The sequence below is a fragment of the Mus musculus genome, chromosome 6, assembly GCF_000001635.26.
Source record: "Mus musculus strain C57BL/6J chromosome 6, GRCm38.p6 C57BL/6J".
Taxonomy (NCBI): Eukaryota; Metazoa; Chordata; class Mammalia; order Rodentia; family Muridae; genus Mus; species Mus musculus.
The window spans coordinates 25,715,318-25,859,496 of NC_000072.6; the positions used below are offsets into that span (position 1 = coordinate 25,715,318).

At 37.6% G+C, this 144,179-nt stretch overlaps 1 protein-coding gene across 4 annotated transcripts; it reads right to left on the reverse strand.

The window, feature by feature from the left end:
- Positions 1-28,622: 28,622 nt before the first annotated feature.
- Pot1a (protection of telomeres 1A) lies at positions 28,623-93,960 on the reverse strand. 4 transcript variants are annotated; one of them, NM_133931.5, is made up of 18 exons: positions 93,858-93,901; positions 90,558-90,624; positions 84,967-85,193; positions 82,692-82,738; positions 79,243-79,357; positions 63,522-63,652; positions 60,208-60,498; positions 56,202-56,357; positions 48,935-49,107; positions 43,501-43,586; positions 41,908-41,970; positions 40,846-41,002; positions 37,832-38,037; positions 37,043-37,178; positions 34,733-34,821; positions 32,974-33,065; positions 30,574-30,679; positions 28,625-29,376 (listed from the first exon to the last, which is right to left on the reverse strand). In NM_133931.5, exons 4-18 carry the CDS (start codon positions 82,698-82,700, stop codon positions 29,264-29,266), a joined length of 1,923 nt encoding a protein of 640 aa, NP_598692.1. In that variant the 5' UTR covers positions 82,701-82,738; positions 84,967-85,193; positions 90,558-90,624; positions 93,858-93,901; the 3' UTR covers positions 28,625-29,263. The 4 variants fall into 4 exon arrangements, 3 of the variants coding, with proteins under 3 accessions (NP_598692.1, XP_006505018.1, XP_006505019.1); XR_377283.3 differs by lacking the exon at positions 32,974-33,065 and having other exon boundaries at positions 28,623-29,376; positions 93,858-93,960; XM_006504955.2 differs by lacking the exon at positions 82,692-82,738 and having other exon boundaries at positions 93,858-93,960.
- Between the last annotated feature and the right edge of the window lie 50,219 nt (positions 93,961-144,179).

Below are 144,179 nucleotides of genomic sequence, written 5' to 3' on the forward strand. Positions count from 1 at the left end.
CGAATAATTCACTGCAACTCTACATGAAAGAAGTCTGAAAATTTTTGATGTCATCCACATGGATCTAAGTTCTATTGAGGGACCCATCTTCATATAGCTTCAAGAATTGTGCTGTAATTCTTTCAAAACTGACAACTATTTATCTCTAATTATCTGTTATACATTTACAAACATAGTATATACCTGACAAAGTGCTCTTGAGTGTGTGCTTTGTCAGTGCTAGAATCGTACTGTATGTAGGGAACTTCCATGCAGATCTGCAAGTGCTCTGAGATCTCTGACTTCCTGCATCCTGAATGGAACTGAAATTCTTCTGAACTACTTGTTCAGCATAGTGGGTTCTCAACACCTGCTGACTGAAATCAAATCAAGTTACATCCCAGTCAAGGGATTTTGTTCTTTAAATTCTCTTAATTTTTTTTTTCAGGAGAAAGTTGAATCCCACAAAATCTAAAAAAATTACAAGTAAACAGTAATAAAGGTTGATTTTTCTGATCATGGGAGCATTGCTCTTGCTATCTTTGCATCTTGTTCTACATTATTAAGAAAATCATGGAGGCTCTCCATGGACAGTAATTCACATGTGACCAAGGACTGGAAAGCATTTCCTCAGAGTCCCGAATCTCCAGCCTCTCCACTATACAAGAGACAAAGACATACCTGATTGCACACCTTGTGTGCTTCTTTCCTTTCTCTGTGTTTCTACCTCATCTCCCACCTCTTCTGTGAGATTGCTTCCCTCCCAGTTTTCTGTTCTGTGTCTCTACATCATCTTGCAATCTCTCAGTGTGTTAAGCACCTCCCTTGTTTGTTGTCCTCTGGATGTCTCTTTCTAGTTATATTATCTGACATTTGCCATTTTTCGTTTCTAATATTATCTGCCATGCCACTTCCAATTTAATTTTTTTCTCATTGTGACTGGCGCATAATAATAAATTGGTTTTCACTTCTGCAATATGTAATGATCAAATCAAGATAATTAGCTGTTGCAGATGCCGACTATTTTCCATGTTTGGAGCCTTTTACTTCTTTCATAAAATATGTGATGAGTTGTTATACACTATCTTTACCATACCATACTGCAGAACATGAAAACACACTTCTCCTGACAGAATCATGGGTACCTGATACCCAACTTCCCTCTGTACCCAGTCCCCTTCATCTTTATTGAGAAACAGAGCAACTAACATATTGCCAGTGATAGCAACTCTCTTCACTATAGTATAAAGCATAGTCTCACTAGAGATGCACACCATGCTTCCTTAGCACAGGGTATACTAGCTAGTTTTTATGTTTATCTTTGAAGATGGGGTCTTAATTTAGACATTTTTTTTTATAAGAGTGGCTGGTAGGCAAGTCTCTGGGGCATCTTGATCTAAATCTCGATCTATTTACTGTGGTGCTACCCTTGTGCAGGTGTCCTGGGTGGTAAAGAAAAGCAGGATGAGCAAGCTCTGGAGCAAGCAAGCTAGTAGGCAGCACTCTTCTATGGCCTCTATATCTGTTCCTTCCTCTGGGTTTCTACTTTGAGTTCCTGTCCTGACTTCCTTAGATGATGAACTATGATCTAAAAGTGTAAGCAAAATAAACCCTTTCCTCTCCAAGCAGCTTAGTGTTATGGTCTTTATAAGAGTAATGAAAACCCTATGACAATTGGGCAGCCTTGTCGTTTCTCACTGTTGCCTTAGTTCCTGCTCATACTTCCAAGATTTTCTAAGAGATGATGATGATGATGATGACGACGATGACGATGACGACGATGATGATGATGATGATTTTGCCTCATTCTGTAGGACTTCAGCATCCTAGCAACACTCCTCACTCCTACTGCTTCTGGAAACTTTTACAGCAGGTCACACAGAAAGTTGACTTGCATGATGAACACAATGTCTTTCAAAATAGACATCTTGAACGATTCTCCTCTTGTAACAAGAACAATCATAGTTTACTACCAAAACTTGTCTGAAAGACCTAGCTTACCTAGCATAAAAGACAGGAATATGGAATCTAAAAGTGAAGTAAAATTAAGAGCACAAGAAAGTAAGTGACTAAGTTAGCTTTAATTAAGAGAATGACTAGAATTGCCAATGCCTGATTGCGGCATGGAACCCAAAGTGACAAACTCTCAGAGGTGAGGTGAGTGAGAAAGAAATCCTCTCACTAAAGCTAGATGATGATTTGAAAGAAATTTGTCTATCTAGAAAGTGGTATCCTCCTGTACACTTATAACCATTAGCATGCTTTCCCATATGTCTTCCCTTCAAATTATTACTATTTTTGTGTGACTGGATGTGTGTGACAATCGTAAGTTAAAATAGTTTTGGCTTTAGGTAAAAGAAAGGAACTTCAAGGAATTGAAAGAATAAATATCAAAGTTAATAAAAACCAATTTGACATGCCAACATGGGTTTTTGGAAGCTCGAAAAGACTTGCCTCCAGATGGAGAGATATAAGCGATTGTGGGCTGCTGACAGAAGGAGAATTTGTCTTCTTCAAGGATAAATTCCTCGATAGTTTATCCAATTCCAAGTTATCAGTCTAAAATATGAAAACAAAAACAAACAAGACAAAATGACACAAAATCAACAACAACCAACAACACTACTCATTTCTATGATTGTATCTCTCTCTCTCTCTCTCTCTCTCTCTCTCTCTCTCTCTCTCTCTCCCTGTGTGTGTGTATATATAAAGTGATAATTTAAGGAGAGATCATGAATTTTAGAGGTCATAGTGAGAAAACATGGGAAGAGCTGCAGTGGAAAGAGGGAGGTGTGGAAATTATGAAAAACCAGCACTAGCACGTGAAAAAATTGAACATTGTTAAAAGAAAAAAAACAAAACCCACTATATAATGGAAGGATTATAAAGGGTTGTTCATACCTAAAATTAATTGATTACTTCTAAAGATAAATGAAGTTATTACTACTGTGGAAGCATGGATATGACTGGGAAAGAGCAAAAGAAGGACACAGCTCTTCAGAGTTCTAGGAGGTACATTAAAGACATGGCAGCTGAAGGCTTTTCAGAACTGGGAAGGCACAGCATGGTTAGCCGCAGGATTACCAATGTATCCCAACAGAAAGAATTTTCTCCAAACATAATGAAATTTTTAGGGATGAGGGGGCAGTGAGATTTCTCAGTGGTTAGTTAGAGGCCCATCAAACCTGATGTCCTGAGTTGAGCTTGATTCTGGAGATGCTGAGGTGGTTGGAATGAGATGTTCTCACATGTGTAGGGCATGGGGATACTTGTTCCCAGTTGTTGGTGTTGTTTGAGAGGTCTTAGAGGGTGAGACCTTGATGAAGAAACTGTGCTACTGAAGTCTGGCCTTGAGGTTTCCACAACCGCACAACATTCCCAATTAGTGCACTGTTTCCTGTTTATGGTTTGAGATGTCAGTTCTCAGTTTCCAGCTCCAAGTCTTCTGTGGGTTGTCCCAACATTTGGTCTCTAATACCCTGAAAACATAAACCCAATGTAAACTTTCTTCTGGAAGTCACCTTGGTCATGGTGTTTTATCATAGCAATAGAAGCGCAACTAATATAGACTGACACACATGATGGAACAGAGTTCTGAAAGTTGTCCACTGAATTCCACAGGGAGATAGTGGCACATTATCACCCCCATCTCCATCCCAACCCTTCCACATGCACACAAAAATACACAACAATATAATAAAAAATTTAGTCTACAGGGATGATTGAAGGCAATTGATAGATTAGCCACTATTTCCATGATTCTCAGATAGGAAAAGAACACTTTCTGTTTCCCTCTACACCATTTCTTTGGAATAGGGAGGTTTTCATGAACTTGTTTCCATAAGTCCCTTATGCTGTTGTTAATGAAAACAGCAATGCCCGCAGAGGAAAGATTCTATTCTGGCTTCAGGGACATCTTAAAAATCCAGGACTGAATGGGCATGTGTCTCTTTATGTCTGATTTGTTTGGTTTTGTTTATTATATTATATTATTATTTATATGTCACCCCTGTTTTATGAGAGACTGAACGGGGTAGACTCGGAGAGGAGAGGAGGTAGGGAGGACCTTGAAGGTGTTGGAGGAGGGGAAACAGTAATAAAAATATAATGTGTGAAAAAATCTATTTCAATGAAAGAAAAATAGAAAAAAATAAACCAAGAATTTCACACGCAACAGACACCAAAAGAGAGTAGTGAATCATCACACCTCAAGTTGCTTCTCTTTGTGACCTTGTAATTTCTCAATTTCTCAATCTTCAAGGGCTCATCTATGTCTGTTGTAACACCATAAACACTTCTTGGGTTGTATAGCTGCTCTCGTAGCATATACTGCTTTATCTCTTGGCAGATTCAAAGGATTGTCATTTTTATTAGCCAAAATTGTTATTCAAATATTGAATACATAGAATAATTTTTACTTTCTTCTACTGTGCACACCCATAGGCACACACAGATACATGAATACACATGGGCATATTGCTAGCACATATGTTCAAATAACTATGAATATTAGAAGAAACCACTGCTGACAGATGCCAGAAAGAGTGAAGGGCAAAGGGATCATACAATGACAATTCTAAGGGATAATATGCTGATGAATTGGCAAATGTCAAAGATGTGACTAGTAAGTAAGAATAGCTATCAAGTTTATCCGTCACAACCCCAGGTCTGACAAGCTACAAGGAAATGCCCGGGAAAAATACTTTCCTCTTCTTTGCTTGTGGGCAACCTGGGTAAGCTATTTAGTCTATGCTAATTTCTTCTTTATACCTCTATCATGAATGGTCCTCTCAGTACCCTAGCATTCACTGCGGTCTTCAGTATCTGACTCACAAAACAGAAAGCCATGGAAGTACAACATGGCTCTCCACCTTGCTACCCATGGCTTTCTGTTACACTTAGTTTCACTTCTCTACTCCCCAGGTCACATTCTAGGCTTTGTACCACTTCACACTTCACCTCTGAAGTCTCAGCTCAAAAGTCCCCATTCTTTGAGAGCAAAGCCTCACTCTTCCAGCTTTCTAACTTTGAGACTTCCATTGAACAATTCTTACTCACAGATATCTTAGATCTCTAGTCCACGTCTATGGACTCCTTTTGATGAATGAAGTTTAGATCCTGCTGATCTTCCTTGTGAGATTCTTGAACTCTACCTTTTATCCAGTGTGGCAATGCTGTCTCTCGCCTCTAACTTCTACACTGCACCTGTTAGCTCCTCCTATCAGAATAGTCTTTTGTTCTTTCATTTTCCCCACCACATTCGTTCCCAATTCTAAGCATTCTTTGTGCTGCCTTTGCACTCACATCTCTCAGAAAGCTTCCCCCACCTCCAGGTCTGAGTTACTTCTGAGATGCTTGTGTTTGTTCTTCACTGTGCTATACAGTGTCTCATGACTCTCAGCTTAGACCTGTGTATCTCATTAGACTAAGATAGACAAAGACTGGGATAGTATCTGCTCAGAGCCTGAACCATATGCACTACTCAATAAATAACTAAATGTTTAAAATTAATGAAAACGTTGTATGTAGATAAATATTCATAGTCTCAAATTAGGATATTCATTATGACGGGAGTATTTACTGCTGAAGGAACCTTATACACCCTCCTGTAAAATTACTAGAAAAGTAAGTCATTAAATTCATATAAAAGTTTTATGTACTGTACTTTAAGTGATTGTAACATGCAAATTATATGCTTTAAAAAGCCATGTACATATAATCTCTACTCCTAGCATTGAAAATTAATTTCCTTATTTTACATCAGTTTCTTTTTGAAGAGCTTTTTTTTTCCTTTGGCTCAATGCAATGGAAAGTGACTTTCTGAGAGAGGAAACAGGCTTGTCTTAAACCGCCTGACAATTCACTACAGGTTCTATTGGTCTTCTAACATTTTCTGACAGCCTCTCTACCTTTAACAACATCATTGGCCTTATATACAGTCTGTGCCACAGACTTTTCTTCATAAAATCTCAGTGCTAAATTTGCTCATGCCACAAATGTGTGAGCTGCCTGAGAACACTGGTATTCATTCCACTGCCGGTCTCCTCATAAAAGTGGAAGTGTCAGATGATGATAATTCTGTCTCCAGAAAATGTCTATAAAATGCACGCAAATTGAGGGAACATAAAAGTTAGAAAGAGACATGTAAGAGTAAAAGAAAAACGCTACTCTTTCATAACTGCTGACACTTTGATTCCGTAGTCCTCGAAGACTATTAGACTATATCCAGCTCTTGCAGATGACATGTCAGAGTTCCTGCTGCTCTGGCAGAGAGATGTGTCTCTATGGAGAAAGCTCACTTCCAAATACAGCATAGTAGGCAAAACATATCTATGCTAGTAACTTCAAACATGGGGATAATAACAATTAGAGAAATGTATAATACCGAATATAAATTGCTGAGTGCAACTTCCAATATTCTGATCTATTGTGCACGTCTTTCCTCATTTCCCTTTTTATTCTTGTTGTTTTAAGACAAGGGCTTACTAGATAGTCCAGAATGACTTTGAACTCATTCCAAGCCTCCCTCCTTAACCACCCAGGTTTGGTCCTATAAACCGTTGTTTGACTCTTTTGTTTGACTTTTAGACACCTGTCTATTTACTCCAATAGCGTACCAAGAATGGAGAGGATTCACCCAAGTCTAACGTTATGAACCAATGAGTTCTTTGAGCTGCCATACTGGAGTGTGGACAACGGAAAGGTAGCTACATCACAAAAACCCACCCGGACTGTGGTGACTCACAAAAGTCCAAGAATCAAGTTCAAATCTCCAGATGTGATTGTGCTTACCTGTAACCCCAGAACTGTATGGGTGGGGACAGGAGGATTGCTGGGTTTGTTAGGTACCAGCTTAGCTCCAGAGTCACTGAAAGACTATATCACAAGGGGAGAGGGATACAGAGCTGGACCCCATCACATTCTCCAGCTTCTGTGTACACATACTGGAACCCACACCTATACACATGTGTATATATGATGCATATCATACATGCACACACTCACACACGACATTATTTTATGTGCACCTACACATATTTATATTTTCCTCTGGTCTTGGTCTTGATGCCTTCCTGCAGGTCTGAGTTTCCAAGTCTGTAGACTTCTCAACACCCAGAAGATCCTTTTGAATTTTCTTATGCTTCTGGTCTGCTAGTGGCAGATCATCAGCTGTTATCTGAAAAGTCTGTAATGTCGTTCTTTGTGAAAATGTCTTATATTCTTTCTGGAGACAAAATTCTACTGGAAAGAATTTTCTCTCAGCACTATAAGAAGTATATATTTTGGCCCTCCCCCTTACCTTTCATGTATCCCCTGAGAAATCAATGATCTTCGAATCACCATTTCCCTGTACATAGTATTCCATCATCTTCATCCCCAACTCAAATGCATAATGCACTAGCATCCAAATTTTTTCATAGTTATAGAATTTTATTATGTATATACATATATACATGTATACACATATACATACACATATACATATACACATACATGCATACATACATATGGCTTCCAATGTATTCATTTCCGATCGGTATTTTGTTTTGAAAATTCCAGTATCTTTTATGAATAATTTCAATATCTTTTAAAATTAATTTATTTATTTACTTTCCATCCAGACTACAGTTCTCCTCCCTCCTATTCTCCAAGTTCTTCCACCCCACCTCTTCTTCCCTCCATCTACTCTTTTTCTCTTTCTCTTCAGAAAAGGAGAGGTCTCCCATAGATACCAACCAGCCCTGGCATATCAGGTTGCAGTAAGACTAGGAGCATACTCTCCTATTGAGTTTAAATAAGGCAGCCCAGTAAGAAGAAAAGGTCCTACAGTCAGACAACAGAGTCAGAGACCACTCTTGCTCTGCTGTTCAAATTCCATTTGTAAGCCAAGCTGTGCAACTGCAATATCTGTATAGAAGGCTTAATTCAGTACCATGCTGACTCCCTGGTTGGTAGCTCAGTTTCTGTTAGCCCTTATGGGTCCAAGTTAGTTGTCCAAAGACATTTTTTTTCCATTTTTTATTAGGTATTTAGCTCATTTACATTTCTAATGCTATACCAAAAGTCCCCCATACCCACCCACCCCCACTCCCCTACCCACCCACTCCCCCTTTTTGGCCCTGGCATTCCCCTGTACTGGGGCATATAAAGTTTGCAAGTCCAATGGGCCTCTCTTTCCAGTGATGGCCGACTAGGCCATCTTTTGATACATATGCAGCTAGAATCAAGAGCTCCGGGGTACTGGTTAGTTCATAATGTTGTTCCACCTATAGGGTTGCAGATCCCTTTAGCTCCTTGGCTACTTTCTCTAGCTCCTCCATTGGGAGCCCTGTGATCCATCCATTAGCTGACTGTGAGCATCCACTTCTGTGTTTGCTAGGCCCCGGCATAGTCTCACAAGAGACAGCTACATCTGGGTCCTTTCAATAAAATCTTGCTAGTGTATGCAATGGTGTCAGCATTTGGATGCTGATTATGGGGTGGATCCCTGGATATGGCAGTCTCTACATGGTCCATCCTTTCATCTCAGCTCCAAACTTTGTCTCTGTAACTCCTTCCATGGGTGTTTTGTTCCCAATTCTAAGGAGGGGCATAGTGTCCACACTTCAGTCTTCATTCTTCTTGAGTTTCATGTGTTTAACAAATTGTATCTTATATCTTGGGTATCCTAGGTTTGGGGCTAATATCCACTTATCAGTGAGTACATATTGTGTGAGTTCCCCAAAGACATTTTTAATTATAAGTTTGTTTTTCAATAAATTTGAGAAGTTCCATTTATTTTCAACATACATCATTTTCCATTTTCTTCCTCTTTGTCAGCTGAGAATCCACATTTCTGTCAAACTGTCTAGTATAAACTCTCATATCTTTAAATATCTGTTTCTTATCCCCAATCACTTCTTCTTCAAATTGCACAGCATCAATCGATGTGTCTTAAGATTCAGTGCCTTCTCTGTTTCCTTTCTCATGCCCTCCCCTTTTACTCTTTCTTTCTTCTCCTCCTTTCCCTTCTATCCTTTCCATTCCTTTTCTTTTCTCTGCTTTGTGGTTCTGGGCATCACACTAAGGATCTTGCAAAAGGTTGGCAATGTTCTACCATTGATCTATACCCTCAACCCTGGGTTCAATGGTGTTTTCACTAACTCTAGTACACTGTTAAATGCATCATGTCATGACAGTTTAATATCCAGCTCAATAATTTACATTTTGTTCTAATTACAGTTTATATATTTTTAGGATGGTATTTTCTACTTGTTATTTAATATGCACATCTTTGTTTCTCCTTGAACAGAATTATAATAGTGGTTTAAAATGACTATCTGCTAATTCGAAAATCTATTGATCTATGAATTTGTTTCTATGTTTCAAATGCACTGCTTCTTTTCTTGATTCAGGGTCACAGTTTCAGGGAGCTCTGGGTAGTTTGGTTAGTTGATAATTGTTCTTCCTATGGGGTTGCAATCTCCTTCAGCTCCTTCAGGCAAGGTCTTCCATTGGGGTTCCCAGGCTCAGTCTGGTGGTTGGCTGTGAGTATCTGCATCTGTATTGGTTAGGTGCTGGCAGAACTGCTCATGGAACCATAGGGTGCTAGTGAGCAGGTACTCTTGGCATTAGCAATAGTGCAGGGGTTTGGTGTTTGCAGGTGAGACAGACTCTGGATGGCTTTTCCTTCAGTTTCTGCTCCATTTTTTAATTTTTAAAAATTTTTGTTTTGTCTTTGTCTTTCCCTTTAGACAGGAACATTTCTGGGTTAAAAAATTTGAGATGGGTGGATGACACCATTCCTCAACTGGGGGCTCTGCTTATCTACTGGATTCATCTTATAGGGCTTCACTTTGATGGTCTTACTACTTATATTTATTTCAGATCAAAAGTTGTTGCTCTTTATAGAGACAGTGATTGCACACCAAACCCAGCATTTTGATAGCTTTCCTAATACCTTGGGGAGTCTGCAGCACATTTTTGACAATATGCATGGCCTATTTCTTTAACATTTATAAGCTAATTTCCTTTTCCTTTTGAAAAACAATGTGAAGCGAATTTGACAGAGGAATAGACAGGTCCAGACAAATCACATTTGCTCAAGGGAATGAGATAGAAAAATAGAGTATCACAGAAAATCTGTGGATAATTTCCCATGCAGTCTAAAACCACTGAAGAGAAGGCAATGGCATACATTAATTAATTAGGAGTCTTCAAGTGGCCTACTGACAGAAGCATAAATCTGAATTCCTTTGGCTATTTCAAGTGATATTTTCTCTGTAGATCATTTGCACCTATTAAAGATACAACCAGACATGACTATTCAAATCATTGCTCAATTCATATCTAGAAAAAAGGCATGAATTTTCTGTCAAGTCTTAGTGTTAGGTTAAACTTGTATTTTCTTATAGTCTTAAAAGCTAACATCATTGTCAAGAAAAATGAGAAAGTTGGGTGTGGTGGATCACACATTTAATCCCAGCACTCAGGAGGCAGAGGCAGGTGGACCTCTGTGAATTCAAGGTCAGCCTGATCTTCAAATCAAGTTTTCAGCAACAGTACTGTCACAAAGAGAAACCTGTCTCAAACAAAGCAAAACAAAACAATAACAATAACAACAACAAGAGGATGATGTGAAACTGATGAAAAATGTAGAAAACTTGTCTCTTGTTTTCTTAAAATAAGAGATGCCTTTTTTTTGTCTATATATTTTACTTAACCATTCAGTAGAGTCCAGTGTTTTGCCAATGAGAATCATAAATGGGCATTTCCACCATTATAGTGAATTTTTTTTTTTGTTATTCTAACAAAATTTCTAGTATGGGTAAAATGATGACAGACATGATACTCTGCTGTTTTGAATATGTGTTACATGAAATCCTTATGCACAAATTGTGAATAACAGTGGCTTTAGTGCTACAGCAAACAAAGGAGTGTTACGCTGTTTTTGTTTTGTATGCTCTTTAGTAGCATTAAATGATACCTCTCTTAACTAAAGAATGAAAATGTCTTAAATTAGTACACTCTTAATTGTTCCTCTACTTATTCTAGAGCCTAGCCACACAGTGTGAAGATGATCAGATTGTTATGCTATCACGACACTGATTTTCACAACCTTTCTTGAGAAAAACATTTAACTAGGTTTGGTGGCTCATGCCTGTAATCTCTGCTCTGAAAGGCTAAGGCAGAGTTACCGCCAGTTCCATAAAAGCTTGGGCTACATAGTTCCACAGTAGCCTGGGCTGCAGAGTGACTTTCTGTCTTAAAAGGAAACAAAACTAAAATAAACTAAACTAACACAAAATAAAAGCAAAAACAGGAAACTACATATATCCTGCTGGGGTGATTTCTTACTCATTCAGTTCCTAAAATGAGAATCAAATTATTTCAAAATTGCACTAACTTAAACATCCAGGAAAGACTATCACTAGCAGCAGCAGCCTGATTCATTTTGGTTGTAATTTTTGGCAGGCACTGATGGCTTACTGCTATCTATTCAATCCTGCCAGAGCTGAACAAAGTTAAAAATTCAATGAAATCTGCTTGTTGAATGTAAAAACACCATGTTAACTAGCTTTTCATCACTATGATGAGATTCTAAAGAAAACAACTTCAAGGGGGCCGGATTTATTCTGGCTTAGGGTCTGTTCTCATTTCACTGTTGGCCATATTTATAACACTGAGGTGCACGCAAGACAGAGTGATGTCAGAGGGTGTGACAGCGAGAACGCTCACATCAGTCTCGGTTGTTCAGGAAGCCAAGAGAATGTGGAAGAGGTTGGGCAACAGGTACCTTCCAAATACATGATTCAGGAGAGCAGATTCGGCCAATCTGGCCACATTCCTCAATTTCCACAACCTCCTACGAATCCATTCAGTGAGGAATTCAACAATAAGTGAATTTGTTGGTTTGGTCAGACTCCCTGAGCAAACACTTTCCCAAAGCTCATGAACTGATAATCATGACATTAACAACACATTTTGGGGGGGGGGGGGATGTGGGACCCTTCATACTTATACAACACAGGGGCACACACCTTACATTTAAAAGTTAGTTGCCATTTCACCTCTTTATTACAGTTCTTCTTTACTTTCAAAATAGAAGCATCTGTCCTCAGAGCTTCTGCTCCACTCTGATCCTCCTTCAGTGTGACCATAGTTAAACTAGCTGCTCTTAAATATCGGGCTTACTAATGTAGTAATTTCTGCCACCTTACTTTGTCATTCGGTTCTATTTCCTTTTTCATGATAGAATTGATGTATTAAAATAATTTGAAATTAAAAAATTCCTTGTAGTGTCAGTTAGTTCATGATTCCTCCATTTCATTCCTGTGTACAATATCCTGTCTAGACTGGTCCTCAAATTAACTGAGTGTGCAGCTGTTTTCCTTTCTCACCACTGTAGAAAGGCTTAAAAGGATGCTGCAGCATCAGAAAATAAGAGAGGAATAAAATGATGACTTTGTAAGAGAGCAGCAATGAAAAAGAAAAAAAAAAGTGTACCACCACTGAAGCCCTTAGAGCTTTTCTGTACTCGGTTCTGTGCTTTTTTATTTTTTTATTAGATATTTTCTTCATTTACATTTCAAATGCTATCCCTAAAGCCCCCTATACCCTCTCCTCGCCTTGCTCCCCAACCCACCCACTCCTGCTTCCTGGCCCTGGCATTCCCCTGTAGTGGGGGTTCTGAGCTTTTTAGTACATTCTTTTCGCTTAGTTCTCTGCTCTTCCTGACATCCTGATGTGAGCCTTATTTCAATTTGCAGCCATCACAAGGTCTAAACAGCTTGTTTTGGCCATGCAGCCATAAGTTGAGCACATCTGAGCCAAAATTTATGGTAGCAACTTCGAATCTGACACAATAAGTGTAACATGAGAAGGACATTGAGAACCACTGTGTTCACCATTCTAGAGAAAGGTACTTCTACTCAAATGCTTTCTGGACCCCAAGCAGTAAAAGCTTGAATAGGTGAAGGTATGTATTCACATAGCTTCTAAAAGCAGGTCTGAGTGTGTTACCAGGGGACATGACTAAATGTACAAATTACTGGATATCACCCCCATCGACTTCACATTCACTCTTCATGGAAATAATGTAGGGTCAAGATTTGAAGTCAAATTTCTGGTTTTCAGATAACTACTGGTTTAAACTCAGTGTTGGTGGTAATACATGCTAGTGTTCTGATTTGAGGACAGGGATATCCAATGTGGTAGGATCCATTCATATTAGGGTTACTAGAGACCTCCCATAACATGTCAATAACTTCTAGACTCTGGGTCCTGAGCAGTGGACAGAGCTAAGTTCTGGCTTCTAAGGTGCTCATGCTGGTTTTGGGTGGGAAAAGAAAACAGAAGGCGGAAGGTAGGTATCTTTGACAGGACAGGGTGAACTTTCTATCAGGAGGACAGTCTGAAAGTTAACGTTAGTACTAAGAATGCTCAGGAGGGAACCCTGGAACCCAAGTCCCAAGTCCCTGAGGGAGATTTTGTTTGCCTGGTATGCTGAAGACACAAAGAGCAGTGTTTGGATGAGAGAAGAGAATCGTGGCAATAGAAGGTACCAGAGGCTCAGAAGGGCAAAGGAGCACATTGGCCGGTGAAGGCCATTACAGTGCCATTCTATGAGATGAGAAAACATAGACATCACTCTGCATGGCAGTCCAGGCAAGAGAAGCTGGTACCGTAGCACGGGCAGCACAGTTGTAGGGAAGGGTAAGTACAAACTTCTGGCTAGATCTTAGAGAATTATGCGTCATTATGTTTCTAATGGATTGAATGTGGAATAGATGGAGAAAAGGAAAAGGGTGACTCGGCATAATGTTTGTGGATTTGGAGTCTAATACATTTGCTGTAGATTAATTTCTCCCCAAGCTGGCAACTTTGAGAATCCTGATTAACTTCTAACAAAAAAAAAAAAACCATCTTCATGGAGGTTAAAAAAACAAACAAATAAACTGGAAAGCAGAGTCCAAATGACAATGATTTATTAAAACCCACATTTACCCTGACGGGAAGCATGACATGCAAACCATCCAGCATCTAGTCTCAGGGATCAATAAGTACATGAGTCACCCTCTCAAGGTCATTCCTATCAGTAGGAAGACAGCTCCTTCCGTTTAAAAAAATTCCATGATTCTGATATAGTAGCTTATTACTGCTTGTGATAATTTTAAAATATGTAGACCCGGTATCATCTTCAGAACTACTTTCTACTATTCTCAATTAAATTTAAATTTCTGTACTTTAACTATTCTTGATAACATAAATCATTCTGCTATTTAGATTATATAAATCTATCTTGCTACTAGTGAGACTAACATAAAGTTTTACATAGCCATATTCAATAAGAAAATATTATCTCATGTGCAATTGTCATGTACATATGTTGTTCAATAGATTATGCATTGTTTGTCTAGTTCTGTTCATATGATATGTATTTTCTTGCCCTCTCCTTTTTTCTCATACTTTTGTTGTTTCTGGACCTAGCAGCACAGACCCCTCAAGCTTGCCATGCATCCATAGTTAGCTGGAACTGTAGATCCTGCCACCACTGGGATTACAGGGATGTGGCATTATTCCTGGCCTAATTCTTGCCCCCTTTTTTCTGAAGATATGTCCCCTACTTGTCTTTTCTCACAAAGTGTGTCAAGTCATTTTTCAGGCACATCCTGTATGAGTAATAATTGAATATAAATATATGAGTCGACCTTTAAAATACCCATTTTGCACACTGTATTCTGAATCTTAACCTTCATTTATACTTTGGTCATTGTGTAGAAATATGTATCAGTTATTTCAACATTTGAGGACAAATTTACCTTTGTAGTGTTGGGAACAAGCAAAAGAAATTTATTCTAAGTACTACCATTTCATTTTCAGATTCCATTTAATTATAGGAAGAAAATAAGTTCAAGGTCCCAGTTCCTAGGAGAGTTAGTGACTTGCTTATAACTGAACAGCTTCTATTGTATGAGTCCAGACATCTCAGGGACAACTTGTAACAAGATGGTTATATGAGTCCAGCCATCTCAAGGGCAACTTTTTCATCTTGCTGGCAGGATCAAAGAAGTTCATGTTCTCAGGTCTAGGAATGAATACTTATCTCACTTCTTCAAATGTTTTCTTAATTGACTGTTAACCAGTAAAGAATGTAGAAATTGCTGTTATCTAAACCAAGGTGCATAACTTGTGAATACATAAAACCAATTGCCTGCTATGCCCGAATTAACTACATGCAGCTGCCTGCTCCTTTGGCCCCTTACCACTCTGACCTCCAGACTTAATGTCTAGGAGAATGAATTAAGGACCCCAAAGCTAACTTTGCCCTGGATATGGTCCAGTCTCCAACAAGTACTCCCATGTTTAAACTATAATGTTAACATACAGTTGGATAGATAACACTGCAGCTCCCTCTTAGCTTTGTGTTCCCATCCTTAAAACATGGATAAACTCCCTTTGGTGAAACGGTACAGATTCCAAACTGGCTGCCTCCCTGAATGCTAGGAAAACAAAACTTTCATTTTTAAGCTTCCTATCTGAAGTTCATTTTTCTTGGCTTCCACCCCAAATCCAACAGTAGAACCTTATCTAATAAGGAATACGCACGTGTAACTTCCTAAAAAAAAAAAACAAAAACAAAAAACCATAAAACAAACAAAACAAAACAAAACAAAACAAAACAAAACAAAACAAAACACCCTACAACAATATCTTTCTACTACAAAGTATATTTTTTACCTGACTCCACAGGTCACTCATTTTGATTTGAAAAGATCTTACGCTGGAACTAGAATGGTAGTAAATGCTCATAATCCTTGTACTTGGAAGGAAATCCTTGTATTTAGGAGGAAAGTTTGGATTGTGAGATCTTCACAAAAAAAGGTTTTATCTTCCATACAAGATGTACAAGAAACTGGTATTAGCTACACATGCATACTTTTATTAACTGTCATGGATGCCTGGGACAGACAACTACTTATGAAGTAGCTAAGTTTGGCAAAATACTAAATTTTAAAACTCCCTTCTAAATAGAGGTAAAGAAAAAAATCATCTGAAAACTAAGAATTTATATAAAGCTGTTTTATCTCTGGGAATTCAATTGATTTCAGAGAAAGGAAAAGCTATTTTAAAAAAATCAGATGCCTGTAAGACTGCAACAATATATGAAAAATGTTTTGTTACTAGGTGATAAGGAGGCTAAGGTTTTTAACAGATATATTCTTCAACTCTTTAAAATACTGTTAATAAGCAGATGAAGTAAAGAAAACCAACACAAGGTACAAAGAGCTTTTGTTCTGGAAATTGTTAGATAAAGGATTCTTTAAAGAATCAAAACAAGTTTCTCTACACAAGCACTTCCACAAATTCTCTCTCTTCTTCCTCCCCATGTATGACTTTGTGATCCACATTTCAAGTACAAAACACAAGCTGACTTCATTGAGATGTCACAGTCTAAAAGGAGCAGAGCCACTGAACTATATATAAGCGCCTCAAGAGCTGAGAGTCTGAGATTCTTTACTCTTACCACTCTAATGATGACGGAAGCTGGACACTTTGCAACCCATTAAATGCACACGTGACAGGAAGGGACATTTATCTCTTTGTAAGATGATCACAACTTTGAAACTTTAACTCATCTTAAATTTCTAAAGGTTTCTAATTACAACATTGAAGGAAAAAACAATACACAGCATTCCTGAATGATTTCCTGACATCAGTGTAGATAGAATGTTACACATGAGTGTTCATAAGTTCCCAGCACTCTGAGGCAAAGACAGATTACTTCATGCAGATTTTACTAGTAGTTGAAAATTATACATCCCCGATGAATGAGGATAGGTTATAAACCATCTAGAGATCCTAAGGCATAAGCAGAGGAACATATTATTTATATTTGAAAAAATGATATTCTAGGGGTGAGTCCTCACTGCTTAAATTAAGTTCAAACCACACAGGTGATGTCCTTCCTTCCATTAATTTTCTGTCACCATGAATCTGTCAAGCATTAAAAATATCTCTAGGAAACAGTGCTACCGAAGTTTTATTCTGTATTAGACAAGTCTCTAAAATACTCACTACCTAAAACACTGTAGCAGATATGGTGAAATCAGTCCAGGATGTCTAGACTTATTTATAGGAAAAACAAGACAAAAGGTAGATTAAAATAATAATAATTTGATGGTTTTCTAAACAGATTCCCCACACCAAAGTTAAATCAAGAGCAGGTAAACTATCTAAACAGGTCCATGTCACACAAGGAAATAGAAGAAGTCATTAAAAAACTCCTAACCAAAAAAAGCCCAGGGCCAGATGGATTTAGTGCAGAATTCTACCAGACCTTCAATGAAGACCTGATATCAATTTTCCCCAAACTGTTCCATAAAATAGAAACAGAAGGAATACTACCTAACTCGTTCTATGAAGCCACAATTACTCTGATAATTAATACCTAAACCACACAAGGACCCAACCAAGAAAGAGAATTTCAGACAAATCTTGCCATGAATATTGATGCAAAAATACTCAATAAAATTCTTGCAAACCGAATCCAAGAACACATCAAAACCATCATTCACCATGATCAAGTAGGCTTCATCCCAGGGATGCAAGCTTGGTTTAATATACAAAAATCCATTTACATAATCCACTATATAAACAAACTCAAAGAAAATATTCACATGATCATCTCCTTAGATACAGAAAAGGCTTTTGACAAAATACAACACCCCTTCATGGTAAAAATATTGGACAGATCAGGAATTTAAGGTCCATACATAAACATAATAAAAGCAACTTACTGCAAATCAACAGCCAATATCAAATTAAATGGAGACATATTTGAAGCAATCCCACTGAAAACAGTGACAAGACAAGAATGCCCACTCTCCCCATATCTATTCAATATTGTATTCAAAGTGTTAACTAGAAAACTAAGACAACAAAAAGAGATCAAGGGGATACAAATTGGTAAAGAAGAAATAAAGGTATCACTATTTGCAGATGATATGATAATATACATAAGCGACCTCCAAAATTCTACCAGAGAACTTCTCCAACTGTTAAACAACTTGAGCAAAGTGGCCAGATATAAAATTAACTCAAATAAACCTAGCCTTCCTTTATACAAAGGATAAACAGGCTGAGAACGAAATTAGGGAAACAACTCCCTTCACAATAGCCACAAATAGTATAAAATATTTGGGGGTATCTCTAATCAAACAAGTGAAAGACCTATATTACAATAAGTTCAAGTCTCTCAAGGAAGAAATCAAAGAAGATCTCAGAAAATAGAGATATCCATCCTCATGGATTGGCAGAATTAACATAGTAAAAATGGCCATCCTACCAAAGGCAATCTATAGATTCAATGCAGTACCCATCAAAAGACCAAGACAATTCTTTAAAGACATGGAAAGAGCAATTCTCAAACTCATCTGGAAAGGCAAAAAAACCCAGAGTAGCAAAAACAATTCTTAACAATAAAAGAAGAGCTGGGGGGTAATCACCATCCCTGACCTCAAGTTTAACTACAGAGCAATAGTGATAAAAACTGCATGGTATTGGTACAGAGACAGACACATTGATCAATGAAATATAATTGAAGTACCAGAAATAAAACCACATACTTATGGACACTGGATCTTTGACAAAGATGTCAAAAATATACAATGAAAAAAAGAAAGCATCTTCAATAAATGGTACTGGTCTAACTGGCTTTCTGTATGTAGAAAAATGAAAATAGACCCATATTTGTAACCTTGCACCACACTCAAGTCCAAGTGGATCAAGGACCTCAACGTAAAATGAGATACATTGAATCTAATAGAAGAGAAAGTGGAAAAGAGCCTTGAATTCATTGGCACAGGGGGAAATTTCCTAAACAGAACTCCAATGGCTCATGCTCTAAGACCAACAATTGATAAATGAGACCTCATGAAACTGGAAAGCTTCTGTAAGGCAAAGGACATAGTTAATAAGACAAATTGGCAATGTACAAATTCAGAAAAAGCCTTCATTAACCCCACATCAGATAGAGGTCTAAAATCCAAAATATATAAACAATTCAAGTAGTTAACCACCAAAAAAAAAAAAAAAAAAAAAAAAAAAAAAAAAAAAAACCAAACAACCCAATTAAAAAATGGGGTATAGAACTAAACTGAGATTTTACAACTGAAGAATCCTGAATGGCTGAGAAGCACCTAAAGAAATGTTCAAAGTACTTGGTGATCAGAGAAATGCAAATCAAAATGACTATGAGATTCTACCTTACACCAATCAGAATGGCTAAGATCAAAACCTCAGGTGACAACACATGTTGGAGAGGATGTAGGGAAAGAGGAACACTCCACCATTGCTGGTGGGATTGCAAACTGGTATAACCACACTGGAAACCAATCTGGAGGTTCCACAGAAAATTGGAAATAGATTTACCTGAAGACCCAGCTATCCCACTCTTGGGAATATACCCAAAAGATGCCCCACCATGCCACAGTGGCACATGTTCCACTATGTTCATAAGGATGTGGAGCTGTGGGAGGGTGCGTGGGGGGGTATGGAATGTAATATGGAGTGTAAAAAATAAATTACCTTTTCAAAAAAGAAATAATAATAATAATTTTAAAACAACATTATTAACTACAAAGTTATAAGGTTTAAAACACGGAAATAATGATGTGTTCTTATAAAAATCTCAAATTCCAAAAGTAGCTGGAAATAAGACATTTAGGAGAAACCACAACAGGTATCAAAACAGAACAAGTACAGAATTCCTAGCTGAAATTACTTGGTTTGGGACACTGTAAGCAACGGGCTTCTTCCTCTCTGAACATGTTCATGAGAAATAGAAGATGGAAAATGAAAAATTGAAGTAATGGGTCCACAAGTTAACTCAATTTTCAAAAGCACACACATATCTTTTTAGGGAAAAATATGGAAAACTGTAGAGCAAACCAAAATGACTTCCTCCGGGATAACAGCTAAGTCGCTGCGTAACTTTACATATACTCTCTTGTCTAAAGTTCCCAATGGTATATATTACTTTTATCAACTATAACCATCTGTGGCCAGGAGATGTGGTGGTGTGACTAGGAATGCCCCCCTCCCCCCTGACTCATGTGTTTGAATGCTTGGCCTGTAAGGAGTGGCACTATTAGAGGGTATGATCTTGTTGGAGGAAGTGTGTTATTTTGGAGGTAGGCTTTGAGGTTTCCTACGTTCAAGTTATGTCTAGTGTAGCTTATAGTCATCCTTCTGTTGCCTGTGGATCATGACGGAGAACTCTCAGCTCCTACTCCAGCACCTTATTTGCCTGGATGCTACCATGCTTCTTGCCGCAGTGATAATGGAATACACCTCTGAACCTGCAAACCAGCTCTGATTACATGTTCTCCTTTATAAGAGTTGCCGTAGTCATGGTGTCTCTTCATAGCAATAAAACCCTCGCTACGTCAGGAGGACAAGATTTAGAATGTAGTTAGGCAATACATTGGTCTAGCCAAGTAGTAGACATCAACTCTTTTTTAAGATCCAAGATCTTACCAGCACTAGGAACTTGACTTGTTTTCCAGGACCAGGCATGATTTCTCTCCCTGTTGACAGGCTCTAAGTTCAATTGGAGGAGCTGTTGGTTACTAATGACACGTAAACACCTCTATTGCATTTTTATAGGTATTTTACCACGCTGTTTTGTTTTATAGTCATCACAGCTGGATAGGACTATCAGTTTCTTACCTCTCTTGGCAGTTTGCATAGTATTTTCTGATATCATGGAAGCTTGAATATAGGAAGGAGGCTTTCGGCTTAGATTCAGCTCAAATAATATGAGCCATTTATCTTCCCTTGGTTGGGTTCTTCAACAATTGGAGCTTATTTTCAACTTCTGAGCAACAGCAATTGGTAATAATGTACTGGGAGTCAGCTGGACTGCCCTGTCCTCAAAAGGATGTTTCCTACATGCCTGGTGCTGGGGTTCTGTTAGTCCATAGTTCTTGTGGGAAGCACTCTCTACTCAAGAGGCACAATTTCTTTTAAAATTCATACATTATTTACATACTTATATATATTGACTTATATGCATTATACATAATTTTAGGTAAATATAAAACAATCTTGTCTTTCCTTATTCCCAGAGGTAAGGGTAGCTATTACAGTACACAATAAAGGCATTTCTCTTTACAGCAAATATATACTATCAGAAAAAAAAAACACAAAAAATATAATACAGAGATCAAAAGATTATGGAGAGCCTAGCCCCACTGATATATCTACATCACAACTCCTGCTTCTATGCCTTAAACATAACACAGAAAGAAGAGCCAGAGCACTGGGAAGTCTGTTATATCAGTCTATCCAAGAAATGGTTTCATTAAGAAGACCAGAACAATGGCAATTATCAACAGATACACTAATGCAGATGGGGAAAATCCCATGGGGCCCTAGGCCTAGATCAAGAACTACAGGCAACTAATGACTGCTGAGAGAACAGAATTAGCCTCTCCCAGGGATAAGTCCCTAATTAGTTATCTAAGACAATGAGCTTATCCCTGATATCATATATACACACACACACACACAACATAAAAAGACTCAGCAGGTTATATTTATACATGTGTGTGTATACAACATTCACTGTGCAAGGGTAACAGGCCCCTAGACGTTAGTAGTTCTTCAGATTATAGCATGATGAGAACTGACTGCATGATGGATGGGTTATTCAGGCTATAAAACTCAGCACATAGACAGTACCACCTGCCAAAACAAAAATAAAAGGCCTAATCCATCAAACCTCATAGTTCTAGGAAGTCTCTAAATGTACTAACCTTGCATTTTGGCTTCTGTAGTTCTGTTTCTGGCTAATTGCTCTTTGTTAACAGTGTGTCAATGTAAGGTGTCATCGCCCCCCCCCATCCCAGAAAGGATCTAGGGGGTACATAAAGATCCCAAACACCCAGTGCACTTGCCTGTGCACTTTCTATTGGCTTAAACCTGTAGCTGAATGGTCTTCTCTGGTATATACCTCAAAACACAAAGTGATCTAGAATTAAAGAAATGGTATGCACATGGAAATGTTACAGTATTCTGGCATTCATAGTTCTCTCAAAGAAGGGTAACCAAGGGAGGCCAATCAAATAAAGTGGGAGTAAATGCACACCTCCAGGCTTTAAAGCACATTGTTTCTGTCATAGAAATAGACCAATGCAAGAGAAGAAAAACAATCTCATGGTGTCTACACAGATGTTACAGAAACTGAAAATTGAGCCAGATGCTGTAAATAAACTGTTTACTTAAATTTGCATAATGTTAAATCAAAACAAAGATTCTAGCGACATGCACATAAAGGATTAATAGCCAGCATAAGTATAATAAATTACCATCCAATTGCTCTAAAAATGAAAATTTTCCAATGTCTGTTCCTGATAAAGGGTCATAGGCATGTGCCACCTTTAGATAAACACTTTGTGTTGATGAAACTTTTGTCCAAAACCGAGAAGAAGAAAAACTCACAATAAACAAAGAAATCACAGCAATGTGAGTTTATTTAAAGGCAAGAGAAAGCACAGCTGTTTTAGAGAAACAGTTCAGAGAAAAGATTCCCCTTTGTAAACCTGAAGGTACAACATGACATACTTGGAGTGGCATTGTAGTACATGATCCTCTGGTTGCTTCCTGAAGGCAGAAGAAATGTTCTACTTACTCCCGAATCACTAAAGCATCACCAATTTTAAACATATTTGCTTGATTAATATTTTAAACCAAGAGTTAATAGGTTCTGAACAACAGCATCAATTTCTCACTATCCCCCAAAAGCTGATAAGTTAGGAAAGGGGGAAGATGGGAACTAGGAGTAGAAAAGCATCAACATACAAAAGAACTGGAGTTTAAGATTACTATAAGGAGGGGAGATGTTAGAACCTTCTATAGTGCTAGAAAACACACTGGTTTACTTTACAATTTACCTCAGCTCTTTAAAGTAGGACTTAGGCCATATTCATCTCAGAGTCCAGGTTGTGGTGGCTACCGGAACTCAGCACATGATTAGCATTCAGAAGTCATGACTAAGTTGCCCTTTCAGTAAAGATTTAGTCTTCTTGTCAGATTAAATAGTTGTTAGGTTCAAATACGCACTTGGATTTGAATACAATACTTAGTATGCAGTCAGTACCAAATATCTGAAATATAGGCTTTTTTTTTTTTTTTTTTTTTTTTTTTTTTTTTTTTTTGCTGAGTTAGAGTTCTGTTATTGTGCCATAATACCTGTGATGATAACTTAAAAGAGGAAATATTGATTTTGGCTCATGGCCTTAGAAGTTTCAGTCCATAGTCACTTGCCCTCTGTAGTTTTAGATTTATGCTGTGTACTGCATAGGATGCCAGCTCACCTCACAGCAGGAGAATGCAAAGAACAAGAAAAGCAGAAGTCAGGCTGCCAAATTCCCTTCCAGGACACAGGCCATACAATCTAACTTCCTTCTATAAGCTTCACCCCTTAATGTTTCTACAACCTCCTAGTGATGCCATAGCCCACTCAACATGCCTTCAATATGTGGTCCCTTGAAATATTCACAATTCAAGCCAGAGCACCCCACTCAACACCTGCAATTAATGAACCCTTCAAAATGGGTGCACTTATTTTCAGCTACAAAGATCTGCTATCTCTTAGTTTTTAGCAAATAACCTAATACAATATAGCTGAAGCATAAGACCAGGACTTTGAAACAGCAATTATGAATATGTAGAAAGATCTTAAAGACGATATGAATAGGCCCCTTGGTATTGCAAACTTTATATGCCCCAGTACAGGGGAATGCCAGGGCCAAGAAGCAGGAGTGGGTGGGTAGGGGAGCAGGGTGGGGGGGAGGGTATAGGGAACTTTCGGGATAGCATTTGAAATTTGAAATGTATGTAAAGAAAATATCTAATTAAAAAAAAGAAAGCTTTCTCAAAATAAAAAAGTCTGTAAAAACCACCTTTGAATGAAATAATAATTTGACATGATAGTAGAATTTAGTAAAGAAATAACATTATTAAAAAACACAAAATGAAATAAAACTGGAATACATTTGAGAAATCAATCAATCAATCAATCAATCAATCAAACAAACAAACAAAAACCCAGATTTTTTTCTTTCTTAACCAAAAGATGGAAAGAGATGGAAAAGAAAGTCTCAGGTGTTCAAAACAAGGTAACAAAGTTGACACTACAGTCAAAGAAAACACTAAACCTAAAAAAATTCAGGCACAAAACATCCAGGAAATTTGGGACACTATGACCATGAATTTAAGAATAAAAAATAATAATAATACAGGGAGGAGAAGAATCCAGGTCAAAGGCACAGGAAATATTTTCAACGAAACAATAGAAGGAAATTTCGCCAATCTAAAGAAGTTAAGTGTCTATCAAAAGTACAAGAAGCATAGAAAATGCTGAATAACTGAACCAGAAAAGAAATTGCCTATAATATTTCATAATCAAAATACTCCACTTACAGAACAAAGGAAAAATATTAAAAGCTGCAAGAAAAAAAAAGGATGAATAACATATAAAGCAGACCCATCAGAATAGCACCTGACTTCTTTTTTTTTTAAAATTAGGTATTTTCTTCATTTACATTTCCAATGCTATCCCAAAAGTCCCCCATGCCCTCACTCCCCTCCCCTCCCCACCCACTCCCACTTCTTGGCCCTGGCATTCCCCTGTACTGAGGCATATAAAGTTTGCACGACCAATGGGCCTCTCTTTCCACTGATGGCCGACTAGGCCATCTTCTGATACATATGCAGCTAGAGACACCATCTCTGGGGGGTAACTGTGAAAGCAGAAAGGCCTTGGCAGTGTTTGACAAACTCTAAGGGACCATAGATGCTAGCTAAGACCATATCCTCAAAAATCTTTCAGTCACAATTGATGAAGAAAGAAAAACATTCTAAGATAACAGTACATTAAGCAGAATCTATATGCAAATCCTGTTTTAGAGAAGGCAATACGAAGAAAACTTCAGTCTGATAAGGTTAATAGCATCCAAGACTAAACAGGGAATAAATAATCCTGGACCAGTGAATAAAGAGGGATGAAAATCCCACACAGCAATAAAATAACATAATCAATAGTATTTATTGTTAACTTTCCATATTAGTGGTCTTAACTTCCTAGTAAAAAGGCACAAACTAAAAGACTGAATTAGAAAACAGGATCAATCTTGCTGCTACATCCAAGAAACATAACTTATCAATAAGAATAGACATCACCTCAGGATAAAATGATGAAAACAAGTTATTCCAAGGCTCTCTCCTACCTAGTCATCACAAAGTAGTCCTGTTCTGCCACATGTTGCCACAGTGCAGTTCTACCTTCCCATGACAGGAAACATGAAGTCACATGAACCTCTGAAACCGCATCTCAGCATTTCCTCAGTTGTCTGTCAAAAGTGCTATAAAATAATATCTGAATGACAAAAACTCAAAAGACTCAACAACAAAAAAGTGGATAAATAATTGATTGGGAAAGGAGGCGGGGGGGGGAGAAATAGGAAGAAGGAAGAGGACGATAAAGGAGGAGAATGAAGGAGGAAGAGGAGGAGAAAGAGGGGAAGAAGGGAGTGGTGTATTAGAAAGACTTACAAGTTGTAGTCCAGCTAGTCCAAGGATGGCTGTATACCTACAGAAGGTTTAAGAACCCAGTAGTTATGCAGCCCACAGGTTGAACGTCTCAGCTGGTCTTCAGTGTATGTCAGAATCGCAAAGACACTCCAATCCAAATAGATCAATACTTATCATGCTGCACCTAACTCAACTCTCAATGGCTCAATGACTTCAACCACAAACCCAGATACACTGAACCTGATAGAAAAGAAAATGGAGAATAGCTTTGCACTCACTAATTCAGGAAAAGACTTTCTGAACAGCGCACCATTAGCACAGATAGGCACTAAGATCAACAATACATGGGGTCCTCATGAAACTAAAAAGCTTCTATATGACAAAGGATCATCATTTGTACAAAGCAGCAGGTTGCCAAATGAGAAAATGCCTTTATCAATTATGTATCCAGTAGGATAATATCTAAAATATACACAGAACTAAAAGTCCAACCAAACAAAACCCAAAACAAAGACCCCAAAACAACAAAACTGAGCAAGAAAGCAAATATCCCAACAGAAAAGAAGGTACAGAACTAAACAGGCTTCTCAAAAACTTTAGCTAATGGCGAAGAAACACTAGTGGTCACAGTAATGGATGGAATTCTGCATGCTACTAGAGGAAGAAGGTAAACACCAACTTAGCTACAAACTCTAGGGTCTACAACCATGACCTGCTTCATGATACACTGGCACAATAGTGGAACAAACATCATGGGGGTAACCACTATGATTGGATTCATGGCCCACTCAATGAGATGGAACCCATTTATGCTCAACAGTGTGCTTTGTTGGCCAAGAACCTGAGACTCACTAGGACATGGGCCCAGGGAATACCAAATACTACTGTTCTGATAAAGGTGCAAAGCTACAAAATGACCCTTAACATTCCCCTCTATCCATATTATTAGTCAGTGTTCCCTCGAGTAACAGAACTAATAGATATTTTAATCCTTTTTCTTTCTCTGAAGCAAATTTATGAGAATGACTTACATGCTGTGCTACAGCTAATTCAATAATGGCTGGTTGGGACTAGAAAGTACAAGAATCCAGTAGCTATTCAGTCTACAAGGCTGGCTATCTCAGCTGGTCTTCAATACATGTTGGTATCCTAAAGAAGTGACGTCTAATGCTAATGAAGGAATGGACTTGTTAGCAAGGCATGGTTAAACAGGCAATGAACAAGTCGTCTTCCATGTCCTTATACAGGCTTCCAGCAGCTTCCATGTCCTTATACAGGCTTCCAGCAGGCACGGCCCAGATTAAATCTCGATCAAAGATGTGCTGTCTTGACTCAAGATCCAGATTAAAGGAATGTCTTTTCCTAGTTTTAAAGACCTGGAATGAAGTCCTGTCTTCCTACCTCAAAGATTCGAAGTAAATCTTCCTTTTTCAAATTAAGCAACAATCCTAGGTGTGCCCTTCATATTTTGAGTTTTAGTTCCGGATGTAGTCAACTTGCCAACCAAGAATAACCATCACATCACTGATTAGTGCCTCACTTGGTCATCATCAGAGATTCTTCTTGCAGTACATGGAAACTAAGGCAAAATTCCCAACTGGATAGAATACGAAGTGTGGAGTATTTTGGAACACTTAGTCCTAAATTGGATGTTTTATTTTCTTTCCTTCTCTGTGAGCCTATGTGAATCCTGCTTAGTGATTAAGTGGGCCATGTTTTCCTTCATCTCCTCTGACTCCTATAGTGTTTCATCACCATCTTCCATGTGGTTCTCTGGAAGCAGAGGGGAGAAATCCTGATGGAGACCTCCAATTTAGACTCTTGCAGAAAAATGTCTGACTATGGGTCTCTGCCCCTGCTCCCATGAGCTGCTGGAAGAAGTCTGAGGGAAATGGAGGGGGAGTGGATCTGAGAGAGACAGGACATAGGAGAGAGCTGGGAGGAATGGAGGCAGGGCTACATTAGGAAGTATTGTGTTAGAGATGAATCTATTTTTCCAAAAAAAAAAAAAAAAAAGAAGAAGAAAAAGACAACATCCCATTAGTACTCCAAATCAGTCAAGGCACGGATCTATGTGTATAGCAGACTATTATTACGAATGATTTCCCCCCCCCACCCCCCCGTTATGCTTAGGTCTACCTTAGGTCTTTGGGCTATCCAGTCTCCAGTTCCTGACCATACAGGCTGTATATACCATGGGCTCTCTCTTGTGGCATGGATCTCAAGTTAAAGAAGACATTAGTTGGCCACTCCCACAAGCATGGGCTCCTTAAATAGGATGTTTTTATCAAACCTCTCTCCTAAAGGCTCAGGGAATTATACAGAAGAAGAAGCAGAAAGACTGTGAGAGCCAGTGGGAACAGAGGACACTAAGGAAACATTGTCTTGTAGATATAACAGGACAAGCACACACATGAGATCTGATACCACCTGCATGTACAAGGCCTATATAGATTCAAGTCAGACCGAGTCTCAGTGCTCGGCAGAACTGGATATGGGCTCCCAACCATAACCAAGAAGTTATTTTCAATTTGTAACCACTGGTAAAGATACACCTAGCTTTCTCCAATGAAGTCTCACTAGTAATAGTAACCTAGAAATAAATGGTCAATAAAAACCAAACTCAATGGTATTTTGTAGACATTTTGGTTTCATATTACTTTATTTGGGAGTTCCCCCCCTCCCCCTTTGTCATATGGGACTTTTGCTTGTATGTTATGGTTTCTGATTTTGTTTCACAGATTGTTTTTATATATGCATGTGGGTTTTTTATGGCTTGTTTTCTTTATCTGTTTGTTTTCTAAAGAGAGAAAAAGAACATGTGTAGAGTTGGGTGTGTAAAAAGTATCTGGAAGATGTTAAGGAACAGAAAATTCATCAAACTATATTGTACAAAATATTTCTTTTTCAAAAATAAAAGCCCATGCAAATTGATAAACACTGTTGAAAAAAATGCAGAACATTCAATTGTGCTAAGACCTCAATAATGCAATACGGGAATACTTTACATAAGACTACCAAAAAAGAGAAGATACAGATGATTCACACACACACACAGACACAAAAATCATAAATCTCATCACTTTATTCGCTGGTGGGCAATGAAGCAACTTCTAATGTTGTAGAGAAATGCTGAAGGTCAGGCATACTCTTCGGTTCACAGAGCTACACTTACGCTAAAGTGGGCGACCAGAGCACCCAAATAAACCATACGTCTTCTGAAAGTACATCAGTACAGCCAGGCTCACCGAGACAAGCATCTGTTCAACCGGCACGCAGTTAACCTGATACTCATGTGTGGATGCAGAGGGAGAATCCGTTCAGAAGTTGCTAAGCAGATTCTTCGGTATAAAAAACAAAACAAAACAAACAACAACAACAACAACAAAAACCCAAACATCAAACAGCACAGAAGTAAAATCAGCTCCCAGTGTTTTATAAATGAGAGCCAAGAAAGCCTGGTTCTCCCCAACCAGTGCTGCCTCATTTTGTACCTCCCACGACATGATGAGCAACAAGGGATTTTTGATATGTTCACAAGACAGCATAAATAACAATAAAATATTTTTCTGTACAAATTACTAAACTATAGTGAAAAAGGATAAAACACTTTTTCACAATAGCAAAATGTCTTCTGGGAATCTCAAAGAGTCATGATCTTTTCTAAAACTGTAAAATCCCATACACACTGCACTCAATGGCAGTACTAGACAACATTTTCTGCAACTGTAGTATCAAAAATCTGGTAGCAAATTCGTCGCTCTGTTCCGATGGTGACATTGTAGGACTTGAGGAGGCACTCTAGCCATGGGTATGCATCTGCAGACAAAAGGAAACATCACTTAGATAGTAAACTAAGCACAGATCTTGTAATGCTGACTGATTTTAATTTTTTCTAAGGAACAGATGAAAGTGATTAGGACTATAGAACACCCAACAGCAGAAGACAGCTGTCATAATTCCCCCTCGGCCACATCCCAACCTTTCAGGGCTGACTGCTTAGTGGCCTCCCCTCACTTTTCCTTGATGAGTTGGAAAGAAAATGGAACCTGAAGTTCAGATCAAATCAGCCTGGGTGTCACCGTGTGACCTGCCCTGTAGGAAGCAGCTATGGACCCCCACCATACTGGCAGCAGTGGTGCCACCCCTACACTCTGAACAGAGTTGACTAATTTCTAACATCAACAGAAGGCTCAGGACACTCTGAGCAGCATCTGGTACGGCCCTAAAGTCAACAAGGATAAAGTGTGAGACACTTCTGTGCATGGCTGTTGGAACTGTACATGGTAGAGAAATGGAATCCCTGGCCACAGAAGGCCATGGTGGCAGTCATATCTGGTACAACTTGTCCTTGGCAGGAGCATGTTGACAGCTAGTGTTTGTGCAGAAACAACTACAGTTCATCAATTTTGCATAGTAAAAATTAAAAATCCAGAAGTCCATTAGCATGGAAAAGAAAACTCGTCAATAAGTCAAACAAGACAAACGCAGATTATTTTTAGGACATGGTTTGTATAGGAATTGCATCCCTTTTGTATAATTACAGCTTCAATGTCTGTATGCTCTATGTGTAAAGTCAGAGTCAAATGTAGTGTCACCAAAACTGCTATATTTTAAGTGTATTTCAAACTATTTTAAAACACTTTTATTTTTATTTATCTCAGCCACTATCACACCAAAATATGAGCAACAGTTATTTTTCACAACCGGACTCACACTTGGCTTACTTCCAGGCTACAGATTTGAAACATGCTAGGTATTTTTCTAAGAAAACAGAGAGAGAGAGAGAGAGAGAGAGAGAGAGAGAGAGAGAGAGAGAGACAGAGAGACAGAGAGAAACAGAGACAGAGAGAGAGACAGAGAGACAGAGAGAGACAGAGAGAGAGAGACAGAGAGAGGCAGAGAGAGAGACAGAGACAGAGAGAGAGAGAGAGAGACAGAGAGAGAGGGAGAGAGGGAGAGAGAGAGAGAGAGAGAGAAGGGGGTTGGGGATGGCATCTTTTAATTACTGCCTACCAACTTTTATTCCTGGGGGACATATCATATCCATGATCGTTTCTAGACTTCTCTGAAGGTCGTCATCAGTGAGGACTTCAGATGCTGGGATCTTGAAAAAGTGTTCCTAAAAATGATAAGCACAGGAAATATTAATCTTTTGAAAAACCTCCAAAGTGGGGTTGGAGAGACGCCTCAAAGGTTAAGAGCACTGGCTCCCTTAGCAGAGGACTCAGGCTAGATTGCCAGTACCCACACAAGTGGCTCACAGCCACCTGTAACTCCTGTTGCAGGGGATCTCATATCCTCTTCTGACCTCCACACGAACCATGCACACACATGGTGAACTGACATACACACACGCAAAACATTTCAATAAAAAAAGAAAAAGCTTCAATGCACGGAATTTCAACACCTAATTTGCTAAAATGACCTAATATATTCATCTGTCTCCTAAGGTTGTGAAAACTGTAAACTACAGTACTTGTCTAAGTTAAAACCTGATTCATTGCTTTACTGGTAAAACAGCTTTGAGATGCACTCACAAACACAATACGATCATGCAGTAATGCTGATGGTACTTTTGTACCCTGTAAAGTAAATCTACTGTGAGGTATGATAGACTCTAACATTAAGAAACAAGCACTTATTTTTTTTTCCTCCTGTAATTTAGGTTCCAGAGAAGAAAATTGTTTTGCTTTGCTAACTATTTTTTTTTAAATTGCAAAACATTTTATTCATTAAAATAGACATACGTTATAAAATTTCACAACTAATCCAGGAAGGTCACATAGACCTTTTTATTTTTATTTTATTTTTTTTCACATAGACCTTTTTTTTTAAATATTTTTATTACATATTTTCCTCAATTACATTTCCAATGCTATCCCAAAAGTCCCCCATACCCCCCCCCACTTCCCTACCCACCCATTCCCATTTTTTTGGCCCTGGCGTCCGCCTGTACTGGGGCATATACAGTTTGCGTGTCCAATAGGAACAAAACACCCATGGAAGGAGTTACAGAGACAAAGTTTGGAGCTGAGACGAAAGGATGGACCATCTAGGGACTGCCATATCCAGGGATCCACCCCATAATCAGCTTCCAAACGCTGACACCATTGCATACACTAGCAAGATTTTGTTGAAAAGACCCAGATGTAGCTGCCTCTTGTGAGACTATGCCGGGGCCTAGCAAACACAGAAGTGGATGCTCACAGTCAGCTAATGGATGGATCATAGGGCTCCCAATGGAGGAGCTAGAGAAAGTAGCCAAGGAGCTAAAGGGATCTGCAACCCTATAGGTGGAACAACATTATGAACTAACCAGTACCCCAGAGCTCTTGACTCTAGCTGCATATGTATCAAAAGATGGCCTAGTCGGCCATCACTGGAAAGAGAGGCCCATTGGACACGCAAACTGTATATGCCCCAGTACAAGGGGACGCCAGGGCTAACTATTTCTTCAATGTTCAACATACAAGGCACACAGCAGCTGACTTAATAAGTGTATGGATGAATTGGGAAAACAATTGGATTATGATTTATAAAGTTAAAACACCCCTCATTTCCCAAATAAGAAACCCCCTCACCCTAGTAAATGGCTGTTCTTCCTCTTAGCTTTTAGTGTTTCATTCACTCTCTGAGAGCCCCTGACTTGACTGACTGCCTACTGGAACTATGGGCTACTCTGGAACATCTAACAATGTCATCTGAAGCTGAAGAGTTTGGGACATACATCATTAGCCTTACCTCAGGAAGAAAGCCATCAGCCACACAGGCAGTCAGTTATGAATGAGAACATATATGGCAAGTCACATCAGGGCCTAGGTTAATCTTTCCTCATTGTCAGGACTCCACACAACACAGGGAAATAATAGGCGGCTCTGATTATACGGAGAGGATGGTTATCTTCAAACGATCAAAGCTAGCGGTGGCCTCAAGGACTCGTCATTGGGTAGCTATGAGTATCACAAATGAGAGCCTTCGCTCCGCTTCTCTGCGGCTTATACAACAATGCTTGCATATCAAGTGGCTTCATTTCGTTTAAGATGAATGTGTGGAGCCTTACAGAGCATAGTGAAGGACGGCAGTGTGACTATCTGCTTCCTAGTAGCAGAACTTCTGTATGACAGGGAGAATGTCGCCTCAAACTTTGATTCCTCAACTTTATATTTTTTAAAATATGAATAAAAATCAAAGGCAAAGACATAATATCGCATTTATGTGGTCCTATTTTATTTATCTACTTTAAGTTACTTTAAATACTTCTAAGAACAAAATACATAGAAACTGAATTTTAGGGTTTTAAAGTTCTCAATAATTTACACTGAAGTAAAACTAAGAAGTATGGAATATATATATGTATATAAAATTTTAAATATAAATTTTAGTGAAATATCTTTAGCAGTTCCCATTACTCACAGAATCCTTGAGGTAAGCTTCCAACACCCCTGTCCCGTCATCCAGAGTGAAAACCATAACAAACACATACTGCAGCGGCACAACGCCCAGGGCTGGGGAGGGGAAAAGCACATTACGTCTGGCAACGGGACGTTTTATAAGCTGAACTCTATCATGTAGCTGCCAATGATGTTGGCTAAAAGAATTTACAAGAAAATGTGTATTTAGGAACTGAACTGTCTGCTCCAGTATTATTCTGTTAAATTCATGAAGCAGACCAATGTATTTATGTAGAGCTAGTCTAATGATATAAGCAACTGTATCTTAATACTTGACAGAAACCATAAAAAGTGTTAATAAAATGTAACACATTGCAGTCTAATAATATGAAAGTCAAACTAAAATTACAATTTAATGCTCTAAAAAGGAACAGGCCGGTTAGTGGCTTTCTTAGTTTATCCTTATTTGTATTATGAGGACAGAGGTTTGTCTTTTTCTTTGTTTTAGGAGTTATTTGGCTGAAGGAATAAAATTGTTAGAATCTGGGATTCCGTAATTTGCGAGGGTGAAGAAGAATTAATAAATTAGATACACCAAATCACATGAGAATTTGCCAATAGGGTAAACATCCTTTTACTGAAAAGTTGAAGAAACTGCATACATGTATAGGATATTATATTACCTTCCATCCACACAGCCCATATTCCAGTAGAGAATTAATTAAACAGGCAGATGAGGCAGAAGAATAAATTGGCAACAGACAGAATTTTAGTATTCAATAGCAATAACAGAGGAACAGAGTTCGGAGCTTCAAAAGGCACCCCAGAGGTTACACTGAAACAAAAATGGTGGACTCAAAAACTGTGCTGAGAAATGCGAAAGGGGATTACCCAGTTCAGTTCATAGTAACATAGACTGCAGGGTATGACATAGTCATATCATGAAGCTAGACATAAAAAGCAATCCCCCCGTAAGTGCACATCTATTTATATAAGATAGTTTATGTAACAAAACTCCAGTCTAGCAGGAAGAATCTGAGTGATCATTAAAAAAATTATTCTGAGTTTCCCAAACGATACCTACAGCTGTCAATATCTTTGAAAGATAAATTCTGATTAGCGAATTGGCCAAGTGGAATGCTCGTGGAGAAGATAAAGGAGAAAGGAATGAGGAAAAGTGATAAAGGGAGGGAGAGTGTCGGCTTTAAAATATAAACTCAATGGAGGCACAATAGATACTGTCAAACCTGGAGTGTTTTCCTTATAGAAGATTGAATGGATACATACACTGAATAATTCTAGTAGACAGGACATGGCCCATGTAACTTCTGTATAGACTTGGCTCCAATTATTAATGACTATCTAGAAATTGCCCTGGTCGTGGGAGCTGTAGACAAGGGCAAAGTGATAAGTGATGCATTTAAGAGAGAAAGACTCCTCTCCCTGGCTAAAGACTTGGGAGGAATGTAACAGTCATCTCAACATCTCTTCCAACGCTAGAATAAGAGTCAGAAGGATTTGCTCAGGACCTATGTTTGCGATCAATGATTAAATGGAAAACAAACGACCAAGTACTAAAATGTGAATGTGATTACGAAGCTTGGAAATATTCGCAAGTAATTTAAACATTCAGTCCTCATCCTCAAAACAATTACTGTAAACAGATTTCAACTTAGCAAAGTTAGCCTAATGCTGACAAAAAAAATTCAATAAATATTAAAGAACAAATCAGTGAGACGATAGGGAGAATTGAAACTGCATAACATAGCAATTTATCTAACCTTCTGCCACAGAGGAAGGAGTCCACGGTCCTTTATGAAAACGGGAGTTTAGATTTTGTATAGGTTTCAAGCTTGAGCACTGTTTACATCTGAAATGAATAAGTGAAAAACAGTAAATATTTAAATATAATCAAATTCTATTTAATTATCACATCCTATTCAAGAATGGACAGTTTTAGAGAGTCAGTTATTAAATAAAAAATAATAATACTGTCTATACTGTAATATGCTTGTTTCAAGAGAATTATGAATAACTTTCCACATAAAAGCAATTAAAGATACTGTGGGTGTGGTGGCTTGAATGAGAAAGGCCCCCTAGCCTCATATATTTGAATGTCTGGGTCCATGTTGGTAGACTTTGAAGGAACTCTTAGGAGATGTTGTGCCTTGCTGGAGGAAGTGTATCACTGGGCGTGGGCTTTGAGGTATCATAAGCCCACACTAGACCCGTTCTCACTTTTTCTAGCTCCAACTTGTAGGTAAGATGGGAGAATTCAGCTACTGTTCCTGCACCACGCCTGCCTGCCTGCTGCCATGCTTCCCACCATGATGGTCATGGATATAGCATCTGAAACTGTAAGCAAGCCCCAAATTCAATGCTTTCTGTCATGGGTTGCCGAGGTCATGGTGTCTCTTCACAGTAACTAAAAAAATGGGCTTGAGATTAGATCTTTTATGTTAACATTCAGGAATTGGACTCTCAATCTAATAATAAATTTGGCTATGAGTTTTCTTGTTAAAACAAAAAGACTCAGGAACTGTTTGAATTTATGGCTTTGTTAGCAATATCTGACCTCCATGGCCTTACCAAATAAATAAGAAAAAGTTATTCTGAATGAAAGGTGAGAAAAGTAATATTTTAGGTAAAATATTGTTTTGAGTAAGCCCATATTCAGAGTCATATACATTCTGATGCCTGACAGCCAGTAACCATCTAACATATAAAATTGGACATCGTTTTATAGAATTTGTTCTCCCTATATATTAATATATTTTAAGGACAAGTAATTCTACTTTATTAGGCATGATTGAATGTCTATGAGAAATAGGAAGAAAAGATGATTAGAAGTAAATTTAACACTATTTTTCACTTAATTGGATAATACAGGAGTGTTATAGGACTGTTTTCAGGCTTATTATTTAATTGACAAATTACACATATTTCTTTATTTACAGTAATAATAGAAAGATAATGGAATGAAAATGATTCACTAATATTAGACAATGATAAGGCAAGTTAGTGGCTCATATTAAAAGGAACACAGAATATGATGGATTTTGATATTTCAACTAAGAGGCACATAAGCCTTGCAGAAGGTTCAAAGACAGGGAGACACTAGGTGCTTTATAGCAAAAATGGTTACTAATTAATTTTATTTCATTGCTGAAGGTTTCCATCCATTGTGTATAAAACAAATCAAAGGGCAAAGCTCACTGTCACTCTAAGGACCACAACCAAGTAGCTTTGGTAATGGCAGAAAGTAATTTTATAATAAAAACCTAAATTTAGTTTGATTGGCAATAATGACTTCCAAATGCTACACCTTAGGAAAAGGAAAGGGCGACAGGGAGAGAATATGATCTCACTAGGCTGCAGGACAGGGCTTCTCAAAGTGGTGTTTTTTGGGTGACTTTCATCAGCAGTACTGGGCGCTTTCCATCTCTTCCTTCTAGGTCTGTAGGCCTCACGCTCTGCCAGTTTTCAGTGGCAGTGACTCTGCAAGGTGCAAGCTTAGCAGCTGTGGAATCTACTTACTGGATTTGCAATTCTGAACTGGCCCTTTATGTAGCAACTTACTCTTATGAAAGAAACAGATTTAGGCTATGACTGAGGAAGAAAATACTCAGTCTTATACCCACTGTGACTTACCATGCATACAGAATATGTACATGTGTATGTATATACGTGTTCTAGAATAGAACTATTCAAGAAAAATTTAGTATGGATGCTCTTGAACTCATAATGGAATTACATCAATACATCTAGTCTAATTAATGAATACAGTACCCAGCACACAGCTGCCTACCTTAATGATCCTGTTGTCCACCCAAATTCTTAATTTGCTATCTCTGCCTAGCATGTGAGTGTTATGCTACACACCACTTGACTGGAAAAGATTACAACTCAACATTAAAGAAGAGTTTATTGAACCTGTATTGTATCTGCACAATTCTAACACAATCATTATAGCTTGCGAACTGTTTCTAACTACAAACTAGTACAGGTAAGTACCTACTGCAAACAGAGCAGCCTGGTGGATAAACCACGGAGACATAGCTGTAAGCCAAGAGCTTGAGCTGACCACATACCCATAGTGATGCACCTTTCCCTGTATGAGGAACGGGGCTGAAAGGGTAAGGAGCTCCAGGCTCTCAGGGCCGGACCGCACAGGCATCACACTGTGGAACTTGCTGGACAGTTTAGAGACTTCGCAGAGCCTTCCTCCTTTAAATTAATTAATTAATTAATTCTTGAATAACACAAATATAATTGGAGCAAGATGCGACATATAAGTAACACATGAGATACAGTAAATTCTACAAAGAATGGCACAGAAAGGGAGTTGTAAATTTAGAAGAAAACTTAAACTCAGCAGGAGAAAAATAAAACAAAATAAAATGAAACAAAACAAAATAAAAAAAGCTTACATACAAATTAGATTAAAAAACCCAGAGAATAAAAAAGTAGTAGTATTCTACTCTTTTAAATTTGTCATTATCATGGCTTCCCAAGGCTCTTTTCCTTATTAGTAGAGGACATTTATCACATTTTTATGAAACAACAGTGACATCCAGAGGCCAAGACAACATCCGCTGCACATAAGCAACCAGCCTTTCTACTACATTGTTATTCAACTAGATCTGCTCAAAGCTGACAAGATTACAGATAGAAATCCAACAAGTTGGATATATGCAAGTTTTCATAAGTTGAAAATGCACAATTCAGGTAAAAGTGTTTGGTCATACATATTTGAATCTAGTTAATGTACTATTTTGGGGAATTTAAATTAATAGTATTCTACTAGGTGCCTATAAGGCATAGTTAACATAATTAATTTGCCAAACAATATTCTAAAAACCAAATAACAAGTCTCTTACCTTCTATCAAAATTAGACATTCACTTGAAGCAGGGAGAATGCCATTATTTTTCACAAAATGAACAGCGACCTGCCGTCCGCCCTGGTCTTCAGTGGTCCAGACTTTTGAATAATACAATGATGTCGCTTTCAGCTTGATGTCTGGAGCTTCAGTTGCAGCATCTTGCAAAATTTTATCCAAACTGTCCCCATGTGGAACTTCTTGTCTAAAATTATTGATAATGAAGAATCAGAAAAGGCTATATATAAATTCTCAAAAATTCTAATGTAATAAATTATCCAAGTAAAAATAATCTTAGGGGTTACAGTGTTGAAACTTGCTACTCCTGCATAAAACCAAGGTTCACTTCCCAGCACCCATATGAAGCCGTGATACCATCCATAACTCTAGTTCTGATCTCTGTGGGTGCCAGGCATACACATGATATACATACACACATGTGGGTAAAACACACACATTCATAAAATGATTGAATGTAGAACAAATCCAAGAGATGATGTACCTAACCCTCAAGAGACTGGAGGCCCCAGGGAGTTAGAGGTCAGGTGGGGTGGGGGCATCCACGTGGAGACAGGGTGGGGTGGAGAGTGGGGGCATCCGCATGGAAATGGGGTGGGGTGGGGAGGAGGTGTGGGATGTGGAGCAGTCAAAGGGTGGATGGGGGGATGGGGAATGGAATATGGAGTGTAAAAAATGAATTAAAAATAAAATAAAATTTAAAAATATTTCATATACAGATTAAATCAGCTATATTTTCTTATTCATTTTTCAGATTTAATGGATTTTATTCAATAGATGTTCAACATTATATGGCAAGATAAATCTGTGTCATAACGGGGAGACATACTGCCTCTGTGTTGGTGAACACATGTCATGGTGCATGAGTTGAAGTCAGACAACAATCTCCTATCATGTAGGTTTTCAGGTCAACAGGCCTGTTAGCAGGCATCTTCACCTGTTGTCCTGTCTCCTTGACTCATGCTTGGTTTAGAGTCCCAGGTTACAGTTATTCCCAGTACTAAGTCTGTTGGTAGACAGCTATACAAGTAGCCCTGGATTCACCCCAGTTAATCTCCCTATTACAGGGTACCTACTTTAAAACATATTAACTTCATTCATCTTTAGTAATACTTCATAAAATCATAAATGTTCATGGAGTACAAATAGCATGGCATAGAACAAAAAGGTCTAAGTGTCAGATCATGTTGGAAACAGGCAACCTCGGGAGGTAGGAGGTTACAGGGCATCTACCGGAATGTACCAGAGAATGTCAGGACTCAAAAGGAGGGACCCTAGATGAAATGCCCTACAGGGGGGAGAAGGAACTTGTAGAGCCCACCTCCAGGAGAAAGACAGGGCACTGAGAGAGGGATCGGCTTGCTATTCCACAGTCAAAACTCTGATCCATAATTGTTTCTGTCTGAAAAAACTGCATGGGTGGAAATGGAGGAAAAGAACGCCTGAGGAAAGAAGGTCCACTGACAGGCCCAAAGTGGGGTCCAGCTCAAGGGGAAGCCCCAAGGCCTGCTACTGTTACTGACGCTATGGAACTCTCACAAAAAGGGACATAGCACAACTGTGCTATGAAAGACCCAATGAGCAGCTGAAAGAGTCAGATGCAGATATCTGCACCCAACCAATGGACAGAAGCTGCTGACCCCTGTACTTGAATTAGAGAAAAGCTGAAAGAAGCTGAGGAGGAGGGTGACCCAGTAGGAGGACCAACAGTCTCAAATAACCTGGTTCCGGAGATCTCTTAAACACTGGACCACCAACAAGGCAGCATACACCAGCTGATATGAGGCTCCCCAACACATATACAGCAGAGGACTGCCGGGTCTGGATTCAGTCAGAGAAGATGCACCTAACCCTCAAGAGACTGGAGGTCCCAGAGAGTTTAGAGGTCTCGTGGGGTGTGGGACATCTTGGTGGTGGAGACAGGTGGGCAGGGAGGAGGTATGAAATGTAGAACAGTTGGAGGGTGAACCAGGAGGGGAATAACATATGGAGTGGAAAGAAAGAAAGAAAGAAAGAAAGAAAGAAAGAAAGAAAGAAAGAAAGAAAGAAAGAAAGAAAGAAAGGGGGGAGAGGGGAGGGGAGGGGAGGGGAGGGGAGGAGAGGAGAGGAGAGGAGAGGAGAGGAGAGGTCTAATTGCTTGTCCGAATTCTGTCACCAGCTGTTTGGAACGTCAGGTAATCTTTACGCTTTATTTCTGTAGTTTAATCACACTGTCCAGGTAAGATCACGTGGGTAGAAAACCGATTCCTTGGATTTAAAGATCAAATTTCTTTACAAATTCTACAATCTCAAATTTGTAAGGAAAATATATGTTATTCTAGAGATATATAAACAAATAACATGCACACACACATATTATGTGTACACGTTTGGGTGTGTTTTGTACGTGATAGTGCACTAAAGCTTTAGCTTGATAGACGTTATCTGATGTGGATTTTCATGGACTCTCTGTATTTTCCAAAATACCATTTTCTATATTTCAAGAGAAGATGGTACACTATCATAAAGAGAGTAATAGGAGATAAAATTCATTATCTAAACTCGTTTTGTGATGAATTCGTAATAATAAGATTTCAAAAATATTATGTATATATTCACGTAACTAGTGCTGGGAAGAAAGACATTGTACATATTACATTACCATTATTCATCATGACAGAAAATTTTCAGTTATAGCTATTATATCAAACGTACTAAACCGTGAATTTTAAGCCTGTTTATAGACTATTTTATTTATTATATACTATGCAGAAGGAATTTTTGGAGTAATTTAGTACTTTCCCTTTGAGTCAGCAGCATTCTTGTAAAATACTACAAATTAATCAAATCATAATTTATTTTGGGATTTACAGTTTCACATACACAAACAGGCAACCATACACATATGGATATGCATATATACACACACAGACATATATATACACACACGCAAACACATACAGTATGACATGAAAATGGTTTTTGTTTGTTTGTTTTCCTTTTGGGAAATACTTACACTGAATGACATTTAGGACAGAGAAGTTTAACAGACTGGGAAAGTCTCCTGGGCAAATAGGATCTCAGTTTGGCGCGGACTCGATATTGTTGAGGAGCTTTTTGCGTCAAGATGGCACACAGTGGTGTTTTCTCTAAATGTTGGTGATTGGTAAGTACTGTAAAGAAGTTTTACATTTAATCAGAGTATCTAATGTACAGGAGTCTTAGCTGCATTTGGCATGAACTGTCCTGAAGCAAAGACTTACTATAAAATCAATCTCAGCTACAGTTACTGTTTCTAGATGGATACTGTACCAGGCACACAGCAGATAACCAGCAAACTTAAAAAACAGACGCTGAGTAACTGGAGCAATGGGTAATTTAATTATATACAATGCCCTTATGTTTCTTTATACCATTAAATACTATGTGCTTATGTATTTTAATATAGAAGTAGTAGAAGTTTCCATGAACTTCTAACTTATAGGAAACTTGATAGACCATTCTAACAAGAAAATGAATATTACCTGTATAGAGTGTCAATCAGTTCACTGCCAACCTCTCAGATAATTCAATAGGCCACCACTTACATGCCAATTGGATTTCATCAAACATTAACAAGATGAATTTACTAAATAAATAAATAAATAAATAAATAATAAATAATAAAAACTGCAAGGTTTGTGACAACTGGAATGAGTTCTTGACCCTAAGCAGTTTAAAGCAACAGCTCTGACTCAGCTCTTAGACTAATTCAGGCACATAACACTTTCCCAGGCCCTACAAAGCTCAGTCAGGAAAATGCTTCTAGACATAGCTGTAATGTAACAAAGCCTTCCTTCAAGGAATACATCTTCCTCCCTCTGCTAAGTGGCTAAGCGTTGTGGGGAACAGCTGTGCAGACCTGATCAACTTAAGGGAAAAATGAATACATGCCTCATTTCACATTTGAGGTTACACACACACACACACACACACACTAACTGCTCCCAGGAAATCTAGCTTGACTGATGGATAGGAAGGAATTGGGAAGTGTAGACAAGCAGCTGTATGCTGGTTACTGAATTGTGAGGAGTCTTACTTGTAGCAGAGACTTGTTGACATCGTTCTTCTTCATAAGGTGATACTGCACCTGATCCTGAGTCTAAAGGAACAGAAAAGCAAATCACATAATTACATAGCTCTTTAACATGTCCACTAGAAACTTAGGGTAAAACTTAAAAAAGAACACTGTCCAAAGAAATCAAAGAAAGCCGAAATAAATGTTGATATGTCTCCTTTCCTCAAATTCAGGTGTTACTAACAAAAATAATAGGCTTAGTTATAAAAATGTGACAGGCAAGGTGTCTTCTTTCTTTGAGGGAAAATATAGAGAATTTAGAATTTAGTATATCAATCAAGGAACTTTGGTATTGATAGAAAGTTAGGCAAACCAGGAAAGTTTAGAAATCAACACATGTTTTAATTGTTAGCAAAGGAGGGAAGGCCATTCACAGAGAACACAGGGTTTTTGTTTTGTTTTGTTGGTGGTAATTTTTTTTGGGGGGGTGGGGGCGGGGGGTGTTTTTGTCTTTTAAGAAATGGTTTTGTGACTACTAGGAATTATTACTGAAAGATGGTGTATACGTCTAAATAAACCAATTAAGTGATACCTTCGACCCCCCCAAAAGCGTATTTATAGCCACTGGATGTTTTGGTAGATACTAAAGCCACATAAACATGGAAAGGACACAGACAGTGCTTCTAACCCCATATCCACTCATCAGCACATCTCTCAGCATGAGGAAATGAACCAAGGGCACAGGTTCCAGCATAGATGAATCTCAGCACATGGTGTATCCAAAAGCAATCCCATTAAGATCAACAAGAAGGTTGTCTTTGAGAGATTTAGATGACTCATGCTTATGCATTAGACTGCCAGGTTTGGGCAAAAACCAACTTGGGCTAATTAAGACAAGGGAGTACCAATGCCTTTTGTTCCTTTTAGAAACTGACAAGGAAATGGTTGCTTAGGGAATTCATGTAATGTTTTTGTGTGCATGAATACAAAACACTATATACACATATCAAAAATCAAGTAAATATTATTCTTTTATTTAAAAATATGATTATATATTTAAGGGTGAACCAAGCTTGATAGTGTGTAGGACAAAATAAATGTTTAATGAGTTACTTTAATGAACATGCACATATACCCTGTATTATAGTCAGATGAACTGAAAAGAGAGACCCATGTAAGACAAAAAAAATGTTTAATGAGTTACTTTAATGAACATACACATATACCCTGTATTATAGTCAGATGAACTGAAAAGAGAGACCTATGTAAGACAAAAAATATGTTTAATGAGTTACTTTAATGAACATACACATATACCCTGTATTATAGTCGGATGAACTGAAAAGAGAGACCCATGTAAGACAAAAAATATGTTTAATGCGTTACTTTAATGAACATGCACATATACCCTGTATTATAGTCGGATGAACTGAAAAGAGAGACCCATGTAAGACAAAAAATATGTTTAATGAGTTACTTTAATGAACATGCACATATACCCTGTATTATAGTCAGATGAACTGAAAAGAGAGACCCATGTAAGAAAACACTGAAAAGGAAAGTGTGCTTACACTTATGAGGAAGTGAAAGATCAGCGTTATAAATTGTCCTTACTTGATAGTGCAGAGCTGTCCCCATTTTCTGATTGACAGATACCAGTTGAGGTCTCAGTGACTGGCAAATTTGCACCTTCTAAAGCTCTAAAATGGAAGAATATAAAAGCAAATTGTGTAGCAAATTTAACAGGAAAACTTAACTATACCCCCAAAATCCAGTTCATTAAGTTATATCATTCAGTATGATTCTAATCAATAGTCTATAGCTTTTATCAGATTATCCGAGACCTCTAAAACCCTCACAATCAGCAGCAGTGGGTTAGACAGATAGAAAGAACACTCAGTTGATGAAATATTATAAAAAAATTGGGAACTTAATGGTGAACATTATCAGTAATAATGATGTCACTGAAGCTTGGAAAAGTAAGATTAATCTGGGATTTAGCCCTTCTCAGCCTTCCCTTGGCATCCATCCATCTACATTGCTTTCTGACTCCACTGACCTGCAGAAAATCTTTCTTGCAGGGACCAGTGACTGCCACCCTAGCCTGGAGTTCAGGTAGACCTTCATTCTTCTTCCTGTGTTCCATTCTGACCTCTCTACACATAACCAACCTTAGTCCAGCTCCGGCCTACCTGTCAGACCCTCTTTCAGTTCAACACCTTGGTACAGATGCTTGAGTATAATTATTCCTAGTCACTTCTTTCAGCCATTCCTTCTAGTCTATCTCAATTCCTTCCTGCCTTCCCACCAAGCCAGCAGAGCAGTTCTCTGCCACTGATCCCAGAACCGCCTCCCTCTCCTAGGACCAGAACAGCTTGTTAACAGGAATCCCAAATTGAGTAGAAGCAATCAAAGAACAGAAAGTCTTTCAAAAATTGAAAATCAGATGTCCACAGCAAGAAACACCTTAAACAGCCTAACTGCAGATGCCCAAGTCACAGAGCAAAGATCCAGGAGTGAAGAACAAGACAATACACCTCCTCTATAAGCCCATAAACCAATTACAATCAGCCCTGAGAAAAGCAATTAAGCCAAAGCAGAAAACAAGAACAAAAATAGCAAATATAAATACAGTCAAAGACCTTAAAAGGGATTATGAATACGTTTCTAAAAGAAGACCATGAAAATAACAAACAGTTGAATGAAATAATGAAAACAATTAAAGATAAGAAAGTAGACTTTAACAAAGAAATAAAATCAATAAAGAAAACCCAAAATGAAATAAAAATGGAAATGAAAAACTAAAGTCAAACAAAAAAACCCTCATAGGTAAGCCTAAAGAAGACAGAATTTCAGGTCTTGAAAACAAACTAGAAGAAATCGATAGATTTGTATGGTGGTTTAGATATGCTAGGCCCACGGGAAGTGGCAATGTTAGGTTTGGCCTCGCTGGAATAGGTGTAGCCTTATTAGAGGAAGCGTTTCTCTGTGGGGGTGGGCCTTGAGCTCTCCTAATGCTCAAGCTGCGCCCAGTGTGGAGAGGGAGCCTCCTCTGGATGTCTGCAGATAACAATACAGAACTCTCAGCTTTGCCTGACTGCTGTCAGTCACTAATCTCTCACCCTGTAAGCAAGCCCCAGGTAAATGTTTTTCATTATAAGAGTTGCCTGGTCACGGTGTCTCTTCACCAACAATGGAAACCCTAACTAAAAGAGAAGTTGGTACCAGGGACTGAGGTATAACTAACATAGGCCTGAACATGTTTTTATTTGAAAGAATGTGTGTTTGGAGACTGTGGGTTTGGAAAGCAGTGTGGGGTTAATGGGCCACCCAAGTAAGAATGGGGAAGACATTGGAGCTAAAGGTGATTTGAACTCTGTGGGCCTGGCATAAGAGGTTTCTGAGGAGAATTTTACTGTGTTGCCTAGAAATTATTTTTGTGATATTTTGGTAAAGAGTGTGGCTGCTTTTTGCCCTTGTCCAAAGAGTGTACTTGAGTATAAGGTAAAGAGATTCAGATTAATTGCATTGACAAAGCAAGTCTCAAAAAACCCCAGCAGAGACTTTGTTCTCTGGTATATTCTTACGAATAGCAATTTGATCAAGCATAGCAAGCTTAGAAAGGAAAAACAAAATGTATGGTTCAAGTATTAAAGGGGCACAAGGAAGAAAAATGGAGCTAAATCCTGAGTTCATGGATATCAAATGGAATTAAAGGAGTGGTGACCTTGGGGAAAGATCCCACCCAGTTGAGTTTATCATTTATGTGTTTGCAGTTGAACAAGGGATAGGCAATTATCCCTTTTATGACCCGATTATTATTTTCATTTGGATATAAGGATATAGATATGATTTTATGTAAAACTGGTAAGGAACGGATTATGATGGGTATTCTCAGTTGTCAACTTGACTATATCTGGAACAAACAACAATCTGAAAATGGAGGGCACATGAGTGATCCAGACTTTGAAGCTGGACGCCAAGGGCTTCTTGAGGCACAGTGGCCATGAAAAGCTTAAGTCCAGGCCTGGCGGTACATGCCTTTAATCCCAGGAGAAAGATGCAAGCAGATCTCTGAGTTCAAGGCCAGCCTGGTACAGAGCAAGTTACAGATACAGAAAAGCTTAGGTCCAGGCATGGTGGCGCACGCCTTTAATCCCAGCATTCAGGAGGCAGAGGCAGGCAGAGCTGAGTTCAATCTCAGTCTACAGAGCTACTTCTGGGGCAGCCAAGCTTAGGCAATTGAAGGAGTTGAAAAACAGCAATCTGGTGATGAGATAATAGAATGGGGGTGGGGGGTGGGATGGCATTTTCCAGCCCCAGCAAGCAGCAGAACTTGGCAGCTTTGGCCACGTGGCTTTGGCTTTAGAGTCAAGAGTGGAAGGGGTTACTGGGACAATTGATGCTGGTTAGCTGAAGCGAAGAAACTAGCAGTGATTAAAAAGACACCAGCATCACTGAGGTGGAATCTTCTGGGAAGTGTTTTCTGAGAGCACAAAGAAGCTGTGTTCCATAGATAACCAAAGTTGTACCTCATGCTGCATTTGGACTGGCTAATGTGTAAAAATTACCAAGGTGGTACTGGTTTTGAAGGTATGTGGGGGTCACAGAGGGTAGCTGAGGCTTAGCACTATTAGAAGCTAAGAAAAATGAAGGTGCAGCTTCAGTTGCAATTGATGGACCAGGACTGATTGAAGGGGCCATGCAAAGATGTTGAGGCTTAGCACCATGAAGAGAACCTATAAGAGGATATTGGTGAAAGTGCAGCCCACTTGCAGCAGAAGACCCCAGTGTATGGGAGATGCCCATACCATGAGATGACCATGAATAACAGCAGTCAGTGGATTATAGTCAGCCTAGAGTGCTACAGAGGGTAGAGATGGAGAAGTGACCCAAGCTCTTTGGAGGAGCCCAGAAGATCATGTGTGGATCCCAGACATTAGAACAAGAAGCTGAGAAGTGGAAGCTGCCTTGGATACTCAAGATGTTAGAGATGCCAGAGCCTTAGGAAACCTGCTGAGGAAGATACTAATAGGGAGAGGAACCAGTCCAGGAGGAAACAGTGTGTTGTAGTCAGCAAAGCTGAAAAGAGTTGGACACCAGACATGGAGATAAAGTTTGGAGTTTTCCCAGCTGGTTTTTGGTCTTGCTTTGGTTCAGTATTTGCTCATTATGACCTTTTAGAATGGTAACCTATTTCCTGTGCCATGGTATTTTGGAGGTATGTGATTTCGAAGTATAGGGGATTTCAGTTAAGAGATTGCATTAATCTCAGAAGAGACTTTGAACTTTGGACTTTTAACATTGTTGAGACTATTATATACTATGGAGTCTTTTCAAGTTGGACTAAATGTATTGTACATTATGCTATGGCTAGGTATGGTCCCCATAGAGTAATGTGTTTTAATAAGTAGCAAGGAGTGGAATGTGGTGGTTGAAATAAGCTTCACCCATGAGAAGTGGCACTATTAGGGGTGGCCTTGTTGGAATAGTTGTGGTCATTTTTGGAGGATGTGTGTCACTATGTAGGTAGGATTTGAGGTCTCCTACTGCTCAACATCAGCCCTGGGTGGAAAGAGAGCCTCTCCTGTCTACTTGCAGATGACAGGGTCCCTCAGGCTGGCTTTGGATCAAGATGTAGAACACTCAGGTCCTTCTCTAGCCTATATCTGCCTGGATGCTGCCATCCTTCCCACTATGCCGATAATGGATGAAACTGAACAACTAACTACTGATGAGTCAAGCTCAAAATAGGTAAGAAAATTAAAAACATTTTATGATTGTATGAAAATGAAAACACAACATATTTAAAGTTATAGAACATAATGAAAGCAGTTCTAAGAGCCAAGTTTATAGCACTAACTGCCTATATAAAAAAAAAACTGAATAAATTTAATATAAGTAATATACAGACATACTTGAAAGCTCTAGAAAAACAAAAGAGGATGTGGAAAAGAAATAATCAGGGTCAGAATTAAAATCAGTTTCCCCCAGTTACAAACTGTACAACCTACAACAGAAACCCTCCTACAATACAACCCAGATCAATAGAGGCTCAGATGTTAGAGGGTAGCTAACCACTTCTAAAAACTAAGCTTACGACTGAGCATCACTCAGCCTCCTCAGAGAAGCTGCTTCTTGCACTTGATGTTAGTCAATGAAGTGATCTGTAAGTGGAGAAGATGCAAGGAGGTGAGAGTCTTTAGAGCACTCATGCTTAAATAGGATGTCCTTTATCACACTGTTTCTTTACAGCCTCAGGGATTAGTGCAGGAGAGAAGACAGAAAGATAGCAAAATCAAGAGGTGGTGATGATTCTAAAGAAAGGCTTCTTTCAGACACAAAAGGACTGATACTCACATGCACTCACAGAGACTGTCATAGCATGCACATGACATACACAGGTTCAAAGCAGAGTAAGTCCCAGCTCTGAAAAGGGGAAGTGGACAGAAAGCCCTTCCCTAACCAAGAAGTTAATTTTAACTATACCTGATAGAAAAGGGAAAATCAGTTTTCACCGATGGAGTTTCCCATGGTATATCAACAGCTCTAGGACAGGTCCTATATTGTTCAGAGCCTAGCACAACAGACTTTGTTTTGTTGCTGCTGTTGTTTTGTGCAGTGTATGTTTTGTTATTTTTTTTGCATTGTTAACTTTCTATTTATTTTATATGTTTTGATTTGTCCTTTTTTCTAGAGATAAAGAGAGAGAGAGAGACAGACAGAGAGAGAGAGAGACAGAGAGAGAGAAAACGAGAACATGAAGTTGGGTAGACAGGAATGTGGGGACAAATACGGGAGTAGTTAGGGAAAAGAATATGATCAAAATATATTGTATGAAAACACTTAAAGACAACAGAGGTAGAGATAGGAATATAGTTCCGTGGTATAATCTGCCTAACAGGTGAAAGTGTGGCTTTGATTTTTTCAGCAAGACAATGAGGAAAAACAAGCAAACAAGGCCTTACCCAACCTGAGGAACAGGCTTGCAAAGTAACCTAATAAAGATCTAAGTTATGTTTTTCAAAAAGGGATATAAAATACTCACTTTTTCAGCTGATCCACACAAGGGCTTGTATCTGGCAAAACCCTAATGCCCCGACCATAACTGGTCCCTCCGTGGAGATGGAACTCCAGCCTTAATGATTCAGAACTGCTGGTTTCTGAATTTCCAGGCTGAAGTTTTGTATGGAGGCTATAGAGTCTTAGAAAGCATCCAACCTACAAAAAGATCATTTAGAAATCTCATTTTAGAATAAAAGGGATTAATTAAACAATTTCTGACATTTGAAAATTTCACAATCAACAGGAGGCAATAACCAAGGACATAACAACCAGGGACCTGTCCAAGCAGAGACAACACTGGATGCAGGACTGCACTGTGACTAATATCAGCTACGTGGATATGAAGCCTGTACATATTACACAACATAAGCAGGCCCATTTCAGAGGTCCCCCAGTAAAATATAGTGAAGGTAGTTAAGATTAAAATGAAATTCTATTTGATAATATTTGGAAAAGAACTTGTTTGAACTAGTCTGAAATAATATTAAAAATGTGACATAAAATGCCCTTACTATGACACATTAGAAAAAAAGATTAATCATGTAGTTTCATCAAAATAACATAATAGACTTAATTTCACAAGTTAGTTTTCCTGCTAGGCAGAGAAATGCTCGTGAGCCCTCTGACTGCTGGTATTATATGTATGTCTGTGCCACCATATGCTTTTCCATAAAGCACAAATTCTATAGAAAGTCAAATTTTGGTAAGCAGTTGTATGTTTATCACAACCGTGTAAAACACATTATGTGAACTCAAATATGGAATTTTGAACTAACTAGTCTTCGTCATTGTCAGCTATTTTTCTAAATTTAGTCAAATCCTCTTTAACTAGAGAACTGAAGATTTTTCTCAATGAAGAATTCAAATAAGAAAACATATTAGGGTATTCAAAGACACTAATAAGACCAAGTGCTGTTGTATTGCTTCTAGTATCAGCTATGGGGGAAAGGCAATTTGTGCCTGCATTTTCAAACACAGCCCAGGCAACCCCATTTTAATAAAATAAATAAAACCAAGACATTCACATCTACCCAAAGGGACAAACTAACTACAAAATATAAACTGCATATATTTTTATGTAGTCTTATGAGCAAAAAGGAATGAATAAGAGGAAATTCAATTTCTTTGCATATAAACAGTATTCCTGAGTATGTGATGAGAAGTCATCTATCTCCTTTTCCCCACAAACTCAGTACAGTTGTGACAACATTAGAAAACAAGCATCAAAGGGTGGGGTCGAAATGGGGTTGCGGGAGAGAGGGAGGTAGGGAGGGGAAAGGAGAGAGAAAGAGAAGGGTAAGCAAGTGAGTGAGGATTGCACTCTAACCCTCCTTGTTAATCTTTAGAACTATTGGAGCAAAGGCAGGAGAGAGGAAGTGAGCAAGAAGCAGCCACACTCCCAGCACGACTCTTTCCCCTCCACAGTCGTTTCTTCTCCGTCCTGGTGGATGTTCTGAAGAGGGTAGGCAGGAGGAGGGATCCCGCCTACCTTCCCCACATGCCTTTACCTGCTTCTTCTACATCAGACGTGGAAAAGGCAAATCAGAGGTTTGGGGAAAATTTGTAAAAACTCAAGAGAAATATGTACTTTTCTGTGGACTCTAAAGTGAGATACTAGAATAATAGATATTAAAATGGCTACTTTGCAAGTGTTTTAGAATGTTTATCACATCTGTCTTTTTATTTATTTATTAGTACAGCATTATTATAGCACAGATGTTGATAACCTTCAAAGGACTAGAATAAAAGCTGAGACACAGGGAAATGATCTACATTTGCTAAGCTATCTGAAACACAATTTCATTGATATTAAAATTTAAACTTAAAGGAGTTTCAGCCGGATACTTCGGGGTCTTCCATGACATCCGACATCTACATATTCCAAAAATGTGTATGGAAGATAAAAGCCACGATCATTCCGAAGAGCAGGACGTGGGGCAAGGCGGAAGTAGAATGAACACTCTAAGGAGGACACTGAGCACAGCTACTTGCTAGAGAAAGACAGGGAACCTGAACTACAGAGACTGAGCTCAGCAGGGGCTTAAGAAGGTCACACGTGCAGCTCTATGGGGAACGACTGTGGCAAACTCTTCAGGAGAGAATGGGAATGGGCAGTGTGCTACTTATTCCGTCTTCCTCACTACACTGCAGCGGCATTCAACATGTACAGACTGCGCCTACTTCTCTAAACAGATCCCAAGAGTCAGCACGACAAACTGTTATTATTACAAACGCCTTCTGGAGGCAGCACTGGATCGTTCTATAGCTTGACTAAAGATTATGAAATGTGTCGGATGATCTATTATGTTAAAAAATTGTTTAATCTTGTTACAACATTTTCCCCGAATTTACAAGCTAAAGAATTACAATAAAAAACATAAAGGTGTAGCCTACTCTGGAACAAAGGTTTATTTAATAAGTAGATAAGCACCTACAATATATAACTAGAAAGAAATCACAATGCCAGTATAAAAGAGTATCCTCCAATTTTTGCTGAAAAAGTAGGTACAGTGCAATGGTTTTATTTTCTCCTATAGCTAACTATAATTAATAGGCCACTAAATGACAAAGTGTGATATGACTACATATGTTTTATGCTGTTGTAAGAATTGTAGCATGGTAAGAGCGCACTGTTTATGGAGGTCGATATCATGCTTCCTAACAAAGTCATTATTAAAAGCACTTTTCCTGCTCCGATACAAGTTATGAAATTATCCCATGCATGCTGCTGTGAACATCTGTCTTGAGATGCCGACAATAAGGTATCCACATCAATGACACATGACTGAAGACTTCTGATTGACTTGTGAGAAAATGAATAAAACTTGTCCCAAGGAAGATTACATAGTTATATCACACCCAGAGAAGCCTTTGCATCCTGATACAGCCCTGCAAAGGCTACAGTGCGATGATGTCCGTGAGAGAAAAGACGAGCCATCAATTTCCTTACTTATGCATGCTCACATCACCCTCTAGTGGACCATGCAGAGGATACATGCAGAGGATACGACATCATGACTAAAAACCCATTTACAATACTGTTGGACTGCTTAACCAGCAGATGGTCTTTAATCCTCCCTGCCCTCCCCGGAGAGCCTTTGCAATGAGCCAGTTGAGATTTAAGGAAGAGAAGCAAGCGGGGCAGGCAGAGGAACATGTGGAGCTAAGGCAGGAGCACAGGGAAAGCGAAGTGATTTCAAATGATCCAAAGATCAAAGCAGACAATGGCGCTGAGTAAAAGTGCACACCCTCTCTCCTCACTAAAGAACCAACCCTTCCTGCGTATCATGAAAACTTTCAAATTGAGACCGATGGTTATCACTGTTTCCAAAGAGAGTCAATCTGTGTAGACAGAATCTTCAGAGAAAAATTCAAAAGTCTATCTTCAAAAGTATTTTTCCCAAGTCCAGGGGTGCCTGCACGCACATACTCGTGTCTAAAAGATAAGACGACACAGTCACAAGCCCTGGCCCTGCCCTTCACGCTGTTTACTGATCTGAGTGAGCTAAAGACACTCTGTAACGCAGTATGAGAGTGCCAGGGTTTTCTGCTCTAGCACATTTGTTTAACAAAAGGCAACAGCAGCACTGGGCTGCACGCATACGGTTTTATTTCTGTGTTTTCTCCTTGTTTTATGGATAGATTGAAATGATCTACAGCTAAGATCATTTCCTTTCAATGTTTACTAACCCTGGAAAAAGACACTGCGGCTTGATCTTGTGAATGCCTTACTTTGTCACATAAAATGGAATGAAGCCAGCAGCTCTTCTCTCTTGAGACAATATCCAAGCCACTCTGCATATTGTCATTCACGATAGTGTTATCTACTACAGGAGAATTTAAAAATATATAGGTAAAAATTAACAAAAAGTATTCTCTACCATTTATGAATATAAATTTTTACGAAAAAGTGCCAAATTTCTATGGACAGTAAGAAAGGTCTATACAATATACGAAACATTCAAATTAACTGTGTATGCTAGAGGTGGTATAATACTTAAGACATAGTCCATGTCTACACTCTATCAAAACAATTCAGAACGTTTTAAGAAATGAAGTTAGAGAGCTGGAACTGGAGTTAGAACCTTAGTCATGTGCCTATCACAGAGCTTCTTGACTTCACTGGGACAGACCTGTGAGGTCAATGTCCAATGTCTGCTGGACACAGGGACCTGTGATGACTGGGACCGCAGTGTGTACTTCCCCACAACCATGCAGGAATAGAGACTTCTTCCTGGCTGTCTGGAACCTGGCAGGACCCAGAGCAGATGCTGCAGACTCTGCTTTCAGATAATCAGACTTTGCTCCGGCAGCTATCAATAACTCAAAATCTATTTTTGGAAAAACAGATGAGCAAAAAAGAATTCAAGGAGCTTCTAAACAAAATATGTGGCCTGAAGATATTTCCTTTATTGAATGTGAAATTTTGTTTCCTAAAATAACTTGAAAACTTTAACAATACAAAATATTTTGCTTCATACAAATTAAGGAATGATGAAAATTCACATATTCCCATTGCTTCTAGTCCTCTAAGCAAATTACAAGTGGACATTACAAATGAAAAAATAGTATTAGCAGATTTACATATACATGTTGTCCAGATGCTACCCACTTAAATAAAATAATTTGTCATTATTATTATGTTGGAGATGCATACTGCTTTAGAGATGGCTTTCTAATGGTTAAAACCTGAAGCTCAGGCACCATTTCAAAACCAGGGTATGAAGACATAAGTGCCAGAGACACAGGAAGGTTGCTATGAGATTGTGTTTCCTAGCAATATTGGTGAAGAATGTGACTACTTTCTGCTCTTGTCTAAAAACCCATAAAGTCATGCCAGCAAGGCTTGCAAAGTATGGTCTCAACCAGGATGATATCAATAGGCATGCTAACATGGAAAAAGTAAGTTGACAAGGTCTGAAAGTCAGAGGAAGATCTACAGACAACCAAGGAATTCGGATAGCAGGAGAAACAGTCTTCCACAGGGAAGAAGGCATCCACTGGTTATCTAATACTGTGCTGGTTTGAATGAAAATGATCCATATAGTCCCATAGGGAGTGGCACTATTTAGGAGGTGTGGTATTGCTGGAATAGTTATGGCCTTCTTAAAGGAAATGTGTCACTATGGGTGGCTTTGAGGTTTTAGAAGCTATAGTCAGTCCAGTGGCTCATACTCTCTTCCTGCTACCTGATGCTCCCGACATAGAACTCTCAGCGACTTCTCCAACATATGCCTGCCTGTGTAGCAACATGCTTTCTTCCATGATAATAATGAATTAATTCTCTGAACTTGTAAGCCAACTCCAATGAAATATTTTCCTTTATAAGATTTGACATAGCCATATTGTCTCTTCACAGCAACAGAAACTCTGTAAGACAGATGTTGGTACCGGGGACTAAGGGATTGTTGTGATAAGGCAAACCATGATTTTATTTCCAGGAATGTAGACTTTGGAACTTTGGGTTAGGAAAGTGGTAAAATGCTTTAAGTGTAGCTTAACAGGCAATACTAGCAGGAACATGGAAGACGGGGTGGTGTAGGTGATTTGAACTGTGGGGACCCAGCCCAGGGGAGGATAATATTCATATAGGGCCTAGAGATCATTCTTCTGATATTTTGGTGAAGAATGTGACTACTTTCTGCTCTTGTCTAAAAAAAATCTGCATAAGGCTAAATGGAAGAGCTATCAACTAACTAAAAGGATTAAAGAAAAGCTTATGGCCAGGCACAGTAATGCACACCTTCGATCCCAGCACTTGCAAGGCAGAATCTGGTCTACCAAGTGAGCTCCATGACAGCCACGCTTAGGCAGTGGAGGAAATCATAAAACAGAAAACTGCTGAAGATACAATGCAGTGAGGGAGCCATGTTTCAGTCCCAGCAAGCAGCAGCTCCTGGCAGCTTTAGACCAGGAAAGAAGACTGGAGTTGTGACATATCCTCTCTATAGCTCAGGAAAGCTGCTGAGACAGGCATACACCACAGGTGTCCCTGCACAGAGGCATACAAGGCTACTGTGTGAAACTTTGAAAGTGAAGTCTGGACTGTCTTGGAGACCACCAGATGCTGAAGATACCAGAGCAGTGATACCTGATAAGGAGGGTAGCCAACAGGGAGTCAAAGACACCTAGGAGAGTAAAGTGGCTGCAATCAACAAAGCTGAAAGGAGCTGGAGATTTGAAGAGTGCTTTGACATCAGACAAGGAATAAAGTTCAGAGTTTGTTTTCAGTCTTGCTTTGGTATAGTATTTCTTCATTATGTTCTCTTTCTTCTGTGTTGGTAATATCTATTCCGTGCCATAGTATGTTGGAAGTATATAATTTCCTTTTTGCTTTTGAATTTATAGATGATTAATTGTTTAGCCTTCCATGAGTCTCAGAAGACACTCTGAACTTTAAATGGGGTTGAGAGTGTGATAGACTATGGGGTCTTTTAACGCTGGATTGAATGCACTTCTGCATTATGATATGACTATAAGCCTATGGGGGCCTGGGAGTGAAATATTGCTGTTTGAATGAAAAAAGCCCATATAGGCCCATAGGGCGTGGCACTATTAGGAGGTGTAGCCTTGTTGGAGTAGGAGTGACCTTGTGGGGAGGAAGGGTGTCACTGGAGGGAGGTTTCAGAAGCCAGGCCTAGAGGCTCACTCTTCTTGCTGCCTGCTGATCCAGACACAGAAATCTTGGCTCCTTCCAAGCCCCTTCAGAGCCCCCATGCTTTCTGCCATATTGATAATAGGCTAAACCTCTGAACCTTAAACCCACTCCCAATGAGATGTTTTACTTTGTAAGAGTTGCCATGGTCACTGTGTTCTTCCCAGCAACAGAAACCCTAAGACAAATACCAAAAGGCAACTCTGAAAACATATATGCAAGAAACATTTATAAGGATGGAACAGATACTGTTTTTATATTTAGAAAATACACACACACACACACACACACACACAAAGCAGAAAAGGCCATGTAATTTTAAAGGCAGCAAGGAATAGGGAGTACATGAAAGCGGTTGGAAGGAGAAGAGAAGAGTTAATCATGCAATTATATCCACAAGTAAAAAAATTTTAAAATGTGTGTGTATCATATTCAAAGTTTTTAAATTTAATTTAGATATTCATTTTATAAGTTAAATCTTGAAGATAAATAAATCTGAAGTTAATTTCTATACACCAAATATTACTGACAGACATATACAAAACTAAAAAGGATATAAAAACAAAATAATAAGCATCTGTCTACTTAACATCACCTCGATGGATCTCGCCACTTGAACGTGGTTATCGTAGACTAGAATGTCTACCACCAGACTCTGTAGCCGTTCGATGTGACTCAAGTCACCTTCAAAAGTTAGATCTTGTGTGGAGACTCTCCAGGAGGGAAGCACAGTCTGGGTTCCATCCCATACCTGCCGTGGAAAGTAAAGCAAAGCTTAGTGCTCTTTATCCAAAGGCAGTGAGTGAGGCAAGCGTAAAATGAATCGCTGTATGTTGTTGAGTATCCAGTACCTTAAAACCGTGTATAGCCATCTGTGACTGTAAGAGGGGTAATTATGAACTACTGGTGATAAGCAGAAAAATGTGCAGATACAAAAACGAAAAAGTCACTGTATGATACCAAATAAAATATTAACTAGCTGTGGGCTTTGGTTCTGTTCTCCAATACCACACCCCTGCTCCCCCTACTCTCCTCTCCCTCTCTTTATCTCCTCCACTATACCCATCAGCTCTGAGTATGTATGGCTTCTGGTTATTAGAAAAAACAAAGATATAAGGCAAACTAAGGGAAAAACATTAAAATAATCAGATTATACCTGCTTCAAACTGAATATGAAGAAGTCAGAAGCTGTTTAAAGAAATTTGAACTTAAAATTATTTTTTTGCATCTACATTGTATGAACAGAGTAATAGAGAAACAGTGGGATAATGCTTTGTTTAAAGATTTTTTGAGGGCAGGAAAGATGGTCACAACTAATAATGCATGTAGCTGTCATAGAAGATATTAGTTTCATTTCCTCCACCAATGTCAGGCATCTTACATCCGACTGTAACTCCATCTTTAGGGGATCTAAGACACTTTCCTGGCCTTACCAGACATCTGTATAAACGTACACATACCCTTATACAGATAATTAAAAATAAAGCCTAGATCAGACTGGCTTGTGTACGTGACTGTGGGGGATTGGCTTTTAACTGTTGATTGAGGCAGGAAGGCCCTGTCCACAGAAAGCAACATCATTCTTAGGAATGCTGTCCTGAACCACGTAAGAAAGCTAACTGAGTATGAGCGACTCCATAAGCCAGCAAACAACTACCATCCTTCCTGACTTCTGCTGCACGTCCTGGGCTGTGCACGGGTGCTACATCTAGAGACAGTGCGGCCTGGAGCATGATGTGTTTACTTCTTGCTTGAGGGCCCTTCCTGACTTCCCTCTGGACTGTGAGGGTAGGTATATGTCAAATTGCTCTTCCCTGCCCTAAGTTATTTTGGGTTAAGGTGTCTTATCAAAGCAACGGAAATGATACTACAATACAGAACTACTAAATAAACCTGAAATCGAGTACTAAAAAAGGGACCAAGATTACGATTGTACTAGGACTGAAAGGAAAAGATTACATTGCATACTAGCAAGTGTAACTTAGAATAATGTCTATTTTCCTGTCTTTAATATTTGATTTAAAGTTATTTTTGATGAATAAGAAAATCAGTCATTATTCTAGTCCCTCAAAGTAGTTAAGAGCAAAGACTGCCATTCATTCTTCGCAGACTAGTGTCCCTACCTTAAGCACACGCTCGGCATACAGATGTAGATATATTACTACACAGACTACTACTAAAGTCTCTTTTAGGAAGTTTAAGTCTACAGTTGCACTGTAGAGTCCTAGAACATTCTAGCCTACAAAAATAGTTTACACAGTCAATTACTACAGTATTTTTTTCTTTCCAGGTGTTGACTAAATATAAGGTAAACTATTATTTCAAGTATATTTTTTCATACACTTAAAATGAGAAATTCATGAAAACAACTTTAAATGATTTACAAAGATTTTTAGACATATTAAGCTATCCTCAAGAGAGCTGTGCTAATTTTCTTATATTTATTTCTCAATGCTGAATTTAAAATAAACTCCTTGATCTTATTAAGAACCGCTAATGTTCAAGCATGGAGTGAGAGGAGCTTAGTACATTGCAGCCCCTGACACTTGCAGTCAATAGCTTCTGGAGGAGGAAGGATCATTCTCTTTGGGAATGCGATCATTGGTGGGTTTTCTATGTCCCAGTGAATGGACTCACATTCAAGGATATACTGGCAAAACTAAACGATCTTAACGAGTTACTGTAAACCAAACAAAAACAACAACGGACAGGAAAAGGCAGGAAAGTGTGAATGAGATGCTCTGTGGGGATGGATGAGGGATAAAGGGAGAAATGGGAGGTGGATATAATATTTTATTGTATACATTCATGAAATTCTCAAAGAGTACAACTAAAAAGACAATATAATAAACCTTTCCCCCAAGGTTGGCCCATCAGATAATGGATTATCTACTAAAATGGGCTACAGGCATATATTAGTTCTTTAGAAAAAAAATATGCATTTTTGACTGTATCAGCTACAGAGTAGTAACAGGTGCTCTCTGCAAAGAGCCAGTGTTTTCGTTCTTAGTAATGTTCAATGTTTAATAAATGGCAATGTCCTTAACACATTGCCTAGGGAACATAAGTGATTTATTTAAGATTCTTTCTAACTGTAGATGACTTTATGTTTGTTTGGTTTAGCTTTATTTTACTTTATTTATTTATTTATTTTTGAGACAGGGTTTCTCTGTGTAGCCCTGGCTGTCCTGGAACTCACTCTGTAGACCAGGCTGACCTCAAACTCAGAAATCTGCCTGTCTCTGCCTCCTGAGTGCTGGGATTAAAGGCGTGCACCACCACGCCCGGCTGGTTCAGCTTTATTTACTTGATGCATTTAACTTTCTTTATAATAAGATTTTATTTCTATGCTTTGTTCATATAAAGCTGTCAACTTCAAAAACATGGTATTTTATTTTATTCAGTGATTTCTATTTTCACTGTTCCTTTAAAATGTCCCAGCAGTAACCGCAATGCTAGTCCCTGTCTTGTCTAAGGACTATGGTACTGTATTTCTCATCTAATTATTCCAAATAGAGACAACAGAGAATTAAACAAGGATCTCAGCCAAGGAGGTGCTGCTAAACCCCCTCTATCATACAGGCAAGCAAGGAGAAAGATTAAGTAACTACCTTCCCTAGGTTTTTCCGTGGTGTAGGAGTAAATGAAGATTACATAGTGTTTATGGGACTGCATTTTTTTTTCCTTGCTGATTTAAAAACAAAACAAAGATACCAACAAACATTTTAAGGTTATTTACGCCCATTCCCATGAACCAGGCAGTGAAAGACATGGGGACAAAGTAGGCCATCATTGGGAAGAGAGGCCCCTTAGTCTTGCAAACTTTATATGCCCCAGTACAGGGGAACGCCAGGGCCAAGAAGCCGGAGTGGGTGGGTAGGGTATAGGGGACTTTCGTAATAGCATTTGAAATGTAAATGAAAAAAAAATCTAATAAAAATTGAAAAAATAAAAGAAAGGAAGTTAATGGATAACAATAGAGGTGACTTTTTCTTTTCTAATTTTGTTTTTTGTTTCTTTGGTTGTGGATTTTTTTATTTTGTTTTGTGTTCTTTGTCTGTTTTTGAAACAGGATTTTTCTGTATAGCCCTGGCTGTCCTGGAACTCACTCTGTAAACCAGGCAGGCACAAACTCAGAAATCTGCCTGCCTCTGCCTCCTCTGCCTCTGCCTCCTCTGCCTCTGCCTCTCTGCCTCTGCCTCTCTGCCTCTCTGCCTCTCTGCCTCTCTGCCTCTCTGCCTCTGTCTCCCAAGTGCAGGGATTAAAGGCGAGTGGCACCACTGTCCGACCTAGAATTGACTTTACAAAGCAGCAGAAATCCTAACACAAAAGTGTCATTGTTCTGTAACTCATTATTATTAAAAGAAGTGAGTGTCAGACTCTTCCTGAAATTCATACTTGATGATACTATTTTTCTCTGAAGGAAAGCACAGGAAAATGCAGGAGTACAACTATGTAAAAGGGGGGGGGGGTGTCGCAGCAACAATACATTCAGTTAAATTCAGTATGAAAAGCAGTCTACAAACACTCTCAGAATGCTACCGGCTCCTTAAAGGCAGCCAGGTGGCACTAAAGCATGATTTCGCGTACTTAAGGCACACCTTTAGAAGAAATGCTGTGGAATCCACTTGTGCTTTACCCAGGAGCTGACAGGTCAGGTCGTAATACTGCATGGGCTGCGCATCGCACAGCTGCACTAAAGTTGAAGACGCCGAGATGTGCTTGGATGCCCAAACCCGCAAAGCTTCTACCATTTTTTGGTCCTGAGGAGTGAAGCTAAAAACTTTGCTGGAAGTGCGTGCTGTGACAGGCATCCCTACAGTCCCTTCAAATGTCAAAGAGGCGAAGCCAGAGCAGTTGATTCCCTGAAGCTCATTTTTATACACTTGGATCTAAGAAAGTGGGACAAAGAAGAAAATGAATAAAACTCAGGAAACAGAGACACCGGAAATTACATACATTTTTCTGGTATAAGTAACAGAGTATTTTTTATCCATTGAATTAGCTCATGAAGCAATATAATCAATTGATAATGTCAAAATACACAACCATGCAAAATTTAAAACATTAAGAAAAATTTATACTTTAGAAAAATAGTATCCAAATCCTATTAAACTTGCATTGTTCCATGTATGAGTTTAACTATAATTTTTGATAAGGTGAAGGAATAGTGTGATAGTTATTTATGTGGCATAGCAAAACCCTGAAGACACAAACATGTGAAGTAATGCACACAACAGAGGCTAAGGCATCTTGATGACTGAATACGCTGAACCACGTTGTGAGGACTTTCTCTGTGTAAGTCTGTGGGCTCCTTTACAAATGTACACCTAGAAAATACATAGTATTAATATTTCCTTCATGAACTCACTTGCTCATAGGAAATACTTCCATATACTTTAAAAGCTCTGGTAATATTCTATGACTGAAAACAAAGTAGTTATTTCATTTTCTGGTTGCTTGATAAAAGAATTTTTCCTATACTTGATCAATTTGCATCTGTTTTCATATTTAAAATGAAATTTGTAGGCAGCATATATTTGGCTCTTGATATTTATTGAACTTATATTTTTGGTAGTAGTCAAGCCTATATAAAATTATGGTTATGTGTAAGTCTCCTCTACCACCTCACTGTTTTACTTCTCTTCCTCACTCTTGTGTTTTAAACATGTGGTTTCTATTGTTCTTTTATTCCCCACATCTGTATTCTTGATGCTTCACTTACTTTCTTAGGTATGAATAGGTTCTCGGCATCACAGTGTGTACAGAATCACTACTGTTGCACTAGACACTCCCTGTTAACTTCCCACCTCCCTCTACGTACTCTGTACTGCACAAGCTTGACTGGTCAGAGCTGTAATTCCACCTAATCATCCCATCTGTCCCGTGGATACTGGTTTGTACAAACCGACTGCTTTTGCTTAAGGCATGTACCTCTTAGTGAAATTATTCAGATAGGTCAAAAACCGTACACACTTACTTACAGTCAAATAGTTTTGCAAGTTCTTAACCAATTTCTAGTTGGAAAGGGCCCATGCTACTGAAGAGTCCTTCAGTCTAGGTGCATCGATCTTTACCAGAGATCATTGCTATTGTTGCCTATATGCAGTGTGCAATTCCTATTCCAGCTGATTTTAAGCTGGCTGGAGCTTTTCAATGTTGCCCCCACCCATTAACCTTTTAAGAGTTGTCTCACTGTCTTAAGCATATTTCCCCCTTTCATTTTCTTTTCTCCTGAACTTTAAGCTACACATTACATTATGAGATACTGCTGCAAATGTCATTATGGTCTATTTGTTTCTATCTACTATGTCTTTATGCCTGGTAGCATCACTGTTTCTACCTTCAGTCAGTAATCCTTATTAATGCGGACCGTAGAGATTTTTCATTTGTTGTTCCTTTTAGATTTAGTTCTTTTTAGATCTCTTTGGTTTCTTGTTCAGTTTCTATTTCTCTGTTTTGACTGTTGATATATTTTTACTTGTTTAACATTTAAATTTGCTGAACATACTTTAATTTTTTAAAAAATAAAACTTAGAATAGCTACTGTAAAACTGTTTAAGAGACTCAATGTCTGAGACCCCATGGAATGCAGAGTCCATTTACTTTTTAAAAACTTTCTTCTTCTAGCTGTTGGTAGTAAGCACTTATTCTCATGGTAAGCATTCTGTTCTTGATGACTAGGAACTAGAGAGCAACACCTCGAAGGTTCTGAAGGCTGCCTCCTCCTATGGACAGAGTTCTCTTCCTTTCAGCAAGTTGCTAGCTGAACACTAAAACTGACAAAAGACTGAATTTATGCTCTCTTGTCCCCCAAGCCCTCTGCCTTAGTGAGACTCACCCTGCAATCTTAGTAGGACTTGTAGTTCTTGACAGAATATGAATACAAGAAGCCTTCTTCTAGAAGTCTGCCCTTCGTGAGATAAGGGAGGGCTTTGTGGGGTCTTATCAGACTTGTACAAAGGACTAGTTATGATTTTTGTGAAAGGCTCACTACAGGCTCCTGGGGTAGCATGGGTTGTGGTGACTACGGAACACAGAGCCTCCACGCTAGTACTAGGTACTGACCACCTGCCTACATTTATTTTCTCCTGCTTCTTATTCTGGCAGCCACCTGAGACACACCACTGCCAGCCTGTCTACCGTGAGAATGAGCCCAAATGGACTGCCCTTTTATAAGCTGTGCCTGTCACAATAATAAGGAAGAACAAGACCGTGTTAAAGAGGTAGATCATTAGTCATCCTTGACCAGACTAGACCTCCAGTATCTCTACTGCTGCATCTCTGTTTCCTATTCAAATTTAATTCTCCTAACCCAGAGGTTCTTAGAATCCTTAAGTGATCGTGCGTGGCCTGTACGGTACAGTTTTCAGTTGTATTCTGGGACAAATTACCTAAGCCCAGCAGACTTCTGGATGCCACTGTATCCCTTTTTCTCTCTAGAGAGAGTCAAGTTCTTTTGGCTGGGAAGAGTTTTAGTCTTCCCTCCCTCAGCTTACCAGAATTATACAACTTGTACTTTAGCAGTCTCAAGCCCGTCAGAGCACCAACATAAGAACCCCATATTAAATAAAATTAAATTAATCAAAAGTAAGTTACAAGGATGTATCCTATCCTTTGCAAACTATACATGGAAACTTGAGAACATCAAACATATTTGGAAATAACAGGACAAATTGGAACCAGTTGGAACCGTGGCTTCTAATACAAGTATAGGAAAAGAGGACATGCAATTTATTTAAATGAAAAGGAATCTAGCTACTAATGAAGCCTGATACTATTTACATTTTTTATCTCTTTAAATGCTTAGTGTCACATTTTAACAAGGCAGCCATATAATTAGTACTAACTGCTGTTAGTGAACAATGCAGCCTTCTTGTCTAAGAATGTAGGTTGCAGAAAGGATGAATTATACCTTCAGCCTGTGGAAGCGAACAATGTCTCCAACTTTATAAATGATGGGGAGGGCTTCATAGTTTCCACTAAAGAGCATACAGGTTAACTTCACATTTGTCTGGTCCACAATTGTTACAACTGAGCAATAATCTGGGAAACAAAAAATATTTAACAAAAAGTTAAAGTATTTCACTGCATTTTTGATAAAAGTAGAATATGCTTATTTTAAAATACCAAACAAATTTTATTCATTTCTATTATCAGGACTTCTAAGAAAAAAATAAGGTTAAGACTTGTTTTTGGTTCTTTAATTGCAAAATTAATCTGAAAAAGTGATCCACAAATCTTAACCTTAAGACATATAATGAAACAAAAATAAATAATCTACATTATTTTTCTAGAGAAGAAATAACTTTTTTGTTAAAGTATAAAAGTCTTGAAAGAGATGAATATATTCAAGTAAACAAAATAAAATTTGTAAAATAAATATAATTATACAGATAGTGAGGGCTATTGGAATAAAAATGTTTGCCTAACATGAGCAAGGCTCTGAATTTAACCTTTAGCATTATATGAGGGAGGGAGGGAGGGAGGGAGAGAGGGAGAGAGGGAGGGAGGGAGGGAGGGAGGGAGGGAGGGAGGGAGGGAGGGAGGGAGGGAACAAGAATAGAAATTAAGAAAATATAAAAAGTCCTATCTGTACTGTACAGATATGAATGATCAGAAAGTTTACAAACCCACCCCGTCAGAGTAAGCATATATAAAAAGAATTTATATAAAACTACATACAACCAATAAACAGGACAATAAGAATAATGATATTTTACTTTGGAAAAATTAATATTTTTATGTACAGGGTAACAGAATTTTAGCATTGGTGCTATTAAAGTTGTAATACATACTGCTGTAGTTCATAAAATGATACACTAACAAAGTGCTGTCTTCCCTAAGACTTAAGTAACGTAACGATGGTACCACAACAGTCAAGAATCCAAAATATCAAAGAAGAGGAAAAAAGGTATGAAAATAAATATTGTACATTATTTTTCTGGGAAAAAAAATCTCTCCTTACTTTAAAGTAAAGGAGGGCAAACAGGGAAGGGGGATAACATTTAGAATGTAAATAAATAAAATAACCAATAAAAACCATTTTTTAAAAAAGAAGGTGGAAAAGAAAATCATCTCCACCAAAAAAGAGTAAATAAATGTAAATATTTTAGATGAACATATTAATAGTCAATAAGAAAAAAGTAAGCAATAAAATTCAAGAGGAACATTTTTCCATGGAATATTACCATGCTATTAAAAAATAACAACATGAAATGTGCAGGCAAATAGATGGAACTAGAAGAACTCATCCTTACAGAGATAAATCAGATCCAGAAAGACAAACATGGTTTGTACTGTCTTGTAAGTAGATATTAGCTGTAAAATAATCACACTACAATCCACAGATCCAGAGAGGCTAAGTAAAAACAAAGGGCATAAGGGGAAACACATGAATCTCCAGGGAAGGGGAAATAGAAAAACTGCATGGGTGGATGGAGGGCAGGATGGCATGCAAACAGGAGAGACTTGGTGGAGGGGAGGCTGGAGGGACAGAGTTCTGAGAAAGACAATAGGAACCAGGGGAGGTAGAAACCTAGTGTAAGAGAATTTCCAAGAAATCTATGAGGGTGACTCTAGCAAAGACTCCTGGTAATGAGGGAGAGAGAGCCTGAACCAACAATCTTCTGAAGCCAGGCAAGGCTTCTAGTGGAAGGATTGGGAGACCCACCCATTCTCAAAACATTTGACTTAACAATTTCTCCTGCCTGTAAAATGTGATGGGCTAAAGGTAGAGAAGAACTCATGGGAGTGGCCAACCAAAGACTGGTCCAGCTTGAGATCCATGCTCTGAGAAGGAACCTTAGCCTGACACTGCCTGGAGAGCCAGGAACCAGAGGCTGGATAGCCCAGAAACTTAGGACACAACCAAACATGACTGGAAAAAAACAAACAAAATAAGCCAATGAAATGATGCCTAATGATATTTGCTTTACTGGTAGGCTCAAATCACAGTATAAGTTGGCATGAGAGAGCTTCATCCTGAAACTGATGGGAGCAGGTAAGACCCACATCCAAACAGATGTAGGCAGATCTCAGGATCTAGAAGAGAGGAACGAAGCATTATAGAAGACAGGGGTCATGGACACAACAAGAAAACTCACAGAATCAACTCATCAGAACTCTCAGACAGAACTGACAATCGGGGAGGCTTCATGGGCCTGACCTCTGTCTTCTGGATATGTGTTATGGATGTGTAGCTTGGCATTCTTGTGGGACTCTTAACAGTGGAAATGGGAGCTTTCTCCGAATCTTTTTCCTGTCTATGGGACACTTTTCCTTATACTGAGTTACCTTATCCACCCTTAATATGAGGAGAGGTGTGGAGAGCCGTGCCGTGAGCAATCGCCATTATAAGATGGCGCTGGCTTTCACTGTGCCTAACTAGTAAACAAGCCTTATGCACAGTGCAAGAGTGAACTCACGCCTAGTCACTGCCCATCTCGCAGCGTAGTAATGGGGTGATGGGCAAGCAACAAATCAGGAGCTATCACGCCACATCAGGTGCTGAAACGTCACGCTGCAGGCTATATAAGCAGCGCCATTTTCCCAGTTCGGGGTCTTCCCTCCTGATAAGTAAGCAATAAAAGTTTTGCCGCAGAAGATTCCGGTTGTCCTGAGTGTGTTCTTGCCAGCGGGGACAAAAGCTCAGGCAATAGAGAGGTTCCTGATATACCAATTTGGTTGATATCCCTGGGGAGCCTCCCCTTTTCTAAAAGGAATGGATCTGGGGAAGAGGTGGAGGAGTGACTGGGAGGAGAAAAAGAAGGGAAAACTCCAGTTGGGACATAATATATGAGAGAAGAAGAAAGATCTGATCATTTAAAACAGTGGTTCTCAACTTGTGGGTCATGACCCTTTGGGGGATTTGCACATCAGATATTTACATTACTATTCATAACAGCAGCAAAATTACAGTTACAAAGTAGCAATAAAATAATTTTATGGTTGGGGTCACCACAACATGAGGAACTGTATTAAAGGGTTGCAGAATTAGGAAGGTTGAGAACAACTGATCTAAAAGAATTCATGGGATGAAAATACTCATTGCTGAATATGGTACACCTACACTGGCATAGTCAAAGTCCCCTTCTGAGCCAAGATGACATCAACTGAAAAGCAAGTCAGTCATTGGCTCTTTGTAAAAAGCAAACATAGAACAAAGGTACACCCATGAGCACATTTAGCTGGCCAATGATCTTGCCTGAAAAGGGAAACTACACATAGGACATTTATACAGTGAGAAAGAACATTTAAGATTCACACAAAACAGTCACCCAAGCATACAGCTAGAATAAAACTCCATCTGATAGAATAAGAAGTCAACAAGAAACTCTGTCCATCTTTTGGGGGGATGTATAAAAAAGCAAACAACTAGCCGGGCGTGGTGGCGCACGCCTTTAATCCCAGCACTCGGGAGGCAGAGGCAGGTGGATTTCTGAGTTCGAGGCCAGCCTGGTCTACAAAGTGAGTTCTAGGACAGCCAGGGATATACAGAGAAACCCTGTCTCGAAAAGCCAAAAAAAAAAAAAAAAAGCAAACAACTAACAACAAAACAGGCCACTTGCGAGGGAATGGTACTAATATACTCAATAAAAACCCACATCATTTGATCTTCCTTGGATTTCCTTTTGTTTGATTGTTGGATATGGTGTGCAGAATCTAAAGTGGGGTCACAGGGCTAGGCTTTGCACACTCCATCTCTTTTCCTGCTGCCTGCAGATCTGACTATATAACTCTCAGCCACCTCTCCTGTACCATATCTGAATATATAATGCCCTTTCCAGTCTCTTCTGATTAATTTTGAAGTCTATTTTGTCAGCTATTAAGATGAATACACTGGCTTGCTTCTTGATTAGTTTAGCTTGAAATATTCATTCACTCTGAGGAAATGTGTATCTTGTTTCCATGAGGCAAGATGTATCCTATTTTCTAATACAATTTGTTAGACTATGTCTTTTGATTGAGGAAATGAGATCATTGACCTTGAGAGATAACACTGCAATGTTTGTTGATTCATATTATTTTGCTGTGATACGACTTTCCTTCAGTCCCTTTGATTCACTGGTCTGCGATTAGTTATTTCTTGTATTTTCTTGCATGATGTTAATTTCCTCAGGTTGAAGTTTTCCTTCTGGTGTCTTCTGTATAGCTGGATTTGTAGATTACTACTGCTTAATTTTGGGTTGTTCTGGAATGTTTTTCTCCATCTAGTGGTTGAAACTTCTGCTGGGTATAGAAGTCTGGGCTAGCATTTGTGGTGCTTTAGTATAGGTCTAGTTTTGTATGCTACTTGTTTCTCTCTCTCTCTCTCTCTCTCTCTCTCTAGCTTTTAAATTTTTATTTTTCTTTATGTTTAGTTTTGATTATTGTGTTGTGGTAACTTTCTTTTCTTGTCCAGTTTATCAGTTATTCTGTATGCATCTCGTACCTTGATAGGCATCTCCATTTAGTTAGAGAAATTTTCATCTTCAATTTTGTTGAAAATATTTTCTGTACCTTTTACTTGGCTTTCTTCTCCTTCCTCTAATCCTATTATTCTTAGATTTAGTCTTTTCATAGTGTCTCTTATTTCCTTGATGTTTTGTGCTTAGATTTTTTTTTAATTTAACATTTTCTTTAACCAAGGTATCCATCTCTTCTATCTTCAATGCCTGATATTCTCTCTTTTATCTTTTATATTCTGTTGTTGAAAATTGTCTCTGAGATTTTATTTTGCTCCCTAAATTATTCATTTCTAGTTTTACCTCATTTAGAGCTTTCTTTAGCGATTTAATTTCCACTTTTAGGTTTTGAACCTTTTTCTTCATTTTATTCCAATGTTTGTGCTTTCATAGATTTCATTAAATGGCTTCATTCCTATAATCTTTAAGGTCCTTGAACATTTTTATAAAGGCTATTGTGAAGCCCTTGTCTTTTGTTTCACCTATGTTGAAATACTCAGGGATATTGTACTAGAGGAAATACATATTGTCCTATGCTTTATGTTGGTGTCTAAGTATCTAGGTTTGGGATGCTTATAATTTGAGGAACTGATTATCAGGTCTTAGCTCTGTTGAGTGGATTTTCCATTCCTTGGTTTCTGTTGCCCTCTCTGTATCTTAGAAAATGTACTGGTTATAGGCTGCTTGTTATGGAGTGCTGAGTCCTTCCAAGGTATAGGAGCTGTTGGTCCAAGTCAGAACTTCTTTCTGGGTTTTAGAAGCTGACAAGAATAAAGATGAGCTAGAAGAGTGGTGCTGTGGGGGTTCACAGAAGGAAAAATAACTGGGTTGGGAAAGAGAAGGGAAAATAACTGGGTCAGGAAAGAGAATCTGTGGAGTTCTCAGGGAATAGAGGAATAGAGGAAAAGAGGGAAGACATGTTGCTACAGTCAGTCTGCTATAGGATTGGGGATGCATTCTGGAACGTCTTAGTCACAGGGAGACTACCTGTATGCCCTGAGTTTTGTAAACAGATGCCTATGAGATGGGATCGATTTATAGCAGAGAGAAACACTCTAGCATCAGCAGACTTGGCAGAGAGGCCTGAAATCTCAGTGTGCGTGTGCTTCAGCTAAAGAAGCATGTCTGCACAGAGCACAACATACATCTGCTCTCCAACTTTCACAGGATTTTCAGCTTCTCTTTTGTAACTACAACTACCTACCTATCACTTTTAGCCAGTGTGGAGAAAGAAAAAAAAGAAAAAAAAAAAAAAAAAGGAAAGACCTTCCATGTGTTTAAATACTTTACAGACATGATTTTGTTATATATATAGGAAGGCCAGAAAAATGGAAAAGTTCTTTGCATAAATCAAGAGGTCCCTTGAAAACAAAGCATGAAAACCTACCTCTATCTCTGAACATACATATTGATACTTAATAATTCATAGGCATATGATACTTCCTTAATCTGAAATGATGGTCAGAATACAATACATTCTATCAACCTTAAATATTTTTGTCCTTGCATAGTTTATATGTCTATCTGAAATTTAAATTTCCTCCAATGCCAAATACTCCACTATGGTGGCCAGTATTTAATATTTTAATAATGATAATTACACAGATTTGTTTCACAAATTCCAGTAAAATTTCTAAAAATAATCTAAGTGAACCTAATACTTTCATTTGTCACTTAATACACTAAATAAGGACTGAGTTATCCCTGATCCCAAAGTTTAAATGTTCCTCATGCTGATGGGTTTTCTTGAGAGTCAGGGTTCATTCCTCAGTACTTGCTACCGGCAGAGCTTATACTCTTTGCATAGGTAATGATTTCTCATGACAAGACAGAACTAATGATTTGTGTGACATTTTCCTAAGTAAATGGGAACTGACATTTGAGTTTGGTACACATGGATAGAAACGTGAAAAGGAATTAAGCACACACAGTTTTAGAAAAGTAAGAAAAACAAGGTTGCTTGTTTACAAACTTGAAACTGGTAAAATTTGAAATACCAGACAGCAGGAAAGGAACTGGGTTAGATTTCAACCACTGATTTGCCTACAGTTAAACTAATCATCAAGGCAAACTAGATACTGGTAATTTAGAGCCAAATAAAAACTAGTAAAATATAAGATACCTTAGTTGAGTATATTTCAAAGTACAGAAGTTGAGTATTTGCTACTTTTCAAATATGAAAACAAATTACTTATGTTAAGCAACATATCTTATAACCAAAGCTCCAACAGGGCAAAACCTGTTATTACTTAGTGGTTAATAATTATCAAGGCCTCATTATGTAGCAGGTAGCATGCTAAGCAATATATACAGACACATATATAATCACAAAAATCTCCTGAATTCTTATAAAACTGTATATTGCAGAGAATATTGCTTCTAACTCTGAAAAAGGAAATCCAATTTCTCAAGCAGATTAGGTAAGGTGTCTAAGCCCAGGCATACTGAATGTGAGAAAGCTGATAGGCAAACTTAGCCTGTCTGACTAATGTCCCCATGGTGCATGCTTTTAAAGAAATTATAATCCCAAAGAAAGATAAGCTTAAACCAGTAAGGGAGACTTCAAAGCTTTTCTAGCCCGGTAAATTATACTGCATCTCAATGGTGTTGTAGTAATTACTATTTCATGAACCTAACAGGAAATAGTAAATATACTAAGTTTACTACAGAAGAATTAATAGAAAGTTTCATCCATAAATTTAGAATCCAAGAACATTATCAGACCATTCATTCTTACAAACCTGTTACTAAACTGCAATAGCTGATACATATACAAGCTAATCAAGGCATGTGGAGTAAGCCAGTAAGCAGCACCCCTCTGTGTTCTCTGCATAAGCTCCTGCCTCCAGGTTCCTTCCCTATTTAAGTTCCTGTCCTGACTTCTTTGATGATGAACAGTGCCATGGAAGTGTAAGCAAAATAAATCCTTTCCTCCCTAGGTAGCTTTAATAAAAGTGTTTTGTCATTATAAGATACTATCTTAGGAAGATAAATCTACTTCCTAAGAACAGTCTATCAAAACACAGTGCCAATCTGGTCAGAATTGGCATACAACTCTGAAAGTACAGACTCAAAGATGTCAAAAGAACATGGTCATTCAGCTTTCTCTGGTGTCTCATTAGCTGCTTTTAATTAGGCGCTAACCTCCTGGAAAAGGAAATTCATTATGGATTTAAAGGAAGATTCTAGAACTGAGCACAGAACATAACTATTTACACTGTCTCTCTGCATTCAAAAAGTAAATTAAAATGTCAATATATTGGCCAGGGTTCTCTGGAGTCACAGAACTTATGGATAGTCTCTATATAGTTAGGGAATTTGTTATGATGACTTATAGTTTGTAGTCCAACTCCCAACAATGGTCAGCAGTGAAAGGGAAGTCCAAGGATCTAGTAGTGGCTCAGTCCCACAGGCTAGTAGATTCCAAACAGATGTGCTGGCCAGGCAAATGCGAGCAGACAAAGAAGAGTGCATCTTCCCTCTTCCAATGTCCTTAATGAAGGTCTCCAGCAGAAGGTGTGTACTAGATTAAAGGTGTGTATCACTACGCCTGGATCTGAGACTTGTTTTGTTCCGGGCTGACCTTGAACTCAGAGTTCTTCTTGCCTTAGTCTCCTGGGATTCATAGCCATTATGTCTCAAGATCTCCATGCCAAGATCCAGGTCAGAAACTTATATCTCTCAGCATCAAGATCTGGATCACAGTTGAGCCTTCCCATTCTGGATTGTAGTTTATTCCAGATTTAGTTATGTTGACAACCAAGAATAGCCATTACAGTCAAAGACACAAAATAAGGCAATCCCAATAAAACAACAGGATAATCAAGGATTGGAAAATCTAATGTCTCAATTCTAACTCAAGATTAAGTGTACCAGTTAGGAATAGTAATGAGCCTACCTTAACAAACTTTGATGATTGCTCCAAGGAAGTGATCCAACAAACGAAACAAATTAGATAGAATAATAAATGTATTTTTTAACCCTCATGTTATTCTTTAATCTTTTCCAGATGAAAACACAAAATTAAAGATAATTTAATAGTCTGGCATCGGTAGTGTAAGTGTAGAGAGCAGAAAGAATATCTAAGAATATCACATCCTTTACCCAAAACAGTGCATAGTACAAGGATGCATGTATATAAACACATGTGTATGCTTAATTACTTCAGGAATATTTCAGATTCAAACTGATGAGAAGGTATTCAATTAATTAGTTTTACACTTTGGTAATATTTGCATAACTTGACATAAATCTGAAAAGATAACAGATGATAAATTAAGCTCTTTATTCTGCAATCTTGAGCAATTCACCCAATTTCCCCAGCATGACTAAGTGTAAATTGCCTTGGAGTTTTATTGTGAGGGGAAAAAAAATGTAGCTTACCTAAGGAGACCTTTAATCAAAGAAGCATGCATACATAAAATGCATAATCCATGAGAGATGCCTCTGCAAATGCTTTTTCATTTCCTTTTTATCTATAGTACTTTCTCTTTTTTATTGCTATTCAATTCATTCATTGAATATGAATGAGTAAAAAATGTTTTAGACAGAATTTTACAGTTAATAATTAGCTACAGGAAATTATAAAAGGCAAAGTATCATATTATGCACCAAAATCCAGATACAATCCTCAAACGTCAATCAAAATCATTCCTGTAAATGAAAACCAGCAAATACAAAGGGTTTCATCCCCTCCCACCAATCCTGCCAGAAACAGGTAGAATATTTATAAATGGAGTAGTTGTCATGGACAAAGGTAGGTCAACATCCCATAGCTTTACATGGGAAGTGATGGACAGCTACGGCTTTGATGGTTTCCATTACTGAAAGTCAGACAGTCAAGTGCCTCAGAGAGGCGCCCTCACTGAGAAACACCATAGCAATTCATTGTAGGCACTGAAAAGCAGGAAAGCCAGTGCCTGCTTCCCTTAGAAACCACAGCATTGCAGGGATACAAAACCGTCCAACATTAAAATCTGTATTTAAAAAGCAGAACCAAAGGCCTATTGGAGGAAATCACTACAATAAAAACTCCCAAAATCCTACAAAGACCACAGTGTCTAGTACCAGGATGACATCTACAAGAAGCCACATGGAGAGCTAGGGAGATAGCTTCGTCTGTAAAGTCCTTGCTGAGTAAGCATGCGGACTCAAGTTTGATTCCCAGAATCCAGTTCAAAAAACAAACAAACCATACGTAGTGTGAGTGGCATTTATAACCCTGTGCTGAGGACACAGATCCCTGGGGCTCAGTGATAAGGCACCTGAGTCTCTACAGTCCAGGCCTGTGAGAGACCCTGTCTCAAATGAAAACAAAACAGAACTGAGTGGATACACAGGTCCTGTGGAACACCACCAGAGGTTGTCCACTGCTCTCTACGTCTATGCCCTCAGAGATGAAAGAAACACACAGGAACAATATACACACATACAAGGATTCTCAAAGTAGCATAGTTGTGAAGTGAAATGTTCTTTTAATAACAGGACTGATCGACCTGTAAAGGAGTAAGTGTTTTACCTCTTCCATGACTTAATATAAAGTTAGGGAAATAGAGCATCTGCTACCTCATGAAGATTGTGATCAGAAATGATAGTACACTATAGACCATATATACTCTTCAGTATTTAGGATGTAAAGAATAGCTTTTTTAAATCGAGTAGTAAAGAAGCCAAATTGCATCTGCCATCTCTATAGTAAATTTAAAGTTTATAAGATAAATTTAACAAAAAGTTTTACTTGGTGATATATATATAGATATATAACATTATAACATTATGGAAATTCAAAATGAGTCCCATAAAGGCAATTCCCCTACCTACCTAGTTATATATAAATCTAGACGCTACTGACACTATGGATCTGTTCTGTGACATCACACTGCTATATGTAAGAGACCCAGCCATGGACTGCTCATGCACACTTATTCTAGCACTTTTCTGTGTCGATATTCACTAAGCTGATCCTTGGCTGAACACAAACATCAGTGTGATTTGCCTGACTTCTGTTGCTACACTTAATCCCGTTGAAGGATGAGCTCTGTCAACAGAAATAAAAATGCAACTGTAACTAAAACTACAGGATGGATGAGTTTTAGAGTTCACTGCCTATCTTGTTGGAATGAAGACATCATGCTATATCTGAAAGATGTATTTTAAAGTCTCAATGACTGTTCATATAAAATTGATGGCATTCATTTTAATTTGGTATCTCAGAAGAAACACAGAAATGTATTAGTCCCATAATAACAGATGTTTCATTACTAGTCATGAATTTTTTACTAATGCATTGTATTCAACTACACATATCTGATAGAAATATGAGGCATAGGCATACATACTAAGTAATTATATCTCCCCATGGCATTCCTTTTTATTCATGATTTAATAATACGATCACAAGAAAGAATGATTATACTACCTACTAACTAAATATATACTGCCATCAGTGTTTTTAAAGAACATTTTAATTTTATACTGCCATTTTTAATTAGCTTCTGAAAATGAGGTATTTTCTGATCATGTTATTTAAAAACTTTCAATGGTATAATTAACATGTCATATGCAAAGTTTTAAAATGTTATCTTCTATCAAGTTAGATTGATAAACTCGACAGGCCAGGCTCAGACACTAAGACTGATAATAAGTAAGAGGGTCCCGGTGCTCATTATGACACGCTATTCAGGCAGAGAATGGGAAGAGGCCATTAGCACCACTGCATGCCTTGGGAATCTGCCCGATTCTACAACTTGTCTTTTTTTTTTTTTTTTTAAGATTTGTTTATTTTTATTTATATGAGTACACTGTAGCTGGCCTCAGACACATACCAGAAGAGTGCATCGGATACCATTACAGATGGTTGTGAGCCACCATGTGGTTGCTGGGAATTGGACTCAGGACCTCCGAAAGAACTCCGAAAGTCAGTGTTCCCAACTGGTAAGCCATTCTCTCCAGCCCCCTACAACTTGTCTGTTGTGATTAACACTGCAGTGAACACTGAGAAATCAAGTATTACGTTATGATACTGATTGCAAGTTCAATATAGGGAAATCCATCAAGGTAATCCACTATATAAACAAACTCAAAGACAAAAACCACATGATCATCTTCTTAGATGCTGAGAAAGCGTTTGAAAAAATCCAACACCCATTTACGATAAAAAGTCTTGAAAATATCAGGAATTCCAGGCCCATACCTAAACATAATAAAAGCAATCTACAGCAAACAAGTACCCAACATCAAACTAAATGGAGAGAAACTTGAAGCAATCCCACTAAAATGAGGGACTAGACAGGGATGCCCACTTTCTCCCTACCTATTCAATATAGTATTCGAAGTCCTAGCTGGAGCAATTCGGCAACAAAAGGAGATCAAGGGGATACAAATTGGAAAGGAAGAAGTCAAAATATCACTATTTGCAGATGATATGATAGTATATATAAGTGACCCTAAAAATTCCACCAGAGAACACCTAAACCTGATAAACAGCTTCAGTGGAGTAGCTGGATATAAAATTAGCTCAAACAAATCAGTGGCCATTCTCTACACAAAGAATAAACAGGCTGAGAAAGAAATTAGGGAAACAACACTTTTCACAATAGACACAAATAATTTAAAATACCTTGGTGTGACTCTAACTATGGAAGTGAAAGATCTGTATGATAAGAACTTCAAGTCTCTGAAGAAAGAAATCAAAGAAGATCTCAGAAGATGGAAAGATCTCCCATGCTCATGGATTGGCAGAATCAATATAGTGAAAATGGATATCTTGTCGAAAGCAATCTACAGATTCAATGCAATCCCCATCAAAATTCCAACTGAATTCTTCACTGAGTTAGAAAGGGCAATTTGCAAATTCATCTGGAATAACAAAAAACCTAGGATAGCAAAAACTCTTCTCAATGATAAAAGAATCTCTGGTGGAATCACCATACCCGACCTAAAGCTGTACTACAGAGCAATTGTGATAAAAACTGCATGGTACTGGTATAGCGACAGACAGATAGACCAATGGAATAGAATTGAACACCCAGAAATGAACTCACACACCTATGGTCACTTAATCTTTGACAAGGGAGCTAAAACCATCCAGTAGAAAAAAAGACAGCATCTCCAACACATGGCAGTTAGCATGGTGAAGAAAGCGAATTGATCCATTCTTATCTCCTTGTACAAAGCTCAAGTCTAAGTGGATCAAAGAACTCCACATAAAACCAGAGACACTGAAACTTATAGAGGAGAAAGTGGGGAAAAGCCTCGGAGTTATGGGCACAGGGGAAAAAATTTCTGAACACAACAGCAATGGCTTGTGCTGTAAGAGTGAGAATCAACAAATGGGACCTCATAAAATTGCAAAGCATCTGTAAGGCAAAAGAAACTGTCAGTAAGACAAAAAGGTCACCAACAGATTGGGAAAGGATCTTTACCAATCCTAAATCAGATAGGGGACTAATATCCATTATATATAAGGAACTCAAGAAGACAGATTCCAGAAAATCAAATAACCCCATTAATAAATGGGGTACAGAGCTAAACAAATAATTTTCAACTGAGGAATACCAAAGGGCTGAGAAGCACCTCAAAAAATGTTCAACATCCTTAATCATCAGGGAAATGAAAACAAAACAAAACAAAACAAAAAACCAACAACCCTGAGATTCCAACTCACACCAGTCAGAATGGCTAAGATCAAAAATTCAGGTGACAGCAGATGCTGGCGAGGATGTGGAGAAAGAGGAACACCCCTCCATTGTTGGTGGGATTGCAAGCTTGTACAACCACTGTGGAAATCAGTCTGGCAGTTCCTCAGAAAATTGGACATAGTACTACAAGAAGATCCAGCAATACCACTCCTGGGCATATACCCAGAAGATGCTCCAACTTGTAATAAGGACACATGCTCCACTATGTTCATAGCAGCCTTATTTATAATAGCCAGAACCTAGAAAGAACCCAGATGTCCCTCAACAGAGGAATAGATACAGAAAATGTGGTACATTTACACAATGGAGTACTACTCAGCTATTAAAAACTATGAACTCATGAAATTCTTAGGCAAATGGATGCATCTGGAGGATATCATCCTGATTGAGGTAACCCAATCACAAAAGAACACACATGATATGCACTCACTGTTAAGTGGATAGAAGCCCAGAAACTTAGACTACCCAAGATACAATTAACAAAACACATGAAACTCAAGATGAAGGAAGACCAAAATGTGGATACTTCGTTCCTTCTTAGAATGGGAAACAAAATACCCATGGAAGGAGTTACAGAGACAAAGTTCTGAGCTGAGACAGTAGAAAGGACCCCCACCTGGGGATCCATCCCATATATAACCACCAAACCCAGACAATATTGCATATGCCAGAAACATTTTGCTGACAGGACCCTGATATAGCTCTTTTTCGTGAGGCTATGCCAGTACCTGGCAAATGCAGAAGTGGATGCTCACAGTCATCTATTGGACGGAACACAGGTCCCCTGAAGAAGGAGCTAGAGAAACTAACCAAGGAGCTAAAGGGGTCGGCAACCCTATAGGAGGATCAACAATATGAACTAACAAGTAGCCCACAGAACTGTGTCTCTAGTTGCATATGTAGCAGAGGATGGCCTCGTTGGCCATCAATGGGAGGAGAGGCCCTTGGTCTTGTGAAGATCATATACCCCCAATACAGTGCCAGGAAGCGGGAGTGGGTGGCTTGGGAAGCAGGGTGGGGGGAGGGTATAGGGGACTTTGGGGATAAAATTTGAAATGTAAATGAAGAAAATAATAAAAAAAAAAAGAAGTGAAAAATAAAAGTCAATGAGATTTAATAGTGACTGCAAATAATTGCCATCCTGCTCTGAAGATTGTAGACTTGTGACTATGAACCCTTGCTACCCATGGTCATAGGACATCACTGCATCTGTCTGCGTCATCTCTGATTCCAGCAATTGTCTGTATTATTCACGGCCCACGTCTTAACGTCCTTGCTTATGTTTACTCCTAAGTACTTTACAGAATCAGTGCTATTCTAAATGAAGTTCTTTTTCTTACCCTTTGAAATTGTTCATCACTGGTATGCTTCTATAATGTTAAGTTTGATTTAGTAACTTTACTGAACCCATTTACAAGTTTTCAGAGGAATTCCTTTTTGAAGTATTTAGTTTTCTACTCACAGGATACGGCTCTTTACAGACATAACTTAATTTCTTCTTTCCTCAATGGCTTTTTTTCTTTTCTTTTGCCTCCAACCTACAACTGTTTTGGCTACAAAACAGTCCCAAAAATAGGCCACACTTGCACTTTACTAATTTCTGAGGACAAGTTTTGTCCTTCTCAGTGACTAGCATCATGTTAGCTGTGAGAGTTGCATACATGAAGTGTGAAATTGTGATAATTTCTTCTACATATTCTTCATTGAGCATTTACAATGATAAACTTTAATTTTTTTTTAAATTATAAGTATATTTCTCACAGGTATTTTCTTTGTGGTTACCATGGGCTCATGTAATACACTTTAAAGCAGAAGGAATATTTTCTAAGCTTACAGATATTTAACTTCAATCACTTTAAAGCTCTCCTTTTGCATCTCCTCCCAGTACTCTCTCAGCTCACACTCGGCACATGCTATACTGTGTATCAATTAAAGCATATTATGGATAGATTTTCTCTTCCGTTTGCTTTTAATTTCTGGGCCAGATATTCATGTCCTTCCACACCATTTAGAATCCTTTAGAAAACTGAATCCACGTGGTGCTAAATAAGACCCCAGAATCTAAAGACCACAGTCACTTCACAAATTATCGCCAAATAATATTCATTACTATTGTTTGGCAATTAAAAATCAGGGGGAGTGGTGGCGCATGCCTTTAATCCCAGCACTTGGGAGGCAGAGGCAGGCGAATTACTGACTTCGAGGCCAGCCTAATCTACAAAGTGAGTTCCAGGACAGCCAGGGCTATACAGAGAAACCCTGTCTGGAAAACCAACCAAACAAACAAACAAAACAAACAAACAAACAAACAAAAAACAGGGGGGATGAGATGGGGGTTTTCGAAGGGGAAACCAGGAAGGTGATAACATCTGAAATATAAATACAGAAAATATCTAATAAAAAAAGTCAAGATTGAGCTTGATCTGAGCTATGTCTCTGAGATCATTAAAGCAGTTCTTGATCATAAAACACCACACACACTGATACGTACCAGTTCCTTTGCTAACATACGGAGGCTTAAAGAATTTCACAACACCATAGACATTGGCAATTGTACCTTCCTTGAGTAGATTCAGGGGTGTATATGTATAGGGAGCTGTTGAAACCTAAAGAAAGAAAAAAAAACAACAACTGTATCACTGTCTACCTTTTAGAATATTAGGGTAAGACTTGTAAATTAAGTATATTTCATTTTGTTTTCAAATGGTTATCCTAAAGAAGACTTCAAAATGTAAAGGGGAAACATTTATAAAACAACACAATAGCTTCCAAATGTTACTATAGAAACCAACAAGTTCTCTTGAAGTAATTTTGTTCAGAAGTAGAGAAATTAACACACCAACCTATAAAAGTTTAACCAACTAAAAATATAATTATACTTCTTCAACAAGAAAATGACTAGAAACCCAGATAGAGATTAGTTCTTCTTTCTTTTTAGGAAAGCTGATTTTTTGATGTAGATAGAGAAGGGCTTTGCTATTTAATCAGTCTTTAATATACAAGAAACACGTAGCTCATTATTTATGTTACAATAGTGCTCAGCAAAAGGAACAGAAAGGAGATGATTCTGGCTGCCAATAAATAACTGGAACGGGGATTCTGTCTTAACCAGCAAGTCCCTACCATGAGAAAATGGGAAAGGCAGAACAGCTTAGGGAGACTAAAAGGCACCTGCGTAACTTGTTACTGGTTCAAAACAGAGAAAAACAAGCAAAACAAAAATTATTCAATGTCCTTTCCATGAAATTAGTCACTATAAATTCATATACCAATTTATATAGCTCCAATTCTTTTCGTTTTAATTAGGTATTTTCTTAATTTACATTTCCAATGCTATCCCAAAAGTCCCCCCATACCCTCCCCCGCAACTCCCCCAGCCACCCACTCCCACTTCTTGGCCCTGGAGTTCCCCTGTACTGAGTCATATAAATTTGCACGACTAATGGGCCAATCTTTCCAATGATGGCCAACTAGGCCATCTTCTGATACATATGCAGCTAGAGACACGAGCTCTGAGGGTACTGGTTAGTTCATATTGTTGTTCCACCTATAGGGTTGCAGACCCCTTTAGCTCCTTGGCTACTTTCTCTAGCTCCTCCATTGGGGCCCTGTGTTCCATCCAATAGCTGACTGTGAGCATCCACTTCTGTGTTTGCTAGGCCCCGGCATAGCCTCAAAAGAGACACCTATACCTGGGTCCTTTCAGCAAAATCATGCTAGTGTATGCAATGGTGTCAGTGTTTGGAGGCTGATTATGGTATGGATCCCTGGGTATGGCAGTCTTTAGATGGTCCATCCTTTCGTCTCAGTTCCAAACTTTGTTTCTATAACTCCTTCCATGGGTGTTTTGTTCCCAATTCTAAGAAGGGGCAAAGTGTCCACGTTTTGGTCTTCGTTCTTCTTGAGTTACATGTGTTTTGCAAATTAAATCTTGTATCTTGGGTATTCTAAGTTTCTTGGCTAATATCCACTTATCAGTGAGTACATATCATGTGAGTTCTTTTATGATTGAGTTACCTCACTCAGGATGATGCCCTCCAGGTCCATCCATTTACCTAGGAATTTCATAAATTCATTCTTTTTAATAGCTGAGTAGTACTCCATTGTGTAAATGTACCACATTTTCTGTAACCATTCCTCTGTTGAGGGACATCTGGGTTCTTTCCAGGTTCCCGCTATTATAAATAAGGCTGCTATGAACATAGTGGAGCATGTGTCCTTCTTACCAGTTGGAACATCTTCTGACTATATGCCTAGGAGAGGTATTGCTGGATCCTCCGGTAGTACTATGTCCAATTTTCTGAGGAACTGCCAGACTGATTTCCACAGTGGTTGTACAAGCTTGCAATCCCACCAACAATGTAGCCACATCCTAGCCAGCATCTGCTGTCACCTGAGTTTTTGGTCTTAGCCATTCTGACTGGTGTGAGGTGGAATCTCAGGGTTGCTTTGATTTGCATTTCCCTGATGATTAAGGATGCTGAACATTTTTTCAGGTGCTTCTCAGCCATTCAGTATTCCTCAGGTGAGAATTCTTTGTTTAGCTCTGAGCCCCATTTTTAATGGGGTTATTTGATTTTCTGGAGTCCACATTCTTGAGTTCGTTATATATATATTGGGTATTAGTTAATCCAAAATCTGATTTAGGATAGGTAAAGATCCTTTCCCAATCTGTTGTTGGCCTTTTTGTCTTATTGATGGTGTCTTTTGCCTTGCAGAAGCTTTGCAACTGTATGAGGTCCCATTTATCGATTCTCGATCTTACAGCACAAGCCATTGCTATTCTATTCAGGAATTTTGCCCCAGTGCCCATATCTTCGAGGCTTTTCCCCACTTTCTCCTCTATAAGTTTCAGTGTCTCTGGTTTTGTGTGGAGTATATTGATCCACTTAGATTTGACCTTAGTAAAAGGATGATGTAGGAAGAGAAGCACTGGCCATATATACGTACAAATTGGAGCACGCAGGTAAACACTTGGTGGGGTTGGTGGTCCACCTGTAATCACAGCCCTCTGAAGCAGACAGAGGACCCAGGCTAGCTACACTAGAGTTAGCACATACAAGGTTTTAGTGAAATATTCTGCTGTGGAATGTTTAGTAGATAGATCTGACCATCAACTGCTAGCACATACAGGTACTTGCCGTGAGCACACCACAATGGCTAATGATAGCTTACTGCTCTTGGAAGAGACCAACATTTGGATTCTAGCACCCATATTGAGTGGTTTACAATTGTCTACAACTCCATTCCAGGAGATCCAATGCCTTATGGCTTGGGTGGGCACCTCCATGCAAATGCTGTACATAAACTTAAACAAGCATATACAGATACACAGAAAGAGAAATGAATAATAAATGAATGCATATAGGTAGAACACACATTATATTAAACTTTATCAATGTATTGCTCTCTTTCAAATTTCATTCAGCTGTAAGTATCCAACCCCTAAAAATAAAAACACTGCCTACTGACATTAGATACCACAATTTTATAAAATAAAGAAAAATTGGTTAAAAATGTATAAGTATAAAAATCTTTGTTTATTTATACAATTTGTTAAATCACTACTGAGTACCCAACAATCTGCTTTAACACAGGCTGACAAGAGAGATGAATTTGCCTGTGGGTTAAACTAATAAAAACTGCGTGTCTTCATAAAGTAAGAACTGGTTTTCTTCCAGTTTTCTTACATGTGTATAGCTTATGCAGAGATATTAGTAGATGATAGAGGTAAAAAAAATCAAATACATTAGGTACCTACAGAACTATAATGCAATACCATCATATAAAAAAGTGAAGATACTGGTTTCCATTGGATTAGCACTAATGTAAAAGCTGACTATCAAATAGGTTAATTTAAAATTAAACTATAAAATAGACCAAAATATGAAGCAGATACATAAATGTTTACGTGTCACTATATACTAAATATCACCTTACCAAAGACATTGTTTGATGAAAAATCCTCTCACAGATTTATCATAAATCTGCAAACAAAACAAGAGGATTTATTTGTATGTATGTTACTTTCATTCAAATATGGTTAACTATACATTTAACAATACTCACATTCTCTATCACAGTATAGTTTGGTTTCATGGCTCATGTCAGGCACACACAACCACCTGTACCTGTAGCTCTAGGGGACCAACACGTTGCTCTGGCCTCCACTGAAGTCTGCACTCACATGCACACATCCCTACCTACACACACACACACACACACACACACACACACACACACACAAATTTCCATAATTAAAAAAATGTTAAAGATGTAAGATCAAATGGAATTGTAATTAAAAATGTGTGTGTGGGTGGGGTGGGTCTCAAATCTCCTTACAGTAACTTCCTTAGCCAATGTTAGACTCAGCACAGAGGAAGTGACTGACAATGCAACGCTGCACTAACGGTGTAAGCAACTTCTTGTTATATATTCCTCAGGAACATTTTATTTTCTTTTTTTGTAAGGAATAATTTTAGCGGAGTAGCTAATGATTTTGAAAGGGGAAAAGATATTCAAGCCTCAAACTTTGGCCTTTGTGTGGCATGTTTATGGCTCATGTGCAGTGTTACTATCTTTGTTTCCTTTTACTCTGTCTATTGCCATTTTGTTTTGGCAAATACAACTTAATGAGAATGTTTCAGCCTCTACACTAAACAACTAAACAACTCAGGCTTACTATTTCGCTCATAAACTTAAATAATATTCTATTCAATTACTTTGTTCTAACAAAACCACAGTAAGAGTAGTCAATGCCAAGTAAGTAGAGCTCTCTACAGTTAAATTCACGGAAAGTTTCTGTATGAAGCTTTTACTTCTCTCTAGCACATGCTGGCACTTAAGGAACAAAATACGTATATTCTCTTTAACAAAAAGTAAAACACACTTGCTTTCAACTGACCTCAGAGCAATACATTATAATTTCAATGAAAGTAAGATGTTAGTCAAAGATTTATAATTGACTAACCTATCTGTCAATTCTAAATTCTAATACACACACACACACACACACACACACACACACACACACACACACTGAACCTGTACTTGCACACACACATATAAATCTCCAGCTGTGCACATTTACTATTTCACGAAAAACATTTTCAAGTATAAACATTATACAGAAAGAAATAAAAAGATAAAATTTACAGGGAACACACGTGCTATCAAAGAACAGCTGGTTTTTAATCAAATATTTACTTAACCTAGAAGGTAGATAAATTTGATATTAATCATTTTAGAAAATTCAAATTCAGAACACAGGAAGCAGATATTATTTTAGGCATTTTTTGTTGACTGAAAAACCTGAATACCAAGTCCTTCACCCACTACACCAAACATCAGGATACACAAACATCCTCTGCCAGTGCCAATCAAATGCTACAAAACCTCCATAGTGGGTTTTCTATTTGAGACCCCACTCTTGTACAAAAAGCAAGCAAACAAACAAGAACAAATTGAAGAACAATTTATTAAGTAGCCATGAGAATGGTCTCATTTGAAATCTGAGCATAGAAAGGAACTACAGTTAAATTATTTACATTCTAATAGTGGAATTGTATCTGTATACATACCAAAAAGACTAGGAAGAGCCAGATGATGATGTGGACATAAATGTTTTGATATATTTTATTAAAAAAACCAAAACAATAGACGAGACAGAGCTGGAGAGCTGGTGCAGCTGGCTGTGCTTAGGAGGACTGCAGTTCAGTCCCCAGCATCCCGGCCAGGCAGCTCAGTCTCCTACACTTGCAGTTCTCAAGGGATGCAGTGTAATGTCCTCTACTGGCCTCTTCACCTTCTGCTCCCATCACGCAGATGCTGGCACAGACATAAACTAGCAAATCTTTTAAAAATTGAGGTGAACATTTAGACAGCCTAATGGTCCTGTGACATAAACATGGATATATGCAGGCATAATATTTGAAGTCTATTCTGTATCCTATAATATGGTTTAAATTAAACAATTCATAAATTTGCCTCAAAATAATACATCACGCTGAATACTCAAAGGGTGAAACAAAGTGCCCACTAGCTGTGATTGTTGATGGTGATTGGATGGAGAATCCACCAAGTAACATGCCTCTGGGGAAGTCTTTGAGGAAGACGCTCTTCCAACAGAATGGTTGGTACAGTCCAGCTAAGACTCATAGAAAGACTCATATATCCAATAGGTCTAAGGAAAAAGCAATGCAGCTTGACTGCCTACCTTTCATTCCTGCTGGTGAGTGCATCAGCCCCACTGCTGCTGCTGCTGCTATACTTTACTGACATCAGATGCCAGCTTCTTGAGTCTTCCAAAGGTTCTGCAGAAATTCTGTAGGCTTTCCACAACCGAAGATAGAGACTGCTGAGGCATCAAACAGATTGGCTGAACAGCTATGGGGTTTCAGCCTCTGTAGCATGCAGATGCTCCTTGTTAGGACAATCCAGCCTCTACAGTATAAACAAATAATATATGCTTTCTATCAGTTCCACTAGAAAACTCTAACATGCTGCTGAAATTAGCTGACAAATGTATAACTGTGTGATGGTTTGTATATCCTTGGACCAGGGAGTGGCACCATCTGAAGGTGTGACCTGGTTGGAATGGGTGTGTCACTGTGGGTGTGGGTATAATATCCTCACCCTAGTTGCCTGGAAGTCAGTCTTCCACTAGCAGCCTTGGGATGAAGACGTAGAACTCTCAGCAACTCCTGTGCCACGCCTGCCTGGATGCTGCCATGCTCTCACCTTGAGGATAACGGACTGAACCTCTGAAGCTGTAAGCCAGCCCCAATTAAACGTTTTTTTATAAGACTTGCCTTGGTCTTGGTGTCTGCTCACAGCAGTAAAACCCTAAGACAAACTGTTAGCTAAATAGCTCTCACTGGTTCTATATGTTTAAAGTTTTGCATAATAAAGGCTCAATGGGTTAAAGAAGCTGATGCCAAGCCTGACAACCTGAATTTGTTCAAGACCCACTTCTTAGAAGAGGACCAACTACACATGTTGTCCTTTGACCTCTATATTCCTGAACATGGTGTTAGCTATATTTTTCATAAATGTCTTTATCATAAAAAGCAAGGACCCTCTTAACTTTCTGAGTTCTATTGTTGCGAGCCAGCCAGCGGCTCACATGGACACCTTACACCTGAGTGGCAGGCTGCTTCTGAAAGGGGGGAATTAGGCGGTCAAGACAAAAATGGAGATAAGTCAAGGTTCCTGATCAAAGCTCAAAAGTTTAATGGCAAATGCGCTTATAAAGGGGTGCGGGGGGCGGGGGGGAGCATTCCCACCAACTCATCCTTTGATCCTGGAACCAGCTGCAGGATAGGGTGTAGTCTCTGGAATAGTTCAGCGGCCTCCTGGCGGCAGGTAGCAGTATCTTGAAGGGGAACAAAGGCAGTGGCTGAACAATACAGTGATCTAGAGAGGAAGGCTGCACCCTAGGTAATATCCTTAGTGGCAGCAAGGTCAAGGTCTGGCTCAGCCTGCTTCAGGCTGGGGGGAGGTTACATTCTATCATGAAAAGTGCTGGGATTTGTCAAATATGCTTTCTGCAGCTTCTGATATAATCATGTCATGTTTCCCCTTTGTTCAATTAAGGTAGTCTATGCAGTGACATTATTACTGTGATTATTTTCCATGTTTTACATCTCTGCCTGGTATTACTACTACTCCGTCTAATCCTATTCATATGTTGTAAGTTTACCTTGACTACTACTTGGCTAAGGGTTTACAGGCATGCATTTGTAAGATAACTAAGAATCTAATGAGCACAATGAGTTACAAAATACAGTAATTTTTAATAACATTAGTTTGAGGAAGAAACAGATATGTAAGCTTAGAGCCTCTGTTGAATACTAAATATTGACATGAAGTGACAGGAGAAACTTTCCCATTATATACATGGCTAAGTTTATACCTTTTGGAATTTTGCACTTTTAAAGGCATCATTTTTTATGTATCTCTTGGTTATGTAAAATATTAGACGCATGATTTTATATATCTTTTCCATATGTAAAATATATTTTCCAATTTTTCAAAAATGAATCTATAAGAGAATATTAATAACTCTAAATATATTTTAAAATAAATATTGTTTAAAATTATTCTGCAACTTGAAAGTTAACTTTTTCAGCCATTTGATAATTTTTCAAAAAATACTACTACACTGTTGAATTTGATTTTTCTTTGTCAATTGATAAAAACATATGTATAAAGATAAATATATTAAATACAACTGTTATATTTTCACAAGCATAGTTATTTTCAAATATAATCATGAAGAAAAAATTTAAATGTTTGTACTTAAGGCATGCCAGAAAAATCAGTTCATAAAATGGGTTAAACAAAATCAACAGAAACAAGGCACGGTGCCAGGCCTATAATTCTAGCACTTGAGAGACTGAAGCCAAGGGACCACAATGTCACATCCTATCTGAACGGTACAGTGAAATCCTAGCACAAGTGAGTAGCTGTAAAGCACAGGCACGGAACTGAATCAAGCCCCAAGCTTAACATAAGAACCAAAGACATGGGCTGGAGAGATGGCTCAGCCATTCAGAGTTTATGAACACTGGATGGTCTACTACAGGACCAGGTTTTGGTTCCTAGCATTCATGACTGTCTGTAACTCCAGGACCAGGAGTATCTGAGATTATCAGGCACACATGCACTGTACAGATACACACAAAGACAAAACATTTATACACATAAAATAATAATGGTGATGATGATGATAATAATAATAATAATATGTTTAAAACAGATAGGTCAAAAATTCCAGAAATAAGACAAGAATACTAGCAGAAATTATTAAATAAAATTAAATCCTTAAATTAGACAACTAAAAATTATTCAAGTAGAGGGAAATGCAGACACAGAAAATAGTAGTTACAAGAAAGACACTGTAGAAACTTTGTGTTGAAAGTTACAAAGAACATGTACTGAACAGAGTTAAGAGATCAACACAGAAGCAGGTACTATAGTAAAATGGAAAATACAGAAATCTGATAACATAAAAGCTGACATTTACAATATATCAAATAGACTTCTAGCTAGAAAAAAACAAATTATGAAGACAAAAGCTAGAAATGAGGTATTACTACTAAACTTATCAATACTAAAATACACCAAAGAATAACTTTGAACAGTATATTGGCCAACTTAAATGAAAGCGGCAATTTCCTATAGAAATAAAAAATCAAAAGTTCCTTCAAGTCAAAAGAGGTAAAAGCACAGAGGAGAACCTCAACTTCAATAATGACATTTATTAATATTCCTCCCATAAAAATATCTACTAGACATTTAAGGCAGCACTAATCATTCCTCAAACTATTCTTCAATGAAGAGGAGGGGCCACTAGCAACCTATCTCATGAGAACTGCATTCTTAGACAAGAGTGTCACCACGACAAAGCTTCACACTATTAGCCTTAGTAATGTAGAAGCAAACATCTGTAGCAAAGTGTTGGAGACCCAAACCAAAGATTGTAACAAAAACAGTGTTCCCTAAAAATATAAGATAGTTTTAAAAGGAAAACACTGAACAATCAAGGGGAACTACATACGAGCAGAGTAAATTAAGAGACCCAGTGATCAGCACTCAAGGCGAACCAGTGTCTTTAGCAAAACCCAACATCCAATGATGAAGGAACTCTTCGCGAATTAAGGTGTGAAGACATCTGCTCAATGTGAGGGAAATACTTACTGAAAAAACATCATCTGAAAGGATGAATGACACTACGTTTCCACAGACCGCTTTCACATATACTGTGTCATCTGCCCCTGACAGCAGTTCCCCAGGGTCTTCTTCTGGCCCACCCTGCTTCTTTCTGTCTTTGGTATACAACATTGGCTACTTGGACAAGGAGTAGAATGAGCACCCAAGTTCTATTCCTGATCTTGGGGAAAGGTTAAAGTGACACACCATTAGCTATAATATTTGCTGTGACTTGGAAGACAGTCATGGTAATATCAAAAGAGGTTCCTCACAGTCCTAGGCATCTATGCCAAACTGCTGTAAAATTAAATCACACACATTTAAGCAACATACATTTAAAATGTGAAAAATATAATATGCTGATGACAGTGTGGAAGTCACCCAAATTCTCAAAGAAATACTGACAATAAATACATGGATGGCCTAAAACACACAAACTTCACTAAAAGTTATTCTGTATGATCTGCAGAAACACATATTCCTAAAAACATATGCACTCATATCTGTTATAGCCAAAACCATAAAACTTCAACTGTCTATGGACAGTAGAACAAGACCAGAAGAGATAAGCGGCCATATATGTACAGAATGGAACAGTCCAGGGTAATGAAAGTAGACCCAGGTCGTCGGTTAAAGCTCATTAGAATAAAGTTCATAGAAGAGCAATGTGAGGCCATAAAACTAAAGGAAAAACAACTAGCCTATGGATCACAAGAACATTCATTATCTTTGGAGGGTAGTGACAGAAAGAGCGAGTCCAATGTCAAACTCTTTTCTGGATTAGATACTAATTACAAATGTATGTTTCCCTTGTAAAACTCCCTTTCACTTGGTCATTTCCCCACAAGGATGTACATCTGAGAAAATGTAAAGGCTTAAGGAAACAGACCCGTCTGGACACTGACACAGCAGTGCCTGTCCGGCCACACTACATTCATTTGCTCTTGTTTGCTTAACAAATGAATGGCTTCTCTAAAAGATCTCACATCACACATGAGGTCCATAACTGAGCCTTCTGCTTACTTGATCTCTGGCCCTGCTGGAACTTTACAGTTCAATCAGCACTCATCTGCCAAATCAAACTAATATAAACCCAAAACCAAACAAGTTTCAATTTTCTGCCAATACATCTTACTTGATGAATATAGTAGAGATATTCAATTTCCTCAAAATTTATTCTGTCTTTAGACTCCACAAATTTAATTTGTCTTTTAACAAGATCATATTTGTATTTGGTATTACAAATTTTATAACTACTCATTGCACTTCTTCCCCCCTCTAGGATGCAAACTCTAGAAAGCAAAGGTTAAATTTGGTCACTACAGTATTCCCAGAACTAACAACAGTGTCTATCCCAGTGCTGGTATTAATACTTGCAGTTCATAGTCTGGCTCCCATTCACTGCCCCAGACTATACAAACAATTTACAGGCTTTAGGACTAACTGGTAGTATCTAAATGGCTAAGGTACAATTTCCTAGCTTGCCAAGTTTACTTGAACATTACTAAGGAAACAAATTCTCCCTATATAGAAGGCCAATAATATAAAAAGTAGTATGCTGAAGGCAAAATTTAAAGGCTACTAAAACAATTAGGTCATGCATGCTAGTGAAAAATATAAACAGAGCAAACAGACATTGCAATAGTCTGATGGCAGGAGTAAAGGGATCTCAGATAATGGTGAAGGAATGAGAGGAAGGAGGAGAAACTACAGCAAATCGCTGGCAAAGGGGGAAATAGCATTTCCTTAGAGAGATATTGGCTGTCTACATTGTTCTAAACACATTACCTAGTAAAGAATCACTGAGTGTGTGTGTGTGTGTGTGTGTGTCTGTGTGTGTGTCTGCGTGTGTGTGTGTGTGTGTGTGTGTGTGACTGTGTGTGTGTGAATATGTGTGTGTGACTGTGTGTGTGTGTCTGTGTGTGTCTGTGTGTGTCTGTGTGTGTGTGTATCTGTGTGTGTGTCTGCGTGTGTGTGTGTGTGTGCGCGCACGTATGTCCCCAGCCCCATGTGAAATGTAAATAGATAAAGATACCTATTTCTAGAGTATGAGCAAAAGGGTAAGCACAAATGAAGCATGCTTTCATTACACACCTTAAAGTATAATCTTCAAAACAGCTGCTTGACTTCCACAAAGCATTAAGGAGCAACTGAGTTTTCCCTGAATAGAAAAGAAAAATAGTTAGCAAAGAAGACCATTTTTTAATTATACATATATATGTGTAATATATATGTAATATTACCATAGATTTTAAAGCACTGAATTTATGGAGTTGTAGTAACAGTAGCAAAACACAAAAAGATATGTGTTCCCACATCTGACTGAGAATTACTATCAGAAATGTCTCTGCTTACCACACACACACACACACACACACACACACACACCCCTAGGGTGATGTAACTTTTGTTACCGATGTCTCTGACCAAGGGTTATTGCTCACAGTCTCTTCAGTAAGATGCTCATTTGCCTTTCAAACCTTGTGCTGCCTAGGCCTTGCTATACACTCACAGTTCCCCACGGTGTGCTTTCCATGTTGTAATGCTATGCTAGTCCTAAAGAAGCTTTATTAATCATCAGAGAATCTTTCTTATTGCTCATTTAGATCATTCCTTCCGGAAGTCAATATACTGTTGTCATATAAAATTTAAAATTTACTTGACAAAAATCAGAGGACCTAAAAATAAATATCACTTATAATTCAATTTTTAAACATACCTTTTAATTTAGATACTGAGAATGATGAAGTAAATCAACTTTCTAAAGCTTTGTCTTATCCTATATTATCTCTTCATAACAACAACAACAACAACAAACAAAGCTTGGTTTTAGAAAGTTTAAATGATAATTTAATAAAGAAAAAAGCTTACAAGCATGAAATGATATGCTCATAAACTAGGATACTGGACAGTCTGGCCAAATTAATACATAAAACACAAGTGCAATTTCAGTTTTGTTCTAGTTCAGTAACTAACTATTCTGTCAACTTAAAAACATCATTTACTCAAAAATACACACAAAATAAAGTATTTCATCACGAGTTTTCAAATTTCTTTTGGCTCTTAATTTTAATGATTCTTTGTAAACATCCACAAGAATATCTATTTTATTTATTGAAAAAACATTTAAAAGTAGACCCTATAATACCTCCCTCTCACATTAATATTCCAAACTTAATCATAACTAAGAAAGTTCCAACTTTCTGATGAGACAGAAATATAACAACTTTATTCATACAAGAGTCATCATAAAACTATGGGTATAAACTATGAAAACATGGTTACTTAATGTATAATGATTCAGAAATAAAGATGTAAAGTTTCTACTCAGGTAAAATGCTAGGAAGAACAACAAATGGTTGGATAACTTACAAGTTCCAAACCCTTCTTTGACCCACCAGAGGAAACACAGGACAATAAACTATCAGAGAGCTGAGTGAAAGAAGAGAGGTATGTGCTTGTTAAAAGCACAAAGCAAATGACAGATACTAACATTTGTGAGAAAACTTATCAGACATTTTTAATGGACTGTAAAGGCCAACAATGGGCTGTGCAATTGTACAGGGCACTTAGGAGCACCAAGGGAATCAGTCATTCACAAGCTCTTCACAGACCTGAGAAAGTCAAGACCAAGGGGAAGACAATAGCACAGCAGAAAGGCAGGTGCCTTGGGTGACTCTTTCCCCCTTATTTTTCATCAGAGCAATGGCCTAACAATAGAGGAGTTGAGTGACAAGCCTCTGAGTTTGGTGGAAACCCACTGTGGCTGGCAAAGAGAACAACAACCAACCAAACCAACCAAACCAACCAAACAAACAAACAAAACAAAAAGCATTCAACTTCTTTTTGGAACACAGAAGTAAGTCAAAATCTATACTTAGGGACAGATTGAGATAGCCCGAGACAGCTCTCTCCAATATCCAAACCTGAACTCTGGGCACAAGACTGTGTCTCCTCTCCTCTTGCCCAGCATAGTTGAGAATTTAAAACAGTTAAGTTTCCTGAACTCACTGACCCTCTATTCTAATTGTTCTGCATTTTATCTCATCATGTCTGAAACAGGCTGTCTAAATTCAAATACCATCTCTGCCATCTATTAGCTATCTGATCTCAGGAAAATTACTTAACCTTTCTGAAATACAGCACCTTTGTCTATATAGGTAAGCTATAAAGCATCAATGTCACAAGTCTTTGTGATAATTAAACAAACTAACATACACACAACACCAAAATGCCATACAACAGAAAAAAAATACTAAATTGTACTGTTCACTTAGCATTAAATGACTATTTTTTCCTAACCTTTCTATCACTAATTCAAATCTTTATCAACTCTTACATTCATTGCTGTCCTTACCTAATTGGATTTTCTCCCTTTAAGCTTTCTATATCCTATATATTCTTTGTACAGGAGGCAGAGGAGGTTCCTCTATATGTCTTTCTCCTGCTAACATCTAGTATGAAATTAACAGTTTTACAACAGCATCCAAATTCTTCAGCATACACGACTGTCAAAAAGGTTAAATACACTGTGTCACACTGAAAGTCTCAGTTTTAATTTCTTAATCTAACATATGAAACCAAAAAGCTATCTCATGTTCACATATCATACTGCTACACATTACTAATTGGAATTAATAATGGTCAGATATATTTATCTTGGACCTTAGAAACGTTTTCCATTGTATCATAAAATAATATGCTCGTTATGTGACTGCTGGAAAACTGTAAACTGATATATTCAGTCTCAGTTGTAACTGTAAAAATAAAAACCAATCTCTTACAAAGATACGAAATATAAAGTATGGGTATTCCTTCTCGGAGGAAAATGTTTTCTGAGTTAACAACCTTCTTAGCTGGATTTCCACTTAGCTTTTGTATTTAAAAAACTTCTAAGATTTTAGATGTTACAATTTCACCAACTTCACCTTGGTATCTTAAAATGTTGGACGTGGGGGCGGGAGATAAGCACGGGTTTTATTCTTTAACCCCTTTGTCAATGAAAATATTGTGTACGCACACTGTACCAAAAAGCTTCCTGATTTCAAAACTGGCATTGGTTGCCTCCTCCCTCAAACTCGTAAATATCCTAAGAGAAACTTGCAATTGATGTTAATCTGTGAACTCTAGGTTGAAACTTCTCAAACTCCTTGCCTGGGCTACTCAATAGCATCGCTGCTTAACGAATAGAGACCAACCGTCCCCAAAACACTCAGCAGCATGAGGGAGGACTTGGATCTGTTCACGTCTCTTCCCGATAGGGATCGGTCAACACTAACAGTACGTGTAACAGCATTTCTGCAAATCTGCACCAAATTTTGCAGTGAAGAGTCCTCGTTATATTTACCCAGGGTCGGCCCGCAGCGAAACCCAAACCTCCCCAAATTCACTCACCAGCAAAACCCGCGGACAACTAAAGTCTGGACCTAGGCGCCTGTGACGTCATGCACGCGCGCGGGCGCGAGCAGCTTAGTTCACGCATGCGTACTCCGCTAGAATTGCAGTGTGGCTGGCCGGGAACTCCCGGGTAAACAAGAAGAGGAAGAAGAGGGCGGAGCCACAGCAAGCTGTGTCTCAGCCACCAAGGCTGCTTGCCCCTCCGCTCCTTGGCTCACGCGGATTTCCGGTTGCCCAAAGGAGACAATCCCCAGCCTGCAGGGCGAGCCGGACCAGTTTAGGATCAGCCATTAAAGGCTAGCCACACAATCCAAAATAAGAGTCTTAAATCCTGTAGCAAGTGAGAACTCTATTCTAAACCAGGCTGGTTCCAGATTCCATTCTGTCGACTGGAAGCCCCTGACGCTAAAGCTTTTATTCTAAGTTAAACATTCAAATACGACTTTTCCAAGGCTATAAATACATGATGGTGATGATGTTATTTGTTTTATAGCACTTTGGTGACATCTGGGGTATTTTCAGGTAAACTGAAGAACCTTGCCATTATTTTCTAAAGCTTTCTTCTCTTTCCCCACTCCCCGTGTTCATAAAATATAAGTGAACCAGGAATAACAACTAAAGTGGAATTCAAGGACTGCCCATTAGAGGAGTATAATAAGGCCCAGATCCATACTGTTAGTCACTTCACACAGTTGTGAAATACTATTTATCCGCTAAGTTTAGCCACTGTATGGATTTTGGATCCTGTGCACTTTGGTTGAGAGCAGGGAACCGGAAGATTCTTCTAACTCCAGCTGAGGTCCTGGAGGCAGCAACTTTGGCAATAAGCAAGCAGGGAATCAGAGAAATTAACAAGAACCATCAACCAAACTGGTGACATACTGGTCAAGAGAACCGTTATTGCTGGTGATAGCTTCATTATAATAACGGGTTAACATTCTTCGGGAGTGGGAGGAACAAACATAAGCATACTTTGAAGCTTATTTCAAGTGGCTTGTGAACAAAGTCCCCCTTTCCCAGGAAGAACAACCCTTTTTCTGAGTGAAATGCACAATTGTTGTTTTACGAATTCCCGGTCTGTTAAATAAGCTGCTGTACTTGTGTTTTTCACAAAGCGTTGCTTTCGCTTCAGAATTAATCCCCCATCTGATCTGTGTCTGACTTCAGACAAAGCCTATACCCAGTTGGTGCCACATTCACTTCCACCACAGTCAAATCCCGTCTATCCTCCTAGTGCATGGTCATGTTCTCCTCATTACTTTCTCTCAGTATTTAAACACATTCTTCTACATTTGAAGTTTACTAGGAGCAGGGATAACGGTTCTATTTTACAGCCAAGACTGTATATAATGGCTGCTAGCTTTAGGAGCTAAATATTCATTGGATGAACAATACTCCAGGGAAAAACATGTTTCTTTTCTTACCTTTAACATCAGCCTTTCCATCCTTCCCAAACCCCCAGCTGATTACATGGAAATGTTCCTTAACTAAAACAGGAATACTCTGTGTTGCTAAGCCAAAAGGAGATACTTAGTCTCAAGAAGTTTTTTACTAAGTCCAAAAGCACTGTGGTTTTATTGTCAAAATTTGTAAACTCATCTTATTAGCCAAGGATTTTCCCAAGTTGTGTGAGTTTTCGTTCTTTATTTAAATTATTTTTTACAATAAAAAATACAATTACATCATTTAGCTTCTTTTTTTTTCAATCCAACTACACCCACTTATGGCCACTCCTCACTCTTCAATTTCATGTTTTTTTTTTCCTTAAGTACATACATTCCTTAAGTACATACATACATACATACACACACACACACACACACACACACACACACACACACAGAGCATATACCTTAAAAAGATGTTCCTCATCAAGAAATGTTTAAGATGAGATTCCCACTGATCAATAATGAACAACAGATTTGGGATGGGGATTTTATCAGATGATACATGAAGCAGTCACTGAGTCACTGTAGTTGTTATGGGTAAAGATTCCATGAGATTCCTCCTTTCCACATTAGTCTCTGTACTGACAATGTAATTAATCCTGTCTTGTTTAGACAGCCATATTGTTGATGTATCACAGGGGTAGCTTCCAAGTCATTTCTAGGAGACACAAATCTCACAGCTGACTTCCTGGTCCGAAGGCCTTTATAATCATGCCACTCTCTCCTCAGATGTTATCTAAGACTTCCATATGGGGGTTGTGCTATAGATGCATCCACTGGGGTTGCATAGCCCAGGATCAGTTATTTTCTAAATTTTGGCCATAAGTGGATTAAAAGTAATATTTTTGCTTTATCCCTTACCAACTCAATTATTTAACTTTTTTTCCTCTTCCTCTCTTTATCACATACATATACACATACTACAAGATCTAATGAAGATGTGTGCCACAAGTATACATATATGATTAGTTAGTTACTTGTTATAGTGGTTATTCTCAATGTTTCAAGGATATAAATACTTTCTACAAACTAGATATTTTTAATCCTGATTTGTTTCATGATCTCCCTTTTTATAGCAGAGTTTGGGATGCATCTGACTCCAGAGCCTGTATTGTATTTCCTCATATCAAAAATTAATTTGTATTTGAACATGAATGATAATATTTTTTATTTATAAGTAATAAAATAATACATTTTGAAATAATAAAAGGACCCCTTGAATTAACTAGAACCTAAACAATCAGTTTCTGGTTTCCTTTGCCAATTAAAACAGCTTAGAACAGTTATTTTGATTTTAATAATTAATGCATTAACTGTTACAAGTCATGATTTTTGAATATATTAAAATGTTTTAATGAGCATCAGAAGTGGACTGGGAGTTTTATTAGATAATAATGAATATAAAGAGTCAATGCAGTTACTATAAGCAATAAATGAAAGATGAAAAATATTGATTTAAAACTGGCATTAGAAGACGTAGTCTTCTTACATCTTAGTAATTGATTCAAATTGATTTTCAGGACTTGTGAGACTATTGATATTGAAGTCAGTCATCAACAATTCAATACGTGGAATATTTTTTTTACATTTTGATATTTTTTGCATGTCCTATATGCAGAATGCCTATTCTACAATCTACTATCATCAAGTTATGTCCTTAAAGCATGACAATATCATCTTGTACTTAAACCTATGATTGTTCTAGCAATAGTTTTTAAGACTTATTCTTCAAATGTAACTTGGGTCTGAAATTTACTGTTCAGCCAAGCCTGTGCTGGAACTTGCAATCTTCCCCAGCATAGCCTTTTGGCATCTGAGAATACCGATCTGTAGAGCTATAGCATGCTGGGCACATGAGCTTGTTGTAACTTCCTATAATTCCTCATATGCACATACATGACTGTCTGTGTCTGATTCAAGACACCATCCCCACTGAACTTTTGCTTCACAGATGCTATATTTTTGGTAATTAATCAGACTTCTGTGTGTGCTATGAATATTTTTCATTTCTGTGATTTGATGCGACTAGATACAGACTAAAGTTATGATCACCAATATTTAGAACTGTTTGCTTGTGGCATGTCATCTTCATTTTTCTCAGAAATTTTAAAATCACAACTATTTGATCAGTATGTCTAGTTCTTTTGAAAATACAGAAATGTTCTTTTTTAAAAATCATCTCACTGGAGCAGTTAATCTAATTATTCCAGGTATTTGACTACCTCTTTCAGAGTGTGAGAAAGCTGTCAAGGCTTGTCAGGGAATTTAATGACCTGCTGTTAAAACACTGTATTGGCTGTTTCCCTAAGACTGTGTGGAAGGCCAAGGCTTATATTAACAACACAGCAAAAATGGTTGCCTTTCTCTTCAAATTACACTCTCCTTGGCCCCTTTCACCCTCATCACAATTTATTTTGTGTGTGTACATGTATGTGTGTGTAAGAGAGAGAGAAAGAGAGAGAGAGAGAAGCACTTATCTGAAGTTTATCTGTCCCCTTATTTTATTTGATCTTTTTTGTTTGTTTGTTTGTTTTTTGCTTTTCATTAATTCAAACAACATTTTAGTGAATACTTTTTAATTGAAAATAATTTTTGTATCAAATATTAGCTTAAAATTAATTCTCTCCACCAAATCAAATTGCTTTCCTCTCTTTATTTGTATAGACACTCAGAAACTATATTCATGAAATAATAATATTAACTTGTTATTGTTGAGTGGTCAATTGTTGACTGTTTTATTTAATTTACAAAATTACTGTTTTCATTATTTAGCCACATAATTAATGTTAAGTGAGCCAATATAGTTTTGAAGTTTTCTTTTATTTCAGCTCACTTTACCATTAAGATTATCTGATAGCCAAATATACATTTTATATATTTATGAAGCTCATATTCTACATCTATAATATACATTCACTCCATACATAGAGCTCTAACCATGCACTCACACTATTATTACAGCTTTATCATGCTCATACTGACTATAAGGTGGACCCAATTGATCCCTTGAACAAACCAAACTGTGTTGAACATTAATTAAGAATGGTAATTTTGTGTTATTTCTCTGCTACATGTACTTCTTGACTTTTAGTAATTAATTCAGTTGTTGGTTCAGTTCACTCAACCAGTGAGCACCACTTATCAGATCTAACTTATTATGCCTGATTACTTCAAATACAGAAGCAGTTTCTTAGCCACACATTGGACTGTGTGCATGGCTATCTGACTATATTTGACACTAAAATTACTCAGACAACTTGCAGCAGCTTCAGGAGACTACTACAACCATGTGGCAGCTCACAGTATGCAGGGTGCAGGAGTCAGTGTTCCAGTCATGAGTACTCGAGGCCAACTGCTCTGGCCTTGGAACACAGCACTCTTAAGAGAAGCTTCAGAGGATCCCTAAGGATTCCACTTATTCAGATGATGGAGAAAGCATTTCACTAGGTAGGTCAGCAGAAAGCGTGTTGGTGGTAACTGAGTTTGGTCCATATGTATCATCTGTGATTGGTGGAATTAGAAGCTGTGCTATCATTCGTGAAAACATGGTGTTGCATTGGCAGGCTTGGTTTTTCCAGTCAGCTAAGAAACATCTACCTTTGCTAAAATAAAACGTTCTTCCAAACAGTCTTTGTTGTCTGGGTGTGATGAATATCATGGGTCGTGTAACCTTAGCTGTTGGGACAAATAGGGTATGGAGAATTTCATGCTTAAGTACTGTATTTGCATCATTTCTACCCATTCTGACTTTTCCCATGTCCTCGCTGACTCCACATCAAATTCATGACCTCTTCCTGAATTCCTATTACAATGTAATTACTATTACTGTTGTTACTGTTGTGAAATTTCCCTTACCTAGTTGGCATGTCAACTGGTTTTATCAGTGTTCAGTTCCTTATGCAACAATATTGTTGAAATCTTATGGATGCACCTCTGCTGTTTTATATAAGAGATTAGAAGATGCTGTCTCACAACCAGCCTGATGGGCCTCTGCCTCTCATAATCTCTCCTCTCCTTGCCCATGATGTTTCCTGAGCCTTGGATGGGGGTGTTACTTGCAGATGTAACATTTAGGGTTAGGACCCCAATATAACATTTTCTCTTTTTAGACTAGATGTAACTGTATGTTATAGTTTGTATCTGATGCAAAATGGAGCTTCTTTGAATAGGGATGAGACCATACTTCTCTGTAGGTATAAGCCTAAATATTGTGAACCTAGAGGGAATGTGATGAATAATCAAATTTCTGTTGGCCTTCCACCCTATTCAAGTACAGATTTATTTGGAGGAAAATTCTGAAGATGCTAGATTCTTGTGCCTCTTTATAAAAAAATTTTTAAAACTTAAGTTAATATGTGATGGTTCTTCAGTTATAAGTTAATATGTTTCATTTATATTTCTGAACTCATGCCATATCTTTTCACAGGATGATATTACTCTGTTGCCCAGGATAAATTAACCTTGGACTGCTGGACTCAAGCAGTGCTCCTGCCTCAGAATCCTCAGTAGCTAGACTACATGTCTGTACTGGTCCCCTATATAACTGAATATGTTATTGATATTCAGTAATCCTTGGAGTTTTCTCTCAGTCAGAGAGAATTATTTAATTATTTTTGTGTGTGTGTTTGTGTACATGGCATCTGGGCATGAGTGTTGAAGTCACAGGAATTGGTTTTCTCCTTCTACCTTGACTTGGGTTTTGGGTATAGAACTTGGAAAATCCATCTCAATAGAGGCAAATTTGATTAAATTATACAAAAGATGTATACTAAGATGTGCAAATGTAATCAAAATTGTTTTAAGTCTTTTGATCAAATAGAAAACATTTCTTAAGTAAACTGACTTAAAGTTAAAAATAAAATATCACAACAGTGCCACTGTGTGCAAAAATTGTGTCTTTATTTTTGTATTAGAGATGCAGAACAAATACTATGAGGAGGGAAAATAATGTGGGATCAGCCAAAGCCAGAGAGTTTTTGTCTCCCAGTATAAGTACTGTAGTTTGATGCCTATGTTGCACTCCATTTATACACTGAATAAAGAAATTTTAGTGTTATTGAGGTAACAAATAGTTAACAATAGTGAGTTTGGGGGAAAACATTGACACACATTGTGTATGCACTGTGTATACTTGATATATGTATGATTGCAGCACCACCTATAAAAAGGAGCACACAAAGAACAACTAGGGAAAATATTGCTAAAAATGAAGACATAGATGTCAGGGTATTCAAAGAGATCTTTCTATTTAACACTATAGGATTCATATTTATTCCATGATCTGTGAGTCCCTTTCACTGGCGTGTCTTAAGTCCTGAGTCATTAAATGGCACCCTGAAAATGCTGCATGTACACAGTCCTCTTTCTACTTAATTTTAAACTTAAAAAGTAGTGTTGAATGATGATCATATTCTAAAAGTCAAAACACTCAGGAGCAGGGAGCAATTTGTTAGCCTGACATTTTTCACTTTCTTCCCGTAATTTTTGAGTCATCAAAATTTGTGATAATTTTATAAACTTTATAAAGAATAATTTTGGATAATGGAAAGCTTATTAAGAGTTTGTATGCTTTAAAGGTTTATCATCCTTATTTGGAATAATTGGGAACCATTTGTATTGTGTTTAAAATGTGTTTTTAACACAGAATAGAATTTTGTACCATTGTCAAAACTTTCCTCTATTAGCTTAAATTGAATACACATCTATTCATTATTCTCATACAATTTCACAGGAAGTTCATAAAATATTGAGATTCCCTTGATGAAAAATGAAAGCAGTTTGTTCATTTCTTCACGTGCATGCAGCAATGATATCAGCATCTAAAACCAAATCGTAATCTTTGTCATTACAACCTGTTCATTATAGACTGTGTTGACAAAAATGATGGGATTGAGTGTATTGTATTAACTACATAATGAAATCTTTCTGATATTCTCCTGTGTTTATATCAATGGTTACACAAAATCAGCTAAAAATGTCTTCCACTGTGATTAGAGAACAATAGGGGTGATTGCTGTGTAATCATGTTAAAGAAGCCTCTATTTGTTAGAAGATATTCCAGGCAAAATATGTCAGAGTTTGGTCCAAAGGAATAGAAAATGTGGGGGAAAACAACTAATATGATAATAATATTTATTTTCCTATTTAAATGGTACAAATATGACGACCTTAGATGTGGGCATATTGGACCAAAGGGAGACTTTAAAACCTTCCTTTGTCACTTGTGTCAGGCCATCTATCCTGTTGTCATACATATTAAACTTCCTTATACTAGCAATACTCATCTAATAATAGGAAATTTTTATATTAGAGGTAATCCTATCCTTTGCATTTCTGTCAGATAGCCTTCATATCAATCCACTGTCCTTTAACAGAAAATGTCCAAGCTCTTGGCTGCACTTAGATTCAACAGTGAATCTGTGATCCAAATCATGCTGAGATGCAAGACATTATATTCTGGCATCTCTATGGCAGATATGTCAAACTTCTCCATCTATTAACAGATATAATGTGAAGTCAGTTGCATCTCTTCCTGGTGCAAAATAAGAAAATGAGCACAGCATCCTTTATTCTAGCAGCCATTACATGATCAAAAGCCATGATTACAAAGAGCTCACTTCCATGTTTTATTGGGTGATAGTGACATAAAAATTAAAAGTAAAATCCAGCCCCCTGCAAATTGAAGGCATTGGTCGGCCCTTAAGTAAACTTTCACCAAACCTCATTGACCTCAGAATTTCTACAGATACACATTAGCATATTTTCTTAATTTTAGTTTTTAGTTTTCTATTGACAGGAACAAAACAGTCTTATTTGGGGAAAATATCTAGAAACCAAAAATAAAAAAAGAATATTTACCCAGTACTAACCTGCACATTTAGGATGTAGAATATAGAAGAATATAAAAAAGCATAATGTGTCTAGGAATATAGCCTGCACATGCACATCCACCCTTGAGCCATGGCTTGCTGTGCCTATACCTGCAGTTTTGAGGTATCCCTTCTCAACTTGTGTTTTTCCAAATTCAGTCCTCCTATTTCCATGGCATATTAGATACTTATAATTGGAGGTCTTGAATTTATCTCCAACCATAACAATGTAAACTATAATACTGATTTAATAAACTCTAACATTTCTCCTTCTATATGCCCATTGTCTCAATGTTACCACCTTCCTGAAATTATTTAGGCTACTTTGGACTGAGTGATATGCCCTAGACAAATGTGGAAGCCCAAGTGTGATAGAATCGAAGGGGAAGCTTTGGGAAGGTAACTGAATCATGTGGTACAGCTCTCACAAGAGAGTCCTTGTTAAAACAAGAGTTATTCCTTTCTGGGCCATATGAGGATACAAGAAAAAGATAGTTATGCATGTCTCAGTAACCAAGCCCTAACCAGTCACCAGTGCTTGAATCTCTGACTCTCCAGCTTCTAGAATTATGAAGAATATACAGTCATTGTATAAATGACCCTGTTTTTGCTATCTGTTATGTCAGCCTAAACTGGTAGATATGATACAGAACATGACGTACCTTGGAGTGTTATAACTCTTTGTTCATTACTTGAAGTATCAATAGGTAATATGATATTGATCTTAAGAATCCACTTTCCTGTCTTAGAATGAGAAATTACTCACCATATCCACTAAGCCATTTATCCTTCCTGGGGACCAAAATCACAGGATTTTCCAAGAGCCTCCCCACATCCATGATTAACCATTTATATCTAATTCTCCACTTAGGAGTAGAGTTATTCTTTCAAAATATAATCATCAGTTGTCACCTTACTTTGCAATATGAAAAATATTTTCCATTTACACAAAGAAAAAATAGCATGGCCTCCTACTAGTTCCATCAATTCTTTTTTTTTTTTTTTTTGCTAAATTGTACTCATGCTTTTATTTTTGAATTATTATAGACACATTACATGAAATCCTCTTCTCACATACCTCCTTAACACATTTCCCCCTACTTAAAGTCATTGCTGCAGTCACCTGATAAGAATGCATTTGCCTGTGATTTATTCTTTTCAACTTAGTATTTTGAATTTGTTTTAGAGCAACTAGGTAACTGCATAATATTGTATAAGAAGATGGGGAAGAACACTTATAAAATCTCCTTAATAGAAAACAGGTTGGTTTTTTTTTATTTTTTACTTGTATACAGAACACCAAAGACTGTGTATAGACAAAAATATGTCAGCTCTGCATCATATTAATTGGAGAATATTTCTGGTGTTCTGTTTATTGCATTGCTAATAACCCTTGAGTAGAAGTGAGCTCTTTTGTGGCAGAGGTTTTTTTATTCACCACTTGCAAAGACCTTATAGGTACTTAGTAAATATTAGTTGATTTAATAAATATTTTGGTGAGCAACCCCACACCTAAGTTTAAAGAATGTAAGAAATTGTTTGCTACTAGCCTGTGTGATTAATCCTCAGTCACCCTGATGTTTATAAACAAACATACAATCCAAGCTTTTCCAGGTAACAGAATTACACATGCATATGAGAAGTGAACAGATGAAAGATCTTGTTTCCTTGGATTCCATGGACACAAATATACTGCTAACTTAGAAGGTCAATTCATCTTCTTTGTGTTCCTTGCTTAAAACAAATTTCTACCCAAGTGATGGACAAGATAAAAGGTAATGTTAAGAAATTAGATATGTTGAGCATGTTATTGACTAACAAGTATGAAATAGACTTCTTTATTTCATTTGAAATTTTAAAAGAAACGTTCTCAGGTTGTCTCTGTTTAATATAATGTTGGCTATGGCCTTTATTATTTCGAGCTATGCTCTTTCTGTCCTTAATCATTCTAGGACTTTTATAATGAAGGCATGATGAACTTTGTTAAATGCTTTTCCTGCACCTATCTAGGTGACTATGTGAGATTTGTCCTTGTGATTATTCATAATGTATTACAGTTACTGACTTGCGTATGCTAATCAAACCTTGTATCTCTGGGACAAAGCCCAGTTGATCATTATTTTGATCCTTTTAATATGATCTTGAATTTGATTTGCAAGTATTTTGCTACAAATTTTTGCATATGATCATCAGGAAACATCTTCTATAATTTTTTTTAATTTGGGGGGTGGGGAGGTTGTGTCTTTACCTAGTTTGGGTAGCAGCTAATAATTCAAGTTTCATAGGATGAATTTGGTTGTCTTCCATTCCTTCTTATTTTGTGGAACAATTTGAGAAGCATTGGTCTTAGGTATGCATTGACTTTGATTAAGTCACCTGTAAAAAAGGGTATTTTATCTTAATTCATAAAATCACATAACACATAGTATTGTACTTTATTTTATTTAAACCATAGACATTGCATTTTTCTGTTAGTTATAAGCAAGACATCTTTCCCATCATGTCCAGAAGATCTGCTTTATTCATTAAAAAACATACACCAGGGATTCTTCTAGTCAAAAGTCCCTCACAGAAAAAAAAATTACTAAAACAAATAAGTCTTTCAATTCCTGAGATAGATAAATCCATGTAGATACTATATTCCATTTCTATCAATTAACCATTTAATTTTAAAAATTCATTTAAATACAGAAAGCATTAAATATTAGCATATTAACTACAGTGCAAAAGACATATACAAGTAGATAGTATGACAGCTGTGAAATGGCTTCAACATGTGCTTACATGGAGCCAATACATACAAGCTCTTGGACAGCCTGCAGAGAAAATTATTTTCATGAGTGCACAGAGAAGAGTTGAATAGAGTCATTTTCTTCCTTGAGCAAGGTGTAGAGGGCAGGTGATTAAATCATTGAAGCCAGTCATAATCAAGCAAAAGCAATTGGCACAATTGTCCATCATTTTTCTTCTAAATTCTCCTGAGAATAGCTCTAATGTTAGAATCTATATTCACATCCCAGGAACAGAAATCAGCAAATGAACTACAAGACTCTACAAGAGAACCATCACCAAATTTCTACATTGCTTAATTAACAGAAGTTACCAGTTTAACAAGAAACCAATTTTGATATGTTAGAAAAATTTCAAAGTAATATAACAAATGTCTTAAAAAAGAGTCACAGACACTACAAAAGAAGAAGAAGAAGAAGAGAAAGAAGAAGGGGAGGAGGAAGAGGTGGAGGGAATGGAGGAGAAAGAGGAGGAGGAAGACGAGGAGGAAGAGGAACCAGCAGCAGCATTGGACCTATTATAGAACTGGGGTAAGCGTAAGTTAATAACAAAAAATCACTCTTATATTAAATGAAATGGAAATACTTAAGGAAATAATTATTGCTTGATTGTAAATTGATGGCAAATATAACAACATAAAATGTGAATAACTGTAGGTAATGTGGAGGACAGTGAAAGATTTCTTTAAAAAACCCTGTTCCTTAGAAAGATCAGGTTTTTTTTTTTTTTTAAACTGCAAAGGAAATGGAAATGAAATCTATGCTCTCTTTTACAAAAATAAATGTGAAATACAATTATTATCTTAGATGAAATTGGTGATCTGAGACTTTAAAGACCCTTGATGAGAGACATCAAACAGCAATAAGCATATGCAGGAGATCAGAAGGGAGGCAATGCTGGATGTAGCCTCTGTTAAGTGTAATTCGTGGGAGGGTGCTGTTTGCACTGAAGCAGATGCCTTGCTTACCTGTGCTTCTGTAACACCCCACCCTTGCTGCTGTAAGCTCAACAAATTGGTGCACTTGATGCACAAAGAACAAGAAATAATGACTAAATGAGTAAATAAACATTGAGCCGCGTTAAAACCAAAGGCCAAGATTGTTCACAGTCACTGAAAACCTTGCAATTTGCTAGAGGGGCAGATCTCCATAGTGTGTATACCATGCATGAAAATTACAATAACTGGTATCTTTGACCTCATTAACAAGAGTGCAGGCTGTGGAGACTGTCTTCCTGATCTTTGTTTATCTTTACCGTGTTGCAAAGTCATTGGGATTGAAAAAAAAGAAATTATATATATCCGTTATTGCAACAGAAGAAGTTAATCATTCCCTTGTACAAGACAACTGAGAGCTCTGTTTGCATCCAGTCCACACTAAGCTCTGAAAGAAATCAACAGGGCAAACAAACCAAACAACCTCAACATAAAACAAGCAAACAAAACTGGGGTAAGAGAGAACTTTTGCTGAAAAGCATGGAAGGAGGGGAAAATAATGGCAAAAATAACATGAATGAAAGCCTTAAAATAAAGATGACCCCTGAAATATTGCAGTGTGACGTATGTGAAAATTTTGGTTTTGTGTTTTCTCATGGCATCAAGTAGCTTGATTGATCTCTTAATGTGACTTATCTTTCTCTTACTGTAAGAAATACCCGAGACAAATGACTTATACCAAAACAAGTGTTCCTTTGTTTCATGGGTTGGTCAGTTCATAACCAACCAGCTCCATTGGCATTGAGATGTGCTATGGTGATCACTGCATGGTAAAAGAGTCATTAAGTTTATAACTAAGAATAAAAGAATGAGAAAGACTACACAGTTCCAGTATTCCCTGGGAGAGCATATTTCCAATGGACTTAAGGACAGCCCATTAGACCACACCTCTCAGAATTTCTACTACTTCCCACTAGGGACTAATTGGTAATGGAATTTTTTCTGTTGTTGCTGTTGTTGTTATTACTGTGTCTTCCTTCCTTCCTTCCTTCCTTCCTTCCTTCCTTCCTTCCTTCCTTCCTTCCTTCCTTCCTTCTTTCCTTCCTTCCTTCTTTCCTTCCTTCCTTCCCTTCCCTTCCTTCCTTCCTTCCTTCCTTCCTTCCTTCCTTCCTTCCTTCCTTCCTTCTTTCTTTCTTTCTTTCTTTCTTTCTTTCTTTCTTTCTTTCTTTCTTTCTTTCTTTCTTTCCTTCTTTCTTTCTTTTTATAGAAGCCCCAAATTCTCTCTTGAGGATGATATCATGATGACACTTGAGGGGTGAGGCATTAGCTACACTTCTGGGCCCACTTCTGTTTGGTTCTGCTGGGTGTCATCCACCACCCCAGACCCTCTCCTGCCTCTCTGATGTGAACAACCACATTGGTTGTTCCCTGTTGAAATACAATATCTCCCTGTTGCAGTAAATCTCCAACCCAAATATGCCCCTGAAATGAAAATACAATTCAATTAATAGGAATACAAGCTGTGCACCTAGATTGGGCAGATCTACCATTACACTACCGTCGTCTCCATCTATGAGACCCCTTATAACTTGTGGTTTCTCCAGGCCATATGCTGCTCTGTCTTCTTTCTTCTTCCTCCTCTTCTGTCATATTCTCTCTCTCTCTCTCTCTCTCTCTCTCTCTCTCTCTCTCTCTCTCTCTCTCCCCTGCAAAACCTTCAGCTCCACCTTTCCCTCTTTCTCCACCCAACCACCATCTCTAGCCTTTATTTATAAATTAATGTGGGAAGAAGGATTACAGGAAATCACCTGAGTGCTGACTTCTTCCTTGTTGGAAGCAAAAACAAATTACTGTGTTTTTTCAAGACAGGGTTTCCCTGTATATTCTTGGCTGTCCTGGAACTCATTCTGTAGACCAAGCTGGCCTCAAACACAGAGATCTGTGAGTCTCTGCTTCCCCAGTGCTGGAATCAAAAGCATGTATCATATTACCACCAACACTAGTCTATATATATATATATATATATATATATATATATATCTTTTGTTTCATCTCTGGGTAAGATATTGACTTACTTTTGTCATTGTTCATAGAAATCCAATTTCCAATAGCCACAAATGTTAAGAAAAAAATCACAAAATTAAAAATGTGTATTAATATATGCATGACATATGTCTTAGGGTTTCTATTGCTGTAAAGAGACACTGTGGCCAGAGTAACTCGTATAAAGGAAAACATTTAATTGGGACTGGCTTACAGTTTTAGGAGTTTAGTCCATTATCATCATGGCAGGAAGTATGGTGGCCTTCAGGCAGACATGTTGCAGGAGAAGGAGCTGAGAGTTCTACACCTGAATACTCAGGCATCAGGGAGAGAGCTGGCTTGAGCTTCTGAAAGCCCAAAGGTTATTTTCTCATGACACGCCTAACAAGGCTGCACCTTTTCATAGGTCCACTGCCTTTGGACCAGCCATTCAAACACATGAGTCTATGCAGGTCATTCCTTCAAACCTACCACAATATAGATCAAGGAGTTCCTGTAAATGCCAGGCATGTTACAAGTAGATATGGTAACCCAGTTAAAATGATGAAAGCCCTAGAGATGGTGCTGTTCTTGTTCTCATTTGTAGATGAATAAGCTGAGGTGCATTGTGGCCATTAGATTTGCCACGAATTGGACTCAGATGATAAATAGCAGAGCTGAGATCTGAATTTACAAAATGTAAGTCTGGAGAGTGTTTTGCAATAAAGCTTAGTAATTAATTATTCTGTCAGTTATAACTCTGTTCAATAATCTACTTTCATTAAAATATATTTTTCTTAGTATTAATAGAAAAATCCAATGTTATTGTTAGTTTTGATAAAATTTTTGACAGTGTCATCTAATACTTTTGTTTAGAAATTTGGCTTTTCATTAATTTTCATTTGTGTGAGAACTTGCTGTCTTTGTAATAGTAACTAGATAGTGCATAAGAATCACCAAGTAATGAAAATGACTTAATAAGTTATCTGTAACTGAAACAATGCTTTTCTCCTCTAAAATGAAGTTGAAAGCACTTTAATAGTTTGAAGTCAACACTTTATGAAATAAATAAACACATAGTGTTCTTGCTGTTGGATGGTTCTAAGCTTCCTTCAGAGCAGTTCACAAGAAGCTAAGGTGTCCGTGTAGATTGAAGACTGCTGTCTCAGAAAGCCGAGAGACCATTGCTTTGCTACTTGGAATCCAGGGTCTCAGACTGAGAAGACAGAAAATGCAATGGTGAGAACAGTAAGACATCAGTGAAATAGAAATTAGAAGTATGAAAAGTAAAGTTATGTTTAAATGCAAATAAAAACCCAAGAGTCCTCATTTTCTCTTTACATCGGCTGTCTCTGTCTGATCATCAATGTGTTCTTGTAAATATACATGTAGGAAAATGTCTGTTAGGCAAATTTCACTACCCATGTATCCATGTAAATATATAACAATGCATCTTGGACTAGATGTTGTGATTCTGTTTACTATTTTATGTGGCAATTTTAAGAATTTCCTGAGAACTAACATTTAAGTCTTGATATCTAGAAAATTAAGCCATCATCTCAAAATCTATATAAATTGGCACAACAATGAGGGTTTTCATTGCATTTTTCAGCTCCTACATTGGAAATCACAGTCTGTCCTATTCACTTTAACAAATGAATTTTAACATGAACACTGTAGGATACTGCTTCCTGTTATTTAGGAAAGAATAGTATTTTTTATTTATCAATATCTGACCGAAGGACTGGATGTTTTGTAACTTTAATGAAAACCTTTATGCTTATTTTATCGTGTTGCTATCTCCAATCAAACAATTCAAAGGAAGGTCTTAAATAATGGATGATATAAAAAGCAAAAAAAGCTCCTAAAACCAGTCTGATAAAATCATGCCCAAATATCTACTATTCTAAATACTTAGCTACTATAAATAAATTGTAACTAAAATCATATGCATACTCACTTATGACAAATAATGAAAGTTTCATATGCCAAATAGAGAATCAGCAAGAACACAAGTTGGTGCTGTTCATCCACAATGCTGGAAGACCTGACTTTTAATTTCTAGGTAGAGTCTAGGTAGAAGCTTTTAGTGTTCTGCAGCAGTTGGAATGCAGACTTATAATAAAGGCAGCTACTCTAACCTTTGATGATAAAGGGCTACAAAAGGCTTCCAGTGACCTAACTCAAACCCTAAATATATCTCTGACCATATAGAGAAAATTTCACCAGAGTTTTAATTTTGTTTGTTATGCATGAGCTTCAGGTCCAATATTAAACATTTTGTATATTTTGTTTATGTGAGTTGTTTATATATGACACTAATATAAAAATGTAAATGTTGATATAATTCTTAGAACAGTAAGTTTAGTCATAGAGGTGTGAGAACTGAAATGGAAGCCCAGAAGTAAACTCTTATGGGTAAATTTAGGACAAGTTTTCACTCAGAAATCTCCAAGAAATGGAACTGACAATACAGTCCATGCTATATACACTGTATACTATCTGTGGTGAGGGGAGGAAAAGAAGAGGAGGAAGAGGTGGGAGAGAAGAAGATAGGGCAGGAAGTGATAGGGAAAGGAGGAGAGGAGGGATTGGAAGAGGGGAGGAGAGAGAGTTAGACGGGACAGGGTTGAGAGAAGCAGTGGTGAAGGGAGGGAAAATGGAAAGTACAGTAAGTTAGAGAGGAGAGATTCACAACTATAGAGGTTTACTGCATCCAGATTCTGCAGGATAGGCTGGGAAGCGACCGATCTAGAGAATGGTTGTGGTTTTAAATGTCAGTTTCTATTCTTTTAAAGCCTTTGACTGGTCAAATGAGGCTTCCCTACACTCTAGAGGGTACTCTGCTTATTAAAAGTCAAAATCTTGCCGGGTAGTGGTGGCACTTGGGAGGCAGAGGCCGGCAAATTTCTGAGTTCGAGGCCAGCCTGGTCTACAGAGAGAGTTTCAGGACAGCCAGGGCTATACAGAGAAACCCTGTCTCGAAAAACCAAAAAACCAAAAACAAACAAACAAACAAAAGTCAAAATCTTTAAATACTAGTGTCATCTAAAATGCACTTTGACAGCAACACACAAAGCAATACTAGACTAAATGAGTATTATTGCCTAGATAAGTTAATACACAAAAGTAAGCACCTTTTGTGCATTGTTACGATGGAAAAATGAAATATTCATAGGCAAAAGAATGAAGTGTTTACAAAATTGAACTTAATCAACAGGAAAAAAAATCACAAAAAATAATTAATATACCTAAGATTTGTAACGAAATGGTGTGACGTCTGATGTCCTACAGAAACAACTCTTCTAAGGGACCTGGAATAGGTGTAATTGCAGATGTTGACAGCTTTGTTTTAGCTTTTCATACAATATTTATTGGTCATCTTTTTTACTCCTGTCACCATGACTGCTTGCCCACTCAATTGCATATTCTCCTCACTTAAAAACAAAACAAAGCATAATAAAAACTACCTTAACTCTCCCCCCAAATCACATACACAAACAAAACAACAACAACAAAAAGCAAAAAGCATGGAATCCATTTTGTCTTTGCCAACTGCTGCTGAGCAGAAGTGAGTTTTTTTTTTTTTTTTCTCCCTTGAAGAAACTAAATTACCCTTTCTCAATACTATCACAGACAGTTCCTTGGTTAGGGTTGGGACTTTGTATCCACTTACACTTCTCCATGATGAGTTTACCTGCTTTGAATCTGTTTAGGTCTTGCCTTTTTGTGTCTGCAAGACTGAGTTAGCCACCTCTAGTTCTTTTAGCCCCTCTCTCCTGCAAGGAGAGGAAGAGTTTGATATAGATATTCCTTTTAGGACAGACATGGTTTGTTTTGTTTTGTTTTGTTTTGTTTTGTTTTGTTTTGTTTTGTTTTGTTTTGTTTTATGTTTTGGTTTCCTGAGTGAGACAGGGTTTCTCTGGCTGTCCTGAAACTCTGTAGACAAGGCTAGAGTTGAACTCAAAAGATCTGCCTACTCCTATGTCCCCAAGTGCTGGGATTAAACATGTTCATCACTATACCTGGCTCTGTGTGTTGTACTTTTAAGGATCACTTTGAGAGCATCCATGTGTCTACCTAATGATTTACTTCAGGAAGAAGAAGTTTGTGTTCATAATGTCAGGGCAGAAATCAAATGGATTTTGCTAAATGGATATGCTAAATATGTTATAAATGTATGTTAAGACTACCATAAAAATAGTGACTGAGATTGTGGAATTCAAAAACAAGATGTGTCTTAAAATTTAGTTATTTACACAGAATGATAAATGACCATATATACTTCCTCAATTTAGAAGTATGAGCCACTAGATAACATACAAAATGATGTACACCTTCAACAAATCAGAGAAGAAAAATAGGAACAAGATGGTCCAATGGAAGACAGCAAAGTTGAAGAAAATAGCAAAATAAAGTAGAAGATAGATAGGAGAAACAGAGCAACTAGAATTACAATAAGGAGGAACCACAATATGGAATAAACTTAACAACTTGGAGAATTTGTTCAGTGGTGTGTGAAAGCTACTGTAAGCTATTTTGAAAGTTTAAACCATAGTGACGTTATACATTTGAAATAAAAAAAAATTATGGACTTGCCAATGACTACGTACTGGAATATATATATATATATATATATATATATATATATATATATATATATATACATAATAAGTTTACAGTTTTCAGGAAAATAGTTTTAGGCTGAAAGCTTTATTAAGGTTTAAAAGGGTCATTGTAGAATGACATGATAGAAGTGCTAGGAAGATAAAACAAGAGAAAGAAACAGAAATTAATTTCCTATTATTCATACATGTATAATTCTCAAAAAATTTAACACCAGATTAGACTTACTTGAACTCACTCCTATTTCCCTGATCTCTCCCCTTGAAAATTTAGATCGCATTTCTCTGACTAAGCTTTCCAGGGTTGAGTATCTCGCCTCCCTCTTTGCTGTTGTCTGGAGGTTGTACATTGAGTTAGAAGGAAACCTCGCAGGAGACCTGTCTTTTATGTGTCTATAAGTGCCACGTACCCTTACAACTATCATAAATAAATAATCAACATCATTGGGGATGAAATAAAACATAAAACTGTCAACCTTTCAAGGAAAAATGAGTTAGCTTCCTTTTTCTAACTATACCTTAGAGGAGCATTCTTATAAAATTGGAGAAACTTTTCACAAAATATGTTATTTAAGTTAAAAGAGAGAAAGAGAGAGAAACAAAGGGTGATGCTTCCACCTATGGTAAACAGTCTTCGTGAATCACCTGGTTTGAGTGGTGAAAATCTTGTGTACCAGAAACTCTCAATACCAGACAAACTGGGGAAGATGGATGCCCATATCATCCCCTTTTCATACATGTGAAGCCTTGGGCTGAAAATTATATCTAATGAAATTTTCAGGCAAAAAAAAATTCAAAATAGTAATAGAAAGTTGATTTCCCCTATCAAAATCCTATATTCCTATTTTTTAAAGTTTATTTTTTAGACATTAAGGGTTTATTCAAATTTGGTTAAACATACATCTTCTTTTTTTCTTTCTTTTTTTTTTGTTTTTGTTTTTTTTTTTTTGTTGTTGTTTTTTGTTTTTTGGTTTTTTTTTTGGTTTTTTGGTTTTTCGAGACAGGGTTTCTCTGTATAGCCCTGGCTGTCCTGGAACTCACTTTGTAGACCAGGCTGGCCTGGAACTCAGAAATCTGCCTGCCTCTGCCTCCCAAGTGCTGGGATTAAAGGCATGCGCCACCACACCCGGCTAACATACATCTTCTTAAGTGAAAGATTTATGTAAATGAAGTATTTTCCTTTTTATTTATTTATCATATTTATTCTGGATAAAGCTCTGATATTTCCATTTTCATTATGTATTTTAGACAAAAGTTACATTTTTTTCCCTCAGACATACAGGTATGTGGTAAGTTGAAGAACATAGTGTTATGAAGTCATTTAATCCTTCTTGGATGATCATCTCAAGGAATGTTCCAGAGCCTTGCATTTGTCTGTGTGGACCAGATATGCTTTTAACAAAAGAAGTAGTTAATAGACAGTGGAACTCTCAAGTCAAGATAACATGTTCCTAAATTACAATACAAGCATAATCCTATTCTCTAAGCAGTTGACCAGACCTCTTATCTCTCTGAATTTAAAGTATATTTTCCATATTTAATAACTTATGAAATGTAAAATTTTCCTTTGATCAAAATGAGCCTAGTTTCTAGGGCACTATTAAAAATGTTCATTCATTTACAAAATTATCCCCTGAGTGCTCTGCAGTTTAAAGAGGAGTAAAACATAGCTCTGCCTTCAAGAAGTCCACAGCCTTCTCAAGGTGAAAAGAAAATGAACACATTCATGACTACTGTGTACAATATAATTCTATATATACAAAACTGATGACTTCATTGTAATGTCAAAAAACTTACAAAGGTGTAAGTAAAAACATAGTTCAATCATAAATCTATGTATCTAATCTTTCATTCAAAATTAAATTATTAAGCATCAGTTTTCTGCTTGGCACTATAGAATACTGCCTATGAGCTGTGAACAACAAATGAAGGTTCCAAACATCACATGGCATTCATTGTATTAGGATGTAAAGACAATGACTAGGTGCTCAAATATATAAAATTTATTTGTCACTAGTGGAAACAATTGTTAACAAAGAAATAGGCAAATGATGAGTCACCCCCTGAGAGGTTCGGAGGGCTATGGAAGTTACTCACATGGAGTGAGGCTGGACATCGGGTTTGCAAAGGATACATCTGTTTTCTGGTTCTTTCCCTAACATTCTCCAGTACTTTGCTTAAGCAGTCACTGATATGCATGTTCTGTTCTTGTTAACTATCTTGAGATGCAAATACAAAATTTTACATCATGTTTCAAGTCTTTCATAGTTTATCCCTTTGATCCAATACCCTTTTCTTCAATTTATTTTTAGTTGCCCCACCAGACTTGGTATTTAACACTGTATTCCCTTCTGCAACATTTTTTTATTCTCTTTTCAATTCTGATACTTCTTCTTCTAGTATATCATATAGGGGAAAAGGGAACTAATTAAATTAAGGGGTATATCTGGGGGGGGAGTGAGAATTACATAGGCAATCTTAATTTGCTAAAGCATATTCTATTTTATTCTACTGCTTAATAGATATCATAAAACCGTGTCTCAAAAAAACAAAAAAAAGATATAATAGAAAGATAGATGTTTTTAAATAGCAACCACATGACTTGCCTTCACCTTGTCTGAGGACATCATTAGGATGAAAGCAACTATGCGATTGGCAGCCATCTTTACAAAGGTTAAGAAAGACATGCCATTCAACTTCACCAGAAGCTTGGATAGGATGACCACTTGGAATAAAGCAACAAATGTAAAATTTCTTAGTCCTGCTGAGCCTTCTGCTTATCACTGCATCTCCTTTGTAGACTAAGGGGACAGTTACAGGTCTATAAAATCTCTCCTCAAGATACCTAAAGGTCTACTCAAATGAACAAAAACTGACTTAGAGTTCTATGTCTAGCTATATCTTTGCCAACTATTTTCAATACCATGCTAAAGAAATTTTAGATATGAAATAGTTTGTTTAATAAATTATATATATTTGATAATTAAGGTTTATAAATTCTTAAAGTATACTCAGGTTAATGGTCACTGAAGAAAAGATAGATGTCTAGCCTCTTGATCTCTGCTAACTTTATTAAATTTTAGATATTTGTCTAGTCTCAGGTCTTTATTTACTGTACTAGGCTGTAGCTATTTGGCTAAACTGAGTCATACAAAAAAACCCTACAATATTCTACAATGGTACATTATAAAAGGATAACGTTACCAGTCTCTCTGTGGACTGTATTTATAGTTTAAAGTTTTATTTGGGTGCTAAAGGATCTTCAGTCAAATCTTCAACTCAAAGATTTAAGGTTCAAACTTGAGAGATAACGATGTAAAATCCTAATTTTACAACAGCTACTAGTGTGTTGTAAACTGTTAAAGATAGTTAAACCATGTAAGTTAATGGTCAGTTATTTCATAAAGGATCAAATTCTTCAATGTTGTCAGAACTATGTTTATAGCTGATCAAAGTTCAAATGTAATTCATTTTCAATAACAAGCTGTATTTAGCCTCTACTATGTGTTTTCAAGTTTTAGCCTAAAGCAAGTAACTAAAAAAAGTATAGTTTGTTTAAGTCAGGATACTTAATAGATAATGGTCCTCATACTCTTTAGAGAACTGTTGAGTATGATATTTAAAAGATTTAATAAAAAAATCTTTTCATGGTCGACAGAAATGCTACCTCAAAAAGTAGACCCTAATTTCTCCAAAGAACCTGAAGGGCACAGATTTCTACACTTGGATTGATGTAACACTAACAACCACGCAATCCTGATCCATACATTGCCTGCCTCCAGGGTCCAGCCCAAAGTGTAGACTCCTTTGGGTTGGTTGCCCTACTCTGCCTAGCCAAGTTAGGTCAGTTTTCCCACATTTATGGGTCAGGGAGCAGAAGGCTAATGCTATCCTGTATGGCAGCTGAAGATTTAATTCTGTCTTATGTGGTAGCTGAAGAGCAACTACCCTCTACTCCACTCTCATCTCCCAGACAAACCCCACCCTCCACTGAAGTCATCAAGACCCCAGGAGCCTAGGGTAACTTCCCACATAGTGTCATTTTAATTGTTACTTAGGCCAATAAATAATACATTGTCTTATATCCTCTGCTATAATTTATCCTTCTTTGATCTTTGATCGTGTTGAAGACAAGGCTACCTGTAGGTTTGTCAGTTTAGTAGCAGCAACATACCAGCTCCTTCCCAGTTCTGCAGCTGCTTCTCAGTTCATTCTTGCTAGAACTGCTAGGTCTGCTGAGAAAGGCAGACACAGTTTACCTTGCTGGCTGACTTCAGGCTGATACAGATACACTCACAAAACACTTTTCAAAGTAACTTGTTACTATTCCTTTGTTTAAAGGAACTTACTTTGCAATGGCTGCTCTCAATAATCAATCATCTGTGTCGCATGGTAAATGATTACATAGAAAGAAAAGGTTTAAAGTTTTTGAAAGCCGTGAGTGTCTAGGAAAGTCATTTAAGCTGAGTAAATGCACGTTGTAAAGGTATAAGAAAGTGATTTAAAGTACATAAAGAAAAAAAAAAAACAGAAATCGTTCAGACTTCTTTCCCTATCTATAACACTTCAAAAGTTCAGAGTTTTAACATTAATCAATAGAGTTCTGATCTATTAATCTAGCCTTGGTACTGTGATACCATGATCACAAACTCAAAATTCTTCTATTTTCTTTAATTGTCTTTGAAGTGTAGGTAAAATGTGCTTCTCCCTGTGCTGAAAACGTCTCTGTCCAGTCTATATATAAACCCTCTGGAGAGGGGAAAAATCTTAACGCTTTTACCTAACACCATATTCAGATCCACAAGCTTTTATTATGAGCTAAAGGGAGGAGTCTGCAGTTATTTTGTTGCTTGTTTATCATTTTTTTCCTACAATGTGGATTTCAGTACAAATTACAAACAATGATAATGCTAATACAGCTAAAACATTTATCTCTTTTTGTAAACTTAAAAAATCATGTAGGCTTCAGGGTGTTGATTTTAATCCACTTCACACAGGTCATGTAGAATGAGATAGATACTTCTAAGTTTCCCCACTCCCTATTCCCAAGGGTGGGGTATTCCCTTCCTGGTCTTCAGACTCCCTCCCACCAATACCTTGGGCCTAAAAGTTTCAAATACACACCCAAGATATAGATTTTCCTGCAAATTTTTTAAACACCTTCTTTCCCTAGTTTCTCTGTCCCAAACTGCTTCAAGGCTGAGTACAACTCATCAGTCCTAGGTGTATCCTAGACTACTCCAAAGTGTCCTGCACTTCCCTAGCCCCATGTAGTTCCACAGAACCTGAGCAGTGAGCAAAATAGCCTGCTAATCTGTTTGTCTCTCTCTCTCTTCTTACTTTGACTGACATTTCAGCCTTCCTGGGCTCCAACCATAACACCCCAGTTTCACAAGGAAGTAGTTATAGAAGAGATTGCCTTGCTCTTTGACATCAACAAAAGCCAGAAAGAAACCAGTCTTGAAACCCAGTATCTTCTCCCTGCACTTCTCAACCTGCTCCTTACACTAAACCTCTCCCTACAAGGGCCTAGACTTCTGCTTCCCCCAACCCTGAGCTTCATCTCCATATAACACAGACATTTTGGCTACTCCAGTCTCTTGGCCTGGGCTGCCTTTCTTGGTTGGCTGCTGCTCTGTTTCTTTCTCTACTCTTAGCTCCTCTCAAGTCCAGTTTCATATGATGGTCTCTTCCCTCTACCTGCATCTTCTCAATATCAACAATAACAATCTCCACATTATATTTTAGCTAACCACACCCTCCTTTTATTTCTTTTCTTCATTCATTTGTTCTACTTTTTAACCCTTGTTGTTGATGTCTTAATTTGTGAGTCAAGTGAGCAATTAACTTGCCATGTGTTTTTTTTTTTAATTTAGTTTTTTATTGGATATTTTCTTTATTTACATTTCAAATGTTATCCCCTTTCCTGCCCCCCCCAGAAAGCCCCTATCCCAGTCCCCCTCCCCTGTTTCTAGGAGGGTGTGCCCCTACTCACCCATTCCCACCTCTCTGACCCCAAATTCCTCTACACTGGGGCACAAAGCCTTCACCGGACCAAAGTCCTTTCCTCCCATAACTGAGCATGGGGTCCCCAATGGGGTCCTCAATGGAAGAGTTAGAGGAGGGTCTAAAGGAGCTGAAGGGGTTTGCAACCCCATAAGAAGAACAATAATATCAGCCATGTGTTTTACCTTAAAATCTTGCAATTTTTCTGGTTAAAATGTGATCTTTTGCTTTAGTGCCCAGTTATCTTTTTTTTTCTTTCATTCAAATGAGTTAGCTCAGTACTATCATGTGTTGCAGGATATTTGGTCACACTGTGACCCCTGAGATTGTGTTATTTACTGAAAAGCCCTGTTTCAAATTGTGCTGTAGCTCAGCCCTCAGCAGACACCTTTCATCCCTCTGGCTGGAATATAGACACCCTAAACACACACCTTTAACCCCAACAATGAAGGTAAAGTTAGTAAAACTGTTGTCTAACTGAGTGGCAGATAAAGTGTGGAATTAGAGAAAGATTTGACAGAATAGGATATGCCCAACTCTCACAAGAAGACAGAGAAAGAGAAGCTACTTAAGGAAGAAGGCAGAGAAAGAGAGAAAGAAAAAAAAAAGAAAGAGGCAGAAAGAGAGTTTTACAAGGACAGTTTTACAGAGACAGGTTGCAGAGAAAGAGCAAGCTAGACACAGGTGAAGACAGAATGACCCTGAGAAGAGACGGAGCCAAAAGCTTAGAACAGATTGTTTAAGTTAGTGTGATGGCAGTAGAACAATTTAGAAGAGGCTGACAGAGAGAAGCCAGACTGAATCAGTCAGCTTGTAGAAGAGTTTGAGCCAGAACAGCTGAGTAGAACCAGTCACCAGAGATCAGAAATAACTAGGAAGGGGTAAGTTTATTCAGCAGCAAGTCTCAGAAGCTGAAAACATTCTAGGCCTAGATTAGTAGACTGAGGCAGTAAGCCTCAAAAATAACAGTTATATCAAATGAATAAAGATATTTTTACAATCTGTACTGGCTAGTTTTGTGTCAACTTGACACAGCTGGAGTTATCACAGAGAAAGGAGCTTCAGTTGAGAAAATGTCTCCATGAGATCCAACTGTAAGACATTTTCTCAATTAGTGATCAAGGGGGAAAGGCCCCTTGTGGGTGGGATGATCTCTGGGCTAGTAGTCTTGGTTCTATAAGAGAACAGGCTGAGCAAGCCAGGGGAAGCAAGCCAGTAAGGAACATCCCTCCATGGCCTCTGCATCAGCTCCTGCTTTCTGACCTGCTTGAGTTCCAGTCCTGACTTCCTTGGTGACAAACAGCAAGTTCACAGAAAGTGTAAGCCAAATAAACCCTTTCCTCCCCAACTTGTTTCTTGGTCATGATGTTTTGTCCAGGAATAGAAACCCTGACTAAAAAAAAATCCTATAGTAGTTAATTCAATTAATTTCATCTCTAGCCAGCAGACTTCCACAACAGTTTGCTAAGAAATTATATCATAACTTTCCATAGTTATGATTTTATTTTCATTTGCAGAACTCTTCAGCTTTAACAACACAAAACTCATTCCATATATCTAGGCATAAAATACTAATTTACTGAAAAATTCTAGCTAAAAGTTTACTAATTTTAGTAATGACCTATTTAATATAAATAAAGACACTTATTTTATTTGATTTTAATGTGTCTTTGGAGATATTTTACTTTTTTTAAAAAAAGGACAATTTAAATACATGAAAAATTTCACAAACAAACCTAAACATATGTTCATTAATATTTTTACTAGATATAGTGATTTAATTGCCAATTAAGTGTTGAAATATGGTGATCTTTTAGAGGTAGAAAAAACAGAAGTATTCTGCACTGAGCAATTAAATTTATTTAAGGATTCTTAAATTTATTCTTTTAAGTGACCCTTTACTTCCAAGTGTTTGAAAAACTGTGCATATATCTGGATAAAAATAAATATTTGAAAATAATCTCAAAATTTCACTATTATCGTATGAATTTGGTCTGAAATTTGTCCTTGGTTTCTAAGTACATCTGGATAAATGTATTAGCCAAGAACATGCGTTTACACACATGGCTACTAAGATGACCACAATTTTATCTAGTAAGGACAGTTTAATAATCTAATTTTGTCTCTATTTTTATTTCTTAACTGTATTTTGTTGTTGTTGATGATGATATAAATAGGCATAGATGATTGGCCTATAGAAAAAATTCCTACTGCCTTTAATGTCTTAAATTGCTATCTGGTATAGACTTAAAGATAGATACAGCAGTAATAGTCCTTTACACCTCAACAAAAATAAAATCTAAGTCCAAGATAGTGGAACAGACCTGATGGACATGGTGGGAGATAAGTTGTCCTCATTCCTGACACTAGAAGCTTCATGGTCCTCAGAGAATTTCACATCTGCTTTAGATGTTTATTTTTAAAGTTAATGTGTACCACATTGTGGTAGGAATGTGACTTTCCCCCTAAATGTTCCTTTCCTGGTCTCCTGGTTTTCACTGTGGCAGTATTAATGTGATGTGGTTCCTTTAAAAGTTGAATACTAGTAGGAGATGACTAAGTCATTGGGGAATCACTCCAAATCCCAAACTGCTAGGTCTGTGGGCTGAGTTCCCAGGGCAATGAATTGCTACAAATGACCACCGACTTTAACTCCTGAATAACCCCATGTGGTCTCTTGTATACTCATTCCAGCTACTGTGATGAAAGAAGCCTTCTCAGACTTTAGTAAAATCCAGCACCATAATCTTGACGCCCTGAAGAATTAAAGTATCTTGATTCTTTATTCAGGATTTTGTTTACAGAAAGGACAATAGACTGAATCAGTAGCTTGTTAAATAAATTCTATCAATGTCGATTGAATTTTATCATCCCACTCTTGAATGTGATATTTAACTTGTCTTATTTTCTTTCTCCTCCTTCCCCTTTTCTTTTCTTTTTTCCTTTTACATTAATAACATTATAATATATCCAATTAGCAATATTATATAGCTAAATCCTTATGCACAGACTCCTTAATATTTTTAAAAAGATTCTTAGCACATGAAGTCTTCTATAAAGAATTCACATATTTTAATGTCTAATAGTTGTGTAACTGTTCTTCAAAGGTACACATAGGATTCTGATTTCTTATGTAATTCAAAGATACAATCATTTTACACAAAATGCTTTTAAGAATAGAGAGGGTTCCTAATCTAATATAAGCATTCCTTGTTTGAGAAGAGACAAGAAGAGAAGAGAAGAGAAGAGAAGAGAAGAGAAGAGAAGAGAAGAGACAAGAAGAGAAGAGAAGAGACAAGAAGAGAAGAGAAGAGAAGAGAAGAGAAGAGAAGAGAAGAGAAGAGAAGAGAGGAGAGGAGGGGAGGGGAGGGGAGGGGAGGGGAGGGGAGGGGAGGGGAGGGGAGGGGAGGGGAGAGAAAGGAGAGTGAGGAGGGGAAGGGATACAGAATCAGAGACCTACATGGAAATATAATGTATAATAATGGCAGGCTGCAGTGATGTGTCTGTAGTGAAGTAGCTACAGAAACTATGACAGAAGCACAGGACAGATTCTCTCCTTCAAAGTCTCCAGTATGAGTCAAATATGCCAGCACTTGGGCTTGAGACATTTATGCTCCAGAACGATGAGAGATGAAATTTAAACTTGGGGATCCTCTGGTTAGTGGTAATTTATTCTACCAATACACCATTTTTCTCCATTACCCATTTCCTACAGGGAAAAACAAAACAAAACAAAAGATAAAAACTCTGCTTTTTAAAAGTTGAGTGGCAACTGGTTTTAGAGAAAAGTGGAAAAGGTGATTTCCTTTCCTGATATGGGTAGAGGAACCTCCTGATGCTCTCTAATAAGAGACAAAGGATTCAAAGCCACATGTCTAGGCCAGGTTGGCAGATAAAAGAGAGAGCAAAGCAGGAGGGCTTAAGTTTTCATGTAAATAATCATCCATTAGGCCAGATGAAAACATCAAAACAGCAGAGGGCAGTGGGTTGTTTAAAGCCATAATGAATCAAATGTTTGGGACTGAAGGAGCAAAGACCAGGTAACATTAAAACACAAATAATGAATAATGGAAGGAGGGAAGGGGTGCTAATGAAGATGAAGCTGCTAGCTCCTCTGTACCACAGCTTCTTTTATTTCTGGTTGCTCACAGAGAAGCTCTGTAACCCTTGCCTGTATGCTTATAGGTATTGAAATCTAAAAACAAATAGCTCACTAGTATGGGATTTCCCAAGCAGGGTGCAGACACAGTTTTCTGGCAGAGGAATTTCTTCTATTGATCATTTAAGCCAGCATCTTCATAAAATATTAACATTACAAGTCTTGGTTAGAAGATGTTAACTGCCGAGAGCCTCTGGTGAGATCTGAGCTCATGCTGGACTATAACTCTAACATAATGCTTTGCTTTTAACTCAGCAAACACAAGGATACTTTGCCTATAAAACTACAGAGGAAAATTTCGAAGCTTATTGTGAGACACCCTGCAGTTATTGAACAGTAAAGAAATGTTTCTCATTTCGGTGCAACACCTGAAAAAAATATGCTGGTTATTTCAACATTTCATGGTTCCAAGTTTTCAGCATTTTGAATTCAGTCAGTGTGATGTTTTGCTCAGAGACTATTGTAATCCCAAATAAGAAAAAAATATGTGCAATGTTATAAGAAATAAATATATAATGTTGTAGATAACCACAAGTAGGTAAATGAATGAGTAAAAAATTTTCAGAGATAGATTTCTGCCACAGGACAATAATAATTCATCACTTGCAGAAAAGATATCGCAGATATATGACTAAACCCTAAGGGGTATTTTCCTAACTAACGTAAGACAGAACAGTATTCTAGAGTATTTTAATAATGTATATTAAATGGTATGATAACCAAGATTTCCTAATTTGGTTACTATTTCATTTACTTAAATTATGCAAGCCTCTTATGAATAATTGGGATTAAAAAAAAGACTACTATATTGTCAGTATTCTAGTACATAGATAATTGAAGGACTTGCGTATTATCAGGCATAATTCCTGGCTGGATGTGAAAGGTCAATTATAGATTCAAAGTACACATGGAAACACAATGATGAAGTAACTAAGGGAATTTTCTTGCAAGAAGTGAGACATGGGTGTGTGAGCTGACTTGTGCAAATTAGGTTGGGTTTTGGCAGCTGTGAAAGGGAGAGAGGAAGTCAGGCAGAGACTGTTGTCATGAAGGCTCCTGAATAGTAGATTTAGAACTCGTGATGTGGTCCTGTGTGACTGGAGTATAGTAGCAATAAGTTTTACTATGAGCATCTTGCTTTGGCAGCTGTATTAAATACAGTTTAGCTTCCGCATGCCATATCTCTTTTGGGATGCTGGGAGAACACATGTTTTAGAGTGATGGCCAGGAAGGCACAGACTGACAATCATTAGAAAAAAAGTCACAAGGTACCCGAAAGTTTAATTTGTTATATGAAATATGCCCAGGTAGTGTGTCAGTTAAGTAGACACTGTCTGTCTGTCAGTCAGGTAAAGCAGTGTGCCGTTCAAGACACAGTGTAAGCACTCTCGTTCAGTTTCTGTTAGAGCATGGTGGCTAGCTGTACCACTGCTGGAATCCCAGTGAAGTAAAGGACTTTCAAAATGGTAAGAACAGCCGGGCATGGTGGCACACACCTTTAATCCCAGCACTCGGGAGGCAGAGGCAGGTAGGTTTCTGAGTTCGAGGCCAGCCTGGTCTACAAAGCGAGCTCCAGGACAGCCAGGGATACACAGAGAAACTCTGTCTCGAAAGAAAAAAAAAAAGTAAGAACAGAGAGTCACAATGTCAAGGCTGCCACTGATAAATTATTTGAATAGTAACCCTTGTGTACTAGTAAATTATTAAAAAATATCAACAAAGGCATAATGTGCAGAAATTTGACCTTTTCAAAACGGCTGTGTGTGTGTGTGTGTATGTGTGTGTGTGTGTGTGTGTGTGTGTACTTTTTTTTCCTCTACAGGACAGTTTCTTTGTCTCAGTACTCAGATGGTAGATTAGAGGGTTGTGTTTGCTTTCCAGGAATTCTCTTCCTTTTACTATTTCTTGACAGATTTCCCCTTGAGGTTCTTTTAACATTTGTAATATAAACGTTTGAAATACAGTGTTTGCATTGAGCTATTTGGCCAAGCCATTTTTCCTTGTGAATCATCAATAATTTGTGCAAGTCTCAGTTTAAAAATAAAAAATCTAACTTACTTATTTTAAAGTATAGGAAGGAGTTAAAGGGAAAAAAATGGGGTAATAAGACCAAAATGCTTTGTATTAAATTCTCAAAGAATTAATGAAACATTTTAAAATTTCTGGCATTAATGTAACCACTGTTTCATTAATTGAATATTTAAAAATCAATCTGTCTTCCTTTAACCTAATTTCTAGCATAAGATCCACAGAGACCACTCATCTAGCATCAAAGTATGATGTAGGTATAAGATAGCTGAATTGACACATCTTCCTCAGAGCAATTCTATCCACCATTTCTTTCTCCAAAAGAGTTTTGACAGCTTGTCAAAGGTTTTCTCATAAAAAGTCATCAAATGACTGCCTTCATCAAACCACCCATCAGTCCACGCCCATCCAGGCTTGAAATAGAATCAGTTTTTCCTCAATTGGTTTCAGTGTTGTGAGTAAGAATTGGTCAAGTCCTTATAACCTGAGAGGAAAATGGTTTAGCAGATAAAGCAACACAAGGGACATTTATAACGGAGACATCTATTTCTCCTTTATTACTCCATAGTTTCACATAGGACCCATGATTTTCTTTTTCTATTCTCTTGAGTAGCTGCTGAACTTCCCTGGAGACATTTTTCATTTTAGAAAGAAGGTGCTGATGTAGATGATGTAGTCTACAGAGGAGAGTATCACCACTGAAATTTGGGGCATATCTATCTATCTATATCTATCTATCTATCTATCTATCTATCTATCTATCTATCTATCTATCTATCTATCTACCTACCTACCTACATGTTATGTATGTATATATTTCAGAGAAACAACCTCCCTGTTATCTCTTCAGTTTAGAGTTTTACATAGGACTCATGTTTGGAGTCAGAAGTAAACAGATTCAATGGGAAATTTCTTAATCAAACCAACTTCACTCTGGTGAGAACTCTTGTCACATCATTCCTTTGTTGTTAAGATGTTAATTATGTCAAAGTGAAATGTTCTGTGTTGTATCCCTTGTTTATTTTAGACAAAAATAATGCTGGGCTGTTTGTAAAAAAAAAATCTCACATTCTACAAAACATGTTTTAAACTAGTATAAATAGTCAGTTTAGTATTTCAAAACCTTAATTATATCATAAAGATCAGGTTAGAAATTATTTCCATCACTTGAGATAGCAATGATAAAAATTCAGCTTATCTATAATTCAGGAACCTTTATTTTATGCAACAGGGAATCATATTTAGTTAGTATGGAAACAATAATAGCATACACTTACTGAATATAACAATGATATACTGGAACTATATATCCACACAGTATTTACCTGAGAATTAGCAGTATGTCTCAGTTAGGGTTTCCTTTGCTGTGAAGAGATACCTTGATCTCAGTAACTCTTATAAAGGAAAACCTTTAACTGGGGCTGGCTTACAGGTCAGAGGTTTAATCCATTATTGTTATAGCAGGAAACATGCCTGTAGCCAGACAAACATGGTACTGGAAAGGAAGGTGAGAGTTCTACACCTGCATCCACAGGCTGCAGCAGGAACACTGTGCCAGGTTTGTGACACACTTCCTCCAAGACCACACCTACTCCACCAAGGTCACACCCATTTCAGCAAAGCCACACCTATTTCAAAAAGGCCCCAAGTCCTAATTGTGCCACTCCCTATTTCCAAGTAATGCACTCTATTAGCCTCTTGGGGCTATTCCTATTCAAACCACCAAACTTTACATACTCCCTAGAGTTGAGACTACAGGCAGAGATAGAACTCACGGATTCTTTCATGTTAAGTCCAGGATTCTTTCAAGTGAGTTGTATATTCAGCCCATACAGTAATCAACGACAGGAGAAACACCCTCATAATCTCCTATTTAGTGGCATTGCCCACTCTATTAATCTAATTTTTTTTCAAAAGCTTGAAATTTTATATTGACAGTAACTTAGGGAGAAATCTAAGTCCTTCCATGCACAATCCTTCTTTAGTTCTCTCTTTGGGAACAGTTTGGCCAGGGAATGTGAAGGAAATCAGACAGTTACAAAGTTGAAGGAGTACATTTAGGGCTGGCTATATGCTTAGCATGAGGACAAAAGTAAGAAAGGAAACCTCAGATCCTAAATTCACCATACATTTGAATAAATAATAAAAAAAACTTCTGTTGGAAGTGTGAATTCAAACCAGAAAATGTTACCATGCTAGGAAATCCTGGTTATTTTCAAAATACATCGATGAGCACCCTGATGAAGACCCCAGGTCCATTGGATACTTCAGTGTGCATACCCATCTGTAAACCTCTGTACATCAGTGAAGACCATATTCCCCCACCGTGGAGTTTAAAGCATTAACACCATTGAGTCTACCTAGTGCCTAATTTATTTAGCGAACTGGTATTTTCTTAAACTGAATGAAGGTCTACTGTAGCTGGATTATTAAAAGGCACAACAAAATCCTTGATGTTAACATTTATGCACAATTTAGTGATTTAGAAAAAGATAACTTTGATTTTAATTTCTTTCATTGAAAATGTCCATCTTTTCATCAGCATTTTGTATTCCAATAGGTTTTGTAAGATATAGCTTTACACTATTACTAGCTCCTTTGCTTCAGTTGATCTTTATGTTCCAATGCAAAGAAGCACAGTCTAGAAAACTCTAATGCTAACTCTGCCTTAAAAACTGTTATCTATAACTTCCTTCAAATAAAACTGTCGACACTACCACTCATCATTTTCTCCATAATGGCTTTCTACCTCTTGCCATTATCTTATCAAAGGGCAGTTAATTTGGAGACTTGTTCTCACTTAAGATCCATACATGCTTTCCTTCTGAATTGGAATCCAATTTGACTATTGAATACGACTGACTTCTAAAGAGAATTGATCTAATGAGTTTTACTATCAAATAAAGAGATAACGTAGAAGATAATATGGATGATACCTAACAATTGCCTAGAGCATGTATGAAATCTTGTCATGCTCCCCATTTTGTTTATATGTATTGTACATAGGTAATATAGCTTCATGCAAACATATTGAAGGCATGTGCCAACAAAATGTTTGAAATGAAGTATAGCACACTTAAGCTAATGACAGAAGAAAGTTCTCAGAATGTGGTTTAATGTAAATCAATTATGCAAATTAATTTAATCCTTTTAAAAAAGATTTATTTATTATTATAAGCAAGTACATAGCTGTCTTCAGACGTACCAGAAGAGGGCATCAGATCTCATTACATGTGGTTGTGAGCCACCATGTAGTTTCTGGGATTTGAACTCAGGACCTTCAGAAGAGCAGTCATTGCTCTTAGCCATCCCGCCAGCCCCAATTTATTCAGGTTTTGCTTTTATGCTTCTATTTAGAGCTTGTATTCATTTCTTTGTGTTAGAACAGTACACTGGATATCTGTCCTAGTCAAAAGATAACAATAATGGTGTTTTCACAAGAATATTAATAACTTTCTTATGTTGTCCTTTATATATGGATCAAGGAAGAATATGAAAACAGATGAAATAAATAATATTTTTCAGTTCATAGATTAATTAAAAATATCTTCTCTATAATGCTACATCTTTAATCATAATTATAAGAAGTAGTTTTTAATTATTAGAAATAATAAAAACAAAACATGCCTGGGCCTCACTGTTGTTTTTTCTGGTTGGCCACATTGTATTCTTCCATTGCAAAGAGCATTCTCAAGTTACTTTAGCACTTTGCACAGGGCTCAGAACGTCCAATAGAAGTTGTACTGGTTTGATTATCTAGACTTGTCTACCAACTGTCACTTAGAGTGCAGAGAAAGGTTTTTATGGGTTTGGAGAGGGAGAAACACACTGGCAGAGCAATTTATCACTTGGCCTCACGATCTGAAAGGCATTTTGGCTCTCACTCATCAGGGCATTTTGGGAGCTACAGTGGAAACAACCACTTTACTACTATCACAGGTGTAGAAATGTCTTCTAATTCTGGTTTGGTTTCATTTTTACTGAGGATTAGCAAACTTCCGATTTAGGTCAGGTTACCTTCTCATGGGAAAGTAACTTCATCTCTCACTGATTCTTTTTAAAATGTGTCTGCTAGGATCTGAGTATTCCATTAATATCATCATGGTCCCTGTACTTTCCAAAAAAATGTTTTCATTGGCATCACATAAAAAGAGATTTTTCTCCCTTTTTGGCATGTGTGCTACCCATGTAGCTTAGCATGTGCAAACCAGTGGAGTTGTTTTGTTTCACATTACTATATTTTTAATAAAATTTATCACACTGTCAAAAAATTATGGATCTTGCAAAATAGCTTCTTGAAGTCGAGAAGAATGGGAGGTTCTTTACTGAAATCTGTTAAGCTTGGATCACCATTTGTCCTTGGAATATCTTATGGAGTGTCAGCTGTGTAGGTCCTATATTTTCATATTCTCTATAGTTGGTGTAGTCAGAGAGTCACAGAATATCTAAGCTGGAATGAATTTTTAGAACATAGTTGCTTCCAACCATTTGTAGATTGTTCCAACATAATCCTTCCCAATTCTCATCAAATCATGATTCTAAATTCTCCTGTCTTGTTGGAATAGCAAATGATCAAACAAAATTTCTAAAATGAACTATATTTTTCTGGGCGTAATTCCTCCATTTTTATTGTCCATTGCTTGGAACATGCATTTCTTTCTATTTTACTTAATTTAGTGGTAAATATTCTTAACAGCATGTTAAATACCATATCCCTTATCTCCTTGCATAATAATGTGAATGAACTACTAATACCATTTTACAAAAGCTATATTTGAAGAATTTTATGTTCTGATTATTAAAGCCAGAATTATATAAAGTATTTAAATTATGCTCTTACATTAGCCCATGGATCAGAATGTTAAGAACAATAGTAAAGCTTAAAGTGCATCACTTTTAGTTGACATCACTTCTGACTGACATTTTATTGTCTTAAATTATTTCACTTATTGTGTCGATATCTTAGAATTATCACTCCATATATCGCTACTTATGTTGGTACCTAGACATTTACAGTAATGAGAACATTAGTGTCACAAAAACGACAAATTCTAATGATCAAGACACAACTTACCGTTTGTTTGTTTGGTGACAAAGACTAATTGTTTTGTATGTTATATTATAAAGTTAGTTGAAAATTCCAATTTTGGAGAGACCGTTATATAACTTAGAAAAGTGCTTCATATCGTTAAACAACTTTCCATTTTTCCATCTGAAAGGCTTGCACTATCATATCATCTTTAATACAATCTGACTCTTTATAAACTGGAAAAAAATCTATTCTTTTTCTTTTCTTTATAAGGCAGAATTTTTTTTATAGTGTAGGCTGGTATTGAACTCAGTAAGTAGTCAAGGATGACCTTGAATTACTTATTCTCTTGCCTCTACCTCCTCAGTGCTGGAACTACAGGTTTGTGTCACTATAGTCTGCTTAATGTTATCTCTTTTATTCATCTCCTATTCTCTTCAGTTTCAATTGTGTTTCTTAGAGTAGTTTCATAGCAAGTCTTAATAAGGAAGCTTCTTTTTGCCGTAGAGGAGAATAAACCCACAGAGTCACAGCTGGACAATGACTGAGAAGCCGTTGAGCAATGAGTACTAAACAGGATAACCGTCATCAAACTCCATCCCTCAGGGATCAGGGACCTGTGTGGAAGACGAGAAAAACAGATTCTAAGAGCCAGAGGAAGTGAATGAGTACAAAGAAACAGTGTCATTCGGATCATTGATGCTCACGTGAACTCATGGAGGTGGTGATAGCACACAAAGATCTTGCATAAGTTCAAGCCGGATGGGGTCCCAGCACACAGGACAGAGGCTTCTTTCCCTAAACAAGAAGGTGTTTCTAACTGATACCCACTGGCAAAGGGAAATCAGGGTTTTGTTTTTCAACATTGTGTCTCTGAATATATTATAGACCTAGCATACAGGAATAGTAAATATAAACGTTTCCTTCACTTTGTAGACTACATATTAATTTAGTAGAATGTTGAAAACATTTCTGCAAGGTTTACACTATATAGTATTATAAGGATTCTCAACTATAATTCAACTTCTAGAGCTTTGCAGAATGTTATCATACCATTATCTTTTAATCATTTGTTTATTTATTTATTTACACCCCAGTTTTTTTTTATTCTTCTATTCCACCCTCTGACTGTTCCACATCCCATACCTCCTCCCTGCCCCCTGTCTCCACGAGGATGTCCCCACCCCACCCTCACCACCCCCTACCCCACCAGAACTCTAAACTTCCTGGGGCCTCCAGACACCTGAGGATTAGTTGCATCTTCTCTGACTGGGTCCAGATCTGGCAGTCCTCTGCTGTATATGTGTTGGGGGCTTCATATCAGCTGGTGTATGCTGCCTGGCTGGTGGTCCAGTGTCTGAGAGATCTCTGGGATCCAGGTTAATTCACACTGCTGGTCCTCCTACTGGGTCACCCTCCTCCTCAGATTCTTCCAGCTTTTCCCTAATTCAACAACAGGGGTCAGCAGCTTCTGTCCATTGGTTGGGTGCAAATATCTGCATTTGACTTTTTTTAGCTGCTTGTTGGGTCTTCCGGAGTATGTCATGATAGGTCCCTTTTTTTGTGAGCACTCCATAGCCTCAGTAATAGTGTCAGGCCTTGTGAACTCCCCTTGAGCTAGAGCTCACTTTGGGCTTGTCGCTGGACCTTCTTTTCCTCGGATTTTCTCCATTTCCACCTCTGCAATTCTTTCTGACAGGAACAATTATGGGTCACAGTTTTGACTGTAGGATGGAAACCCCATCCCTCACTTGATGCCCTGTCTTCCTGCTGTAGGTGGGCTCTACAAGTTCTCTCTCCCTACTGTCTGGCATTTCATCTAAGGTCCTTTGAGTCCTGAGAGTCTCTTACCTCCCACATCTCTGGTGCATTCTGGAGGGTCCCCCAACCTCGTATTTCCGAGGTTGCCCATTTCTATTCTTTCTGCTGGCTCTCAGGGCTTCAGTCCTTTTCCCTCACCCAATACCAGATCAGGTTCCCCTCTCTCCTGACCCCTGTCCACGTTCCCTTCCAGGTCCCTCCCCCCACCCTCTTTGTGATTGCTTTCTTCTCCCTCCCAAGTGCGTCTGAGGCATCCTCACTTGGGCCCTTCAACTTGCTGACCTTTTTGAGTTCTATGGACTGTATTTTGGGTATTCTGTATTTTTTTTCTTTGTGGCTAATATCCACTTATTAATGAGTACATACCATGCATATCCTTTGCGGTCTGATTTACCTCGCTCAGGACGATATTTTCTAGTTCCATTGACTTGCCTGAAAAACTCAGGATGTTCTCAATCTTAATAGCTGAGAAATATTCCATTGTATAAATGAACCACATTTTCAGTATTCATTCTTCTGTCGTGGGACATCTGGATTGTTTCCAGCTTCTGGCTATCACAAAAAAAGGCCACTATGAACATAGTGGAACATGTGCCCCTGTAGCATTGTGGAGCATCCTTTGGGTATATGCCCAAGAGTGGTATTACGGGGTCTTCAGGTAGATCTATTTTCAATTTTCTGAGGAACCTCCAGATTGATTTCTAGAGTGGTTGTACCATTTGCAATTCAACCAGAAATGGGGGAATGCTCCTTTTTTTCCACATCCTGTCCAACATGTGTTGTCACTCGAGGTTTATCATCACATTATCTTATAGGAAAGATGGACCTTTGATTCAATAAATAATGTGTATTCCACCTAACACATACTATGAATTGGTTTGAGAACATGCAAAATGCAATATATTTTTTGTCCTCAAACAAAGCCAATTTTGGTAAGAAAGATGAGTAAAACATACTTTTAACTCCATTGGAACACAGCTGAGAATATGACTAGAATGTAAATGTGTTACAGATAAAGCCTCTGGAAAATTTGACAGAATATTAGAATTTTATCTAACAAGCAATCACTAAATCTTCATTATTGTGTTTCTGTGAAAATAGCATGGCTGAAATCTAATCTTTTTTTCTTAAGTTTAGTTATTAGAACACTTGAGACTGAAGTGTTCTTATTGTTAAGTGACATGTATAGAGTGATTAACTGACTGGAATGTGTAAATAAGTTTTTATCAGGATCACTGCTTCCTGACAATAACCTCATTGCCTATTGGTGTTTCTTACATATGGCAAAGGGTTTCTGCTGAAAGAATAAATTGGTTTAACTCACACAGAGGTGCAATTAAAGTGAGAATTAATACCTCTTAGTCCACCTCTGTCGTCCATTGTTTCTAAGGCTATATGTCAAATAGATACCAATGCCTGTGAACAATGCATTATGTAGCACCAGACACAGAAATACACAGACATACTTTAAAAATGAATGTTTGAGACATTTATTTTTTTTCTTCTATTTTCTGTTAAATTAGGCTACGTTTTTGCTAAGGTTTACTTTTATTGCATCAATTTTGTGCTGTGAAATGATCCAAATTAAGACTAATGCACTTTGCCATACTTGCTTATATTCTTTTAAACCATTAAAGAAAAGGTTATCATTGCCTCTACTGATCCTAGATACTCTGCCCTATTCAAAATCCGACTTAACATCCTGTTCAATCTCTTGAATAAAGTATGTATTCATTAATAGAAATGGATGTTTTAAGCAGTTATTTTTTCTTCTATTTTCTGTTTCTACCTAGCATATCTATAAATGAAACTAAATTGCCTAGATTGTCACAAAACTTGCCTTTAGCTAAAACATTCTATAAAGATAATTTAAAAAAGTGATAACTGAGATTTTTTTAAATCCTTTTTTGGTGTTGTATGACTGTTAACTTCAGTAGGATTGTCAACTTTACTCATTGAAGAAATGTCTTTTTATCTTCCATTAATTAAAGTAAAAACTTAAATAATTACTAGCATATTCTGTATGCAAACATTAAAATCAGAGTGCCTGTGCTGTCATTGGAAGCTTATATCTCTCAAGAATGCATGAAAAATGCATTAGCCTCACCACAGGTAAAGGTGTTCTTGTTTACATATTTGCAGATTTGCAATGCGTGCCCTGAACAAGACTGCAAAAATGTTAACACTCATGCGAATACCTTAATTAGCTTCAAATCCTCAATAGACACTTGTGAATATTTACCTCATGTACAACTATTAGTTCATGACTATATGTCATTTATGATAATTTATGCTGATCAAAAGTCTGAGGGATGAATGGTAAATTATTGGTTGTGATAAAATTCAGTATGGAAGAGTCCAGGAACTGTATTTCAAAAACCAGTAGCAACTTAACAGACAGACATGTAATACCCTGCCTCAACTTTCTTCCCATCTTCATCCATAATGTCCTGTTTTCACAGAAACATTATAATGAAGATATAGCGATCGCTTGCTGTAGTGTCTGTGATTTCTTTTGGACACATGGAAAAAGATTTTATGGAATTCAGAACAAAGAAAAATTTAAGTAATTTAATCCTTTTAAAAATCTTTGTCCTGAAAAACTGCCTCATGTAATTTCTGCAAGAAGCAGGACCATTTACCTTTTAAAAACACGCATAGAATGAAAAGAAGGCTGTTTTTTTGTTTCTTTGTTTTTGTTTCTTTGTTTTTGTTTCTTTGTTTGTTTTGGGGGGTTCACTTTTGCAAATGTTTCCCAAACATGGGGTAAAATAAGAATAAGAAGAATTGGAATGTTTGTCTTAAAATAATAAGCATAGACAATTAAAAAATAAGTTTGAAAATAGGAAGGTATTTGAGAAGAAAGATGTTACAGAGGCCAAAATATACTATGTAATCACAAACCTTATTTACAAAAAAGAAGTCTAATTCTTTGAAAATTGAATTCATAGGCATATGATAGCTTTTACCACTGACTTTTTCTGAGTTATCAAAAATATTGCAATGTTATTGAAATGTTAACTCATGTAAAACAACTCTCTAATGGGTTATTTGTTTTTATTGTCAATATTTAATGCATGTGTATATTTAAAGTGCAATTGTAATCATTAAAGGTGAAAGGCTATATTTTGTTGCATTTTAAATTAAAAAAATTGTTAGTTTTGAAAACTCTGGTCTGGTATGTTTTTGGAGATTTTTTGCATAATGAAAGTAATGCTTGATTACATTAATTAGGACATTTAGTAGAAGGGGAGAAGGGGAGGGCAGGCTGGGGAGGGATATGTGGTCTGGGCACAGGAGGAGGGAGGGCTACATTGGGATATAAAGAGAATAAATTTTTAGTAATATAGAGCAAACTTCAACAAAATATCTAATTTGATCATATGACAGGCTTCACTTGGTATAGCAGAGACAGTGCACCCATGTTTCCTGTGTTATGTTTCATATTTCATTCCTCATCATCTCTTCTATTTTCTGATTTTTCTACAAACAACCTAAACTTAAAAGGAAGCTGGCAGTTTGAGAAGATATAGAGAAGTCTGGGTCAATAGTAGCTCTTCATAGGAAGAAAAATGGTTTCCTTGATTAAAAATTCAAAAGCACTATGGTGGTCATGATCCATGAAGTGGTTGTTAGGAATTGAACTAGGGAATCTTTGGAAGAGTAGTCAGTGTTCTTAACCTCTCCAGCTAAAGCAGATTGGGATGCCACCAGAAGACCAACAAAGTCCTAGACTCTTAGGAGCTCCCAAAGACTGAACCAACAACCAAAGAGCAAGCATGAACTTCACCGAGCCAGCCCACTCCCACCCACCTCCCTGCCCTGCACATATATAACAGATGTACAATTTGGTTTTCATTCTGCTCCCCCAACAACTAGAGCAGAATCTGTTGTCTCCTGTGGATTCTGTTCCCCTATGTGAGCCACCTTGTCTGGCCTCAGTGGGAGAGGATGCATGTAGACTTCCAGTGACTTGATGAGCTAGGGTAGGGTGATACCCAATGGGGGCCTCCCCCTTTCCAGAGGATAAGGAGAGGGCAGACCAGGGAGGGGATATGTGGTTGAGGAACAGGAGGAGGAAGGGCTACAGTGGGATATAAAGAGAATAAATTTAAAAAAATAATGAGAAAATAGTTTAAAAAACAAAACAAAACAGCTCAAAGCACTCTGCTACAGTCAAAAATGATAATACAAAGGCAGGCAGCAATCGGAACATTTAGAGCAAAGGACCAGAGGAAACATATCTCCTTAGCAGGCTGAGTGTGTTACACCTGGAGGCACTGTGATCCAAAAAATTATAGCAACTGGATTTATATCAGAAGACTGACCTGGGAATTAAGTCAGATTTTGAATAAAACAAAGTGTCTAGGGCTAACAGAGGCAACAAAACCTTTTCTTTAAAGGTTTAAAAGAAAATAAATAAACAAGTATGGCAAAGTGCATTAGACTTAGTCTGGATCATTTCACAGGGCAAGATTGACACAATAAAAGAAAACCTTACCTAACCGAGTCTAATTTAAGAGAGAATCTCCAATTAAAGTGATTTCTCCTCCAATCAGAAGAATATAAGGCCATTCATTGCTGGCTCCCAGAGTTCTTGGGCTTCCCAGGGACCAGTTTTCAGAACTTTGGTTTATAGAAGTAGGGTCAAGCCTTTATCATTTAGATACCTGTATCAGGTACTATCTCCATCCTGGGAGAAGAGACAATGAGGCATCCCCTGGTTAGGTCATCTTGTAAAGATTTTAACATACTCTTTTCTAACAGCCCATTTTTTGAATTCCAAGTTGTTGCTAATTAGTGTAGCTGAGCTAAGTTTGGCAGTGAATCTTTTAAAATTAAGGAATCAGAAGATGATGTGTGTCTTAATTAAGACTCATCATTAAACTCCATGGCTTTGATTGCCAGTGTCTGTCTCTTCTCTTTACACAGAAGACACTTGGATGCTTCTTGTATAATTTGATTAATTATGTACAGTTCAGCTTCATTACAGAAAGTCTACAAAATGAAATTGTAATAAGCCATTTTTTGTCTAACATGGACTTACAAAAATCCTTTCTCTGGGGTTTCTGGCACACCTGGTAATCTAATTACATATAGACATAGCCTTTTATGGAGTAATTTAAAATAAAATGATATACCTTGTTTTTCTTTAAAGAAATCATTTTAAACTGAACATTTGAATGAAAGTAATATCTGCAGTCCCACCAACAATGGAGGAGTGTTCCTCTTTCTCCACATCCACGCCAGCATCTGCTGTCACCTGAATTTTTGATCTTAGCCATTCTGACTGGTGTGAGGTGGAATCTCAGGGTTGTTTTGATTTGCATTTCCCTGATGATTAAGGATGTTGAACATTTTTTCAGGTGCTTCTCTGCCATTCGGTATTCCTCAGGTGAGAATTCTTTGTTCAGTTCTGAGCCCCATTTTTTAATGGGGTTATTTGATTTTCTGAAGTCCACCTTCTTGAGTTCTTTATATATGTTGGATATTAGTCCCCTATCTGATTTAAGAGGAACACTCCTCCATTGTTGGTGGGACTGCAGGCTTGTACAACCACTCTGGAAATCAGTCTGGCGGTTCCTCAGAAAATTGGACATAGTACTACCGGAGGATCCAGCAATACCTCTCCTGGGCATATATCCAGAAGATGCCCCAAGTGGTAAGAAGGACACATGCTCCATTATGTTCATTGCAGCCTTATTTATAATAGCCAGAATCTGGAAAGAACCCAGATGCCCCTCAACAGAGGAATGGATACAGAAAATGTGGTACATCTACACAATGGAGTACTACTCAGCTATTTAAAAGAATGAATTTATGAAATTCCTAGCCAAATGGATGGACCTGGAGGGCATCATCCTGAGTGAGGTAACACATTCACAAAGGAACTCACACAATATGTACTCACTGATAAGTGGATATTAGCCCAAAACCTAGGATACCCAAGATATAAGATACAATTTCCTAAACACATGAAACTCAAGAAAAATGAAGACTGAAGTGTGGACACTATGCCCCTCCTTAGAAGTGGGAACAAAACACCCTTGGAAGGAGTTACAGAGACAAAGTTTGGAGCTGAGATGAAAGGATGGACCATGTAGAGACTGCCATATCCAGGGATCCACCCCATAATCAGCATCCAAACGCTGACACCATTGCATACACTAGCAAGATTTTATTGAAAGGACCCAGATGTAGCTGTCTCTTGTGAGACTATGCCGGGGCCTAGCAAACACAGAAGTGGATGCTCACAGTCATCTATTGGATGGATCACAGGGACCCCAATGGAGGAGCTAGAGAAAGTACCCAAGGAGCTAAAGGGATCTGCAACCCTATAGGTGGAACAACATTATGAACTAACCAGTACCCCGGAGCTCTTGACTCTAGCTGCATATGTCTCAAAAGATGGCCTAGTCGGCCATCAATGGAAAGAGAGGCCCATTGGACATGCAAAATTTATATGCCCCAGTACAGGGGAACGCCAGGGCCAAAAAGGGGGAGTGGGTGGGTACGGGAGTGGGGGTGGGTGGGTATGGGGGACTTTTGGTATAGCATTGGAAATGTAAATGAGCTAAATACCTAATAAAAAATTAAAAAAAAAGTAATATCTGTTATGAGTTTTGTTAGAACTCATATAATCTTCCTCTCATAAGAATCCTTAGTCCTGTCCTCTCCCTCTCTACTTCAGACAGGGCTGCATTCATGATGAAACTTCATTCTGTCCTCTTTTGCTAAAATGAAGGCACAGATTTCTAATCCCACGATACTTGTGCTACATAGCCAGGCACCTCCAGTTACCTCTGTGGTCTTAACAATGACCAGGAAGATATGGATATTTTACAAAATCATTTAATAGTTTACCAATAACCTTATGAAATATTGGGAGAGAAATGCTATATAAAATATTTATAGGAAAATAAAGATCCAGTATTTACATTTTTTTCCCTAAAATCAATGTCACTGCTGCAAAGTAACTAAAATTGCAACTTACTACATCTGCTATAGGATTTAACATAGAAGAAGCTAAAAGCAAGAGCAAAGAGGACATTATATAATGTACATTTTATTATTTAAAGCTGTGTGTGTGTGTGTGTGTGTGTGTGTGTGTGTGTATTTTCACAAGCAAACATTGCATGAAAGTCAAAGGACAACTTCTGAGGGTTGATTGTTTTCTTCTACAATATGGGTCCTGGGTATAAAACTGAAGTTGTTAGTACCCTTACCTATTGGGCCATCTCACCAGCTATTCATTAATAATTATTTTTATTAGGTATTTCATTTACATTTCCAATGCTACCCCAAAAGTCCCCCACAAGCTCCCCCACCCGCTCCCCCAACCACCCACTCCCACTTCTTGGCTCCAGTGTTCCCCTGTATGTTCCCATGCATATAACGTTTGCATGACCAATGGGACTCTCTTTCCACTGATGGCCGACTAGGCCATCTTCTGATACATATGCAGCTAGAGACATGAGCTCTGGGGGGGGGGGGGTACTGGTTAGTTCATATTGTTGTTCCACCTATAGGGTTGCAGATCCCTTTAGTTCCTTGGTTACTTTCTCTAGCTCCTCCATTGGGGGCCCTGTGATCCATCCAATAGCTGACTGTGAATACTTTTATAAGATTTATTTTTACCAGAAATTTTCAATTTAAAGTACATTTAAATTAGCTAGCTACACTACCAGTTGAGATATAAATCACTTTAAAGTAAAATAAATCCTAATTAGGAATATTTCTCAAAAAGCAACTTTTGTGATACTAGTTGTTCCAAAACAAGAAAGATTGGACTTAGTGAAAGGTCCTTTTTCTTGTAGGGAGATTCATACAGTGGTATAAGAGAGATAAGGCTTGATTTATCTTTACTCCTTTGAGTAGAACCCAGTAAATTAAAGTTATCAATTCACTAGTAACTTTTGTTCTATTGGTTGGCAAGTTATGAATGCTATTTATTTTTATTATTTAGGCACCAAAGAAACTTTCACATAACTATTATATTTTAATAGGCTATAGAAACAAAGCAAACAATACTTTCCTTAAGAGGGGGTGGGGAGAAGGAAATGCACACCTTAAAGTCACCATGCTTCCTAGGGACTATGTCTATGGCTTGTAAGTAAAATCCTTGCTTTAAAAACATGAGAGCATGCCTTTGGGATTCCAGGCAGGTGTGGTGCTATGTGCCTGTAACCCCAGGGGTGGGAGTGGGGCAGAATGTATAGGGAGTTTCGGGTTTGGTGAGAGTCGCTATCTCAAACAATAAGTTGGTCAGGGATAGAGGACAGTATGAGACATCAACTTCCGAATTCTATCTATGCACACACAAGCTTACACATTTCTAGTGTGTGTTGGTATGTATTTGGCACACACATGCCTATAGCACACAAAAATAGTATTAACAATAGTGACTTTTAGTTATAGGCTACAATGTTTCTCCTTCACTTTTACATATTCGCCTAAATAGTGATTAATTATTGGCTTAAGGATAATCGTATGTTTAGAGATAAATGAGTATATAAATACTATGTAGGTGCTAACAAACAATGAGCAATTTACAGACCTTGTAACCTCTGCCTTTTCTGTATCCTAAGTCATCTTACTCTATGACTGATAGGGCATAGTAATGGGTGGGCTTCATAGAATTTAGAATGTGACCATCTGTAGTATAATTCCAGATTTAGCTTTACCAACTACGTGGATTTGGATAGTTATTGATTATATTGTTAAGTTATGAGTCCATTGTTTAAGATGAGGCTAAGCCTCCACCGAGGCTTGGTAAGGCTTTAATAAACTTCTGCAAATGCACTGCTTAGTAAGAGGCCTGGCACTGCATTGGGTGGGCCTTAGTATCATAGCCACCATAGCTGGTGAGGTTTAATAACTGTTTACCCAAATAAAACACATAACAGCAGTAAAGCTGGCTCTCACACTGCTCTTTTCAAATTCTTGCGCAGTTAATTGGGGGATATTTTTCATTGCTGTGTGTTTTGTTGTTGATGTTTTCTATTGTACATGTCACTTTCCTTTCAGGAAGTAATCATGAGGATGCACCTGCCCTCAACATGTTCAAGGAACTTCAAATTTGTACAAGCCAGGTGTCTAGAGTGTTTTTATTTAGTTGCAGATGTTTTCTATAACTAGTAAAGTTTTTATACCAAAACCCAAGAAAACATTTTAGATCTTCTAGAAAAATCATATATATATTTATATAAACTTTCCTTAGTATTGAGAGTACTTAAATGTATTTGGAATAAAATTAAGTAAGTAATCTAGATTAAATTGTAAATAGATTGAAAATATCTGATGAAAACAAACAAACAAACATACAAATAAAAAACAAGCTACTATTTAACTAGCTGCTTTGAGAGGCTTGAAAAATACTGAAAACAAATATAGGTGAAATCAAGAGAGACCTAGGGCTACCATATCTTTCCTGTTAAATGAGGCTCTGAGTTTATTTCTAATTCTTTTGAAAGTAAATTTAGCAGGGTTGTGGGTATTTATTAGTGGTCCATCTGTACAATTTACAACTGTAGACTTTACAGCTGCTCTCATCACACCTCTAAGGATGAAACTCCTTAGGTTGAGAGAATATTGTTTTCCTGTTGCAGCATGGCAAACCAGATCATAGATCTAGGAAGAGACAAACACCTACTGTTTATTGATACACTCAGGGAACAAACTTGACTTAAGCACCAGGCTTTTACAAGACTTCTTTACTTAATTATGAGAACATGATTGGTTTAAGGAGATTACATTTTTTTTAACCATAGGGGGGTCTATCTTACATAACTCAATACTGTCAAATATTCTTTGATATTTATAAGTCCTAGAGAGAATTCAGAAATATTTTCCTAATTCCAAGACTGATAATTGAAGTCAGAAAGCAGTAGCATGACTGTTACATTACAATATTTGAAAAGAAAGAACACATTCAAGTTTTTGCTTTGTAGTGAGTACTAGAACTGTACTCCAGTGTGCTCCTGATGTATAATACAAAGATGACTCACTCCTTCACATTAACTCTTGTAAATTTTTCTCACACTTTAAATAAGGACCTGGCCCTGTGACCTTTGTTCTTGTATGATATTTAATGGAAAAAATAAGCTGAAGGATACATGAGTTACAAATCTTGAACACAATAGGCCTATATGGCTTTGACTTGAATTTTTGGAATTCCCAGTGGAGCCCAGAGGAAAAAGCCAGGCTGATGATATAGAAAACCAACGATTTACCTATAATAGGCCAACAACAATAAGAACAGTGAATTTTGTAGAGGACACCTTACATCACTCGGGTATCAACTGACTTTTATTCTGTCCTTGAAACAACTATCCAATAGCCATATACTACAAAATCTTCATAACTAACACAGAATTTTGAGTTAAGAAACTTTTTTTTGTTTAAATTCAGTGCTTATTATGCAAGGTGTTAGGAGCCAGTGGTTTACCTGAGTCATCTCTATTTTAGTCTTGCATCATATTATCAATCCCTCTCACATTTTCAGAGCTCTCCTAGTTCAATGATAATTTATACAATCCATCCAAGTAAATAGTGTCATTACTTGCTATACTTAATATACTTTTAAAGTTATGAACTAGATATTTTTGGATTAGACCCTTCATTGACTTCCTGAAGTCTATAAAATTCAAAATCTTATAGTTATCTGTAGCTATATTATGTGATACACACACACACACACACACACACACACAAACACATTTTATGCCTGACTTACAGCATTTTCAGATTTTTCTTCTGATTCCATGATCTAAAATATTAATAGCATTTCTTCTTCCACAAACATATTGTGATTTTGTACATCTTCAAGAGATTTGTTTTTCTTCTGTTTGTAATGTTATATTTCCTGCTCTCCACAAGCAACTTACTATTCTTGAGATCTCAGTTCAATGATGTGGTCATTACCTACCTATAGAGTGGTAACTCTAGTCTTTTTATTTATTTATTTATTTATTTATTTTTATTTTTTTTGTAACTCTAGCATTAACTATGCCATTGTCTTCAGTCCCATCAGAAAAATTATAACAAAAGTTAGTTAAAAATAGCAGTACATTTGATTCACTTCCACCAAAAAAGAAGCTACTTGAGAGAATTGTATCTCAAGGTTTCGACAGAGAATCTGGTAGATAAGAGTTAACTGTCTATTTAGATAAAAGATGCTATAGTCCTGACTCTGCAATTATATTTAAGAGGTCCTTGACCTAAAAATATCAGCTATTTATACTGTGTTTTATTTTCAGTAAGCCACCCGGCCATCATGCAACATTTTTATTATTATTGTGAACATTTATAAAACAGTCTTAATTGTGTTAGTGAACAGGAAAAAGCAAGGTAGATTCATTGTGCTGTAAGTCATAATTACCCTTTATCTCCCAATGATAAACTTTTTTTAACTGAATGCGTAGTTATATAAAATAGTTGTAGAGATTATTTTTCTAAGTTTCTAGTGCTCTGCCTTCCTTTGCTTATTTCAATAGGAAAAAAAGAGGACAGCCAGTCCTAGCCTAAGCCATTTTGAAGACTATGAATTGTTATTATTTTGTGAATCTGACTTAGATGAAGAAAACATACCATCAAAGGCTCTTCCTGCTACAAACAATGCCTCTGTCAGTTCTCATAATTCAAATAGAATATTTAAAAACTCATTCTGAAACATACAAATAGAGTATCCTATGTACAGGCATTTTCTCTCACAAATGAAACAATTTCTTGCAATGTTGGCACATCATGAAACCCCTTCACTAAAGTTATGAAAATGATAAGAGTCTCTTCTGATTTCATCTTGGAGGATTACAAGTTTTGATTATGATGATAGAGAGGTCAGTGCAGTTTGAAAGAAATTCCATATATACATCTATCAGTATATGCAGATAAAGCACCATGCAATTATTCTACCAGTAAAGTAACTGCCAAGCACATATTACAGAAGAGGTACATTTGTTCTTTGTTTTATTTTTCATAACTTATTTACTTTTTATTCATATTACATTCCAATCACAGCCTCCTTCCTCTTCTTTTCCCAGGCCTGCCCTTACAAACACTTTAACCCCATTACCCACTCCAGTTCTCAGAGAAGGGGAAACCCCCCCCCCTTTGGTACCACTTCACTCTGGGACATCGAGTCCCAGCAGGATTAAGCACGTCTTCTCCCACCAAGGCCCAAACAGGTGGTCCAGGTAGGGGAAGGGGATCCAATGGCAGGCAACAGAATCAGAGACAGCCCCAGTTCCAATTGTTAAGGGACACAAATGAAGACAAAGTTGGACATCTGCTACAAATATGGGGGCATGGTGCTAGGCCCAGCTCCTACATGCTTTTTGGTTAGTGGTTCAGTCTGGACCCATGGACCCAGATTAATTAACACTGCAGGTCATTTTGTGACTTTGACCACACCAGCTTGCCCAGTTCTATCTCCTAACCTTCCATCAGGCTCCCTGAGCTCTGCCTGATGTTTGGCTATGGGTCTCTGCATGTGTTTCCATCCACTGCTGGATGAAGCCTCTCTGGAAACAGTTATGCCAGGCTCTTCTCTGAAAGCATAACAGAGTATCATTAACAGTGTCAGGTATT

Excerpts from the sequence above, each read along its gene's own strand:
- Pot1a (NM_133931.5), bottom strand. Across the intron at positions 49,108-56,201 it reads AAGTGGCGAGATCCATCGAG|GTTGGATGCTTTCTAAGACT; the intron begins GTGATGTTAAGT and ends ATCTTTTTGTAG. Across the intron at positions 34,822-37,042 it reads GGAAAGGTGCATCACTATGG|ATGTAAACAGTGCTCAAGCT; the intron begins GTATGTGGTCAG and ends TATTCATTTCAG.